This window comes from Gossypium hirsutum, chromosome D09 (genome assembly GCF_007990345.1).
Source record: "Gossypium hirsutum isolate 1008001.06 chromosome D09, Gossypium_hirsutum_v2.1, whole genome shotgun sequence".
In the NCBI taxonomy this organism is placed as follows: Eukaryota; Viridiplantae; Streptophyta; class Magnoliopsida; order Malvales; family Malvaceae; genus Gossypium; species Gossypium hirsutum.
In genome coordinates, this window is record NC_053445.1 from 40,120,970 (window position 1) to 40,243,468 (window position 122,499).

Below are 122,499 nucleotides of genomic sequence, written 5' to 3' on the forward strand. Positions count from 1 at the left end.
AGGTCGAGGAAGTATTCGTAATTGGACTCGATATGAGAGAGGCCCAAAACCCCTCATAAGCATGAAGGGGGCAAAAACCCTAGTAGGTGTGTCGTCCACCCTAGTCCTATTCTAAGTAAAATGTTGTTTTTCTATTTAAAATAAACCACTACAACTCAACCACGGTTCTACCTTCTTTTCCTATAAATAGATGACACTGGTAGAGCTATTAACATAACTTTGAGAGATTGTTATTCTGTCGAAAAATAGAAAGAATTTATTCTTAACTTATAAACATATTTTTCAGAATAACAATTTTAGCTGTTTCTATTATAGAAGAGAGAATTTTTGTTTTACCCCAAAATGAGAGAAAACTTTTTTCTAGTTGTATGTTTCAATCCAATTGGTTCGAGCACACACTCAAAGCAGTTCGTGGTATGAGAATGGAAAAAAAGATTGTTTGGTTGAAAGTCGGGAACAACAAACGTACGCTAAGTCAAAAACATAGGTATGAATTTGGTTAAGGTTTATTGCTATAAATATCACAAACCAGGTTGATTTTTAAAAGTTTAATTTTCCGCTACGCAAGAAAACCGCTTTCAAACCTAGATTTTTTCTAGCAATAAGGTCCCTAAAAATCACAACGAATTAATTCAAAATTTTCATTTGCTTTAGTGTCACTAGGAACAAAAACTTCTCTTGTTTGCTTAGCTCTCAAACAAATGTCACATGGTTTATTTTTCACCAAACTATTACTAAGTTTAATTTGAGAAAGAGATTCTACTAGTTTTGCAAATGGATGCTTCATCTTCCTATGCCATAATTCGAAGGAACCTACATAACTAGCCTTGCATGCTTGGACTGATATTGTCGACTTCAAATAATAAAGCCCATTGCATTGTTCACCCGCGCCAATCACTACCCTAAGGTACCATCCTGTATAACACAAATTTTATTAGTAAATTGGACATCACAATTAGAGCTATCAACTAACTGTGACACAAATATCAAATTACAATTCAAATTTGGAACATAAAGAACATTATCCAGTTTGATATGTTCTCCCAAACAAATTGATCCCTCCTTCAACCCCATTATCTCCTCACCATTAGGCAAACCTATTGGACATACCTCAATTTCTTTCAAATTTGTTAAATATTCTAAATTATCTATCATATGTTGAGAAGCACCTGAATCAATGATCCAACTCAGATTACTCTTACTGTTTAACTTTTCGCTAGTACCAAATTTGCACGTGTTCAACAAATTGAGAAAGAGTGTCCATTGTTCACCTGTCAGGGCCTCAGAAGTTGTACTTTCTCTTGTTCCTTCCATTGATGATGATGGTTGCCCAATTACATGAGTTGTATTCACCTTTGGAGTATCACTACGTCCTTGCATGTTCCCCTTGTCCACGTCCAGTCCCTTTGGATCGATTACCCCACCATTTCAGATATCTAATGAGCTAGAAACAAGTTTCAAAATCATGTCCCTTTCTTTTGCAATGTGAGCAAACAATTAATTTGTCTTTTATTTTTGTTTTATACTTTTGGCCTCCTGTCTTGGCCTGCACTGCAAAACTCACAACTTCTCCATTCCCTCATGAATTTTTTTAATGCGTTCTTCTTAGCACACTAACGAGTATGTGACCACCTCCAGACATATTAACATCCAGAGTGTGAATACTGCAGCAAAAGATATATAGAAGTGAGGCGATATCTGCAAGTATACAGGTCAGGTTGTAATATAGTTACAATAGAGTAGGTGAGTACTTCGAGGATCTTACCTAAATGAGGCTAGTACTAGATCAATTTCAACCTAAACACCAAAAGATCTAATTAGTACTTGAAGTAGGTTATATTACGAAGAAATAAATAATCAGAATTTTTAAGGTTTTTTATAATAATAGTAATAATAAACAAATAAATATCAAGAAATTAAAGAATGAAATTGATCAAATCTGGTTATGGGTGATAAGCTCGCTTCGTTAATCTTCATCAATTATCGCTTCGAGTTCCTCATCAATCAACTAGTCGTCAAGCCTATATATCCACTCGCTAATCCCCCACAGAGGGATTAGTTCCTCGGATAGGCTATACCAATTTTGGGTTAATTCTCACCTTGATAACTTCCTAGGGTCGTCAAGCCTAAGGTTTAGGTTCTTCCATTCCCAAACAGCTGATCTGTTGAGTAACCCTACAAGACAATTAATATATCATATATCCACTCGCTAATCCCCCACAGAGGGATTAGTTCCTCATGGTTTTCGTAAACAGTATAGAATTGATATAAAGCGTAAAAATAATAAATGAATCGAAAGTATATAGTTTAAGAAAAAGTCTGATTTGTATGATCAATGAAAGTGAATCTACAAGGTTTGATAACATCCACAAATCAACTATTCCAAAATAAAACAAAGAACAAATTGAAAAATAAATCTAAAACCTAAGGAAAGAAAAACTTAAACTAAAGTTAAAAGAGAAATTCTAGGCTAAGTAATTGGTGTCCATAACATGTGCCAAATAAGCCTATTTATAGATTTAAGGTGGTCGTCGTCCTTAACCCTAGGTCAGCTGACGTTCCCAAGCTTTAAGTTAGATTGTACGAACCAAAACGCCTCCTGACTTGTATTAATTCTCATCCAGAGTCGATGTCATGACACATTAGGACCTGTGTCGCGACATAGAAGTTAGTATACTTTTATTTGGGATGTCTTCACAGGTATGTCACGACATCTTTAGGCCGTGTCGCGACGTCGAAGGAAGTCTCAAAATCTCTTCATTCTGCTCCCTATGTTGCGACATCGAACCTTCCGTGTTGGAACATAGTAACTTACCAGTATCGATTAACACGTCTTCTAATGGTGTCCTGCACGCTTACAAAGTTCATTATCTCACCTTTAGACCTCATTTAGCCACTAAGGTCAATAAAAGACCCAATTTGCACATCTTATTGAATTTAATTAAACTTACTAAAATATAATTAAAACCTAATGATAATGCTTATTTTCAAGCTCCTAAAGTGTGAAAATTAGTTTAATCTGCTACACCAAATTACAACAGATCAATATGTATTGTTTAAGTTTGGGAACAGATCTGTGCTTAAAATATTAGACCAAACAGCTCTATATAACGCATTTTCCAACCCCATAAAAAACTTATGAAGCCTTTCTTCTAGTCGTTTCCTGTCAAGTTTAGCTATAATATTACAATTGCATTTTCCACAACGATAGATAGGAATTTGCTCATAATTCACGAGTTTTTCCCATAGTTGTTTCAATTTTGGAAAACCTCTTTGTTTGCAGTTGGCAAGTTTTTCCTTGATCTGTTGAACATGAGGTTCATTAGCAATAGAGAATCGTTCTTTGGTATCCTCCTATAAATCCTTTACAATCTCCATATAAGTTATAGTAGATCGTAGGGTTGGCTCGATTGTGTTGAGCATCCATGAAACCAACATAGAATTTATAGTTCACCAATCCTCCAATTCAGAGGAATCATCATCAGGCTGTTCAATTGTTCCATCAAGAAATCTAAATTTGTTCTTGGCCCTCAACGTAGTTCGCATCGCTCAAGCCCATTCATCATAATAGTCTCATTTCAATTACACATGAGTAATTATATTACTAGGATTATTGTTCGAAGTCAACACATAGGTGGAAACATGTTTCTTTCCCTTGCTATTCATGGTTATTTTGTTCTTCTCTAGCTTTTGATACCATGTAAAAACTTTTGAGAGGAATGACTTTCTTCTTCCATGTTAATAGACCAAAAAGAGCCATATATATACATGATGGGCATGGAAAGCAAGTCAACCAATAAATCTATGTAAATCCCTAACTTCTAGAAAAAAAATCTCTAACTTCTCTCTTAAATATATTAATTACATAACTAATAGTATCTGAATGAGAAAAATTAATTGTTAAGTGAAAATAGGACCAAAGCAATAGTTTATTGATCATTCTTGTACTTTACACAAAAAAAATAAATTTGAAAACTTTAGTAACTAAAATGTAACTTTTTAATTAAGTGATAGAAGGAAAATTTATCTATAATTTAGTATCTAATAGTATAGTTTACCCTAAATTTAAAGGAAATACGGCTAATTTACCAAAAAAAGCCAATTTTTTTATAAAATTACCGAAATGGGCCGATTTTTTAATTATTTACCGGAATGGGCCATTTTCCCCGAAATCGCGTCCACATCAGCGCGATGTCAGGGGACGTGAAAGGAGGTCGCGCTGACGTGGACGCGACCTCCTGTCACGTAGTGCGGTACGGGGGACGTGATTTTGACGCTGATTTTACGTTTACGTTTTATGGCTTTTAGGGTTTAGGGTGCAGGCTTTTTAGGAGTTAGGGGTCCTGGAAAATTTTTTTCGAGTTGACGTATCTGGTTAAATAGTGGGAAATCGCTTCTACCAGGATGCTATTTAAGAAGAAATTGTGAAATAGTGGCCTCGTGGACGCGATTTCGCTACAGTGGTCATGTAAGAAATAATTTTTTTGACGTTTTTTGAGCAAATAGTATAAAATCGCTGATACCAGAATGCTATATGAGAAGAAATTGTGAAATCGCGCCCTCGTGGACGCGATTTCGCTACAGTTGGTCATGTAGGAAATAATTTTTTTTGACGTTTCTGAGCAAATAGTGTTAAATCGCGCCCTCGTGGACGCGATTTTTCTACAGTAGCAAGTTTGGGCTGAGGCTATAAATTAGGCAGAAAATGTTCTTAGAATGCATAACTCACAGCAGAAACATTTTAGAGAGGCTAAGAAAGTTAGAGTTTTAAAATGAGTGAACGTATTAGTGCTGTTATTTACTACGATGGTGAGGTTTGCCACACCGAGAATGGTGTTGTTTTTTGTCGGAGAATACGGTGTGACTATCATTTAGCCAAAACATAGATTTGACAGAACTCCGTAAAAGAATTAGGCGTAAAATCTTCGGAACCACGCCAATGAAACTTCTGTCAATAACGTATCGATTTTGTTCTTCTGTTGATCCGGTGACATATGACTCGTTCGACATAAAAGGTGCTCGTAGCTTGGAGGCAATGGTGCAGACTCATCTTGCTAGCGGAGCAACTTATATTGAGTTATATGTACAATTTACGTCGCCAACTGATGTACTTCCGTCCGGTGTTCGAGATGTATACACGACCCCTGGCCGACACTCGATTAGCGTGTTACAAAATACGGAACAGCCCATGTTCAGTAGCGGTGTCGAATGCACATCCCTCCAAGACACTCTGTCGATGGATGGGACATGTACGTCGGTGGCTCGACGTTTGACGCTGGAAATACGAGCTGGGGAACTACATCAAGTTCTATTGGATGGCAATCTACATCCAATTGGGGACGTTATCAAATGCCCAGAAGAAGGGATGACGTACTACCTACGACATCAACCGGTGAGGGGACGTCGTACGCTGCAGATGATTTTGGGTTAGAAGGTGACTCCGATGTGGATCCACCTCGAGAGCCCGGACCAGATGGTGCAGAGGTGGGATTATTTTCTGAACCGGAGCCTATTCCAATATGATTTTAGCATTCTTTTATTCTTACAAAATCTACATAACAATTTCAAAATGTAATATAAAATTTACCTCGTTACGAGTGGGAATATATATGGGTGGTTCACTCGAGGACGTAGAAATGAAAAGCGAAACCGTGCCCATGATTACAGTAGTGACAGGCAACCTCCGATTTTTGCTCTCCTCGGTTTGGTTGCCCCGCACATCTCCCGATATAATGTTGCCAAGACGGCAGACCCCCAACTAAATTCACCAGCTGCTCTAAAATCAACGAGTTTTAGCAGCCACCTTAGATGTACACGGCTCCGTGATGTGTCGGCCATGAGATAGCCTCCAATTATTTGAAGAATGTATGATCGAGCATATCGGATTCTTTCAATCTCGGTTGAATTTTCATTCAGACCGGGGAAGGTGGCACGTAACCAGCCCATCTGCACTTTACCTCCATCCATTTTATCTGGAACGGCGCCCAAAAGCTCGTAGCACACCGCCTCCCAATTGCTAGATTGGGCAGACCCGGTCACTGGGTGCCCATCCACCGGCAATCCCAAATGCAGATGGACATCTTCTAGAGTGATAGTGCACTCTCCACATGGAAGATGAAATGTGTGCGTCTCAGGTCTCCACCTCTCGATCAACGCACTGATCAGTTTCGGCTCCAACTTGCATCCCCGGCCTACCGTCGCCACGTGCCAAAATCCCGCTTCCCGCAGGTAGTTCTCTACTAAAGGTGATGGAGGAGCATGCATATTCCGAATATTGCATTCCAATACCCGATCTTCAGCCTTTTATAACAAAAAAAATAAATTAATAAATATCTAAAAATACATAAATAAAAATATCTTAAATAAAATTTAAAATTTAAATTTAATACTTACCATGTTCATTTGCTCCACCGATATGTGATTCCTATCAAGACGAATCAATGATCCGGCCATTGTTGAAAATATTAAAAATTTTAAAATTATTTTAAAAAATAAAAAATTTTAAAATTTTCTTTAAAAAATGAAATTTAATGGAAAAAGAAATTTAATATGGATTTGGAGATTTTTTGAAGGAAATTGAGAGGATTTTGAAGGAATTTGAGAGTTTGAGAGAATTTTGGAAGGAAATTGAGAGAAATTTTGAAGGGAATTGAGAGAATTTTTGAAAGGAATTGAGAGAATTTTTGAAGGAAATTGTTTGTGAAAATAAAAGGGGTGGGGGGTTTATATAGTAAAAAAAATTTGACCGTTTGGGGGCAACGGTCAATTTTTTGACCGTTGGGCACTATTCACGCGCGCGTCCACGTCAACAGGTCGCGCTGACGTGGACGCGACCTCCTATCACGTCCCCTGAGATCGCGCTGACGTGGACGCTATTTCGGGAAAAATGGCCCATTCCGATAAATAATTAAAAAACCGGCTTATTTCGGTAATTTTATAAAAAATTGGCTTTTTTTGGTAAATTAGCTAGGAAATACCGCGTGCAAAAATAATAAGAAAAAAAAGAAAAAAGTAGGGAAGGGAAGGGAAGGGAAGGGAAAGAAATCAAAACAAAAACCCTAGGGTTCTAGCCATTTGCTTCTTCTTCTTTTTCACTGTAGGCTTTCTGTTCTAAATGCTATTGCTTTTATATCCAAAATTCAACCTTTCAAAAGTAGTAACTTAAAAGAAAACAAGATTTGGTAAAAGCTGTAAGTTTCACCCTTTTTTTTTTAATTGCATAGTTTGGTTAAAGTAGAAGGTCGAAACTGTTTGATGAAATGCATTAGTGAAAGCACCAATATCTCTGCGAAATTGTTTCAGAGAAACTGAAAGGCAATGGAGGGTAGATTGGCGAATTCTTGGCGATTGACAGTGAACGACAAGAATTTCATCAAAACTGCGTTGCTTTCTGAAATTCGAATCGATGGTCGAAAGCCCTTTGAATTCCGTAAGATTTCAATCAAGTTTGGCAGGCAAGTTCTAGCATCATTCATCAATGTATCCATTACAGAACCAACTTTTACGCATTTGTATATTTACAGTAACGAGTTTTCCTTCGTTTCAGCTTTATAATTACTCTGTTTCACGCTGTTGTCTTATAATTGCTTATCTTGAAACTTGGGTTCTTGGCAGTTGCAAGGATATATTTATCATGTACTATTTGTTATGCAATCAACATGTGGGCTAATATAAGATCACAACAAGCTCAAAACGTAATTAACATGGAATATTGCAACTTAACACTTCTCTCTTGTTTATGCTTAATTCAGAAACTGAGTAAACGAGCCTCTAATACCATGTTAAGCTAAACCGACTTGTAATAGGTGGAGCTGCTCAGCTTGAAGATAAGGCCATGACAACAAATTCTAAACTTAATTGATGTTGGTTAACTAACCTTAATTGCATGCAAGCATGCATGTAGGAAAAGTATGTTTATTGGAATCTTGGTTCGAGAAAATGTTTGTACATATATTGGTGATATTTTCTTATGTGATTTTTGTTTTAGTTATTGAAAGAATACTTCTTGATTGATGCTATTCTTCTAGTTGAAGCAATTAGATGCATACTTCTGTTTTGCATTATCGAGTGATATCATTTAGTGTGAGGATGTTTTTTGGTGGATCTTGTTGGTAAAATTCAGTGTTAATTATCATGGTGATTTACAGAGAGGATGGGTCATCAGAGGTGCAGCTAGGCCAGACTCGTGTTATGGGAATGGTTACTGCTCAATTGGTTCAGCCTTATAGAGACCGGCCTAAGGAAGGGATTCTTTCAATCTTCACAGAATTTTCTCCAATGGCTGATCCTTCATTCGAGCCAGGCCGTCCAGGAGAATTGGCTGTGGAGTTGGGACGTATTGTTGATCGTGGTCTAAGGTACTATTGTTATATTTTAAAAGATTTGATTGAAGCTTAACTTTTTCAGCTTTTTCTCCCAATCTACTCCTTTTCTTTGAATGTATTGGGCTTATATTGTGTGCTGATTCTTCACTAATATCTTCTTTCTATAGAATTAGATCTTACCTAACAAGCATGTTTTTTCTTTTATGAATGCTGTTTTGCGAATGAAGCAGTCTACTAAACTTTTTGGGAATATGGTGGAACTTAGTTTTAGGTTTGTCACTGTGTTGTTCTTATCGAAATAAAGGTAATTGAAGGTCTATAGTGATCTTACAGGGAAAGCAGGGCTGTGGATACTGAATCACTATGTATTCTAGCTGGCAAGTTTGTATGGGCTATTCGGATTGATCTCCACATTCTGGATAATGGAGGGTACTATTGCAATCTTTTATGGTTTTATTACCCTAAGGCCTAAACTTGGTATCATGTCATAATTTGTTTGTCTGCTAATATTAGATGTTCATATTCAGTTCCAATTAATATATTTTGTGGAAACAGAAACCTTGTTGATGCTGCTAATATTGCTGCTTTGGCTGCTCTACTGACATTCCGGAGGCCTGAGTGCTCATTAGGAGGAGAAGATGGTCAGGAAGTAATAGTACATCCACCTGAGGTTCAATTCTTAACCATTTCGACTTTTAATATTTGTGTTTTTGTTTTCATATAAATTCATTGTTTTTTAAAATAACATTACTGTGAAGATGAGAACTGGGAAGTATCTAGTGAGTTTTGAAACCTGTATTTGAATATGTTACTCTGACTCAACTGTGACTGTTGGATATGGGTATGTGTATGACATGGTATGTATTTGGAGGTTAATATCCCCATTCCATGTCTGGATATGGGTGCACTGCACTTTGACTGGTCTGAGAGAAAGTTAAAGTTTCTTTTGTTTAGTTTGTTAAATAATTAGAGGAACAGAAAGAAGAGAGATTGTCTTTTAACATTTTCCATCTAATTTGCTTTCACGTATCTTTAAAGTAAGGAGCTTTAAAAGGAAGTGCAATAGAGGGAAAGAGTATAACTAATGCAATACTCATCTTATTTTTTCCCATTAATCTTTCCTTTACAACTAGTAAGAACTAAGAACTTGAATGGCACTTTAATTGTTTCACTTCTATCTTATCATCTTCTTCCTCTTCTCTCACATTAAAAACTCATTTGACAGATAAGGGAGCCTCTTCCTTTGACGGTGCATCATCTTCCAATTGCAATATCCTTTGGATTTTTCAGTAATGAGAGCATCCTAGTGAGTAAATTTTCTTCGTCAGGATACTTCTAACATGTTCTATTAGCACTTCTGCTTCACAGCTAAAGTTGTGGTTTTCTTCAATGTGATGAAATTCAGGTAATAGATCCGACTCACAACGAGGAAGCTGTTATGGGTGGAAGAATGACTACAACAGTTAATGCAAATGGTGATATTTGTGCAATTCAAAAAAGCGGTGGAGAAGGTGTCCCTCGAAGAGTTATCATGCAATGCTTGCAACTTGCTACGTCAAAGGCTGCCAGTATAACAAAGCAAATAAAAGATGCAGTACGATTGTTTTCTTCAAAAATAGTTTTCTGAAACTTGCATGACTTCTTAGATACTACACTTTTTTTGTCTTGTCCTCTTATAAAGATTTCATACTAAAAGTGCTTGTAAAATCCGAAGGTATTGCATGAAAGTGCAAAACTTGAAGGGATTTAGTTAACATGTAGCAATGATCTATGAAATTAAACCACTTAAGATAACCACTGGAAGTAGAGAACTATGTACATGACTTATATGCTGCCTGTCTCGGACTACTAAACAGAAAAGTAAAAACCTGTTGTAACCTAATTAATTCAAAAGCTGGACAAGGCAGTCTCGTATCCTAAAACTTCTAGCGAAATTCAATCTAGAATGAGGCTCTTTCACTTCCCTAAAATTTAGCTGTTAACATGCAGCTATATGACATTTTATGGTATTGCTTAGGAACAACTTCAGAAACGGGGTATCACATATTATTACCATTTTTTATGTAAATTTCCAGGGTTCTGTATGCTGTCAAGTTGCTAGTTAGGCAAATAATACTATCCATTAAAGCTTCTATTGTTTATTGCATGCCTTGAGTTTCATTATGAATCAATGTAGGTTGAGGTCTTCAACACGGAAAGAGCATTACGAAAGATCAAGCGCCACCCTACATCTACTGGCGATGATGTTAGAGAGAAACAAAACTAGTAAGTTGGTCACCAGCTTAGTAAGTACTGTGGAGAATCAAGGGAAAGCATGTAGATGCAGTCATTGCAGATCCTACTTTTTTTTCTCGTGTAATTTCACTACTTGGATCTTCATAATTTTCTGTATTTTGTTGTTCAGTGCAGAATCTCAGTTTCTGCAAATTCTGCACCATAAGTTAATTATGTTTTTTTTTTCTTTTCCAAATTTAGTATTATTCTAGGAAATTAGGTTTTATCATTTTGGGTCCAAGTTGATTTGCTTATATGGACCCTGGTTATAGCTGGTTTAGAAGTTTTTAGCCATCTTTGTAATATTTATGTTATCTTTCATATTTAGAATGTTTTGTTCAATGAAATTTAAGAGTTTCCCCATAGGCCGTTGTGCTAGGTTTTAAATTTTATTTTAATTTTAAAAATATAATAATATAAACTATAATTTAATTGTAATATTTTTAATAATCTTTTAATTGTTGAAGGGCTAATCTAATGCCATAATACAAACCCTATATCTAATAATCTTTTTTTTTATTTTAAGAAAACTATATTTAATAATAATATAATAATCCTTAAATAAATGTACATTAACTGATTTTTGCAAGTGGTGGGTACGGGTGCGATTGAAGTGTTAAAGAATAAAATTATCTTTAAAAAGAAGTAACATAATTAAAATTAATAAATAAATGATATAACCATAAATTTTTCTTCAACATTTACATTTTATTAATTTAGCTTTTATTTATTTTTATTTAAATTTGATTTTTAATTTTTTTAAAAAGAGTTAAATTTGACTATTAATACTTTAAAAAGAGTCAAATTGTTATTTTTTTAATAAAAATACTGAGTAAAATATCAAATTTTTAAACATGACAATTAATATGACAATTCATATGTATTTTATGCTAATTTTTTATTTTTATTTTTTTGCATTTTTATGTTTTTGAATAATTTTTTTACAATTTTTAAATTATATATTAATATAACATATAAGACAAATAATGTTATATCAATATGAAATGTACATGATCTGTCACGAAAGTTGCCAGCCAGCATGGTTAAAAATTAACTTTTTAATTAAAATTTCATTAGAAAAAGCAATTTAATTCTTTCTTAAAATGTTAATAACTAAATTTAACTAAAAAATTATAGACTAAATTAATAAAAAGTATAAACAAAAACTAAATTTAACATTATACCTAAATCAACCCTATATTTGAAACAATTTGATTTAATAATAATTAGACGAATCTTTTATTAAGAGGGAAGGATTCAATTTGTTATTCCAAGTATAATGGCTACTGAAATAAAGGGTATATGTTAAAAAAGAAAAACAATGAGAAAGTAGGGTAAAATTGTACTTTGCCCCCTTCAAAATTATAAAAATTCGATTTAATCTTTTAAAAATTATAAAAATATAGACTATAAAAAATTAAAATTTCATTCGCCCCCAAATTGTTCTGCCTTCATCTTTGTTAGTTGGAACTATTGCTATTACAATAAAATAAAAAACATGAGCTTAAGCGCCTTAAGTGTATATTTTTCTTCTTCTTTTTTAAAAATTTGAGAGTTAGGGTTAGTATTTGCTACATTAATAATATATATTTTTGTATTCCTCAAGTAATTTTAAAAATTATTATGTGTCTTTTTTTAAATATTTTATTATACTCCGATAAAACATTTATCAAACTCCTATGCTTTAGCTTATGAAATTATGAAATTTCAAAACTTTTATGGAGAACTTCATCATGAAAAAGTAAAAGGAATCCTTTTTTTATAGAAAGTGAAATGGTTAGTCAATAGGTAATGCTAGAAAAAAAGATAGGTGCCCAAATAAATAATGTAGATACGATGCATCTAACGAGGCAGAGTCTATATCATGTTTCTCGTGGTGTTTGAATGTGTCCCTCCGACTACAGTAATTATTTAGAGAAATTGCTATAAAAAGAGATATTTTTGCCAATTCGATAAACTCGACTCCCAACATTTCCAAATTTTTCATTGAGTGAAAGGTATAGGGATTGTTCTCCAATGGCAACCCAAATTAACAACGAGGAAAGCTTCTCATATGCCCTCCAAATCGTCACCTCTTCAGTGCTGCCCATGTCAATGCATGCGGCGGTTCAGCTGGACATCTTCGGAATCATGGCGAAATGCGGGCCAGATGCTGAGCTCTCCGCCAAGGAGATCGCGGCACAGTTGGCTACCAACAACTCAGAGGCAGCCTCCATGCTGGACCGAATCCTCATAGTGTTAGCCAGCCATGGAATCGTGGGCTGCTCCATGGCGGATGAGGAAAAGGGTAATCCTCGTAGGCTGTACAGTTTGACGCCCGTCTCCAAATTCTTTGTGCGGAATGAAGATGGGGTTTCCTTAGGCCCTTTGATGGCATTGATTCAAGACAAGGTCTTCATTGATAGTTGGTGTGTTTCTTCTTCCCTCTCACTCTCTCTTTAGTTACTTATTTTTACTTCTTAGACTTGATTGTTCTTAACCCATCTTCACTTTTGATATATAAATTCTTAAAAGTTATAGTCCACAAATTTTAGATCTGTTTTAAAATGATTAACAGTTTTAAAATTTAATATTGCAATGCAAATTGAAATAAAGTTGAATGAAGTTGCCTAAACATTATTGGGGATAATTTTTCTTAGTAGTTTTAGCATTAACTAAAGTTACTACTTTATTATATATTTGGTTAGGAAAAGGGCCCACATTCCACCAAAATTTCAAACCTCTTTCCTCATTCTTTTGGTGGGTCGGCATCCATCCATTTAAAAGCATCTGAAAGAACGACAGTAGTTCCTATTTGGCCAAATTTTTTTCTCAGGTTACATAAGTTGCAGCCAAAAAAATTAAAGAGTCTAAGAAGGATAGAAATTGAATATGAGTGAATGTATTAGTGCTGTTATTTACTATGATGGTAAGGTTCGTCACATCGAGAACGGTGTTGTTTTTTTATCAGAGATTACAGTGCTACTGGTTTTTAAACAGAACATAGATTTGACAGAACTTCATAAAAGAATTAGGCGTAAAATATTCGGAACGACACCAATGAAAGTTTTGTCTATTAGATATCGATTTTGTGCTTCTGTTGATCCGGTGACATATGACTCGTTTGACATCTTTGTATTTATTTTACTCTGCTTTATAGTAGATCGGAAATATATTTGTGATTGTAATATGATTATATTCTATTTATACTTACAAACTTAAAAAAATATATACATATATGATGTTAGTTTTTTTTAATAAATAAGTTAATAATTTTACATGAGATATAAATTATAAAGTAATTCTATCCTCATATTATTATTCTTTATTCAAATTAAAAAATTTTAACAAAAATATCAATCCAACTTCTAGTACAAAGGTCTCAATGATACTTTTATCTTTGATTTTCTCATAATATATAATGCTGGTTTTTATGTCTTTTGGGATAAAAAATTAATTCCACCTTAGATATTACTTTCCACGTCATCGGTGAATTTTTAATAGAATGGCAAATTTGCACTTTTTTCTCTAACGTACAGGGATGAATGTATCCATTTTTTTGTGAAAAAAACAAAGTGTAATCTGACTCTTAATACACGGGCTTCCATTGTACTTTTACAGTCACTAATTCTATTTTTATTATAATAGACTAGTTCTATTTAATTAATCTCACTAATAAATAATCCATCTCTTCATTACATAACGAAAATTAAATAGAAAGACGTAGGGGATTCTATATGCTTATTTTCAAAACGAGGAATTGCCCACTTCGCCCAACTATTAACTCCGTTTCTATATCTTATTATCAACAATTTCCTGCATGATAGGTCGCAACTGAAGGATGCAATTATAGGAGGAGGAGTTCCGTTTGACAGGGTACATGGAACAAACGCATTTGAATATCCAGGCAAGGACCCAAGGTTCAATCAAATTTTCAATACTGCAATGATCAATCACACCGGTCTCGTTCTTAAGGAGATCCTCCACAGCTACAAGGGTTTCCAGCAGCTTAGCAGTTTGGTTGATGTTGGCGGTGGTCTTGGAATCACACTCAACCTTATCACTTCCAAATATCCCTCTATTAAAGGAATTAATTTTGACTTACCTCATGTTATAAAACATGCTCCTGCCTACCATGGTAACACTATCTTTTCTTTATATTACTTTGCCATAGGCAGTTTTACGATAGACAATGGCTGAAAGGGTTTTTGGAGTTCTTTGATTGCCAAATGGCATGTTTATGCCTGATTACATAACGATAATCAACAAATACTATGTAATGACAGGTGTCCAACATGTAGGGGGAGATATGTTTGAAAGTGTTCCTAAAGGAGATGCAATTTTTATGAAGGTAAGATAATATCATTTGCGTTCATTAGCTGCAGTTCTGAGTTACAATATTCAATCATCTCTCACCAGTAATAGTTAATTATTAGGCTCTCTTTAGTTATCGGATGTTTGACTTTTGTTATATTGTTTTTTTTTGTTGCTTTATCAAAAGTTGTTCTTAGGGATGATTACTGTAGAATTGATTTCATATAATCATAATTTAAGGATTGATTATTTTGAGAGAAGTTTTTAAAGTGTAATTTATTAAACAATCGGTTGAACACTCAACAATGATAAGGTATTGTCTTTGTGGTCGGGGTTTTGTCTCCCTCCTCCACCAAAAGTTGTGTACGATTTATAGAGGGAAAGTGCTTTGGTTGGTAAAGATATGATCTGCAAAACTCACTAAAGAGGTGTTAGTATAGTGTGTGATATAATTATGGAAGTCACCTGCACACTGGGGGATTCGAACCAACATTGTAACTCAAGTGGAACCATACTTGCAAATATGTGGCCTATATGACTTAGGTTGATGGTTCTAGTTTCTTTGCATGCAAGTGACTTTCATATTAATTATTGTTACATGCTATGCTGACATCTCTCCCCTAAACCTTACTGCTTGATGAATGGTACTTTAAAGATTTTTCTTAAAAGAATCAACCCCTCGACAATGAATAAATTTAGAGTTAAAACCTCAACATTTACAACATTTTCCTTTATTATCATATTTTATATTTAGGCCTCTTTTATGCAAAACAAATTAACTTGAAAAATAAATCATATAGTGGATTCTCCATGATTGGAGCGACGATCATTGCTTGAAGCTATTGAAGAATTGTTATAATGCCATTCCAAAAGACGGAAAAGTAATAGTGGTGGAGGCAGTGGTTCCGGTTGTACCGGAAGCTAATGCCTATTTGAGAAGCATCACACAGCTTGATGTGCTGATGATGGCGCAAAATCCTGGAGGAAAGGAACGAACCAAATGGGAATTTGAAGCGTTAGCTACTAAAGCCGGATTCAGTGGCATCAGATATGAGTGTTTTGCTTGTAACTACTGGATCATGGAGTTCTTCAAATAATTGGATTTCATATCATTGCTAAGCTACCAATGCAACCGAAAAGAATAAAAGTGGATGCTTGTATTTCCTTTACCTTGAATAATTATAATAAGATGTAATGACCATTCTAATAATTACATTTTCATCTAGTTATTCTATGCCGTAGAAATGCACCCTTAACATAAACTTTTACTTTGCTCATGATAAGGTCTGCCTCATTGATAGTGCAACCTCATGCCGATTGGATTGTCAAGTTGTAACTTGTTTATAGGGCGGATTAATTTCATGGCGAAACTTTCACGAGATAGCCGGCAAGAACTCCATAGTTTCAATACTCTACCTGCAGGGTGTGGTCTCGTGTGGAATGGATGCAGGATCTACTTGGCTTAAATAATGTTATTTAGCTTATTTTTCTGATTTTATTTATTTACCCAAAAAAAAAAAAGAGTAGCAATGGAAAGGTTAATATTGATAGGAAATAAATGGAAAACTGTAATAATCAATAACAACCATCATTTCATTCATTTATAGGATAGAAAAATAAAAAGAGAGTCGAAGGTTGCTTCATGCTGGTCTAATAGGTTGAGTTTTCACCAATGGTTTTTGAATTAAATCTGCAACATTAAACTTAAAAAAATTAATTTTGTTTATTTTTTATATATATAAATTACAAGATAAATATTACATTCAAGATAAAAAATAAAATTATGTAATAAATATAATTATAAAAATTGATATGAAAATTTGAAAAGGCAAATACACTCTCAAAATTCGATTATAGAACTGTGAGTTAAAAAAATTATATAATAAATATATTTATTAAATGTTTATATAAAAATCAAATGAATTTTTTTAAAATGTTTAAATTAAAGGTTTAAAATTTATTGTATCGCAGCTTTAAATCTCACTATAATTAAGTTTTTTTTATTGATTTTATGAAATATCCTTATAAGATTTATTTGACAGTCCAACTTTATAAAAAAAATTATTTTTGTTTTTCATTTAATTTTTCATCTTTTTTTTTAATTTTTAAACTTGTATTTTTTTGTCAAATCGCTTCAAAATAAATGAAAATTTAACTTTTTTTTAACTTTAATGATGTTGAATACATGTGGATTGTCACGTGAATAACAAGTCGGTATTTATTTTTTTAAATTTAAAAATTCAAAAATATATATATAAACTATTTTAAATTAAAAACCATTGAAATTATTAAAAATTTATAAAAAAATACTTTTTATATTTTAAATTTTAAAAAATTATTTAAATGTTGATATGTCATCTATGTGGCAATCTACGTGTATGCCACATTAAGGAAGCAAATAAATGTTAAACTTTTTCATCCATTTTAGGGTGATTTAACAAAAAATATAAGTTCAATGGTTAAAAGAGGCGAAAAATTAGATGGAAGACTAAAATAACTTTTTTTTATAAAGTTGGAGGGCCAAAAAAATCATTATGCCTTTTTTAATTTTTATATTCTATGAACTAAAAATATATAATGAATTGATTAATTTCTTGTTTGATATTACAATTTTTTTTTCATATTAATTATAATCCTTCTAATATAGAATTGAAAAAAAATGAGTTTTACAAAAATAAAAATAAATGAAATTTTTTTTGTAGTATCATCTTACAATTTAATTCAAGAATCATTTTATTAAAAATTTAATTTATTAAACTAACTTGAAACAATTTTAGAGTATTTTTATGTTTTATTCTATAAATTAAAAATATAAATTGATATAATTTTTTTTATTTCTTATCAATTTCAATCCTTCTATAATTGATATAAAATTGGAAAAATGAATAACCACTTTAATAAACAATTTAAAAAATAAAATGAAAAGAAAAAGATGTTGCATGAAGGGGCACTTAAATCCCAAGTTTAATAATATTTTATTAAAACATCAAAGGATAAAAACACAATCTTATTAATATTTGCTAATAAAAAGGAATTTTAATAATATTTTAATTGAGATAGTGCTTGCTGATCTAAATTATATTAATTTTTTAAGTTAGTATGTAAACTTTTTTTTCTATTATTTAAAGTGGTATCTAATTTTTTTTTCAAGTTAGTACCTACATTTTTTTTAGTCACAAGTGGTACTTAATCTATATTTAATACCTAAAGTGGTACTTAAACTATACTCTATTACTTAAAAAATTCTCTTAGCCAATCATTTTATAACACATGAAACTTTTAAATTAAAAGTATAATTAAATTTAATTAAATTAAAACTTTTCAATTTTTTTACACTCTCTCTTTCCCACAATTATTTTTTCTCTTTTAATGATTTTTTAATTGTTAGATAATTTTTCTTTGCAATCCTTTCACCATTTTTTTGTACTTGAATTTCACATTTTATTTGGATGTTTTTCATTATCGCGGGGGGGGGGGGGAGGGGGTTCACCCAACATTAGCTAAGCAAAGTTACAGAAAAGAACAAAGAAAATTATTTTTAAGAAAAATAATACATATGGTTTTGATCGGGTGAGATCAAAGGAATCAAAATAGAGGTTTAGACATGAAAAAGAAGCTTACCAAAATTTGGGCTTTATCGCCGAAAATTGAGTTTGGATGAGTTTTTCGAAGGGTTTTTGAATTTTTCACCACCAAAGTTCTTAGGTGAAGAACAAAAGAGATGAATATGTTTATCAATTTAAAAAAAAAACTTAAAAAGTAATATTTGACTTTTTTAGATTTTTTAAGTAAAAATTGTCACGTGCCACAAAATAATTGGCTAAGAGATTTTTTTTAACGATTGGAATAATTTGGGTAACAAAATATAGTTTAGATATTACTTGTGACCAAAAAAATACATTAAGTACCAATATTGTAACACCCCTCACCTGGTCCGATCGCCGGACCTGAGTTATGAGATGCTAGGAATAATTTCGGAACAATCACACACAATTTAAAACATTGAATGATCATGTTAATACACTACTTTATTCCATAATACTAATTCTGAACCACATTCATCGATTTGTTTTATTTTCATTTTGGTCCTTTGGGCTTGTATAACCAATTCTCAATATGTATATATATCATCCAATCATCATATCATCTCATTTCACAAATAGACATTTCATTTCACATTTTTTTCCATTTCTTATTCATTTGTCATCTCAATATCAAATACAACATCTCACATTCAATTTTCCAATTTCATGGATTTAAAATGCTTATTCATTATCATTATTTTTTATTATTATCTTTTATCTCCCTATTAACACAACTCGGATTTGGATGGATACACAAATCCAACCAACACACCAGTTTGGCACCCAATGCCTTATCAGATAAATTTGAAGCAAATAGTTGCGCCCAACGTTTATCAAATAGTTTGATACTTAGTGTCTCATCAGTATAATCGAAGCAATTTGGCACCCAGTGTCTCATCGACTCGTAGTCGAAGTAACCCTGAACTCTTTCTATCCTATAGCATGTCAACTATATTCGACTCTGTCTGAACAATTAAAAAGGTATTCATTACTCAAATTTATTATCGATCAATAGCTCAATTCACATATATTTTCATAATCATTCATCTGTACTCATGACAACATCAATCATATCTATATGCATTCAATTACACACACATATATAACACATGTTTCACATGTATTCCATTTGGTCCTTATCACTATCAATTTGTCTAAATTGAATCAATTTAGATCATTACATCAAATCATCACTTTATTATACAAAAAATCCTATTTCAGTCCAATTTAGGGTCAATTATTTAATTATTTCAATTTGTAATTCATCGTTTTTAATTTAATCCTCTATCCCACCTTTTTATACCGAATTGTAAACAATCAAAATTTCAATTAAACATAATTACAATTATAATTCAAAGTGCATAACAATTTAACTCAAACTTACCTGGTCAAGACCACAAACAAACAACTCTCTAAGGACTAATTCGTAATTTTTGCTATTTCTATGATTATCTTCAATTTGGTCCAATTTCTAATCTATTCAATAATTCAATGCAATTTATCAATTACAACCCTATTATTTCATCCAATTATAAACATGTATCAACTCAATATAATTATTTAGTTGCCCCTAAAATTTTATATTTTATTTAATTTAGTCCATAAAACCGAACTTGCTATATCTGTAACATCCTGATTTTGGGCCTAGTCGGAACAGTGGTTTCGGGACCACAAATTCGATGAGAAAAAAATTATTTTATTATATTTTTATGGTCTACGATTTCACAAAATGATTTTGTGAAAATTTCGTTCGAAAATTTCGACGTTTGGGCACTCAATTTAGTTAAAAGGACTAAATTGTAAAAAGTGAAAAAGTTGAGTTCTACATGTTAGAGGTGTCCAATTGTTATGAAATTTTAAATTGGAGGTCCTTATATTGTAATTAAATGATTGGTTAAGTTGGTAGACAAAAATGGACATGGTTAGGCATGTTTCCAAAGTTTTTCATTAAGGGCATTTTGGTCATTTAGTTATTAAAATGAATTAAAAACAAAATTAAAAGCCAATTTTTGTCCATCTTCAACCCCATGGCCGAATTTCACAAGGGGAAACCATGGATAGGGTTTTTCAAGCTTCCAAGCTCGATTGTAAGTCTATTCTAGCCCTGTTTTTAATGTTCTTTACGTTTTTGGATTCCTGGTAACTTGATTTAGCTTATTCTAGCAATAATTTAACCTAGGGTTTATATTTGGTAAAATACCCATCGGTGAAATGTGTTTATTTTGATGTTTTATGGTAGAATATGAAGCTTGAAATTATGTTAAACAACTTTTGCTAGTCGATTTTAAGTGAAAACGAGTAAATTGACATAATCGGTAAAAATACCTAATGTTCATAAGTAAGTGTTAGAGTGAGAATTTGATGTTTCCATAGAAGGGAAAAATGTTCAGAAAGTCATAAAACATAAGAATAAGGGATGAAGTTTAATTTCCGAGTTTTGGGACAAAAGTGTAAATATGCAAAAGTTTAGGGGCAAAAATATAATTTTGTCAAAGTTTGAGTTAAGGACTGTTTTGATGAATGTGAGTATTAAATAAGCTAAATTTTCTATTATAGATCAAGAAGAACAAAATCCAGAGTTAGACCGGGGAAAGAAAAAGGTTGAGGACTAAAGTGCTAGATTTGATCATATTTTGTACCGAGGTAAGTTTACGGTAAATAAATGCAATATTTCAATAATTATTATTAATGCTTCTATTTTCCAGAAATTATGTATTTATTTCATGAAGTTATTTAATATTGACTCAAGTATGAGATGACAAAGAATCAGTGCTAAAAAGTCTCGTTGAAACATTGAGAATGTATTGGATACAAATGTCATGACATTTGGGTAAAGAGATCTCATGTAAGACCATGTCTGGGACATGGCATTGGCATCATTGAGATTATGAGAGGTCCCATGTAAGACCATGTTTGGGACATGGCGTTGGCACCGAGATGAGAGGTCCCTTGTAAGACCATGTCTGGGACATGGCATGGGCACCTATATGAGAACTCCCATGTAAGACCATATCTGGGATATGGTATTGGCAGTACAAGATTATGTAAGACTATGTCTGGGACATAGCTTTGGCATGTTATATTCAGACAGGAGACCCGAGTATCCTTAGTATTCCAAGTGATTCAACGGGCTAGTAAATAGACGATGTTACATGAAAGTTCAGGTAAAAGCCTAATAGACAAGTTCAGGTGAGTTAATAAGATTAAGAGTATCTCAGTTATCAGTTGAGAAAAGAAATTTCAGCAACGAATGAGTAAGTTAAGCAAGCAAGTAAGTAAACGAGTAAGAGAGTAAGTAAAGAAGAAAGTAAAGATCTTAATGCTTAATGAAAATTTATGAATATAATTGTTTATGATAAATGTTGTTATTTATTTACTTGTAAACTTACTAAGCTTTATGCTTACTTCTTTTATTTCTTTTTCTTTCATATAGTATTATCAAGTATAGTCGGGATCTTGAAGACGTCGGAGAGCGTTCACACTATCAACCACCACAACTCGGTATTTTAAGACGATAAATGTTTTGAGCTATGGCATGTATAGGGACTTGGTCATTTCGATTGTATATTCTTAAGATATGACCAAAAGATGATATGTAAATATTTGATGATGAATAGTTATTAAAATATCTAAGTATGAAGGTGTTTATTGTTATAAATGTTTAGGTGATAAATTATGCATAGAAATCATGAAAAAGTAAAAAAATTGGTAGTGAATCAGTTTTGAGACAGCAGTAGTGATGTGATTTTGAAAAATCACCAAGGATAGTAGAAAATTAATTAGAGGGTGGATGAGATATAGAATTAAATCTTATTGAGTCTATTTTCATAGAAAAATAACGGTGTAGACAAAGGAGTCATGTATTCTGAGATATTTGCATTTTAGTTAGACAAGGTCAAAGTGGTTTTCAGAATCCCCTGTTCTGACTTTGGAAAATCATTAAAAATTTTTAAAAAATATTTATGAGTTTTAATTTATATATCTAGATTCCTTATTGAGCCTATTCTCTGTAGAAACAAGTGAGAACACCATATGAAGTCTGTACAATGAGATAATTGAATTTTAATGACGAGAGGTCAGGACAGTTGATCAGTGAAACAGGGGAGACTTTAACTAATAAACTGTATTAATTGGTTGAACCAAAAATTCTGAAAAATTTATGGTAAAAATATATATGAGTCTAGTTTCAGGGAAAATTTACGGATCTAAATTTCAAGTTTAGTAGGTCTAGTTATAATTGATTTAGTGACTGATGCGCAGGTGGACAGCCTTATTATGAACAGTGAAATAACTTTTAAAAGTAAATTTTTATCCCCCGAACTTTTAAGTTAAGTCAAGTAACGCCTCATGCTCGACTCCGGCAACGGTCTCGGGTAAGGGGTGTTACAATATCTTCCAAATTTGAACTCTAAATTTTAAACCCACTTCAATTATGTCCATATACAGCCTCTTATTATCACAATTCATATAAATTTCGCATCAATTTTTATACATTCACAATTTAGTCCTTAAGCTTAAAACTATACAAAATCACTATCCAAAACAATCTTATTTCAATATTAAGCTTCAAACTAAACCATTACCATTCAAAAACTTTAAATAATATCAATGGAATCTATTTAAACCTTTGACGGTTTTAAAAGTGGAGGTACGGGTTAGCTGAACCTAGATGCAACGATCTCAAAAAATAAATTTACGAAAATCGGATAGCTAGAAGCCTTGCATGCAATTGGAAGAAGTTGGCTGAAACTCCCTAGCTCTAAATATGGTGGTTTGGTTGGGGAAGAAGAAAAGAATGAAGATGATGATGGGTTTTAAATTATTTTTATGTTTAATTAACTTTTAACTTTAATTTAATATAATTTTATCATATAAATTTAAGTAAAATAAAACCTTAAGCATCCATACCAATCCATTATGGTCTACATGCCATATAAGTCCTCCCATTTTTACTAAATAAACTTTTTAATTAATAAAATTTAATAGTAATCAAGTTTTACGTCTTTTACGATTTAGTCTTTTTTCTTTAATTAATTATCCAAATCACTAAAATTTTGGACCAAACTTTAATTCACCTATATAACAACTTCGTAAATATTTAATAAAATATTCATGGGCTTGGTTTACGGAAACGAGGTCCCAATACCTTATTTTCTAAAATCACTTGATTTTCGATATGCACCACTTGTACCTTGACTAACTGACTAATTAATAAAATCTATTAAATCACGATTCACTATTACATTATATTTAACTCATAAATATTAATTAAATATATCTATAGACTCTCTCGTCAGAATTGTGATCCTGAAACCACTGTTTCTAACAGCACTGAAAAATAGGGTGTTACAAATATTTAATTACACCTCCCAAAAACCGTTAAACAAGAGAAAATACCCTAAAACAAGAGAAAGAGAAGAATTTAAATAAGTCAAATGCAAAGCTTAATACTTGGTGCATTTGTAAACCAACAACTTGAGTTCCTTTAATAAACTTGAAACCCCTTTACCCTTTGTTTCCTTAACAACGTGGAATTCCTTATATATAAGCTTGAACTCCTTTTCTTATTTTCTTGCTAATTAACCCATATTTTCAATCAACCTCAACAAATCTCCACTTTAATTGAAAATTTTGAACTTTCGTTGTGTTTATTGACAATCATAATTCTCAACTAAAAGAATTATTCTACTCCACCATAAAAGTACATTCACTAAACATTTATGGTGCAACTTCCATGTTGGGTTCTTGGAAGTTCTTTAACCATCAACTTAATTACACTACACACCTAAATGCCATCCAATGCCCATGTGCAACTTCAAATCTATTGACAACATTGAATCATTTTTCATGATAAAGCAAACATACCATGATAACATATTTCTTAATGTCATAAAAGATTATCATCATTCATGACAATAAAAACACGATTAGCTTTTGATTTGGAGTCTTTTGTTGAATTAGATCCATCTGAATAATTCTTCTTTACATGACTAATCACTCTACACCTCAATGCCCTTTTTTCCAGCAACTGAGGATAATCTTCAAGAAAGCACTTGAAATAACCCGATGCTAAAAAATAGATAAATAAACTTGGAATGAATAAAATAAATAAGCACACAATAATTTATATGGAAACTCCCCCTCCCCCTCCCCCTCCCCCCGCCAAATAGGAAAAAATTACTACACAATTAAGAGAAATCACTATGTGAAAATTGTTACAACATACAAACTATTCTTTCAACCCAAACGCTTAAATACATTAGTAGTTTCAAAATAAATATTTACTACTCCCTAACACTCTAAAACAAGATAAAATACCCTCAAGCAAAAAAAAAAGAAAAAGAAAAGAATTCGAATAAATCAAATAAAATGCTTAATACATGACCTGGTGCATTTGTAAACCAATTATTTGAGTTTTTTATATAGATTTGCAACCCTTTTACCCTTTGCTTCCCTTAATAATATGTGATTCATTACATATAAGCTTGAACTCCTTTCTTTATTTTCTAGAGTTCGAGTTGCATCGTTAAAATTTTTGTAATTGTTTTTAAAACAACCTTCATCCATGTGTTTCGTAGTTAAATGCAATTATGGGTAAATCAATGTCAAGAATGAGCCTATTGGTTTATTGGTTAAACATATGTTTGTATTCTATCTAGTCTTGAGTTCAAATCCCATTGTATGCGTTAGGAAATATTTTTTTTTGCAAATGCCGGAAGGAGATGGTTAACTTAAAATAGTCTGAAGAATTTCCATCGTACCTTCTTTTTTTGTTTTTTCTTTTCTTCTAAGTTTATTTTCTTTTCCAGTTCTCCTTCTTTTCTTTTCTTTTTCCTTTAATGGTATTCAATTCTGCGTTAATTGGGAGTTCTTCGTTGCCTGTAAAGTCGACTGTGCGATTATTGAGTAAGTTTTGTAGTTACTTCCTCTCGTTTTGCGAGTTTCGTTGAGTTAACGATATTTTGTCGAAACGGGATTTTGCTCAGATGTTTGAACATTTTGTTTAATCATTTGATTGATTACCTTTTTAGGTGAGGATATTGCAAGAGACGTTATTCCGTTGTGTTAGTCTAATTTCTCCTGTTTTGTGCGATGTGAGTATACGAATTGAGTTGGGATTGCGTCAAAACTTTCAACATGATCTAAGTGGTAGGTTGATTTTGCTAAAATATTGAAATTGATGGTGTAATTGATTATTGAATGATTAATTAGGTTTCGGGTAGTCTCCGTGTTGTTTCTTTGTCAAAGTGAAATCAAGTGTGTATCGAAAACCTTAATTTTGCAAGTTTTGGTCACCGAGAATGGTGGTTGTCGACGCCATACGGTCGAGCACATGGGCGTGTGTCCAGGCCGTGTGAGACACATGGCCTAGTGGCAGGCCGTGTGGGTGACCTTGTAACTTACTGTTCATTAACTTGGGGCCATACGGGCAAGGCACACAGGCGTGTGTCTAAGCCGTGTGTAGCCATATTGGTACAGGGTTCACACGAGCAAGGGACACGGGCGTGTGCCTAGGTCGTGTAACTCACTGATTGTGGTACAATACCACATGGCCAGGGATACGGGCGTGTGTCCAGGCCGTATAACTCACTGTTTATGCTTCAGAACCACACGAGCAAGGCACACGGGCTTGTGAGCTGGCCATGTGGTAGGTTATTGGGCTCGAAAGCTGATTTTGAGGCTGTAAATGTTACTTAACCTTGATATTGGCTTCCTTAATGTACGAATAATTGAATTTGATTGTATAGGAATTGTCTGATACTCTGAAACTGATATGTGAGCAACATAATTATATGTGCACTATAATATTTACTCTGATATTGAACTGTCTTGTTTAATTGTGTAATGAGTTAGAATGACTGAATACATGTTATGGGTATTTGTGTTCTGTATTGGCATGTGTTGGGATATTGTGAAGGGGGAAGAAGTCTGTTCTGAAATCGTGGCTAAGCCATAATAAGTATTATTCTGATTTTGGAGCTTGTCGCATGTTAATCTAGCAGCTAAGTGCGTCTCTGTGAAAGTGTCAATGAACACTCTAAAGGTGTGCAGGGTTGGTTGGGCATTGAATGTCTATAATGGTGTGTTGGGATGGCCAAAGACGGTGTGTAGGGGACGAAAATAGGAATGTTGCATCTGAATCTGATCTATACCATATATGAATTGAAATTGCATATATATATATGTAACTCGTCTGCTCTGAATCTGAACCGAAATTACTTCTATATCGAACCGAATCTCTGAATTTGGAATTATTTTATAAGCGAGTATTAATTGAATAAACTTTATTTTACGCACTAGAGTTCACAACTCATTTTGTTATTGATTGGATTTTCGGTGGTCCCCAGTCTTGATCGGGTCGGTGCCGCAGGAGCTTGGTCAAGCTTTTATTTTTCTTTTAAGCATTACTATTAGGGATTTCGGTATTCTATGATGTTATGGTATTTTTGAATATATGTGTTTAATTAATTGTTGTGAAGGATATTATGTGATGAATGGTTCATTTTGATTGCGTTATGATAGTAGAAATTTTAGTATTGGTGATGTAACTCTCCGAATTTGGTCTGGACATCTAAGCCGGGTTTAGAGTGTTACAAACCCATATACGCAATGAGAAAATAAAGGTAAAAGTAGAGAAGATTAAACACACAAATATTTACGTGGAAAATTTCTTTCAAAGAAGATAACAAAAAACCACGGGCAAATGAGACTTCACTAAATGGGCAAAAACCGAAAGAGTACAAGATAGAGATAATCTCAACAAACAACCCTAAATCTTGAAAGAATAAAGCACTCTGGCTAAAACCCAAGATTTCCAAAAACTCACAAAACTCTCTCAATCTCAAATATGATGAAAATGATTAATCTAGGTTACAACAACCCCTTTTATAGGCTAAATTTGTAGGTTAAACACGACTAAGACATCATTTTTCGTGTCGTCAGGACGTCGTTTTCTTCTCGTCGAGTGTCACGTCGTCAGGACATCACCTCTTCCTCGTGGCAACGATGATTCGTAAATACGAGGCACGCTCCACAGAACCTTCGAAAATTGTTTGAAACAAAATTGATCTTACTACATTGCAGTTAGTAACCAAATAAAAATAATTCTTGCTTCATATGAATTAGATATTAGAGCCTTAAAATTGTTAGAAAATATAAATAAAAAATTGAAAAAATAAGAAAAGAAAATTAATGTTAGTAAAATCCTCAACACTCAACACAAAAGAGAAAAAAGGACTAATAAAAAAAATTATATATAAGCATTCAATAACGTTTTACAAAATAAGATTGTATGATTTACAAAATAAGTTACATAAAATAACGTTTTTATAAAATAACTTTATGTACAAAGATTACATATTTATAACACAACTATTTGATAAATAATTATAATTTGGTAGACATTTGTAAATAATAAAATATTATTTATCTGACGAGGTATAAATAGTTATGATAAGTGTAATTGTATGATAAGGAGGAGGGATGGAGAGTGAAATGAATTTGGGCCCTCTGGGATGGTATATGACAATGTTTAGGACCTTTTATATGCTATATGCAGTATACAGCTTGGAAATTGGGGGGAAAATGGATAGAGAAAAAGAAAGACGTCCCTTTTCTTACAAACTTTAGCTAAGAAATAAATGTCTTCCAACGAATAAAAAACAGCTTAGGTTGTATGATTGATGAGTTGAAAATGAAATTTGGTATTAGTTGTCCCTCATAATTATTGCTTCATGTTACCAGTTTTTAAATTCCTCCCTAATCCTGAATGATATGTACTTTAAATCCTTAATTGTGAATTTACTTCTTATTTTTTATTAAGAAATACTATATACATACTTGTGGAGCGTGCCTCGTATTTTCGAATGAAATAGGATTTATGTCGCCATGAGAAAGAACCGACGTCTCAACGATGCGACATTCGACATTCTGGCGAGAAGAAACCGATGTACCGACAACACAACACGCAACGTCCAGATGAGTTGATAAACGACATCACGACATGGCGATGTGTTCCTCACTAAACCGGGTTTCTTCTCTTAGTAAAACTATGATTATTTCTCCCTGTCGAACTCTGATTACTCCATGATATTTTAGTATAATTAAACCTCTAATCTTAGCCTATTTAAAGGGGTCATTGTATCCCTATTTTGAGAGGTCAATTAAGAAGACAATTAAAGATGTAGTATCGTCATATTTTTCTTTTGGGGGTAACGAGATGTAGTCGCAGATGAGTTTTGGTAATAATTTTCGTGGTAACTATTGAGAGAATTTTGTATCCCTTTTGAGAGAACTCTATGAAAGTTAAGCTTTTGTTTTTGGGTTTACTCTATGAGAGTTAGGGCTTTGTATTCGGAGTTTTGGGTAATGTACATTTAGGTTTATTTTCTTCATATTGTATTCTTGTTTGTTTCCTCATTTAGTGAAAATTCAAAGCCTCCTTTAATTACCCGTGTTTTTTATCCACTTCGGAGGAATTTTTCACGTAAAATTTGTATTCAATCTTTCCTACATTTTCTATTTCGTTGTTTATACATGTTGATCTCCAACAACAATATTAGTAGTAATGTGATTTTATTTTTATTTTAATTTCAAATACTTCTATCACACATGGAATATCATCCAACACACTATCAACTTAGTGCTTCTGGACCTCTTTTCTTTATACACCCCCCCCCCCACATTTCTTTCATAAATGCCTCAAACTACATTGTCTGTACTCTTGGATCCTCATTATCCATCTTTCTTTCATAAATGCCTCGAACTACATTGTCTGTACTCTTGGATCCTCATTATCCATCTAAGTTGTGGTTAATTAATTGTATTAGGTTTTAATTAACTTTATTTATAAATATGAAAAAAAGTTTAGGTGTGTTTATTTATGACAGTAACTGTGTTTGAGACATCGGAAAACGTGAAAAAGGAATGGTCCTATTGCACAGATAAAGGAAGTGAAAGGGATTTAACGTAGTCTGCCTGTGATTAAAACAGATCTTTTGATCCCATTCATACAGTGTCCTGTTTTGCAACTAAGAATCCAAGCAGCAAATTTTGAAAAATCTCCTTATAATTTGTATCATAATACCATTTAAATAATTTGCACTTTTTTTTAACAATTTTTATTATATTTAACCTTTTGACACTATTTAAAATTACTGATAACCTCTCTTCAGCCCATAAATAGGAAGATAATGCGCTTTAACGCACTCAAAGCTATATCCTCTTGTATTGACCACAATGCTCATGTCAATCAATAGATAATTTATAAATAAGTTATAATATTTATAAGTAGTTTATAACTTTTAATGGGTATAATTGTAAGTACATCCATGCATACAAATAAGCAACGGTGGTGAGTGGCAGGTTTAGTTGGGAGGAGGATTTGCTAATTACTGAGTCATTTAATATTCCATTTATTTTTTTCACCTACACCACTGCATCCATCTTATAATATCACAAGATATATACACTCTACTTCAATAGCTGACGTGTGCCCTTTTATTATATTATTATCCAACTTCACTAAATTATTTTTATATTTACGTTTTTGTCATTTAATTTTAAAAAGTTACAAAATAATCATTAAAATATTCAAAAGTTTTAATTCAAGTCATTAGACTGTTAAAATTGTTACTATATAACCTTTGTTCGCACCGCATGCACCAATCGAAAGATTTTCTTCCCCTTTTCTTTTATAGTTCAGTTTTTTTATGAAACAGCTTTGAACTCATGAATCTACGGATCAAAATCCAAATAGCTTTCTTTGGTAATCTCTAACACTAACAGTCAGATTTATTTGGATCTAAAGTATGTTCTTCTATTTGTCGATAGGTATTGATCATTAAATCGTCACTTAGAGCCAGTGACTTAAATATTTTTTTTTTGAATAATTTAGTGACTTAAATCAAAACTTTTGAATACTTCGGTAACTATTTTATAATATGTTGAAGTTAAGTGACTAAAACTTAAACTTACTAATAGTTTAATGATATTAGGTGTAATTTACCCTTATTATATTATTTTCTTCCGTTGGGGTTCTGAGCAAACATTGAAGTAAAGAAAGGAAAATTGTCTGTTTTTTGTTTTAAATTTTTTTACCTGTGTTTAAATATTTCTAATTTATATGAATTTCTCATATATTAATAGGGTTAATATTTGGCATGTGAAACATTTTAATTTTATAAGCCATATTTAAATATTTTTTTTAAATTTTTAAATTTTTACTATATCTTAAATGGCATGTGTATTATTTTTCAAACCCTACTGGAGGAGTATAAGAATTACATTGATATTATACCAAACAATTTTTCATATTAAGAATTAAGTTTAGGATAATTATTTCGTTGTGAAAATTTTTAACTCTATAAGTGGGTTGAGATTTTACCACATGTGCTATTTATTTATTTTTATTTGTAAGTACTTAAGGGGTGTGTAGTTGAAAATTTCCAACACTAATATATTAAATATTTATCCATAATTTTATGTATATTTATTTATCAGTTCATATTTGGTATACACTTCGTTTTATTTGCAATATATCCAATATTTTTACTATATGCTACAATCACATGTCACACTCTTAATTCTACTTGTGGTGTTTTTAGACTCCACTAGCGGTGTACCAAATAACTTTCTTCATTTATGTTATTTTTGTAACGCTCGAGATTATTCTACGTCGAAGATTTTGATTTTTTGTCGAAATTGATAATTTGAGTTGTTTCGGGAAATTTAATAGAGAGGTTTCAAGAACAGGTATTAAGTTGACTGTATAGTTTTTTTTTTATCAAGGGTAATAATTAGCATTTGGTATTAATTTGACTTATTTAAGAAAAATAGAATTTGAGGTATCGACTATTTTATAAGAAAATAAAAAAATTTGGTTCTTTCATGAGTAGTTTCAAGGATCTCCCTTTCCTCATTAGTATGAAGAGCTTTATAATTGACATTTGCAAGTCATTCTTCATCAGTGGTCCAAGCCAATTTAGACTTAGCAGTTCTTCATACTTTTGTGTCAATCATAGATGGTTGCCATCTAGTAAGGATAGAGCGTCATGCTTTCTCATCAGTGGACTTGGTGAAAGCTTTCATCCTTACATTCCAATTAGTATAGTTGGAACCCTCCAATATAAGGGACGAGCAATTGAAGATTTTTCCATATCTAACAATTAAAACCACTAGGAAACACCATTAGCTATGTTAAGTGGGAGACTTTGATACCAAATGTAAAAACAGATAGTTGATAATTACCTAGAAAACATAATGTTGGAATGAAAGTGATGGCTATAGTGACCACTAAAGGTGGAATGAGACAAGAATAGAGAAAGCAAGAACACAACAAATTGTTTACGCGGCTCATTTTCCTTACACCTGCGAAGCTTGATTTAGCGAGAAAATTCATTATCTTCAATCTCAATACAGTAAGTGATTCAAGTTCTATCACACTCTAGTATAGCAAGGTCACTTGTGTGCCTAAAGATCTAGATCACTCACCTCTAAGTTCTTCCTATAATAACTTAAGTCGTAAAACCAGGAAACAAACTTGTTTTACTCTCTTTATGCACTCACAAGAATACGTTACTCAATGAATAAATAAGTGCACTCAATACTTAGTACAAAACCTATGCAAGTTTCTCAAATTTATGAGAGTTCTAAAACATGGTAATATACTAGATCAATTACAATCAATTCCACTATTAAACCATAGTTAAAATTGTAAGATACAATATAATAATAAAGACCAAAGTAAAGTGAACTGTTGGAGATATGTCTTCTCAGCTATCTCGATCCAATTTCCACAAACCAACAAAATTGCTTGTTTCGGTCTGATCTTTAAGATAAATTGCTTCAACTGAATTGATATTCATAGACAAACTTTCACACTTCCACAATATCAACATCATCCAAAGATTTTGTTTAAAAAATTATTAACTTTAAATATAACAAGTAATAGAGTCTGCCACACTGTTAGACATAATGACAACTACCGTTGGCATTTCAATAACTACTTCAAAACTTGTCTCAACAAAAATCTCGTTTGGTATCTATTTTCCTATAATTGAAACATAAATAATAAAATAAAATAATTCTTGTATTTATATGTGCTCGAATCAATGTGAGAGATTTGATATTTAAAATTTTTAAAAAAAATACTTTTTCATTAATTATATTTAAAGTTAAAATTTCCTTGTTTTCTTTTTTTTTCAACTTAAAAAGCATTATTTTGTGAAAACAATTAAAATATATATTTTTTAATATTACATATTTTTAGTTTTAATTTTTCAAAATTTATTTTTAAAATTTTCAACCAATCATATCTGCTTTAGCATTTTCTAGAAACCAAATAAAGCCTAAACTTTATAAATTGTTTAAGAGATCAGAGGATACAAATACAATCAAAATTACAATAGAAACCATGCATATGGATAACTACAACTATAATCAACATTACAAAGCACAACTATACCGATAATTGATATATATATAAATCTAGATTCGAATAAATTTGGATATAGCTCACACATAGTGAGACTGAAACCAAAATAAATATGAATTGTAAAGCCACAGACAATCTAAATAGGATGGGGCTCGAATTTAAAATTTTAAAATTTTTAAGATTTCAACATTGTCATTGAATCAAGGCCTCATTAATTATCTTTTTAAAATTTTGAAAGAAATCAACTTTTATAATTAATAACTTTAACAAATTGAGATTTTTATTTTTTTTATTTTTTTTACCATATGAATCTAGTCTTGTTTAGGTCAGGCGTGATATTCAAGTAAAATCTTTCCAACAATAACGACTCCAAAATTCGAAAAAAGAAAAATCAAACTTGTGTTTTCTCCGTGCAAATTCATTTTTCCCCTTTTTCTTATTTTTTGACTTCTTTTTAAAATTTCTTTGAGTCTAAAGATTTCCAAAACATTTAGAAGACTGGGTTCAACCAGTTTTTCCACTTATTTTGTGTTTGAAAATAAATAAATAATTTTATTTTTCTTAAATTCTAATATTAAGATAAAAAGAAAAGAAAAAAAAACAATTAAAATTTATAACAAAAACTGAAAATGATAGAATTGAAATAAAAGTAAAGTTTAATTTTAACTATAATGATAAATTCGGCCCAAAATAAAAATTGCAAATTAGACCCTAAAAGTCACAAGTCATTTCTCAATAATCATAAAGCAATATTCCATAGATAATGGCTACCTATATATAGTTTTAGGAAACAAAAATCACTTTTTGTTTAAATTTTCTTGAAAAATAAAAAATATATATTAAAAAATTGTTTGATTGATTTTCTTTTTGGAATCATGTTTAAAAATAGTTTTTTAGAATGGGTGAAAATTAAAAAACAATAAAAAAATATTTTCATTGTTTTTACTAAAATGCTTCGTAGAATTGAAAATATTGAAAACTTTAAATGAATTAGCATTCATTCAAACTCATATAAATATAAAAATATTTTTTCAATTATTTTTAAATGTAAAATCTCTTACACCAGTTGAAATTCATATAAATGTAAAAATTCTTTTAGGGTAAACTACATTGGTAGTCACCCAACTATTAACAAGTTTCTTTTTTAGTCATTGAACTGTGAAATGTTATAAAATGGTATTTTAACTATTCGATTTTTTCATCACTAATATTAAATCACTAATGGAAAGTTGGTGTGGTAGCTTTTAAGATTGACATAATAACAACTTTAACCCCCAATATTTATACATTACGCCAATTTAGTCTTGATTCAAAAAAAATTTAACTTTCAACATTTATACATTGTGAAATTTAATCCTTTTGCAGTTTTGTTTTTCTTTATGGCCCTTTCGTGTATTGTCCCTACATATGATTCAATGAAAAAGAAACAATACAACCAATTCAATTGCTAGAAAATGAAAAATAACCACTTTGTTAGTTCAATCCAGTTGTAAATCTATTAACTTAAAAAAAATTTGAGTTTTTACTTCATCAATGACGGTCAACTTAAGCTAACAAAAACTAAATTAACTATCATTGAGAGGTATCAAGCTCTTAGTCATTTGAAGGATAAGGAAAACAATGCATTTCATAATTATTTATTTTGGTAACAAATGGATTTGTTTTTTTAAAAATAGTTTTACTTTTATTTCTAATTTGCATATTGTGTATTAAATTATATTTCATATAAAAAAAAGGATAAAATTAAGTAATGTGTAAATATTAAAGGCTAAATTTTTAAAAATTAAGACCAAATTAACATAATGCATAAATATTAAAAGCTAAATTTATTGTTATATCAATTTTAAAAATTCGCCTCATTTTTGTGTTAATCATTTAACAATAAGTAATTAAAAAAGAAAAAGAAAAAGAAAATCAAATTAAATAAAAAGAATTTAAAGTTGAATAAATAGCAGTGTAGTTTACCTATTTTTTTATTTTATTTCTCATTTTTTTATTAAAAAAGTAAATATCTAACATAAAAAGTGATATTTAACTTCTTACTATTCAATTCACCAAGACATACATTGATGTTGTAATGAGTATTTAGCAGGCAAAGCGATGAGCATGTGTATGAAGAGCCAAGTAGTGAGTAACCAGTTATTCTCCGCAACCCTAAGAGGTTTGGTGACAAACCTACTTTTCCGAACTAACTTCCTCACAGTCGCAAGTGCCATGTAGCTGTTCCTTTCTGACACTTTCTTTCACTATATATAACTAAGCATACTGTCTACACAAAAGCAACACTTATTATTTGCTTTGTTTGCATTGCTTTGCTTTCATCTTATTTTTTGTTTCTGTTTGATTTGATGGGTGACGTGGAGATAGAGGAGGTGAACGGCGGTGTTAATGGAGGTGCAGAAGTGCAGCAGGGTGAGGAAGGGTTGGGGAGAGGGAGAGGGGAAGGAAATAGGATGTACTTGGTGTGGGAAGAACTGACGGTGGCGCTGCCCAACTTTGGGAATGGACCGACCAGGAGATTGCTGGATGGAGTAACAGGGTGCGCTCAACCTGGTAGAATCATGGCCATCATGGGTCCTTCTGGCTCTGGCAAATCCACTTTACTCGATGCCTTAGCAGGTTTGCCCCTCTATCCATCCCCCAACTTAACCACCACAATCCTCAATATTATGGCTGCATTTATGGTAACTTTTGCACATCTGTATATTGTTTTTGATCTTTTGGTTTCATCGCATGCATGTAACCCAACTCCATTCAACCTTTTGCAAGCAACTAATTAAACCAACAATCATCCTTTTTATGTCTTGATAAATCCATTTTGAGTGGTAAACATGATAATATCATATGAATATAGATAAAGAAGAGAATCTCAAATACATGATATTTTCTGTTGGATTATACTATATATTGTATAAAAACTCTTAAAAGGAAAAGAAAAGAAAAAGTACGGGCTTACAGATCTTAAGCCTTTCTTCTTCTTCCAGATTTATAAGCAGCATTTGGTGCTTTCATAAAATATTTATTTCATATCTTCTGTTTATACAATTTAGTCTAAAAAGAGGCTTACATCTCTTTTCAGAGTTGATGATTTTATCCAGTAAGATTTAGATGTTATTTAAAGATTCAACTCTAGATACAATGGGAGTCAAAAAATGATAGGAAGGTTAAAAAAGAGAGTTCTTTATGCCGAAGAATCCTTCTTAGAAAGTTAAACAGCGTATTTAATCTTTTTGTGCTTGAAAAGTTAAACCGCCATAATTGGCGGCGGTTGCCGTCTTCCGCCTCACATGTTAGCCGTGTCTTGACCAAATTGAAATATTATAGTATTCTGATATTTATGTCGTTACCGATGTACGTAGATGTTGTCCCATATACGTGGGAAGACATGAGGTATGTTAGGTGTCGATACCGTATTAATATAGGAGTATAATTAGCACAACCATCCATACCATAACAGATTAGATATTCATGTTAATGAGACCCACTCTTACACTACTGTTTTACCATTTATATCTTTCCACTTTTAGAAGAGATTAGGATGAATCTTTAAATTATGTTTTCATTATATTGTCAGACGTCTATCGAAATTAATTTTTTTTATTACTAAAATCATTAATTTAAGTAAGTCAAAATCTTATATGGTGAAGATTTTTGTTTTGATATTTTAATTACTATTATCAAAACTTCTTTATTTTTCATTTTAATTTGATTGATACAACTATAATGATCAGATTACAATTAAAATGAATATAATAAAATCCGACATAACCTAAATAGCTGGGGTGATATTTGACCAACTATTTTGATTTTGAGAGAATTAAATGGGTGGAAGTGTAAGTTAGAAGATGGAATTAAATTGTGGAAAGGGTCATAAATGGGCTGTCCAATCTACCCAATGGTAGAATACGGTCAATACTGCTATACCCCTTTAATTCCTGCTTTTATCTGCATCATTCAATGATGCCTTAGTTTACTCAACCCAAAAAAAAAAAAGTGGTTGCTTGCTGCAGGGCAGGCTACAATCTTTAAGTCTAAATGTCAGTAACAATACACCACCACATCAATTTACTCTGCTGGTATATGTCGTGCCTTGGGGAGAATAATTGATTTTCATGATTTAAAACTTGACTAATCAATTAATTCAACCAACTTAGCCCCACTCAATTTAATTGGTTTAACTTTATTTTTTTAATTTAAATTTTATTTATTGTATATACTTATTATAAATATATCTAAAGATAATATATATTAAAGTATGTTATATCATGTAATAGTAAAAATTGTATCATCCCATGACCATGCATGCGTGCGGTGCATTCATGTTCTCCGTCTCATCTCCAACTAATCATCATGCCCTGTTACTTCCTCCAATTTTGTTTATTTGTTTGATAATAATCTCCCATTCTTACATCATTATTATCTAATCAAAGTTCAACTTCTTAATTAGCATGCTAAATCATTCACCTGTAACAAACAATTGGTTCAGTAGTGCAGTAGGATTGAATAAGCTGAAAGACTGAGCATATATAATCCAGGTCTCCGGACACCGATGTACCAGACATGGGTGTTGAAGAAAAATGAAATGTCCGAGTTAACATAAAAGAAGAACGATGACAACACAATTGAAGCATAACTATTATTAACCTACATTTGCATGCATTCTATGAGTTCCCAGGCATTTGCAAGCTAATGTTGAACACCAACAAAAATCTTTGAAATTTATGCAGGTAGACTATCTGGAAACGTTGTCATGACTGGAAATGTTCTTCTTAATGGGAAGAAGAAGAGGCTAGACTACGGTAGTTTCGTAAGTACCATCAACATATTACTTTTAACTCAACATTAAAATCCTAATAGCAACTTTATATGTGACTAAGAAATTGAATTGGCCCCAGAAAATTTGGGATTCCAATTATGCATATGGCGTGGCTCTTCAATAAAGACTTATCTATTTTGAAATTTCAGGCTTATGTAACTCAAGAGGACATACTTTTGGGAACTCTAACTGTAAGAGAAACCATAACTTACTCAGCTCAATTGAGGCTCCCATCATCACTGACCAGACAAGATATTGACGGCATCGTGGAGGGAACAATCACAGAAATGGGTCTCCAGGAGTGTGCTGACCGGCTTATTGGAAACTGGCACCTACGGGGTATAAGTGGTGGGGAGAAGAAACGGCTAAGCATTGCACTTGAAATCCTCACAAGGCCCCATCTCTTGTTCCTTGATGAACCTACGAGTGGCCTAGACAGCGCCTCAGCATTTTTTGTGATACAAACTCTTAGGAATGTCGGCCGTGATGGCAGAACTATCATCTCTGCAATCCATCAGCCAAGTAGTGAAGTTTTCTCACTTTTTGATGACCTGTTTTTACTATCCGGTGGAGAACAGGTTTATTTTGGGGAGGCAAAAATGGCTGCAAAGGTTTATCTTGACAATCTCATCAAACTTGTTCATAGATAATAGTGTTTCATCACATTAAGCATATAAATTTGAAAATAAATTTGTTCATTTCTACTTACAAAATTTGATTTTTGCAGTTCTTTGCTGAAGTAGGATTTCCATGTCCAAGTCGAAGAAATCCATCAGACCACTTCCTTCGTTGCATAAATTCAGATTTTGACATTGTTGCAGAGGCTCTGAAGGGATCTAACAGAATAACTGTATGCATTTCAATTTTCACATTCCAAAGGAATAACAACATAGTAATTTTCCCATGTAGCAGTCACTTAGTTTCCTTGCATTTTTATGATTTTCCCTGGATTTTACATGCAAAAAATAAAATCTGAAGCAGGGTATCACGGTTTTCTGAAATAATTTCATATTCTAAACAAGGAACAGTGATGTTATAAATAACTGTCCGAGTCCATACAAAAACCCTGTATCATAATTAACTGTTATTATCTTAGAAACTTGATTTTTTTATTCCAATCAATGTTTTCATTATAAGCCAAATAGATTTTCAATATAAAACATGGTTCTAAATCTAATCATTTAAAACTGATTATGCAGCAAACTTAAATTAGTTTTATAAGTTTTCCATTTATGAACTGCAGGAACTTAAAAATACATTAGATCCTTTGGCACACCTACCAACAGCACAGATAAAAACATTGCTCGTTAAGAAATACAGAAGCTCAGATTATGCGGCAAAGGCAAGAGCAAGAATTCGAGAAATTTCAGGCATTGTAAGCATTTCAAACTTAGTCATGAAACATCATCTAACATGTACAAGTTTTTCCCATCTGCCCATCTACCTACATCCTTCGGATTTGTTAGCCAGCACGAGTTCTAACATTTAGTTTAATTAAAATGCAAGTCAATTTATCTCACTTTTTTTAATTGATTTACCTATGCCACTGATTTTAGTGAATTATTATTAGATATTATATTGGAAGGCACTGTTATACAAGATCTGACAGCCTCAGTTAAACAAACAGATGAACATGAGTTTCCTTCCTCAGAAAGCCTATGGTTTACAACTCTTCATTTTTCTTGAAATATCCGTGCCTAACACTTGTATCCAACATGCATTTGGACATGGGTTTGAGAGTACAATCCTTCAGATATTTTGAAAAACACAGAAAATTTTGAACATACCCATGTCTAATACATAACTAAATCCGACACCCTCATCTGAGTAACATAGGGCTTAAATATGTCAAGTAGCTCATACACCAAACATTTCCTTATCTTTTACTTATTTGCATTTCAGGAGGGACTCGTTATTGAGAAAAAACACAGTGGTGAAGCAAAATGGTTGACTCAACTATCAACTTTGACGAATAGGTCCTTTGTAAACATGTCAAGAGATTTGGGGTATTACTGGTTAAGGATAGCAATCTACGTGGCTTTATCTATTTGTGTTGGCTCTATTTTCTTCGATGTTGGAACAAACTACAATTCAATCTTAGCTCGTGGGGCCTGTGGCGGTTTCATATCAGGTTTCATGACATTCATGTCCATAGGAGGCTTCCCATCCTTCATTGAAGAACTCAAGGTAAGTAATCTCATCTCTGGTTAAGGGATGATGAACTTAACCAAATATTTTCTAGGCAAACTGAAACTAATGATGCTAGGCTTTCAATAACTATTTTTGTCTCTGCTTGGTGCTATAACATAGGTTTTTTATCGGGAAAGGCGCAATGGACATTATGGGGTTGCTGTTTATATACTATCAAATTTCCTCTCTTCATTTCCATTCTTGACTGTGATGTCCCTTTCTACAGCAGCAATTACCTATTACATGGTGAAATTTCATCCTGGAATTTCACATTTCATGTATGTCTCACTAGATCTTATTAGCTCCATTGCAACTGTAGAGAGCTGCATGATGATGATAGCATCACTAGTTCCCAACTTCATGATGGGAGTCATAATTGGAGCTGGTTATATAGTAAGAACTGTTACTTTGAGAAATTTTTAGTGCTCCTTCGTTAATGTCTTAAAAAGTATTTCATATTGTTTTCACTTCTCAGTAAAGTTTTTTCTTTTTGTACACAGGGTTTGCTAATGATGACAGCTGGGTATTTCAGATTGCTGCCAGATCTCCCTAAGATATTCTGGCGTTACCCTGTTTCATATATCAACTATGGTGCATGGGCATTGCAGGTAATTACTATTGGTGTCCCTTGCTTTGAATGTCTAAAAGACTAGATCTACGAAAACCTCAATACGTATTTAATTTAGTTTCAAACAAGAAAACAAGACTAAGGACAAAACAGATTCCCACATGGACAATGAACATTATTAACTTTTAGACCAATAAATGAATTTCACTGAGCAAAGATTAACTGACGACATGAAAACATGAGAAAAAGCCTGCTCAATAATAGCACAAGTCAAGACTATTCTACTATTAATCTTCAAAAGAAAATTTATGCTATTCGATGTTTCTTTTGATGTCTAGGGCATGAAACAAGTGGTAATTTGATACTTTTTGTTGACTCAAAAGGGAACCTAACTGGATTAGCTGCTGATTCAATACCTCAAATCCTGTTAAAATACATAACTTTTTTTTCTTGGAGCTTATTTTCACTACTTCAAAGGAGAAAACTTTCTAGAAAAGTAGTTGGATGTTGCAAGTAATTTTCCTCTTGAATCTCAAATTGAAGTCTTCTATGTTAAAAAAAAAAGCTTACCTTTGTAAGCCAATCTAACAGTGTACAAGAGTTAAAATTATGCATAGGAAATACAGCATAACACTTAGAGATCGAATGCAACAATGTCCCAACAAAACAATTTTGAATTGACTCTGTTAAATGGAGAATGCAGGGAGCATACAAGAATGATATGGTTGGGCTTGAGTTTGATGGCTTCATACCTGGTGGTCCAAAACTGAAAGGTGATGTCGTCCTCACATCCATGCTAGGCATCCATCTGGATCATTCAAAGTGGTGGGACTTAGCAGCTGTTATAATGATTTTGATAGCTTATAGATTACTTTTCTTCATCATTCTCAAGTTCAAGGAGAGAGTGTCACCATTGTTTCGAACTCTTTATACATGGCGAACATTGCAGCACATGAAAAAACGACCTTCTTTTAGGAAAACATCAGCCTTCCCATCCAAGAGGCACCAAGTTCTACATTCACTGTCTTCTCAAGAGGGTCTAAACTCTCCAATTCACTAGAAGCAACAAATCATGAGTACTATAGTAATGCTCTTACTGGAATTTGATTACAGAAACAAAGGGAAAGAGATTATAGTAGAATTACATATGGAATTACCTGTATCAGCTTTATTTTTCAAGTGCTTCTAATATCTGCGGACTGTTCTGGCATTAATGGCAAGAGAGTTTCCCATCACCCAAGAATGGTTTGTTTATGGTCCTCCCTAGCAATGGCGATGAAGAGCAGAAACCTGATTTCTGTTGTTGCAACCAGTGCTTTGAAGTAACCAGATATGATAAACAGGTACAGAAAATATCCCATTGTTCTTCGTAGATAATTTCATCTGCCAAATGTTTGTAGCTGATGCCTCCTACATTATACAATGTCATAACATCTAATGATACCATTATATTTGTACGTAATATTATATTGTAGTTCTTTCTTCTTTTCCAGCGCTAAAAAAATGTAGGTTTGAAATCCCCGAGATGGATTAAATCAGATTCTGTTACAGTTATACATCTCAGAATTCATATAAGTATTTTACAGGTGATAGAATATCTTACAGGCAACATCCATGATCCTTCTTCTGCACCACATTTGACAATTATAAAAAATTCTTCAAGTAATGCACTAAGTGCCACAAAACCTGAAGTTAAGACGAGCAATTACTTGGATTACATAGATTACACTTGAGCATGGTATCTGGATCCTAAGCTCAACTTGCAGCATTTTGGCAAACTCACCTCGTCAGTTTTTGATGCTAGAGAGCTTCCTCAATTTCAACCAATTTTCTTCACTTTGATTAATAGGCGAAAAACCAGAAGACATAAATCAAGAGAGATAATATGTTTATCCAAAATATCAAACACTCTACGTGTTTAGTATAATGATTTCTCAAACAATTAGAAAAGCATTAAAAAGAAACACCACCCTCAAACATTGCAAGATTGAGTGCAGGGATTTGAGTACCTTCAATAACGCAGTAATTGAGGAATTGCTTTGTTATTTTCTACATTATCACGTCTATATTTGTTCCAACAAGTCAACCAGCCCCTCAGAACACCATTTCCTGCCTAGAATCCTCAAAAACAACGATGGTTAAGGTCCTTTGAATGCAGTGAATGCTTTTCTATAACCGTCGAAATTTCATAAATGTGTAGTCATTAACATCACTCCAGCTCAACATGCCCTGTTCCTTTACCCAATTTAAAATACAGACATCTATACTGTTCAAATTTTCAATACCACTCCCATAGAGAGAAAAAGGAAATAGTGCACAAGCCTTACGACAATAAAAGAATCATCCAAGACTGACAAGATGGAATTAAGCATATATCTCGACTATTTCACTAAGTGAAACAAGATTTAAAACAAAAATCATCATGAAGCCTTTTTCAAGAAATAATGATTAAAATCATATGGTAACATAGGAAAAAAAATAATAAAAGATGATATTTTACATCACAAGCATTGAGGTTATATATAATATTGGAGTCATCTATTTTGTGCAATAATTTTTTAACTTGGAGACTATCCTATACCACTATCATGCATGGATGCCCAAACATTCCCCAAAATTTCAAAGGAGGCAGTACTTCTATATCCTCCTGTTCTGAAATCCAAAATCCTCGAAAGGTTAGAACTTGAAACTTTCAGCTTCAAGGTCTCAAGTTTGAGTTCTGGGAAGGAGCTTTTGAAAATTGAGGAAGCAGATTCTCAGCTCTTTTAATGGGAAAAATATTAAATTGAATCTGTTCGAGTATATATGTGTATATATAACACAAAGCAGAAAACAAGAGAAGACAACAAAGAAACTAGATATGTAACTTCAAGTTGAATATATTCAACAAATCAGAATACATGTGAATTGGGTACACAGCATGATAGCATTTGATCTCTTACTTTACCAGTTATATTTAATGACTAGCATCAAAATGAAAGGCAGAATTAGAAACAAATAGTCACTCAGATGGAAGATCATTTGGCTGATTCAAACAGAAAGTCCTTGAATTTCTTAATTCCACCCTTCTCAATTCATCCCACTTCCACATTTTTAAAAATAAGCAAATAGCTTCGCAGCCAAAACTGCTTCCTCTATATTTGGAAACAAAACAAAAAAAGCAAGCAACTTATTATAGAATTTCACCAAAAGTAATATGGCTAAACTCATCATTTCAAGAGTAGTTAAACCATCAAACCACTTCCTATTACCAATAGATTTGGAATTCAGAAAACAAGAGCAAGCAGCTTATTATAGAATTTCACTAAAGGCAATGTGGCCAACCTCATCAATTTTTTTAATGCCAGTGGAATTTATATCATTTTACTATTTAATTTGAAATCAGAATTTACCTGTCAGGTGACTGTTCCAATAATTGCAGTCACCAGGAATTCCTTCCATCCTCCTAGGAACTGCAAAAGGTTTGCAAGCAAAAGCCACAGATTAGATTTCAATGTCTTAGAAGGATGAACAGTCCGCCTCACAAGCTACATAGTTGCTACCATTTCATTTTGTTAAGATTTGTATAATTCCCTCCTGCTGCAAAAAATCTGCTTTACTCTCAGTTTACAGAAGAAAAACACAGAACTTCCATTCTACTAATAGAAAAGGGTCAAAATGATAAAATCAGGTCCAATTTAGAAACTCTAAATTAAAAGACTGCAAGCCAAAAGAAAATTTTCAGTGGCAGATACAAGTCATAATCTCTGATTTGCTGGGTCCTGTCTGAAAAAAGTACAAATTGCAAAATTAAGAATACCACAGTACATCCATGCAATTAGCATAAGGAACTAAATAAAATAATTTTTAAAAATTAAAAAAAAAAAGTATTCAGAATAACAAAAAGGCCATAAGCGTAGCAAACAAGAACTTTATTCAAGAATCATATCAAGATATACGAGCGAGACAAAAGTAAAATAAAATGACAACTAAGACTGTAAGACATGGATCAGCTTAGCAGGAAATCAATCTTTCTCTCATCTTTAAAGAAATGTCAAAGTCTACAGAAATAGTCAATCAACTTAGCAGTCCCTAATTTTCAAGAGTAAATAATTAAAATTACAATATAAAACAGTCCCTCAAATTAGCATAACGAACTAAATAAATAAATAAATAAGCATTCAAAATAGCAAAAAGGTCATAAGCATAGCAGACAAGAACTTTATTCAAGAATCATATCAAGATATGCGAGCGAGACAAAAGTAAAATAAAATGACAACTAAGACTGTAAGACATGGATCAGCTTAGCAGGAAATCAATCTTTCTCTCATCTTTAAAGAAATGTCAAAGTTTACAGAAGTAGTCAATCAACTTAGCAGACCTAATTTTCAAGAGTAAATAATTAAAATTACAATATAAAACAGTCCCTCAAATTAGCAGGGGTTTTATAATGATGTTAGTCTCTGCTTCAAGCTCGCTATTGTTTCTTCTCACTGGCTACACCATTTTCCACTTGGTTGTCAAACCCATGATAAGGAACTTCAACCATGGGCCTGGGAAGCGAACGTCCTCCTAATTCCTCCGGGAAGCATTCAAAGTCAGGGCCGAAATTGAACTTCACGACACAGTTTGGTTGATTTGGAAGGGTATACATTGAAGCAGCAGGATAGTAACGACCACCAAACAAATCCTTGAAAGCAACTCCTTGGCATACCCCATTTTTGAAAAATGAAATTTCACTTCCTGCAAGGAAGTCAACATTTATCAACCATAAATTATGAATATTCAAGCATAGCATATGAAAAGCAGCATTTCCTGCTAGTTGTAAATAATCTAAACAAGTCCACATCAAACACAGAATTAATTGTTGTTTCAGTAGCAAACTAGTTATATGCCTCAATTGCATTTCAACCATAAAAGTTAGGATTCACTGCTAGTTTAAAGAGTCTTTCCAATGGCCTGCCTAAACAGGTTATGTAAGTTAAAAACTGCACAATATAGTCACAACATGCCAGATTTCCACTAAGACCCCAAGTTTGAACTTAAAAAACCAATTTTTTATACAATGCTCTAAATATTACAGTGACAAGGTTTAACAGGCAAAAAATAGTACAACCACTATGACAGGTTCAGGTAGCTTCAGGTTAGACTTTCTAATTAATATTTCAAGTTTACCCATTATGGCCTACCTTACTGTAGAAAAGGGGCCAAAAGGAGAAAACCTACCACCCCATGCAATGACCATACAGAGAGTCAAAATATTTTAACCAAAATCATGCAACAGAGTTCATTGCATTCTGAAGAATTTCTTGTTCAAATCTTCCACATGATTTATGAAGGGTGGGATACTGAGAAGTCCAACTGAATCATATAAATACAAGCCAGAAAATTGCTGCCCAAAGCTTCCATACGTCACTACTCAGAAACCTGCTAAAAGGACATATCTTGCTATATCTTTTCAATATAGCAAAGGCCTAACTTACAGTTTGTTCAAATCTCAGGGTTCATTGTGATCTTAAAAGACATTTTGCTCAATTTTCCACATGATTTATTTCATGGTGGGATACTGCAAAATCCAACACAATCATCTAAATACAAGCCTTAAAATTGCATTGTACAAAGCTTCTATGTCACTTCTCACGGTACAGCTCAAAGGACTCATGTCTTGTTATATCTTTCATACCAAGCAAAGGCCTACAGTTTGTTCACTGGATGACTAATGAATATTGGTTAATGAGAACAGGATCAAAGCATGTTGTCAACAGCCGACTTTGAAACATTAAAGATCACGGAGAAAACAAGTGAAACACAGGAAATGACGGAAGAGTGGCTTAATTAGACAAATTTGAACATAACGTGTAAGGTTTAACCAAATTTTAACAACTCAAAGTAACTGATTTATTATCTAATCATTATCTCCTCCTTGCACCCTTTGAGAAATCAATGAAACCATAACCAAGAACTGCCATGTAGACTAAAAGAAACTCAGGAGAGTAAACCATCAATTTAATCACCATTACCAATAAAACCTTGAATAAGAAAAGGACTTTTATAACAGTCCTGTGCCACAAACATCTAATAACAATTGACAGTCCTTACACTAATTTCTACAATTGATTAGAAATGTATCTTGGGTCTTTAACATACTCAACATGTCATTGATCAGATCAATGTTACAGAAACTATCCACTTTAAGGCAACCAGAGTAGTGCCGATTAAAGCAAATTGTAAAGAAACCAAATTCAAAACCATGAGCACAATCAATCAAAAAGGACAAGGGGTAGAATCAATAATTAACAGACGCATGAAAGCATTTTTTTCCTGAATTCTTTAAAACGCCAAAAATTGAAAGTGCCGTCTTAGAAGATGTAGTGAGTTTGATTTATTTCTATTAAAGGCCACCGCTAAATTCAAAACATGCAAGTCACCACTTCTTTTCTGCAAGTACAATGGTGCTTTCTCTTCTAAGACATTATCAAACTAAAGCTTACATGGCAACAGTAAAAGGTATGGTAAAGAAATCACATAAAATCAGCATAAAAATCCATTCCAATCTATCCATGTTCAATGCACAAAGAACAAGCTTTAGTCAGAATTGCAGTAGAAACTTACCAGGCACCACTTTAGGTGGCTCCTCTTTTGCATCAGGGGCACGCACGTATCTCTGGCCTTTATACCAGACAAGATGAGGAGGCTTGGGAGCATATGATCCACCTTCTGGTAAATTTATATAAAACCCAATAACATCTCCTTCTTTATACCCTTCTTCCCCATACTTCTCTCTCAAAGCTTTGTGCACCTTACTCCCATCAATATCTCTATATCCAAAGCTATTACCATCATACCCTACAGGCGCTTGCAAGTCACCTTTATCAGTAGACCACCCGAGCCGTGTATGCCCCGTCTCCCCCAACTTCACCACCTTGATTTCAAAGTACCAAGCTCCCTCCACCACCCCTCTTGTGGCTCTAACCATTCTATAGCCCTTTGTGCTCCCTGCACTCATCCTATCCTCAGTTAATTCCACCTTTTCAGCTTTATAAACTTTGGAAAGACATATTTTCATATCAGGAGTATCGTCCCCTTTGTCTGGGAACCTCGGAACAGGGGTGATCAAAACTGTGTCTTCCCCATTCCCACCATTCTGATTATTCACTTTGCTCTTCTTTTTCCCTTTCCTTGACGTTTTCGACACCCAAACATTATTGTTCTTCTTCTTAGACTTCTTTGTTGTCTTCGCTTTGGTTGCAGGGGAAGGATTTGATGGGACATCGCCGTTATTGTTGTTGTTTTCGACGGCAGCGGCGGAGGGGTTATCATCGTTGATTGTGGAGACTGAATTAGGGCACTGGGGAGGAGTAGTTAAGGAGGAGAGCTGTTTTTGCTTTTTGGGTAGAGGTTCTTCGTCGTCCTCCTCGAATTCGTCGTAGTTTCGGGGAGCTTTAAGTGGGTTTTGGGTGTCATCGGAAGCCGTCGTGGTGGTGGTCGTGGGATCTTCTTCAGAGAGAGAATCCGAGGAAGCCGCGGGAAGCTGGGTGGTTTGGGGTTTGCCAGTGCTAATGCCGTTTGGGGTTTCGATGTCCTTAATGGGTACGGCGTCGTCGTGGAGCAGAGTATCATTTGGAGGTGGTGCGGCGGCGATGGTGGAAGGCGGTGGTTGGTCGTGGCATTCGTGTTTATAAGTGGGTTGGAGTGAGTCCATTGAATTGAAGTAGAGATTTCGTGGGGGAAACTTCGGTTTCTGATTTGGATTTGTTGTGGGAAATATGAAAAGCTTTGAAAGAAGGAAGACATGCAAAAAAATTGGCTGAGAAACTGGGCTTTTACTTTCGGCCTTTTGGGCAGTCAAGATCAGCACTCGAGCTTTTCTTCCACTTTCGCATGGATTTTGTGGGTTTGAACTTTTTTTTTTAGTCTAGATTGTTAGTGGAATTTTTCTAAATCAAGTTATAAATTTGTCTCATATTCTTAGTGATAAATGTGGTTTCTTTTTTTAAATTACTTAGAGAAATAAATTGTTTTTATTAATAAAAAATAAAATACGGACACACTTTTTAAAAAATAATTTATACCAAACGGAGTTTTTTTATATGTTACTTTTTTAATTAGATGGTTAAATGTTTTTTTTTGGTAATAGAATATAAATCAATTACAAAGATAAAGTAGTACTAAAAATTGGGTTCCCATCAAACCGAACTTGCTCAATGATTTATATTGGGATTTTCTTGAACCTGATAGAACCATACGGGATCTTTTGTATTGCACTAACCAATATGTGAGTTGTAGCGTTAGCTTCTCTTGGGATTTTCTGTAAAATCACCTAACACTTCCTGCCACAAAGTTCCTTTATTCTTATCACTAAATCCTTGTTCGATTTATCACGAGATTTGCTTGAGATTGCTGCAATGGCTTAGGCACAATTCATTTCAACAATAATATTATCTCATTTAGCATCTCAAGCCAACACAAGGGCATTATAAATTGTACAAAGTTCTGCTTGCTCGACACTACATCTTTTAATATTTTTGCCTACACCTCCAAGCCATTTGCCCATAACATCTCTCGCCATAACAACAGTTGGTGCAAATGCCAAACTTGAGGATCTCGCCCCATCTGTGTTTAATTTAACCAACCCTGATGGAGGCAATGTAACAGCCTGTTTTCAGTGGTGTTGGAAACAGTGGTTTCGGTACACAATTTTGACGAGTGAATTATTATTTTAGTATTTATTTAATGTCTACGGGATTATATTAAAGTCGTATTAAAATTTTGTTAATAAATTTTGACGTTTAAATGGTTAATTAGGTAAAAGGACTAAATCGTAAAAGGTGTAAAAATTGAATTATATTAGTTAAAGGGGTCCAATGGCTATAAAATCTTAAACTAAAGGACTTGAATGGTAAATATACCATTTAATGAGATAATGGATGTGCATGGATAAGGTTTATTTGAAATTATTGATTAATGATAAGGGTAAAATAGTAATTTAGTAATTAAAAAGAAAATTAAGTAAAGAAAAGATGAACAATGTTATCATCTTCCCTTTTTTCTTATTGTTTTCAGACCGTCATCAGATAAGGTTAACTGAGTATTCAATGCACGTAAAGCAAACAGAGATTTCCGACTTAAAGCATCAACAACCACATTGGCCTTTCCCGGATGGTAGTCAATCACTAGTTCGTAATCTTTTAACAATTCCAACCATCTCCGCTGTCGCAAATTCAAATCTTTCTGAGTCATTAAATATTTCAAACTCTTGTGATCTGAATAGATATGACATTTCTCACCGAATAGATAATGGCGACAAATCTTCAACGCGAACACAATAGCTGCTAATTCCAAATCGTGCGACGGGTAATTCTTTTCATGATATTTTAATTGTCTCGAGGCATAAGCTATGACTTTGCCTTCTTGCATCAAAACACAGCCCAAACCATTCAACGATGCATCACTATAAATTACGAATTCTTTACCCGATTCTGGCTGTACTAATACTGGAGCTTCAGTCAATAGAGCTTTCAGTTGATCAAAACTTTTCTGGCACTTGTCCGACCACTCAAACTTAACACTTTTCTGAAGTAGTCTTGTCAACGGAGTTACAATCATTGAAAAACCTTTTACGAATAATCTGTAATAACCGGCGAGTCCCAGAAAGCTTCGAACTTTGGATACATTTTTCGGAGGCTTCCAATCCAATATTGCCGAAATCTTACTCGAATTGACTTGAATACCCGATGCTGACACAATATGCCCCAGAAAACCAACTTCTCGTAACCAGAACTCACATTTACTGAACTTTGCAAATAGTTGTTTATCTCGTAAAGTCTGTAGCACTAATCTCGGATGTTCAGCATGCTTAGATTCATCACGAGAATATATCAAAATGTCATCTATAAACACAACAACAAATCTATCCAAATACGGTTTGAAGATCCGATTCATTAGGTCCATAAAAACAACAGGTGCATTCGTTATCCCAAAAGGCATAACTAGAAACTCATAATGCACGTACCTCGTTCGGAAAGCAGTTTTCGGCACATCAGAGTCTTTAACTCGCAGCTGATAAAAACCCGATCTCAAATCTATCTTAGAAAACACTGTAGCCCCTTTCAGCTGATCAAACAAGTCGTCTATTCGAGGCAGAGGATATTTATTCTTGGTGGTCATTTTATTGAGCTGTCTATAATCAATGCACATTCTCATAGCTCCGTCTTTCTTTTTCACAAGTAATACCGAAGCATCCTAGGGAGAGAAACTCAGTTATGCAAATCCCCTATCAGTCAACTCTTGCAACTAAGATTTCAACTCTTTTAATTCAGCCGGTGCCATTCTGTACGGAGCTATTGATATCGGAGTTGTTCCCAGCACTAACTCAATACTAAATTCAACTTCTCTGATCGGTGGCAAACTAGGTAACTCTTTAGGAAACACATTCAGGCATTCACACACAACTGGTACTGATTCAATCTTCGTTTCAGTCACTTTAGAGTCGAGTACATAGGCAAAGTAAGCTTCACAACCCTTTCTCACATATTTTTTTAGCTAACATCGAAAAAATTACTGCCGGTAAACCATTCAAATCATCTGATTCAATCTGGATAATCTCATTATTCTGACATTTCAAATCAATCGTCTTCTGTTTACAATTTACAATAGCATCATTGCAGTGTTAACCAATCTATACCCAGAATTATATTGAATTCGTCGAATGGCAACAACATCAGATCAGCCAGAAAACAGAAATCTTGAATCATCAACGGATAGTTCTTACATACTTTATCAACCAAAACACACCTACCTAAGGGGTTCGATACTCTACTAATAAATTTAGCAGACTCTACAGGCAAAGTCTTACTGGATACTAAAGTCTCACATACATAAGAATGAGTTGACCCTGGATCAATCAATGCAACAACACTAATATCATCGAGAGTGAAAGTACCGGCAATAACATCTGGAGACGAAGCTTCTTCACGATCGTGAATAGCATAAGCTCTGGCAGGTGCGCGGGCGTCAGATCTAACAGTAGTGTCTTTAGTTCCCATCTGGCTACCACTCACATACCCGTGTTTTTGGGTGGTCTACCTCTAGCTGCAGTGTTACTCGGACTCGTATTCTGCACTGTATCTTGCTCGGCCAACTCAAGACATTCATGGATAAAATGATCTAATGATCCACATTTGAAACAAGCCCGATTATTCAATCTACAGTTGTCAGGATGTCTTTTACCGTAATGTTTGCACTCAGGTTGATTTGGTCAGACATTTCCAACACTAGCTATTGAAGTAGCTTTCGAATTCACAGGTGGTCTATCTCAGTCTCTTCTAAATTAACCTACAGTATCCTTTGGACGGCTAAAATCATCTCGGAACTTCTTTGATGCTGACTGAAATGACTTACTCGATGATCTTTTTCGTAAATCTCTAGCTTCAAAGTCAGCTTTTCTTTTCTTTTTCCCAAGTTCTTCAGCTTTACATGCTAGCTCGACGAGTGCCACAAACTCTTTTATTTCCAGAATCTCGACTAACAGCTTAATGTTTTCATTCAAACGGTCTTCAAATCTTTTACACATTATAGCTTCTGTCGAAACACATTCCCGGGCATATATGCTGAGTCTCACAAATTCTCGCTCATATTCTGCCACTGTCATATGATCCTATTTTAACTTGAGGAATTCTTTGCGTTTTTTATCTATGAATCTCTGACTGATATATTTCTTCTGGAATTTAATCTGAAAAAACTCTCAGGCAACCTGTTATTTTAGAACCACTGATACTAGTGTATTCCACCAGTGATATACAGTGTCCCTTAACAAAGATACAACACATTTGATACATTCATTAGGAGTACAAGATAATTCATCGAACACCCGGATAGTATTATCAAGTCAGAATCCAGCTCTTTCAGCATCATCGTCGACAGTAGCTCTAAATTCCTCGGCCCCATATTTTCTGATTTTATCAACCGGAGGCTTATTCAATCGTATCAAATCAGTAACTTGAGGCATCACAGGTATTTGGGGAAAATTAGGCAGGGATGGAGGTTGTTGAGCAGCTGGATTTGTTTGGATATACTGTGTGAACTATTCTTTCATCATCTGGAAGAAGGCTTGTTTAGCCTCTCCCTCGTGGCTACTCATAATTGGCCTAGAATCAGCCGGCACTGCTCCTTGAGTGGGAGCGGGCGCATTACTTTCCACATCATTAGTTACAGCTCAATCGGGATCCATTTACTATACAAAAACACATTTTAATTATCAGGAATCATCACAGTATTGCAGTTTATATATATGGCATGTATAGCTAGACTCACGCGCGCTACATTAGTCCTAGAACTGACTAAATCGTAGCTCTGATACCAATCAAATGCAACACCTTAAACCCGTATCCGCCGTCAGATTAGGGTTACAAAGTATTACCGAACAAGACATAGTTTTTCACGATCATTTATTAAAAGTCATACACCAAATTATAATGACTTCTTTATGATAGTTATCAAATTCAAACATCAATTATTCACTCATTCATATATGTCAAATTCATATATATATATAAAGTACATAACCAATTAATTCAAACATGCCTTATTAATCATATCACAAATACGAACCATGCTTCAATTTCCATCAACTCAATATACTCCATTCAATCAAAATTTTCGAACCATATGAACATCACATTCTTGGTATTTGACTATCCAATTTAAACCAAACAAATTTTATTCCATATAACAATCACATATATCACATCATTCTTCAGTATACATCCATTTCAATGACTAATTATTATACGAACCATTTTATATACCTATGCATTTTCACATGACAAGCTAAAACTAATTATATTGTATCATTTATTAGTTAACCAAATATGATTCATTAGCAAACATTAACAAATGGTTAAATATAATCTTTATACATTACAAATTATCAAAATTTCATGCTTATCAAAATGAACCAAATACTATAGCCGAATAATTTATCTCACCTAATGATCAAAGAAAATTTTCATCATTTACAAAACAACTTACAAGGCAATTTACACATCAAAATATAAGTCATTAACAAACATTTACAGTAGGTAATCATAGGAAACATGTCCTGTTTTGAACAGCTTTGATTTGCAATGTTCATACATCATTAATTCACAAATATTTGGACAGTAGTAAAAACATTTGGACAGCATTGACTTGTACCAAAAATAGACAGCATTTAAGTACTAATTTGGACAACATTAATAACATTCGGACATCATAGATTTGTACAAAAAATGGACAGCATTGAAGTACCAATTTGGACAACATTAATATGCTAAAAAATGGACAGCATTTATACATGTAAAACAACCACATTTGGACAACATTATAACATGTAAAAAAAACAGCCACATTTGGATATCATTGTAATATGTAAAACAACCACACTTTAATACCTTTGAAAGACATTTATAGCACAATTGAGCAGCTCTATTCAGTCACCATTAAGACAATTATAAACAATTATTTGAACATGTTCAAGCATAACTTAATAACCATATCCGAACATTAAGAAGCAAAATCTGTAAACATATTTAGACATCCTTATTATCACACAACCCGAATTTCCACCATCCATCACACAAGATATACCATATAACATACTTCCAAAATGGGCTAATTACATGGCCTAATAAACACAAACATTAACATCATTATCAAACAATTTTTGCATGGCTACATATATACCAATCAAATGAACCATATTGAAACTAGCCTATACATGCCATAAGTCGAAAGTACAAACTTATAAGGTACCGAAATAGCGATCAATAGTGTGACGATGTTTCTGGACAATTCCCGAACTCGAACTAGCTTTCAAAATCTATATAACAATGAAAAGAAACACAAAGTAAGCTTTGAAAGCTTAGTAAGTCATAAGCAATTAATTCATCGCAAGAACATATATAATTCAATTCGAATAGGCCAAAATTTAGCTAATCTCATACACATATACAGTCATTCATCTCAAATAATCCAAATTACCATATTAAGTAACTTCACTTACCTTATTTTTCAATGAACATATAAACCTCGTACGTACCTAACTCATTTAGCTCAAATTCACATTCGGACTCGTATCGGCTTTGCCTGTTGAACCACTCGGAATCGTTAAGGATACTCAAAAACACATATATCACATTCAATGCCATATCCCAGATATTGTCTTACATGTTATCACATCTCGATGCCACTGTCCTAGACAGGGTCTTACACGTAATCTCATATTTATGCCAATGTCCCAGACATGGTCTTACACAAAATTATACCTCGGAAGTCCTAATGTCATGACATACATATCCTATACCATTCTTATGATTCGTACGGGGCTTTCGGGCATCGTAATTCAATCGATTCAAGCTCAAACAAATCATCCCATGCTCAGATTAATTCGACAATACACATATATATATCCATACATACAATTCAATTCGGGTACATATAATATATATACATACATTTAAATTTAAAAACATTAAATTACTTATGAACTTACCTCGTTCGAAAACGAACGGATTGGAACGACTATTCGACAACTTTCAACTTTCCCCGATCTAACTCTGGTTTCTTTCTTTCTTGATCTAAATAAATTCAAATTTAACTTATTTAAATACATATTCATTCAAATTCATTCAAAAACACATAAATGGACATTTTTCACTTTAGCCCCTAACATTTCACATTTTTACAATTTAGTCCCTATTTTAAAACAACACAAAATACACAAAATTTCAATAGAATCATGCTTGGCATATCTTCCCTATGTCCATAGCAGTCCATTAATTCTATTTATTTCATATTTTAATCCCCCAATTTACAAATTTCACAATTTAATCCTTAATAAGCATTTTTATCAAAAATCACTAAATAAAACATGATAATCTAACATCAAATATTTATTTTTCATCATCAAAAAACAAAAAGCTTGAATATTCATCAATGGAATTTCAAAAAATCATCATCAAATTCAAAAATTAAAGCTTAGGCTAGCTAGAATACAAAGCAACGATCTCAAAAATATAAAAATTATCAAAAATAGAACAAAAATCACATACCAATTGAAGCTCCAAGTGACAAAACCCTAAATAGCTATGGATGAACTCTTTCCTTCTGAATTTTCACAAAAACAAAGATGAACACCACTAATATTTTGTTTTGTTTTAATTTATTAACATTAATTCATAAATTAATATATTAACCTTTATTAATTCATTTAAAATCCACTAACATATGTCCATCCATGTCCATTTACTAAAATTATGGTCTAATTACATAATAAGGGCTTTACATTTAATTAATCATAGCAAATAAGCACTTAAACAATTAGTATGCCACTTTTGCATTTTACACGATTAGGTCCTTTTATCAAATTAAACACTCGATCGATAAAATTAAATCATGAAAATTTAATACCATTAAATTCACATGCTGTAAATGCCAAAAATAATTTTAAAATAATTTTACGACCTCAGTTTGTGATTTTGAAACCATCGTTCTGATTTAGCTAAAACCGAGCTGTTACAGAAGGTTTACTGTGTTGTTTCAATACAAACAAATTTGAATATAAATGTGTCAATGCTATGATGAATCGACAGATATCGAGTTCCGGTTGAACCTTAAGAATTTTTAGGATACAAATGACATGTCATTAGAGATTTCAAGTTTCGGGTACTGGTCTTGAATGTCTTACTGATGGCTGAGGTCTTGCATTTTTTACGAATTTTCCACAACTCTTGTGGGCAGCATCATGTAGCTTACATTCTGACCTACAACTCATGTAAGCAAGTCCATTTCAGAGCTCGTGTGAGCATTGATGAAAAGGAAATGTTATGGTTATATGTAAAGGCATACTATGTGTGAGCTTTCCCGAGTGTCCGATGTAATTTTAGATGGTTCAACGGGTAAGAAAAGGGAAATTAAATGGTAAGTATGCAAATGGAATGAATCATGATCTTATGGTATCATTGGTGAGTTAAATGTTATGTATATATATATGGTAAACTACATATCTAATAGTTGATTTCATATGTATCATGAACAAGTATACTAACTTGTGAACTTGATGATGTTGTATAGGCTTTTACTAAGCTTATGGAACTGGTAATGGTTTATACTTAATCTATGAATTGTATTATTGGAAGTGGTAAGTTATGTTTAAAGTTTATACGAGCTTACTAAGCACTCATTGCTTATGTAGTTATTTTCCTTTATTTTATAGATTATCGAAAGTTCGATCAGTTGGAAGCTCGTCGGAGACCTATTACACTATCCAACAATCATTTTGGTAGTTTTTGAGCATTTTGGCCAAGGTTATTAATGTCATGTATAGGATATTTATAATGCATGTTTTGGCATGTTTAAGCTATTGAAGTAGTGTTGGTTTGGTGCACTTTGATGCCTTACCAAAATTATGTTATTTTGGTCACTTTCAAATACTTGTAAATAAGGTTCTCTTGGCATGTTGATGATGGTTTGAAAATGGTTACTTGTGACATGTTTTAGTATATATTTGAATTAGGTTATTATGTTTGGAAAATGACAATATTGATATGTTTAGGTAAATGATGTTTGGATGCAATCATGGTGCCTTTTGAATGGCATATTGGTTAGGTGAATTAGGTTGTTTGAAATTACATGATTATGTGTATTTGAATAATGCTTAAGTCCCTTGAAAATGTGCACAAATGGGTTGGTTAGTTATGCATAATTTGGTTATGAAATAGCTTGATTTTAGGTAAATTTTGGGTTGTCACACGGTCGTGTGACACACATGGTCTGGCGACAGGTTCTTTTATCATTTGAGATTTCTTAGTGTTCCAAGTTAGTGAGTTACATGGCCTAGCACATAGCCTGGCGCACAGGCATGTATGGCAACTCAGAGAGTTACATGGCCTGACACACGGACGTGTAGGACAACTCAGTGAGTTACACGGGTGAGGACACGGGCTGGGCACAGCCATGTGACCCATGTTTTCCAATTTTTTCTTCTTTTTCTTAAAACTTCTATTTTGTTTCAAATTTGTCCCGAATGGCTTCAAAGCTATTTTTAGAGTCTCGAAGGCTCGATTTAGGGACAAAATGTATGTGATTGAATGAATTATAATATGTTTAGTTTATTTAAATGTTAAGGTGTTAAATGTTTTTTTTACTATTAGATAATGCTCTGTAACCCTAATTCGGCGACGAATACAGGTTAGTGGTGGTACAAGAGGATTCCAATGACTGCTAAATGTTGTTTTTCTTTTATTTGATATGTTACTTTTTTTAAGTAGATGATTAAATGTTGGTGCCTTTTATCCATATGGCCCAAGTTTGAATCTTGTGATGTGTTTATTTGATTTTTTAATGCATGGTGTTTCAAGCATTTTTTTAATTTTTAATCAATATTTTAATTAAACATGTTATTTTCTTATTCAAAACTAACAATTATGTTTATAAGTTTTTGTTTTATTTTTAATTAATAACTTTTTAATAAAATACTAGATAATTGCCATTAAAAAGGGAAGAGATAAGTAATGTGCATGAATGCCACATGTCCTAAACATCACTCATCACAAAGCGGTGAGTGGCCCTAATAAATGAAAAAAAGAAGACTATCTAAAGAACAACGATTGTCCAAGACTATCTAAAATCATTTCTATCTTTCCCCCGTATAATAAGCTTTATTTCTCTGGTACCATATTACCCATAGAGTTATTACAAGTCATGTGCATTGTTCTTCACTTATGCTAGTAAATAATTGTGCTAACCATATTTTCCATTGTTGATTGTGGGGCCTGATTGAGCCATCAATCCATATCTCATGTAGGGTGTTTTTGACTGTTGCACATTCCAAGAAGATGTGACTTCCTTATTAATATAGACAAAAAAAAAGAAAAAAAATATTTGATACACTGTGAGTGGAAAAGGCCAGGGGACAATTTTTTTAGACTACTTTTACTTGGGAAATAAAAAAAAGTTACATTGTCAATGTACCAAATACTAATCCATAAAAAATATGTAATTATATAATAAAATTATTATTTTTACTTGTGGGTAGGGGTGAGCTTTCGATTAAATCGAATCGAATGAAAAAATTTCGAGTTGATCGAGTTGACGAATTCTATTTTATCATCCTAACTCGATTTAAAATTTTCTCAAATCGAATCAAATGAGATAGAATTCGAATCGAATATATTTGTTGGATGATGATATTGATGGTTAATTTCAATAAAACATTCTAATTGGTCTTTATATTGAAAAAAGAAAAACAGACTATTAGTAGTGTGTTCCAATGTGCAAACACATTGCGAGCATGGACTCTGTTCCCACAACATTAAGTCACAATACTTATTCCAAATAAACATAATATGAAATTATTTAAAATAAAGATAAAAAAAAAGAGAAACATCATTTGCAGTCTTTACTTTTACAATCATTAAAAATAAACTTGATGTATGCTAATTGTTAAATTAAAAATATATGAAACATAACTAATTAAAAACATAATCGAAGTAGAATAAGTTGATAAAATTGATTCTATTTAAATTTATTTTAACTAAAATATTAAAAAAAACATAATTCATTCTTTGCTAATTGCAGTTAGTTGCACACCAGAAAGAGGGAGACACACAAATAAAAAGAAAGATGGTATCGTTTAAGCTCCAGAAACAGATCTTAGCAAACGTTTTAAAGTGCAAAAAATGAAAGGTTTAGCTCAATCCAAATGAAGTCAACTAGATTTTCATTGCGAACCCTCGCCAGAATATAAGAGAGTTCCCATGGAAAGCATCCGCAAATCTAATGCTGAGAAAGCTAGAGAGAATACGTTGGTTGACCAGTTTGAAGCTAAAAGGACTAAGAATGAGGCAAGCAGGGAAAGAAAATTTGCTAGGAGGGTAGAGCGTTTGGCCTAGGGACTTAGAGGTAAAATGCCAGTTGTAGCACCACTTGCGGCAGCTGCACAACTAGCCGTAGGTCTCAAGAAGTCAAAGAAGTAAGATTTCTTACTTAAGATTACTAATTGAACGTGACCTTCAAATATTTTGTAATGTCTAAGTAATTTTGTTGAGCCAATGTTATGGTTTTTGGTTGATATGAACTTTTATTCTTTTAGACGAATTAAGCTTGAATGGTTTTTGTTATAAAAAAATAATTGGGTTTTACACAAGGAAATGAACTTACCTGATGAAACAAGTACAACATGGATATAATGGGTAAGAAACAACCCACAAGAAAATGAATAAACTTAGAGATTGATGCAGAACAGAAGAAGACTAAAGAAGGAAGAAGGGTTTGATACTTTGATTTAGTGATTTTGATTTGGGAATGGGGTCAGGGGTTTGATTTTGGGAGAGGAAATGAAATGGGATTTGATTTGGGGAAATGGTAGGGGTAGATGAGGGAAAGTAAAAGCTAAACGTGTTTTTGGGGCGAAATAAAAAATAATAATATAACTTTAAAATTTATATTATTAAAATAATATATTCGATTTATTCAAATTATTCGAGTTATTCAAATTCGAAAATTTAACTCGATTGAACAACTCGAAATTCAAACTTTTTTTCAATTTTTTCTAATTGAATCTAATTTTGTTCACCCCGCATGTGAGTTATTATTTTAAGCCAAAAGGTTATCTGGATAATTGTTGAATAAAATCATTAACTAGATAAGTCTCCGTAAATATAGGATCGTTGTGTCTGAACTGCATTAACAAAAATAAGTTGTATCGATTATTTTCTACTCTTATTTTTGTGTTGCTTATTTTCATTCTAATTGTTGTTGTAACAAACATTAAGCAAAGTTGATTTATCATATCAATAGACTAATTATTTTTCAATTGGTATCAGAGCGCACTTTAAAAAATATTTGAAGGTGATTATTTGTTCAGCTTACGATCATAGAATTCATGAAGGAAAAAAGTTCAATTAGTCAACCTTCATTGCTACTTGATTCAACAAACTATGTTTATTGAAAGGCTCATATGAGGGTTTTCATTATGCCTGTCAATGAAGCAGCTTGGGAAGTTGTTGAAGATGGATGGACTCAACTCACTTTAATGGTTGATGATGACACCATACACCCTAAAGAAAAAAAAACAAATACATTGATGCAAAAAGAAGGGCTTATCATGGACATTCACAAGCCCTAAATGTCATCTTCAGTGGAATTGACTTGGACCAACTTAAAGTCATTTTTGTATGTGAATCTGCTAGGGAGACATGGACAATCTGGAAAAGCCCACAAAGAAAATGATTTCGTACACATGTCAAAACTTCAGATTTTAACAACTAGGTTCGAAATTTTGAAAATGTTTGAAAATGAAACTATCTCTGAGTTTTATCCAAGATTGTGCAAGATTTCTAATAAGGCTTTTTATCTTGGTAAGCTTTTTCTGATAATAATTTGGTATGCAAATATTGAGGTCTTTACCAGAACATTTCGTCATTAAAGTCACAACAATAAATGAGGTCAAAGATATTATGGCTCTCGAGCTAGACGAGTTAGTAGGCTCACTTCAAACCTTTAAGTTGAACATAGGGGAAGAAAAACGTGACAAAATGGGTTTGTCGAAGAACGAAATGTTCAATGCTAAAAAAGCTACCCCAAAAACGAAATAAACAGTGGAGGATATTGATGAAATAAAAAAGCAATTAGCCTTGCTCACCAAAGGCATAAAGAGGTTCGTTAAGAAGGGAACTAAAGTAGATAGCAACTAGGTTCGAAATTTTGAAAATGTTTGAAAATGAAACTATCTCTAAGTTTTATCCAAGATTGTGCAAGATTTCTAATAAGGCTTTTTATCTTAGTAAGCTTTTTCTGATAATAAATTGGTATGAAAATGTTGAGGTCTTTACCAGAACATTTCGTCATTAAAGTCACAACAATAAATGAGGTTAAAGATATTATCGCTCTCGAGCTAGACGAGTTAGTAGGCTCACTTCAAACCTTTAAGTTGAACATAGAGGAAGAAAAATGTGACAAAATGGGTTTGTCGAAGAACGAAATGTTCAATGCTAAAAAAGCTACCCCAACAACGAAATAAACAGTGGAGGATATTGATGAAATAAAAAAGCAATTAGCCTTGCTCACTAAAAGCATGAAGAGGTTCGTTAAGAAGGGAACTAAAGTAGATAGTGGTAATACAAGGAATAAGGATGCTGAATATTATGAATGCAAGAGATTTGGTCACTTAGAATCAAAATGTGCTAATACTAAGAAGAAAGAAAAGTCACTCACAATCACTTGGAATGATAAAAAAAGTTCTAATGTAGATGAAGATGTGAACAACTATGTTGCTTTTACTGCTACTGTTTCAAACCATGTTCCAACAAATTCTAAAGAAGATTAACATAATGATGATGTTCCTTTTAAATATTTAGAGGATGCTTATAGCCATATGTTAAAGAAAATGGAGATAATGTGTCAATTGAATGATTCCTGATGGGAATAAATTATTTTTCTTAACAGAGAGAAAGAAAAGCTTAAAATTGTGGTCTAAGAAAAAAATTAATGCTTTGGAAGCAAACAAAAGTGAGCTAAATGATACAAATGTTGTCTTGAAGAAGTTTTGAGGCAAAATTAAGAAACTTGATGAAATTTTGGCTTCAAAAGAATTGAATTAGGGCATAGAGGACTCGGTTACATCAATAAAGGTAGGGAAACTATCGCTTTTCCAATTTTTGTTAAAGTTAAATATATGAGTTTTTTTCATCATGAGGCAGGGAATAAAAACTTGAGGCAGGGAATAAAAATTTTAAAAAGATAGAGACATAAATGTGATTGACTGGACTGACAGTACATCGAACAAGACCCAAGTAGAATAAATCCTAAATCCGTTTATGGATTTATTCACTTGTGACATTCATAGCATGACATACATAAATCTTGAGTGGATGTCAGCCTATGTATACGTGACTCATGCTTTTTGATTAAGTAAAAGCCTAAGTTCAAATAGATAAGGAACTGAAAGCTGGTGCGTTGGGTGTACGACTTCTGTAGTATTTAGCATCGTTCACAATAATAGAATTCATAGCCCAAGACATGGGTAATTGATATCCTCTCATTGGCATTACATGGTTGATAAAAAGTAAACGTGGCCACGTGTTGTCTGTCTTTGTAATAGATGGCTTGATCGCTATTTGATAGTGATTGACTTTTCATGAAAAAATATGTAATGGTTATCATAAGACAAAATAGGATCATATTGAGAGAACGAATATTATCCCAAAGAGATCAAGGATATCCTATAAGGGTAATACACTTATGATAAGGTCATTGGATGAGCACTAAGTAGTTGCTTTCGTAATGGTATATCGTTGGGTGAAGCTCAGTCATGATACTATAGTGGAATGACTTCGTGACTAAATGAATTTATAATTAATAGGCGAAAAGTCAAAACTTAATTATAAATCATTTGAGCCTCAACTACATATGTCCAATCAGTCCCTTCGCTAGCTCGTTGAAACAATAAATGAATTGTGTGTTTGAATAGAAATGGACAAAATGAATAGCAAATGAGAAATGTGAAACATTTAGTAATGATTATGGTTTTATCTGAAATGAAGAAATGGAATAATTTGGAAATGATGTAAGTTTTCAAAAATGAAAGTGGAAATGATTCATTTGAAGTCCTATAAATTACTTAAAAAATGATCATAAAAATGAGTTCATGTTTTTTTTATTGTTTTGAAGTCCGAAAATGAAAATAACTCATTCGGTCATGTGTATGCTACCCTCATATGATATCTTTCATTCCTTTGAGTTAAATCCATTCTCAATACAATCATATTTTATCTCATTGTCACCATCGTGTCTTCTTAATGATTAATATGATCACTGTTAACAAATGACTATGATTAATTGCTTGTTTGAGAACAAGCAACCTGTGACCACATTTCATATTTATCAAATCCACACAATGTCAATGAAATGATATCATTAGCTCTTTAATCGAGCTACGAATTTCATTGTTACTAGTAAAGTCATGTCATACACAATTTATGTACCTAACATATCGGCTATGGGCTCGATCATCTTTAGAGTATATGCCTTTACTTAAATCAAACACATGAGTTACATACGCATGGTCACTGACTGACTTAGGATTTAGGTAAATTACACTATGAACGTCACAAGTGAATTAATTCAAAAACGGGTTTAGAATTAATTCAACTTGCACCCAATCCAATGTATCATTCTTCCAATGAGTACATCTATGTCTCTACTTGTAGAGTGAACTACTCCGATAACCAAGACAAGTCATCTCCCCAATTAGAATTGTAGATGATATAATAATCTTCCTGAGTATTTGAATCAAATGCTCACTTTGATTCTTTTACGGGATTACGGACTCGTTTAGATTATCTACTGATGAAAGTTATCTTTCTCGTAATGTGAATGTTCTTATAGTGTCACTTATCATCGATTTGAACTTAAACAATCAATGAGCTAATATTTGTTTGTCATAATTTTACTATGTATGCAAAACATGAAAGACAATTTAACACAAAAGATATAATTGTGAATTGTGAAATTAACTTTATTTATTTATTTATCGTTCAAATACATAGAAAATAGTTATATGTTTACTACAATATTGGCACATTTTCCAACAAATCGATTTTGTGGTGAACAAGCATATTGATAAATAATAAAAAAAGTATATGAATCAATTTAACAAAAAATAATTATTAAAAATAATAATCCTATGAGAAAATTAATTATAATCATATCCTCAAAATTTATGGTTAAACTTTAATATCGTGTTGTGGAAAAAAATAAATAAAATTGTTAGGAAATATTGAGTTTGTCTTTGCAATTTTTTATTATTATAATCATAAGTGTATTGTTAGGAAATTATTGGAATGTGTTGGTGCCCAAAGTAAACGAAAGAAAGTAAAAAGGTAATAACGACAGTCAATGATTTAAGCGGAGACTTGACCATTTCTCTTGTGATTATTAATTAATAGCTGTTGTCACCATTTTGCATTTTTCAAACAAAATAATTAAACACCACTAATGTGTTTTTGACTTCGCATTGTGACAACTGTTTAGTTAATCTTTAAAACGACATAGTTCCATAGTACAATTCTTGTTTTTATTATAATAATTTAAAGAATATAAGTTTGAATGTATATTCCAAAATGACATTACAAAGAGAGAAATTTATTTGTAAAATAGAAAAATATTTATTCCTTATGAAAAGGTTTACACCCAGTATTTTGGATAGAAATAATTTTGAAAAAAAAAGAAATTCCCTTTATCATTATGGTAGATCAATCATTAATTAATTTTTGACTTTTTCAAATATCATTCCGAAAAAAAAATCATGTCATTCAGTGAAAATAATCTTATTATTTAGATTGAAAATTACTAATTTAATTATCAAAGGCAAGCCTTTATGTTTCTTTTAGGACCATAACATTTTACCAATTGTTACACTACTTTAATTCACATCTCAATTCGGTTAGAGAAATGACAACAATATTTTTTCGTATTTAAAATAAAATTTGAGAGTATTTTAATTTTTTTTTATTTTTAAAAAATATAATAAAAATGTATATTGTGAGATTTAAACTCAAGCTAATTGCATAGTTAGAATCTTAATTATAATATTTTCATAGACCAAAATATAAGTTTATTACATAGTAATTTATAATTCCTTTATTTTTGAAGGGATTAAACATAATTTTTTCATTTTTAGGGGATAAAGTACAATATTACTATATATTAATTTATAATTTCTTTATTTATAAGAGGTTTGAATTGAAATTTTTTTATTTTAGGAGACTAAAGTGCAATTTCACTATTTATAACAATTTATAGTTTCCCTATTTATATAAGAGGACTAAATTAAAATTTTTCTTTTTAGGGAGACTAAGGCTTCTGCCTGTCCCTTTTAAAGTTTCCTTTTTGATATTAATTTTTAAATGATTTTATTTATTTAGTCAATTTCATTAAATATATTAAAAATAATTTAGAATGCATTTTAACTTCATAAGAAAAAGTAGTAAAGAGGCATGAAGCACGCCATCGAACTAGACCAGCATATTTAATATTTGAAAATCTGTTGAAAAAAAAAACTTTTGTGCGCTCATCATTTTTAAAAATAAAAACCGTTAAAAAAACATGTTTAATATTTGTTTTTATTATTTTTATTTTTGCAAAACATTTTTAATGAAAATAATAAAAATAAATTTTTATTAATTTTAATTTTAATTTTCTATAAATCATTTTCGAAAATTTCAATCCAACATTTATTTAAATGTCTTCAATTTTCAAGAAAATAAAAAGAAAATGACATGTATTTCTTGGAAGCTAAAGTTTATAGATAAGAATAATAAAAATAATATACATTTTATTTCTATTAAAATGAAATCAGTATATGACATGGATATTGAAAGGCATATATTTGACCATGAGTAGCAGTAGGGGTGTGCAAAATTCGGGTAAAACCAAAAAAATTCGGTTAACTGATCGAATTCGGTTAATCGGTCAGTTAACCGAATTTTTTCGATCGGAAGTCGGTTAATTATTTTTTAATTTTTTTGTTAACGGTTAATTCGGTTCGAAACTGGTCGGTTAACCGAATTTTTTCAGTTTAACCGAAAAATTAATAAATAAAATTATAATATATAAATAGGCCCACTATTCACCTAAACCCAATCCAAACCCAAGTATTCAACCCAACCCAATTACCCAACCAACCCAATCATAAAAATTACAAATAATTTAATAAATAAAAATAAAATTCTAAAACTAAAACAAAAGTCTAAAAGTCTAAAAATAATTTAATTATGTAGTGATTCAATTCGGCTAATTCGGCTAATTCGAGTAATCCGGTTAATTCGGGTAATTCGGTTAATTTTTAACCAAAAATAAAAAATATATAATTTTCGGTTAATTCGGTTAACCGACTGAATTAACCGAAAAAATTTCGGTTCGGTTAATTTTTTTTGAAAAAAGTTCGGTTCGGTTAATGGTTAAAAATTTTGAAAGGTCGGTTAATTCGGTTAATGTTATTTCGGGTTAATTAACCGATCGATTAACCAAATGAACACCCTTAAGCAGCATAATTGGACTTCCAATACTTCTAGAAATAAATGAAATAAATAATTTACTCCCCTTTAAATCAAAATGAATGAAAGAATAAATTAAGTTCACATCTAACGTAAAAGTCAGCAGTCTACCAGATGCAACCATATTAAATTTTGTGACACTTTATGTGGATTATTAAAATGTAAAACTAGATTCATAAAGTGGTGAGATATTTATATATAAACCTTAATTATTTAGTTTTTAATTAAACGTTTCATTTAAAACTAATATTTGTAATTCTATTTTATAACCTAATTTATGATTCTAACTTAATTAACTATATTTTATGTAGTAAAGATGATAAAAAAATATAATTTTAATATAAATATAGTGGCAAAGTCAAAGGTTAACAACGGCTTGGTTCTCTTAACTCCCTTTATAATTTCTAAAATTTTAAATTAGTGTACTTTGACCCTCAAAATAAAAATAAAAATAATAAATATATAAACTATTAAAATAATAAAATTATATTTTACCATCATAAAAATATATAGCTTATTTGGTAAAATTACAATAAATGTTTTTATATTATGAGTTTCATTGCATTTTACATCAAAGAGCAAACAATCATTTATGTTAAAAATTCCATCCATTTATTTTGTTAAAAACTGATATAATTAATAAAATAATCGGATAGTTCATGTTGACGTACAAAGACTAATTTTTAATAGTATAAATTGATAAAAATTTTAACAGAAAAATTAATTTTACCTTTGATTTAACATAAGAGACTATTTTGCGTAAAAAAGGCTGAACTCTATGCAGGGCGAAGCCAGAACAATGTTTTAGGGGAAGCCGAATGAAAATTTAATTTTTTATAATTTATATATTTATAATTTAAAAAAAATTAAGTTGAATTTTTATAATTTTAGGGGACTAAAATATAATTTTTTATTAATTTAAATTTTAAAATATTTTAAAAGGCCTCACTAATAATTTTTGATTTTAGAGAAGATTGGCCCTACCAGCCCCTAGGTTCTCTCTGCGTACTTTTACCTCTCCTATTTATATTGGTATTATTTTACACAAATTTTTTTATATAATATTGTATATGATTCTAGATAAGAAAAAAGAAGAAGGAAGAACAGCTGTTGTTGAATGTGAGACGCTGATTTTATCATCATTATAATAATCAAGATCGTGGATTTTGACTTAGAATGAACGTATGGTCCCACTGCCACGTGGATTGAAGCAGGGAGAGCAGCGTATGGCAGCAGGTAGGAGATTGATCTCATTTTGTGTGAGTACCTAACAATTTTATGAGGGAAATGGAAGATGGAAGATGGAAAATGGGAAGGGAAAGGGGAAGGAAAGGAGAGGATTGGAAAGGAAAAGGAGTAATTATTATTTTAATTAATTACACCATTTTTACAGAATTCACCGAATCAAATCAGGTCTGCAACTACAATATTAATTTGCCACATGTTGTTGATGTGATGACAATAGCTGCAGTTCTTACAGCTCTATAAAAATCATCCCTTTTTCTTCTTTTTTGTTCTTCCTTCTCTCCCTTCCATCCACCCACGGCCATGTCTCCCAGCAAGCTTGATTCAACTGTAATCATTTTTCCTCTTCCTCTTATTTTCTTTAATAATGTACAGATCTTACTTGCTTCTTTTCTTTTTCTTGGCATATCTTTGGTGCTTAATCCTGCAATTTTTGCTACCTGGATTGTTTGTTGGGTTATTCGTTTCTTGTTGTTAGGGTTTGCTTTTCAGTACTGACTTATGTATTTTTAAAAAAATTATTTTGTATTTTTTTTATGGTAGAGCTAATTTTGGGACGTAGTTATGAAAGTGACACAAAACAGGAATTTTTGGAAACTTGAATCGATCAAAATTGGATACTTGGGTGAAATTTTTGTGTTGGATATGTAAAGCAGATAGCATACGACTTCTAGAAGATCTGAACTTCTAATATTTTTGTGGAATTTCATATTGGATTCTTAAACAATGAAATTCAATTATCTTGTTGGAAATTTTAGTTTTTGGAGATGAACTTGTTGTTTGTTCATGCACTTGTGCAGCATTGTACGATTTCTGCTATGACATTTGCCTTTTAACTGTTTTTTCAAAACATTTTGGCTTTGGTTGACCTGAACTATCTTTGGGCGTACATAAACAGGCAATGGAGATGTTTAGTTCTCTCTCCCGTTCTCTTTTGTCGGATTTTAGTCTCTTTTGTCGGGTTCATTAACTTTTCTCATTGGTGATGTTTCTGCACATTGACAAGTCTACTTTTAGAAATTTCTAGCATCCTATTGGCGATCTCCTTATTTATGGAAGAATCGGCCAAAGTTTACTCTGGAGCTATTCTAATTTTCATATAAGAAGGCACGTGGAAGAATTACTGATGATCATTGTGCGTTGTTTTGTTAAATTTGTTAATGGTGGTATTTTTTTTTCTTTAAAAAATATTTTTGGGCAGTCTGTAACTGCAAAATTTATGATGTGTTGAAAGGGGAAGGATTACGCAAAAAAGTGAAAGATGAGATCGGATGAAACAACTAATGATTTTCAACCTTTAAAATGCATTAGTTAATCTAGGTTCCAAATGCTTTTTTGATCAAGTGACAAAAGTAATAATCAACCATGGCTTTATCGAATTTGGTGCAATTAAGTCATTTATGAATGTTCTGTGTGTGTGTTAACATGTGTAGTCAATAGGTTCTTTGTGTTAGTTAACATGGTTTAGCCTATGCTACCATCACCATGAGGTACAGTCTCGATAATCGTCATCAATTACACGGATCAATGGTTTATATAAATTAGAAAGGCTTATATTGTTATCTGGTTGGAATTGATGTCATGTATATCAAATTTGAACAGGATTCCTTTGGACATGAGGAGGCAAGTGTTTCGTGCTCAAAGCCAGAGAATGGTTGTGTTGATTCACTTTCTATTTTCCATTCCGAGAAGGCAGTGGAAGAACTTCTTCAACAAACTCCTGTTGCAGGAATGGATGAACATCTTATAGAGTTCTCAGAAGCTTTGAGAAGTTTGTTTCTTCCATTCTTAACAGCATTTATGTCTTCTAATTGAAGTATATATTGATTACTCCTCCTTGATTCTTATTATTTTGGAACACATTACTAGCTGTTGCGAAGGCATTAAGACGAGCTGCTGAAGGAAAGGCTTCTGCACAAGCTGAGGCTGCTGAATGGAAATGGAGATATGAGCTGGAGAGAACCAGGAATATTCAGATGGAGCAAAAAGGTTATTAAGATTACACTACATGGCTGTTCTGTCATTTGCGTTTCTGTCCTTTTGGACACATAATATTTGTTTCATAGCTAGGTATTCATAGATGATTTTTTTGGTGATGCGAATTACTGTACAATAAGGAAAACAAAGGCTTGGACTTGACTTGACAAAAGCTGCATATTAGGATTCTTTTGCTCGCTATTTGATTTAATCCTATAACCTAATCTAGCCTGGTCAAAAGATATTGCTGATCTAGGTATTCATAGATGATTTTTTTGGTGATGCGAATTACTCTACAATAAGGAAAACAAAGGCTTGGACTTGACTTGACAAAAGCTACATGTTAGGATTCTTTTGCTCGCTATTTGCTTTAATCCTATAACCTAATCTAGCCTGGTCAAAAGATATTGCTGATCTTGTCAATGGCTTACCTGAATGGTGCATATCCAATTTCACATGCCCGTTTTGAATCTTTACATTTCATTGGTCTTCCTCCTAATAGACAATTTGTTTTTATCTAGTCATACGTATTTACTCATAGCAGAACATTTCGCCAGCTGTTATGCATCTCACTTTATTTCTTCTTAAAAGTTTCCCTGCACAGTATAGGTAAAAGAATCACATTTGGAATGCTATATCTATTCTTTATGATTTTTATGCTGTAAACTATATGAATATATTCTTAGTATTTTAATGTTGAATGTTTTAAATGTAAAGCATCTTTCAAGTTAGCTCGAGATATAGTTATGTAAATTCAAGTCTAAGAACTAAAAACATGTGATGTACTTAAGTATTGAGCATATATTTCATAACCATTTTAGTACTATCTCCTGGCATAATTTGATGGTTGTTCACTTTGGTGGCAGAAGTCTTGTTACTTAATTGAAACTGATATTTTAGGATTTTTTTGCGGCAGAATTCTCTCCACTTTTATTTCAAATGCTTTATTTATTTTTTCCTAAATCAAACTAACTAAGTGATATTCATGTTAGAGTTTCTCAACTCTCATAGCTTTGGGTTATATAAGCTACAAATCCAATTAATACTCCTTACTATTTAGTATCTTGAGGGTTATGCTATGATGCTAGATGATTTATACGGTTTAGTAGGTGTTCTGCAATTTAGATTCTATGCCATGAGATGTTACTGGTCATTTAGCTATGGCAAGCAAGTTGATATTACCATTAACTTGTTTGTTGCTCCATGGAAATCCTTTGACATTGTTTCAGGAGGAGGCTTCCTTGTACTAAAATTCCAAGGATTAACCTACTGAACATCTTTTAAGATGGTCTCTAATTTATATTACATTGGAATTAAAGTTTTTTAGTTGCAGAATGCCTTACTCCATTTAGACCATGTAATTTAAAGAACTTCTCAAAGGTTCCAAGCAAAGCATGTTAGGCCTTGTCTTCTTTTGCAAAAGCGTGATCTTTTTTCTATCTTTAATTCTTCAGGGATAAGTTGCATGTTAGCCCTTCGGAGGCGGAAAAAATTGTAACAGTAGTCTTAGAGAACCATATAATTACAAACTAACTTTCTGGAAACTGAAATTCTGAAATTATGGTCAGCAATAGAGGAGGTCTGCTGGCTTGTTTTCTTATATGTGGTCTCACTGAGGTTGATATGTTTTTCATAATGGTTCGAAGGGCTTTTTTAATAGCATTATTATATTTGGTATTCTAGTACCATTATCACCCATTCGTTTGAAGCACTGGCAAGAAATATCATGTGTTGAAAGGCTGTTTACTTTAGATAGATTAGATACTCCACCATCTACACTGGTTATACCTGAGTCATTCTGGGTATTTTCTGAACATTATGCCACTTCCTCTCTCTTAACCTTTCCTCACATCATCCCTTTTTTTTGGATGGATCTTTGTTTGACATTTAATTTGGACTGCCAGTTTGGTCCAACTTCTTGAGCAACATTTCCAGTCCATGATGTTTAGCTAGGCAAAACAAGGGTTTGAAAAACAACTTTTAGGTATTTTAAATGTTTAGAATGCGTTTATGGAGACTAAAAGCTGAAGCTTCAGCTTTAGAATTCTAAAAGAGTTACTCTGTGAAGCTGGTAGAGAAATTTAATACAAAGTTCTTATAGACAAATTATGTTTTATGTTATTAGTTATTTTAAATGATTTTAGTACAACAGAAATTCTCCAATAGCTCTAATTTGACAGTAATTTTTGCTGCCACTCCAGCCAAGGAGATCCTTATTCTATCAAATATTTTGCTAATCTCGGCTTTCATCCTTCACACCTAAATGATGATACTGATACTGGTTAGAACATGCTTAGGCAGCCCCATTGATTTCTCAACCGTTGTCTCTCAAGTTTCCTAGTTCAATTTAGTGGAGCATGAGGTCCTAGAGATATTCTGGATTGACGTGAATATATTTCAGAACTTCATTTGGGTTTCTTATTGAGTTTACTAAATAAAATGGAGAGATTTTGTATAGCCTTAATTTTGAAAAATATTGTAATTAATATTTTCATCACTCTGAATATTTAGACCTTCGTTTTCCTTTCTTTTTGTTTTTCTTTTGATTCTGGCTATTCCAGTATCAGGCAACAATAACTGTGAAATGCTACGACATTGGTGGATTCGATCTTCTCTAGATAATGCAATGGACATGTTAAGAATTATGCTTCCATGTCTTTTCTTCTGGGAGGTTGGGAAAGAACAAAATAAGAGAATAGCAGAAGGTACTTGCTTAACTTTCTAAGTACTATCAGTCACATTTTACTTCCATTAAAGAATCTTCGCAGCCTATCTAAAAGAATTTAATGTATTTCATTGGTTGGAATTAGTTATCATAAAAACTTGACAACATCCTGAAAAAAGCTGTCAAAGCAACAAACCTTGTTAAAGTTAATTCAGCTGCAAGGGTTGTGGTATTGTAAGGGTAAAGGTTTTGTTTGATGCGTATGCAAGCTTGTTGGTACAATTAGCTTCATTTGAGGTGCATAAGTGGTTATAAGGAAAGAAGATGTTTTGGGTTTTAAGAAATGTTTCCTTTGAAACGGAAGCCAAGTAAAAGGATGGTTTTTGTACCTTTTATCTCTTTGCAATGGGTGAGGTGTTCTGGATATACTCGTCAAATGAAGCAAATAGGTGTAAACTATGCACTTACACTTGCCTGCAATAATTCTTAAATTAGGTTGGTAATACCTCCATGGAGTTTCACTTCTATATTAGCTTTATAGGATGCCTTAGCATATGTATAAGCATTTAAGTTGTATACTTTAAGTGGTCTCATTCACTTGCATAGAAACTGTCATCAACCATTTTTTATATTCTCAAATTGGTCTGTTAGGGGGTTCATTGAAAATAATCGATGTGTTTGTATGAATTGGATGTTCTAGTTACTTTAACACACTTGGTTGGGTTTGAGAGCTACAGAAGGTTTCCCATTCATCAGAACAGATTTTTCTGTTTCTTATGTCTTATGAGTTGCATTATTTATCCACACAAATTCATGTTTAATCTTAAAAATACAAGAGATTAGTAAGTTGCTTTTTTCTGAGTAATTTTGTTTCAAGGATTGTATCTTCTAGTTTCTTTGTTTGATGCATCCAGCATTCAAAATGCTTGAGTGCCACCTTTGCAACTATTTTCATCGTTTGCCCATGTAATAATTGTTCAAGTACTTGTAACAATATTCTTCTGTGGCAACATTCAAGAAAAGAAGGGTGAGATTTAGGTTTGCATTCTGTATTACTGATTGCTTTATAGCTGTACTTATGAGTTTTCAACGTATGGCTATAGAAGTCCTGACTTAAACCAGGGAAGTTCTTAAAATTGTAGGAAGCCTATTTGTTTGGAGTTGAGATTGATCTCCTTATGCCTTAGGCAAATGTGAAAGCTTATCTGAGAAAAATTTAGTTAACAACTTAGCAGACCTTAGATGTTGTCCTCATCACAGTACTCTTCTCTTTCAACATTCAGGAAAAGGGGGGCTGGAGATTTAGGTTTCCACTCTTGATTATTGCTTGCTTTATAGCCATAATTAGAGTTGTAGGAGTATGGTTTTAGAAGCCCTGACTTAATCCTGAGAAGTTCGTAAATTTATGGAAAGCAGATTCGTTTAGGCTCCTGTATCTCTATGAATCACTAACATCATCCTCATTTTATGCTCTTGAATTAATTGCATTCTTCGTATTTCTCTAATTTTCTATGTTATTACTTTTTCTGAAGAGCTCTAAATTTTAAGTTAGTGTACTTCATAGCTATGATTATGGTTCTGTCTTATACTAGTGCTCTTGTATTGTATTTACCTCTCTATTTGCTTTGAAGTCTCACATAAATGCTTTTCCTTCTTTAAAATTTACTAGCTCGCATGGCAGAGCAGTTCTCTGCAGAGAAAAATGGTGATCTTGATTGCGAGAGGGTAAAAAACTCCGACAACCAATCAATGCTGCAGAATGAATCAAATGAGCATTCTGAGACAGGCTGCATGAAGCATGGGATTTGGTCGCATGAGGTTCTTCGTGACAGAGAATCAGATTCAAATTCCAATGCAGATCGTAATAAGATTATGAGAAAGGTACTGGTTTCTTGTTAACCTTCTACTTTGAATGAGTACCTTCTCGCTTATTATATAATTCATTCCCTTGTTCACTTAGCATCTGTGTGTTTTGACTTTTTGCTTAAAACTGTACAGTTTATTGGTGATTGTTTTGTTATTTGTTTGGTTTGCACAAAATTTTGGAAAGCTTTTCTTTCATGCTTTTTAATAGTTTTAGGAGTCAGCTTTTATATATTTCTTCCCATGACAAATATGCATTTTCTTAAAACTAATTTGAGGCACCTATAGCTATTGCCCATGGGTAAAGAAATACATAATACTGAATCTAACAAGGAAACAAGACATCATCTCTTTTGAAACATTATTCAGTTCACTGATTGTGAAACTCTTACTAATAAATGCTCAGACCACAATTGAAAACTATGCTTTGTACAACAGGCATCTTTTAAACTTTCATGGTGGTGCAATGGTGAGAATGGTGATCAGCACAAACATGACATTGTCTCTTTTGAAAGAGGGAATATTACAACGGCAGAACGCAGTAGTAAACAGGTATTGCTTCCTCTATCCTGTTAGGAAGCTTTTGTTTGCTGCGAGTTTGTAGGTAATTTAATTTCTATCTTGCACTGAAATAAGCTTTTCTCCCATTATATTTTCTATTTTAATAATATGATTTAGATAATGTTCATTATTGTGCCTTCTATCTGTCATGTAGTAAATCCTTGTTTCTTTCCAGATTTCTCTGAAGTGGGAATCTGACCCGCAGACTGTGCTTATTTTGACAAAACCAAATTCGGTTTCTGTTCGGATTCTTTGTGTACAAATGGTCAGGTGCGGATGTTGAAATTCTCAATGCAAGCTTTCATGAAACGTGCTTTTTTAGTCTTTTACCTTAACCAAATTTGGCAAAAATTTTCAACACATTCAAAACAATGCATGTTCTTCTCTTGCTTTACCATTAAGTATCCAAAAAAATTTGACATCCTTTTTGGTTGTGGTAAAAGTAGCTTCTAAAGCACCATGTCATCCCACTTCTCTGTGCCTTTCCTGGAGAGACTCATCCATGTCCTCTGGTTTATTGTTAGTATTTCTTAAATAATGTTATCCTTGCCTGAAAGGTTTTGAGGTGCTTTTTTAATCTGCATAGGTGTGCCTAGGCTACTCCATTGCAACATTGGTCATATGTTTATGTGCTCTTAGCACATGCGTTGCAACATTGGTTATATGTTTATGTGCTCATAAATCAAATCTATTTAAAATCCTTCAAAGCTTAAAAAGCTTTAGTTTCTTGAAAAGTTTGTTTCAGGTTACATTATGCTTGCTGAAACTGCTTTCAACTCTATTCAAGAAATCTATTTGTTCAAACTCTAGGTTCCATATCCAACAAAGAAATTGTTTATAAAGAATATCATCTATTCTTGTTATTGAAAATGACACATTGTCCTCCTTTTTCAGTTAAAAATTCAACCAATAGAGTAGAAATGGAGAAAACAAAGGGGCCTTGACTTGGTGTGCCTTTTTTGTGAATCCTTTTTCCTTTAAGGATGCATGCCTCAGTCAATGCACATGGTCTCTAGGTTGCATGGCAATTTTGCTAGATTGCACAGTCCCTTGACCACCTTGGTTGAACAAATGTTTTTTATGAAGAAATTTTTGCTTATAATTTTCATATTAAAGGTGCTAAGTATTTTTCTCAATGCACTTAAGGATTTCCTAGTTCTGGACAGAAGATGGTCTACGGTCTGGTTGAGGTTGAGGTTGAGGTTGAGGTTGAGGTGAATGTGATATGAATTGCTTTAGGATAAAGTTTCGGATAACTGAGTATTGAACTTATTATTTCTTAGGATGGATAACTGGGTATTGTCCTTAGTATATTCTTAGGAGGGCCTGTCGACTTTGCTTTAATCGTTTGTAATTTTCTTTTTTTCTTTTGGATAAGAAACTGTTGTTTATTTTTAGTTCTGTGGGTTTGCATTAACTTCTTTGACGTGTACTAGCTGGCTATTATATCTATGCTTGGCATGTCAGCATGACTTAAAGCAGCCATTACATTCTGTTCTATTGCATATTCTTTTTTGTCCATCTCATTCTTCATCCTTATTCCAGATGGTTGAGAGAGAGGAAAAAGTTAAATGTTTATGTTGAACCACGTGTGAAGGTTGAACTTCTAGCAGAGTCATCCAACTTCAGCTATGTACAAACATGGAAAGATGGTGAGAAGAAAAAGTTAAATTTTGTTTTGCCTCTTGTGTTGTCTCCGCAATATAATTATGTTTTTTTATTTCTCTATGATGCTTTGAATGCTTGCTATTCTCATTTTCTATTTTTGCCCTATTGCTTTAGTTATGCAGTCTGTAACCTAATTTATTAACTAATATAGTTTTCCCCATTGAAGTTAATAAACCGAATTAATCAAAATTATTTGGCTGTGTAAGGGTTTTTACTTTTTACATTGATTCTTCGAAAAAAAGAAAGAGTTTTTGTGTTATATTTGTGTATACGGTTTCCACTACTAATGATTTATGGGTCATATTAACATAAGATCGAAGATAAATGATCAAGACCATTCTACGAGGAACATGCACTTTAGTGAGTACCCTTTAAAGTATTATTGAGAATTGAAGTCCATACCTTAAAAAGAATAAGAAAAAAAGAATTAAGTTAAAAATTTTCTATGTGAAATGTTGAAGCTGGAAAGAGGACTTATTGCAGTATTTAGGTCATATTTTATTAGAACTTACAATTATGCTTAAAGCTTTTAGACATGGACCATATTTCCTTTTATGGTTATAATTTCCTTTCCTCATGGTCTGTCACTTTCATTTATGTAACTTGTAACATTAGTTGGGTAAAGTTTGTAAGAACTGAATTTGATTTCAGCTCCTCTAGTTCCCAAGTAATTAAATTAGATTGGTTAATAATAATAATAATAATAATAATAATTCAGTTCATATTTCCAACCTATGGTTCAGTTAATTAAATTAGGTTGATTTATATTGCCATGTAGTTATTATTCCTTCTGGATATTATTCTGATTTCTTGTTTAAAAGTTTAATACTTTGCTCTTTAGACAGTGAAATTTCACACCTACACATGAAAGTTGATCTGGTGATAACTCTTGGTGGCGATGGAACCGTTCTATGGGTATGTACTTTCAGTTTGATTTAGCCCATGTTTTTTAAACAAAATGAAAACCTTCGAGAATATGAAATTCTCACTTTGGTCCATGCAGTGCACAATTTGTGTTAGAACAAATGACTTTTACATTTAGTTTTTTTTTTCTACTATATTCTACAGAGGGTTATAAAGTTCGTAAAAAATGTGTGTTACCATCCTAATGGGCAATGTCCTTGGAGCCTAATGAAAGAATGGGAAGAGATGGTTTTGAGAAGCATATGCATTCGTGCTATTGAAAGTAAACTTTTAAGAATTTTTTACAATTTTTTTATGAAGTTATAACTAGTTACTTGTTTAGTTTAGTTTTGGATGCTTTTATGAAATTCAAAACTTATCAAATGCTACTAGACGTTTTGCCATCTAATTTTCTTCTGAGCCAGCATGTCTGTTGTTTTATATTTTATTTTGGATTTCTTGTAATTTCATGCTTAGCATCATTAATCATCTAATTGTTATTTGCAGGCAGCATCAATGTTCAAGGGACCTGTTCCTCCAATTGTTCCATTTTCATTAGGTTCTTTGGGCTTTATGACTCCTTTTCGTATCCTTAAATCTTTTTGAAGTATTTCTTTAAGATGAATGAGTTGATGATGTACCATGGTCATTCAAACATTGTTCTTTGATTTTAATTAAGAGTGCTTGTTAACTCATGTATTGGAACTAAAAAGAAAATTCTTTGACTTGCTCTAGATAGTGAACATTTCAAAGATTGCCTTGATTCGGTCTTGAGGGGACCCATCAGTATAACGTTACGGCACCGCTTGCTATGCCGTGTTGTTAGAGATGCTGCTAAAAATGAGTACGAAACAGAAGAACCTTTTCTTGTTCTAAATGAGGTTACAATTGACCGTGGAATATCATCATACCTCACGAACCTGGAATGCTATTGCGACAATTCCTTTGTTACATGTGTGCAAGGGGATGGTTTAATTTTATCAACTACATCTGGTAGCACTGCATATTCATTGGCAGCTGGAGGATCAATGGTCCACCCACAGGTACATTCTGATATCATCATAGCTGCCATTAAATTTGAAAATATCATGCTTTAAAGTATGTATTATGTCAGAAATTTGATAAAAGGCTAATTATATTCAAACAAAAGAGGAGATTTATGGTAGTAATATTTTTCCAAGTAGTCAACGCTGCTCGTTTTTGAAACAATGTCTCAGGTGAACAGTTATTGTAAACTTTAGTTTAAGCTCTAATGAGCTAATAATATACAATGAAAGCATTAGGCTAAACAAATCAGTTGAAGGAAATATTTATATGGGTATATTCTCTCTAGGCCTTATGGCTAGGGTATTTATTTCATACTGAAACAAACAACTATTAGGTCCTCTATTCCATAAATCGGGTCGGCCCTTACTTGTTTCATAAACTCTCTCCTCCTCCCTCTGGTTTGCTCCGACCATTCTGAACATCTGATGTTCAAGTCTCAAGATTGAACCTTTGGGGTAGAGATGAAATTCAACTTTAAATAAGGTCCGCCCACAAGAACAGTGTCAAAGTATTCTTTAAAGGTAGTATAGTAAGAAAATGTTAACATCAGCGATAAAAAAATATTTATCATGTTCTCAAAACTATAATGTTTGTTTATGTTGTGGAACTCATAATCTTGATCTCGCTGGTAATTTATTTGTACATGCCCAATAGCACATTGGGAGGGGAAGCATCCTCATGAACTTCTCTTATGACAAATAGGATTGTATAATGGAGTCAATTTTGTATTATGCAATGATGCATGTCAAGTATAAGATTAAGGTGCAAATGTGCTTTAAATCTGGTTATGCATCATGGTATAATTATCATTTCAAGATTTCCAGATGTTCCACCGCATAGAAGTTTTTCTTTTTGGTACATTTACAATTGAGTCACACACCCTTGGCAGGAGTAAATCACTACCAGCTCACACACTACCAACAGGGCTGCCCCTGTGATTTGAACCCACGAAGTGGGTTTTGGGGTGAGCACCCAGTTGCCCTTAGGCCAAGAGCTGGGGTACATAAAATTGCCTAGTTAAGGACCCATTTTAACTGCAAGATTAACAAATTAAAGAAGCATTTTTGAGTCTTAATTGGCAAGTTTTGTCCTTCATCAATAATTGATGATGCAGATTATCGGTATTCAACCAAGTTAGATGCCCAGGAAATGAAACATATGGTATGATTTTCTATTGAATGCCTGGAAATACTAAGAAGTTTGGAACTTCGACAGTTTTTGGAAGATATAGAAGCAGGAAGCAAAATAGAAAAGATGTTTGAGATGGAGATGACAAGGAAAATTCCATATGCTGTACTCAATTCTGGTTCTACTTGGCTAAGCCATAAAGTATGATCTCATGCTGTGCATCTATGGATAAAATTAGCACTAGGCTGGGATTTTGTGGAATCTATCTTTTGAGATGGTAGTATCATTGCGAGGATGAAAGAAATCAATCGGTTTATTATTTATTATAATAACTATTTTTTTACTTGTTTTGATTTTCTTGGTGACATACGACATGGGATTTTGTTGTGGGTCATAATTGTTTTGATGCCATTTGTTTCTCTGTTTAGTTTCATGTGCTCATATAACTGAAAAATCTATTGCTGGTGTATGTTCTTATAATTGCAGGTCCCTGGTATCTTGTTCACACCAATCTGTCCTCATTCATTATCCTTTCGACCCCTGATATTGCCTGAGCATGTAACAGTCCGGATTATGGTGCCGTTCAATAGCAGAAGTCCGGCTTGGGCATCATTCGATGGAAAGGACAGGAAACTGTTGGCTGCTGGGGATGCTCTTCTGTGCAGCATGGCACCTTGGCCTGTGCCTACAGCTTGTCAAGTTGATTCTACTAATGACTTTTTACGCAGTATCCATGACGGCCTCCATTGGAATCTGAGAAAGACGCAGTCATTTGATGGCCCTCGGGATCGGGATCTATAAGGTCATTTTCCGAACTTATATCTAGCTGGAATCTAACTTATACATTCCATATGTTTCAGTCATTGTAGGAAGGGGAAATCAAATTCACAAAAACTGAAATAGCTGCAAGTTCTTGTTATATCACAGTATTATGGTTTACCCTTAAAAATGTTTTCCCCTAAGGTTGTAGGAAAGAGCACTATATTTGCCCTTCTGCTGCTGCAGATATAACCAAAGTTGTAGTCAACACTAGAGTATATTTGTATCTTTTTTATGAGATCAAAAGAGGATACATCACAATGTGTCAAATTTAGTTTCCAAATTTTAGGTTGGGAGCTTTAAGAAATATTCTTTTTTCTTTCCCCAATTACGTTAGAAAAATGTTTTCCTTTCCATTGACTCATTTACGTATGGTAGCTACGCAATTTTATTAAATCATTAGTTCCCTTACGTGTTTTTTTTTTAAAAAAAGTCATTAAATAATATTTTATAATTTTTAAAAATATTTATTTGTTAATTAAATGAGGATTAGTCTAATTTATAATAGAAGTATTAATTATAAAAATAATTTAGAGAAAAGTATAAAAAAATGCGCAACAATTTGTTAAATGTTAAAAGTAAATAGATAAAATTTGTCATTTGAATATGAGTTAAAATTTTACCTACAAATAATCATTATTGCAATATTAAATTTTGACATAATATTTTACAAAAAATTAAATAATAGTAAAACTATCGGATATCAATAATAATAATTAAACATCTCAAATAGTAATAAAAATAATTCTTATTTTGGTGATAGAAACAACCTATCAAGTAATGCTAAAATATGATTTTTCGTCTTGTTAATGCATATATTAGTTTTCATTGGTATCTAATTGTGACACTAATTTAGTAATAATTAATCTAAAATGATAAGTGCAGTTTAATATGGACCCAAAGTTTAATTAAGTGATAATAACTATTATATTGATTATGAAAACATTGTTAATAAAATATTGGGTAAACTATCCTGCCACTCTAAAATAATTTCATTTCTATTTGTCCCTTAATTTTTTTTTTTGCTAAATTAATCACTTCCATTAAAGAAATTGTTGACTGGACCTGCCACCTTAACATTTTTTCCGCTTAAAATTTTAAATAAAATTAAAACAATGTAAAAGGCAATGAGCAATCAAAATCCTCGTTTTACCAATCAAAACTTTTTTGTTTTTCTTTCCTTTCATCACAGTTTCCATCAACATCCCCGCTTGAATTTTAGTTTCTTGAAATAATTTAAATAAAAATAATAAAAAAATTAACATAAAGAATAAGCTCATCATTCCCAAATATGATTTGATAATTGGATACCTAACTATTTGATATTATTTATAAAACTAAATTTAAATTGATATATAATTCTAATATTTTTTTATATTATGCTTAGAATTTTATTCAAATTAAAACTTAAATAAGTTAACATTAACATAATTATCTATAATACAAAATTATGATGCCAAGTTTTGTTTGATATAAAAAACATATTATATTTATTTCTCCTTTTATCAAGAACTCCATATCTTGTAAATATATTATATTATTAATAGAAATTATGAATCACGTCAAAGCGAGAATATTTAAATCATAATTAATTATATTATATTATATTATATTATATTTAGATTTAGATGTCAATTTAGTAGTATGATAAAAAAAATTGGTTTTCTCTTTTTTGAATTTATGTTTTTGTATATTTTAGATTATAATCAATACAAAAACTAAATAAAAATTTAAAATATAAAAATATAAAAAAATATGTGATATTTCTCTATTTAATTTTTTTATGTATTCATACACGAATTATTTAGAATATGAATATTATAATATTTTAAAATAAAATTTTATAAATTAATTAGGTGTAATATTTTTAAAAATATATAATTGTTAACTAAGTTAATTTTTAATATAAATATATATTTCTAATCAGTAATTACAAAGCTTATGATATTCATATAAATATATAACATTTTACTTAATAAGTTTGATAGTGTTGAATCATCAAAAATAATATTCCTATGCCTAAATAGTAAATAAATAAATATAGGGAGTAAGGTCGATCCCTCAGAGATTGAAATATTTAAAATTAGCGTTTAGAGTCAACTACATGTGACAACCTGTGCAAAAAAAAAAAGGGATTTAAATTTGATAAAAGTTAAAATGGTAAAAATAATTGAAATAAAAATAACAATGAAAAAAGACAGAAATTAAATTAAATTAAATTAAATAAACCAATATGAAGAAATTCTAGCTTCGAGCTCGAATATTCGAACCGATCCTTGATAATAAGTCTTCTCCTTTAATTGACAAGTCAATTATAGTGATTGAGGACGCCTCAAATCACCAAACGTTTTGTGTGTAAATTAATTGCGTGAATGTCCAACAACTATCCTTACCGAACGAACAACCACGAAACACGCATCCACGATTTAGCTCTCTGGTAGCCTTGTGAACTAGAAGGGTCCAACTCGAACCAACGATCTCAACCGAATAGGTTGTTTAGATTGATTGCTATTTCCCTTGATGGATTCAACCAACTACTTAATTGGACACGCCAATGTGTTCTTCAGTAAATTGAATACGACAAACGATCGATTCGGTACTTCCAACTGCACGAATATCAACACCGAATCAACAAGGTCTTTTTGACTTGATGTCAATACAACAATATGAAATGAAAGTGTCTATCTCCTAAACCGAATAAACAACAAATACCAAATGAAAGTTTTTAAGTACGATTTTGAATCACATAGCTCTCTCCCAAATTGCGGATCCACCAAAATTTAGCTACTCAAGAAAATAAACGCATTCAAATGAGGGTATTATAAAATAATTAAAAATAAAAGAAAGAAAAGATTAAAAGGGAAGGCTTAATATTGCGCGAGCAAAAGAAAGAGAAGAGAATTGAAATCTAAATTCTAAGTACAGGACGCCTCTCCCGCATGCGCATATTAAAAAATATATAAAACCCAAATTCTTCTTCAACTCTTTAATCTAATCTCAATTTATTTAGTCTTTCATTACCAACTAATTTCCTTTTGCTTGTGCAAATAATGAGAAATTTGCTTGATATTATCGAACAGGGGTATATATACCTCAATTTTCCATAACGTTTTAAGGATATTCTTCCTTCTTTTTTATCTTTTGCCAATCTTCCAGGAAAAGGATATGGTATTGTAGCCATTTTCTGGGCTCCCGATTCTGTCTCGACTGTTGCTTCATTTTTCTTCTTTTCTCATCCAGCGTTGTGCCCATGACTCGTGCTTGGAAGGGGTTCCAAGACTGTTCCGCTTCGTAGAGTCATTGCGCTCACATTTTGTCTAGGGTTTGGTTCTGTTTAGGACGACAATTTCCCTTGGACTCCAACCTACCGACCTATATGAAAAGTTTGCTTATTTGGCTTTCTAGGTTTTGAATTGTCGCTTTCTTTTCTTGTCCTGCTGAAATTTAAGAGAACCAGCTACAAGTTTATTCACAATGTCTTCTAGAGACAGACCTGAAGCTTGAGCCTATCGAGGAGGAGATCTCGGTTGGTACGATTGTTTGTACGAGAGTTTCGCTCCATAATTGAGATTAGGGTGGTCTCTCCATCTTGTTAGATCCGGTGCCCTAAGGTAGTATGTTCATTTTGCATACTTGTATTTTTTCAAACAAATTGGTTTAATAAAATTATCCGTAAATCACATTCCTTTTTATATTGTCCTCAATGATTTTTGCACGCAAAGCAAAATGGAAAAAAATATTGGTTCACTGGTTATCTAATGTTTAACTAATACTAAGCGGCATTACGTGGTCAAGCCGTAATATAGAAAGATATCTTATATTAGTAGATGAACCTAAACATATCCTTAGTCTAATCGAAAATGAGCAAACCAATTTAAAAATTGATATGTCGTCTTTCAAGTCCAATTGGTGAGATACTTATCTTGAGCATCGGAACGGATGACTACCAAAAGATAAAGATATAGATGTAACTGACTGGTCTGACAATACATCGGATAAGACCAAAATAGAATATATCCTGAATTTGTTTATGAATTTATTCAATTGTGACGTTCATAGTGTAGCATACCTTAATATTGAGTGCTTCATGGACTACATATGTGTGACTCATACACTTTGATGTAAATAAAAGCTTGAATTCAAATAAATAAGGAATCGAAAGCTGGTGCATTAAGTATATGACTTTTGCAGTATATAGCATCATTCACAATAGTTAACTCATAGCCCAAGATATGAGTAAATAATATCTTCTCATTGACATTACATGATAGATGAAAAATAAACTTGACCACCGATCATTTGTCTTTGAAATAAATGACTTAATTACTACTTGATAGTAATTGACTTTTCATGAAGGGAGATGTAATGGTTACCACGAGATAAAATATGATCACATTGGGAGAACAAATTTATCTCAAATAGATTAAAGATATCCTATGAGGGTAACACACTTATGGCAAGGTCATTGGATGAACACTGACTGAATAGCTTTCGTAATAATATATAATTAGTGAGAGCTCGGTCATGATACTATAGTAGAATGATTTCGTGGCTAAATGTGTTTATAATTAATAGGCGAAAAACTGAAACTTAATTATAAATTATTTGAGCTCTAATTATATATGTCCAATCTATCCCTCTGCTAGCTTGTAATGGGAACAAAAAATGAATTGTATATAGAATCAAATAATGAACAAGAATGAATGGAAATAATAAAGTTCGTGAAATGAATCACATTTGGAAATAAATGTGATTTCTCACTAAGTATGGAAATAACCTGAAAATTAATTTAAGTTTTTTGAATTATTATTTAATCAAATAATTAAAGCTCGAAAATAAAATAAAATTAATTGGTCATCATGAATCCATTGAACATGAAAATTAAATATATTTTCTCATAGATTTTTTTACGGTAAAGTTGATATGATTTTAATAGAATTAGAATTGGGTTGAGAAAATTATTTAATTTATCTAATTAAATTAAATTAATAAATAATATTTATTTTGGGAAATAGAAAAAACATGTATTGAGTTTGATTAAATTATAAAGTGTTGAGTTAAAAGTCTAGGAAACACATATAATCGGACCTAATGCAGGAGAGACTAAAAAACCCTTCATAATACACATGAGAGGCAACAACACTAGTATATTTAACTAGAGTGTGCCGCCCCCTTCTCCTAGTTAAATTAAAAGACTAGTTTTTCTATCAAATAAATATTATTTGTATTCTACTAATTCAACCATGATTCTTATATCTCTTCTTATAAATAGATGACACTGGTAAAGCTAAAAATACACAATTTTGAGATATTGTTATTCTGCCCGAAAATAGTGAGAATTTATCAATAACAATTCTATTGATTTCTATTGAGAGAAAATTGCTTTCTTACTAAAAGTAATATATCATTTTTGGTTCTGTGTTTGATTCATAATTGTTCGAGCCGACACTCGAAGTAATTCGTGATACAAAAATAGTGGAGAAGGATGTTTGGTTAAGCCAGAAATGCCTGGATCTGTCTCGTACAAAGTACAAGTACTTTTCGGGAAAAGTTTGTTGTTATAAATATCACAAATTGACTTGATTTTTAAAATTTTAATTTTCTATTGTGACATAAACTCGTTTTTAAACTAGATTTTAATTTGATTTTATGGTTATCAAAGATTATTTTATTAATTTTATTTTCATTTTCATTATTAATGGTTCATTTTCGACATACTTTTATATCAAATTGAATCCACAATTTTGTATTCGTTATAAAAATTTGTTTTGTTACTCTTTTATTATTTTATTAATAAATTACATAATTAATCCTTTTACTACTCCAAAGATCTAAAATTAATCACTCAACTATTAAAATTATCAATATAAACACTCGAAAAATTTGGTCAGGTAATTGTCAGGGAGCAACAATTGAATAATATGATATTGGCATGACGCAATTAATATGGCTTTCATATCAATCTAATATGTTGAGATAATATTTAAATAAATATTAAAATTTTATGAAATTAAGAAACAAACTTTACATTATTTTATATTAAAATTAAAAAGATAATTTGGATTCTAGTTTAGTTATACCTTTTAAATTTAAATTTTTGATGAATAAATTAAATTATATAATCATACCGAATTATGAAAATTTTGTAATATCAAAATAAAATATTAACCATCTTACATATGTTAGTCATCAATAAGTTCTCAAACTTTTTCTAAGAAATCAATTATGTACTCAATTGAATCTTTAAACTCATAATTTTGACTAATGTTGTCATTAAAAAACTAACTGCAAAGTTGATGTGGTTATTAATAGACACCACGACAACCAACAAATGCTGACATGGCAATTTATGTTAGCGATGGCTAACGTAATAGTGCCATGTCACCAAAAAAATCAAAAAAAAATTAAGTACACAATGAATTTGGCAAATGATTGTCTAGATTTATTTGAATTTAAACACCCATTCGTCGAATTATATATAAACATTTAACTAAAAATGGAAAAGAATATAATTATATACATAAACATTTTGATAAGCATCACTTCGTAGATAAATAAAATGTAACCATATTTTAACGTTTAAATGTTTCAAACTTTTTGATTCAGTCTTAGTTCGATTGGTGTAGACATTGTTGTCAATATAGAAAGGCGTGGGTTCTTGTGTCACGGACTTAGAGTTTTCCCACACGATCCGTGCGGCCTTAGGCAGTTTCTCTGCTTAAAACGCCTAAGTCAGCCTAACTTGTAACAAAAAAAAAGATTCAGCAGCAAAAACGCCCAAGTCAACTTCACTCGCAACAATAAAGGATTTAATAGAATTCCCTTAAGATTTTCACGAAGAACAGCAGAAGAACGAAGTAAGAACGAGCCTTGAAAGATGAACAAAAGCAAGAACACTTGAGAGAAAAGTTTGAGTGAATACTCTCAAAATTCTTATTAATAACTCAATGAATATACAATAAGCAAAGAGGTCTCTATTTATAGTTGAGCCTCACAGTATATCAATAGCTATAATTAAAAGCTGAATACAATTAGAACTCTAAGCTTACATAACCAGCTATATACAAATAGAACTCTAAGATTCCATAATTATATCTTCTAGAACACTTCCCATTTCTATCAGGCTCTTGAGATGGGCTTTTAATCTCTCCAATCACCGGGCCAGTTTGGTTGGGCTAAATGACCTCCCTCGAACACGATGGATCGCACCAGTTTGTCATGGTTGCGAGCACCGACGCGCAACCGATGACATTCTCCCCCACTTGTTCTAGCGACGCCCTCGTCGCATCCTCCTTATGGAACTGGTCAATCTTCCCTTGGAACTGCCACAATGCCTCAGCAGGTTCCCAACTTGCTTCGCTATCAGGAAGTCCCTTCCATCGAACTAAGTACTCATGCTGTGGTCGGTGGTACTTTCGTCTAATTACCCGATCTGCCTCAATGTTTTCTACTTCACGATCATACGAGACTTTTACCCCCATCGGTGCTCGTTCGGACTTGCCTCGATTCGGATCTTCTTGATCCTCATGAAACGGCTTAAGCATGCTTACATGGAAGACTGGGTGTACTTTAAGTTTTGGTGGCAACTCTAGCTTGTAGGCCACCTTGCCCACTCTCTTCACAACTTTAAACGGCCCTTCATACCTTCGCACAAGACCCTTGTGCAAACCAGTATATCGTAAAATCAAGTGTAGTTTAGCAAGGACTGAGTCACCCACTTGAAATTGTACATCCCTTCGGTTCTGATCGGCCCACTTCTTGCTACGCTTACTTGCCTTGTGTAAACAAGCTCTAGCCAAGTCATTCTTCTCTTGCCAATCTTTTGCGAATCTATAGGCTGCCGGATTTGGTTCTGTGTAATGGGTCACAACAGCGTTGGGTGTGAGTGGCTGTTGACCCGTCACTATTTCAAATGGACTTTGATTCGTGGCCCCACTTCGCTGCAAGTTATATGAAAATTGGGCCACATCCAGCAACTTTGGCCAATCCCTTTGTGTGGCACTCACATAGTGCCGAAGATACGTCTCCAACAGTGCATTTACTCGTTCAGTTTGCCCATCGGTTTGTGGATGCATGCTTGTGGAGAAGTTCAAATCTGAGCCCATTGACTTGAACAACTCCGTCCAGAACCGACCAGTAAATCGACCATCTCGATCGCTGATAATAGATAGTGGCACTCCCCAATATTTCACCACGTGTCTAAGGAATAACCGAGCTGCTTCCTCAGCAGGGCACTCTTTGGTCGCCGGAATAAAAGTCGCATACTTTGAAAACCTGTCCACCACAACAAGAATACTAGCAAACCCGTCAAACTTTGGCAAACCAATAATAAAATCCATGGATAAACTCTCCCATGGCCTTTCTGGGATTGGCAGGGGTTGAAGCAAGCCGGCTGGAGTCTTTAACTCAACCTTGTTTTGTTGGCACACTAGACAAGTTTTCACATAGGTTTCCACATCAGCACCCATGTGAGGCCAATAATAGCGATCCTCCAAAAGGGCCAAAGTGCGATGCATCCCTGGATGGCCTGCCCATTTCGAGTCATGACATTCCTTCATGATTTCCTTACGGAGTTTCCCCTAATGGGGCACATAGAGGCGGTGTCCATGAGTGTATACTAGCTCCCCATCAAGCCAACATCTTCTTATTTTTCCCTCCTTGGCAAGCTCAATCAAATTTTTGGCCGTAGGATCATGGGACAATCCCTCTCGAATGCGTTCCAACAAAGAGCCATCAGGTTGACTGATTGCTGCGAATTCCATCTTTCGACTAAGTGCATCAGCAACATTGTTGGCACTTCCTGGTTTATATTCCATTGTGAAATCAAACTCTGCTAGTAAAACCTGCCAACGAGCCTGCTTGGGAGACAACTTTTTCTGGGTTAGAAAGTAACTATTGGCAACATTGTCGGTAAGGACCACGAACCTGGAACCCAATAAATAATGTCTCCATGTGCGCAAGCAGTGTACTATCGCAGTCATCTCTTTCTCTTGGACCGTATATCTACGTTCCGTCTCGTTAAGCTTTCGACTCTCGAAAGCAATTGGGTGTCCATCTTGCATCAGTACTCCCCCAATAGCATAATCTGATGCATCTATACGTACCTCGTAAGGCTTCGTAAAATCCGGCAAGACAAGTACGGGCTCTCTCATCATTTCTTGCTTCAATTGGTTGAAGGCCTTCTCACATTCTGGATTCCAATCCCATACCTTCCCCTTCTTCAACATGTCCATCAAGGGAGTGGTAATTTTGGAGTAGCCTTCGACAAAGCGGCGATAGTAATTTGCCAATCCAAGGAAAGATCTCAACTCTGTTACCTTGGTTGGAGGCTCCCACTCTGAAATGGCTCGAATCTTATTTTTATCCATTCGGATCTTACCGCCTCCCACAATGTGGCCTAAGAATGACACCTCTTGTTGGGCAAATGAGCATTTCTCCTCATTGACGAACAGCTCATTTTCCCTTAAAGTTTGGAACACCTCCCTCAAGTGTCTTACGTGCTCTTCAAGCGACTTGCTATAGACCACAATATCGTCAAGGTAAACAACCACAAAACGATCAAGAAAGGGTTGAAGTACCTTATTCATTAGGGTGCAGAATGTAGCTGGAGCATTCGTGAGTCCGAAAGGCATCACAAGGAACTCATACGAACCGTACCGTGTCACACAAGCTGTCTTTGGTTCGTCCCCCTCGACTATCCAAACTTGATGATACCCCGATCTCAAATCTAACTTGGTAAACCATCTTGCACTACCAAGCTGATCGAACAAATCTGCGATAAGAGGAATAGGATACCTATTCTTCACGGTGATCTTGTTTAGAGCTCGATAATCGATGCACATTCTTAAGGTCCCATCGTGTTTTTTTTGGAACAACACTGGCGCACCATATGGGGATTTAGATGGTCTAATGAATCCTGCATCCAAAAGTTCCTTCAATTGTTTCCGCAACTCTTCTAATTCTGGCGGAGACATACGATAGGGGGCCTTTGCTGGCGGCACCATATTGGATACTAACTCGATTTTGTGGTCCACCTCCCTCTTGGGTGGCAAACTTTTTGGCAACTGAGCATGCATTACATCTCGAAATGATTGTAGCAATTGTCCCACTTCTTTCGGGGTCTCACTAACAGACTCAACGGTCTCTTCGATCTTCAAGGTGGCTAAATATGAGACTTCATTTCTCCGTACACCTTTAGCAAACTGAATTGCTGATAGTGTTTTTCCCTCAAAGCTTCTCTTCCTTGTCACTTTCACCATGCATTGATGTTTCGCATCTGAAATCACCATGTAATTGCTCGAAGGGGCAATAAGAGCTTTAACCTGATCAATGAAGCTTAGTCCCACCACAAAATCATAGTCATCAAGTGGTATTACCTTAATGGATACCTTCCCTGACCAATTGCCGAGTTGAAGATCCACTCCCTTTGCAACCCCCTTTATTGGAATACTTTCCGAGTTCACTGTTTTGATCTGACCCCATTCATTATCTATCTTGAGGCCCAGTTTACAAGCAGCCTCCTCAGACATGAATAAATCAGAAGCGCTTGTGTCAACTAGCGCATTCAATTTTCTGCCGGCCACAATGATATCTACAAACATCAAACCATGGCTCATTCTATCTTCGACACCCCCTAGTATCGATCCAAGGTTGTTATCCTCCACATCGGACTCCCCCTTTGCTTCCATAGCCTTGAGAGCGGCCTTCTTTGGACAGTCCTTGATCATATGTGGACCCTCACAGTGGAAGCACCTTATAGGCCCACTCTTTCTCTTGTCCCAAGGTTTCTTACCATTGCCGTTCCTAGTGGGCATTTCTTTATCTCCCCCACTATTACCCTTTAATCTGGGTTTAGAAGAATTGGAATTGTCTTTCCTCCCACCAAATTCAGCAAGTGATTCTGCTACTAACATAGCCTTGGTGAGTTCTTGAACTCATCGGCGCTGCAACTCTTGCTTCGCCCACGGTTTTAATCCGTCCATAAAGGAAAAGAATGCCTCTTTCTCCCCCATATCTGAGATTTGGAGCATAAGCTCGCTAAACTCCTGTACATACTCCCTCACAGTGCCTTGTTGCGCAAGCCGACGCAACCTTGCCCGAGCCTCATCCTCGGCATACTCTGGGTAAAACTGTGCTTTGAACTCATATCGAAACTCCTCCCATGTTTCGATTTCAGACCCACCACGTCTCACATCAGTGGACCTACGACGCCACCACAACAAAGCAACGTCAGATAAGTACATCGCAGTAGTAGTTACCTTAGTGACATCCTCCGTGATGCCTTTGGCACAGAAGTATTGCTCGATTCCCCACAAAAAGTTGTCCACATCTCTTGCGGACCTTGTTCCCTTAAACTCTTTGGGCTTGGGAACATCAATATTGGGCTTGGGTGCGGCAGCCGCTAACCCACCATTGCCCAAGGCAACCTTGTAGATTGTGAGTTCACCCTTGAGCTCCGCAATCTCTCCCTTCAAGGCCACCACCATAGCCTCAATGGCATCATCTCTACCAGTCAACTGTTTCATATTATCCGTCACATACTCTTTAAGCTGCTCCTGCATGGACTGCAGTCCATCATGGAGCCTATCATCAACATCTTCAACCTTCTCCTTGATATCCCTCATTGAACTCTCGAGAGTGACGACGCGATCCTCTAAAGCTGACAATATGTCCCTTGAACGACTGGCTTTCCTAGCCCTCCCACGGGTCTCCATTCCCTCAACTTCTTTTGACATCTTTCAACGGTGGCTTCGAACCTTAGCTCGGATACCAACTGTCACGGACTTAGAGTTTTCCCACGCGATCCGTGCGGCCTTAGGCAGTTTCTCTGCTTAAAACGCCTAAGTCAGCCTAACTTGTAACAAAAAAAAAAGATTCAGCAGCAAAAACGCCCAAGTCAACTTCACTCGCAACAATAAAGGATTTAATAGAATTCCCTTAAGATTTTCACGAAGAACAGCAGAAGAACGAAGTAAGAACGAGCCTTGAAAGATGAACAAAAGCAAGAACACTTGAGAGAAAAGTTTGAGTGAATACTCTCAAAATTCTTATTAATAACTCAATGAATATACAATGAGCAAAGAGGTCTCTATTTATAGTTGAGTCTCACAGTATATCAATAGCTATAATTAAAAGCTGAATACAATTAGAACTCTAAGCTTACATAACCAGCTATATACAAATAGAACTCTAAGATTCCATAATTATATCTTCTAGAACACTTCCCATTTCTATCAGGCTCTTGAGATGGGCTTTTAATCTCTCCAATCACCGGGCCAGTTTGGTTGGGCCAGTTTGGTTGGGCTAAATGACCTCCCTCGAACACGATGGATCGCACCAGTTTGTCATGGTTGCGAGCACCGACGCGCAACCCATGACACTTGCGCGCTGAAGCACATTATCTTCTTATCTAAGGGTTGGGGAGGGGTTATGGATAATTCTAGTTATTATATACAATTAAAAAGGTTTCGAACTTTTCAATATTACAAAAAAAAGAGATCATATTTCAATCTCGTATATGACCGATCAAATTTTTTTATAAAAATTTATGGTTTTAATTAATTTTTAATATTTTTTTGTAAATGTTAAATTTTTTATGTTCTTTTATAATTGTGTACTTATTTCTAAAATAATTAAAAAAATATTTTTATTTTTTTGAAATTTTATTTTTGCTAACGTGACGCTATCACGTCAACCATCGACGCTGATGTGGATTGCCATGTCAGCTTTTGTTGGTTGACACAGATTGTCACATCAGCATTTGTTGGCTGAAATTGTGTCTATTAATAGCCACGTCAATGTTGCCGTTAGTTTCTAATGGTCAATGTTAGTCAAAAAATTTCATTGGTCAAAATTGTCAATTCAAAAGTTAAATCTGGTGCAAAAGATCTAGAAAGGTTTAATTAATATTTTTTAAAAGAAGTTGAATGACTTATTGTACCAGTAAGTCAACATCTTATAGATGCTATATTGTCAATGAGGGATCAAAATTTCTAATGTCCTCAATTTTAGAGTTTTAAATGATGATTATCATAGTTGGATGACTCAATCAAATCTGACAAATAGTTTGGTAGTCATATGTATAATTTACCTTGTTGTTACAGATTATATACTATTAATTAATCAAAGGTTTACTAATTGAATTAAGAATTTTATTTTAAAAGAGATAAAATCTTAATTTGCAGTAGCTTAAAATAATTTTATTTTATCTCATAATAGAATAGAAGTTCGGAATTTACATAAGTGAGTTGAAAAAAAAGATGAATCAAATGTTGTTTAAAGGTGTTCAGCTTGCATCATATTTGGTTGAATAAAATAGCCACCCAATTATAGATAGTGATTTGTTGCTACTAAGAATCTAGGGAGGGAAAGGGCATTTGGAGAGTAGACACGGATGAACAACATATCAACAAGCTAAAGGATTTAGGCGGCAAATTCCGACCAAAAAGGGTGAAAAGTCACGTTTGTTTGTTTGTTCTATCAATCGATACTTATTGGGAGGAACAAGGGTTAGAATCGGGGAATGAGGATGGTTTTGGGTTTTGAGCAGTGTATTCTGCATTGCGATGAAAAGCATTTTTAGCTTAAAAATGTTTTTTTTATTGTACAAGTAATGAACAACATTTGATTTTTGTAGTAAAAAATATGGTGGAAAAATGTCTTTCCACTTTGAATGCATCAATTGGGATTTAGGTATTTTTTACTTTGTGGAAATTATCAAAATATTTTTATTTATATTAATTATTTAAAATATATATGCAAAATTAGATTAATTTATATTTCATATATCATTATATTAAATTATTTAAATATTATATAACTTAACTAATTTTTTACTATCTACAATTTTTGGTAGTAATGAAGAATACTAAGGGCTAGTTTACCATTAAGGCTGAAAACTGTTTTTAGAATACGCCGTGAAAAAGTACTTTTGAAAGGTTTGGTAGTGTTTACCATTACCGTCAAAAAGTGTTTTTCAAAAGATTAAATGTCTATTTTAGACATGATATTGTAAAGTAGAAAATATATATTTAAATTTATTAATATTATGATTTAGGTAATAAATGAAATATATAAACTTAAATTTATTAATATTATGATATATGAAATATATAAACTTAAGGTATAATTAATTGCAATAAAAATTATAATTGAATCAAATGCAAAGTATCGTCATTTTCACGTGTTATTATTAGCACGATGCAAAGTTATTATTATTTTGGTATTAACAAATATTCAATTTAAATTATAGTACAAATATAATAAAATAATTTTTGATAACTGATTGTTTTTTTTGAAACGTAATTTCATTAATTCATTCAATGAATGGAACCATACAATTCAAAGAAAAAATAGCAAATGTTCGTCGTAGATGGTGAAAGACAAGCTCTATCAACACAACAAAAGCTTTAGCCTTAGCATCAATAGAACATTATGACATGTTGACAATTGACTTTGTCACAACTCAAGCACGACATATCTGGAGTGATTGCAAGCACTTAATACGATAAAGAATCAGTCTCGGATGGTCCAAAGCGGCGAGCAAAAATCGACAAAAGAATTGAGCATTCACCAAACTAGAGAGAACGACAACAAAATCATCTCTAAAATCACTTGTAAAATTAAGATTACATGCATAAGCAAAACTAAAAAATGCGCTACAAGAGCAGACAAAAACTTCTAAAACTGAAGACTTATTAAACAATTGAGAAACAAACAGAAAAACATATAAAACTTAAGACAACACGAGTTCAAATCGACACATGAATTCATTTATTATTCTAAAATACTTTCAAAATGGAAACAAATTAAAAAGTTGACGAAGAGCCACCTACTTTCCAAGAAAAATTATTGGTGGCCGGTGAAGTTTTAGCGAATGACATGCACCATCATCAGTCCATCACAACTTGTGAAGATAACAAAGATACCCACAAAATAGATTTGCAAACTGAAAAGAGAGAAAACATGTGTAGTGAATAGGAAGAAAAAAGAAAGAAATGTTTGCTGGGAGAAGAAAAAAGGCGGGCGATAGCTAACCCGGAGACTGGCACCACTGCTGAGCAAAACATAAAATAAAAAAGCAAACAGCTTCCACTGTGTAATTATAATTTTTAATATGAAACAAATATTGATAACTGGTTGTTAATATCATGGTATATAAAATATAAATTTTAAATAATTTTTAAAATTTAAATAGATTATTTTTAAATTTTAATTAATAAATATCATATTTATCTTTTATAATTAATATAAATGAAAGACAAATTTATAATTTACCACTAAAATGGACTTTTGAAAACCTAAAAGCTAGAAGTTGGCTTAAAAAGCAAATTTGAAAAGTTAGTTTGGCCTGTTTACTAATGTTTTTAGCTTAAAATGTTGGTTTTGCTTGAAAAGTATTTTTTTTTGTGAAAAAGCAACTAAACTAAATCCTTCATGGAAGATCGTCAAACAGTCTTAAGCCTAGTTTCTTATTATAAACTGTCTTGATAAAATTATCAACAATTAAATTTTTTTCTCGGGAAATATATTGAATCTATCACTGTTTAACCATTTCCATGATATGCCAAATTCTTCTCATAATTAGAGTTTTCTGTAGGACCTTTACTGATAATGTTGACAGTTTCAATATTATCCGTTTGAATCAAGACCCTTTTAAAGTGTCTATTTAAGATAAGATTTAACCCCTTTAAGATTTCTTAAAGCTCAGCCTCCATCACTGTACAAGTACTTAAATATCTGGAAAGCCAATGATCCACCTCCCATCATAGTTCCATACAAAACTTTCGACTGCTGCAAAACTCTCATCAATCGTGACTGAACCATCAATTATCAAACACAATCTATAGACAAATTATGGGGAAAACTCTGTGGAAAACATTTTCAAAACTCAATAATAAACAAAATTTAAAAACTAACAAATACATTTTTACAGTATTTTTTTTTTACTAAAAACAATTTTAAAAAGCTCTGTTCAACATAACAATATTGAAAAACTAGTCCTAAATAAAGAGTGTAACTAAGGAATTGCTTGCCCCCGCTTAACCTTTCTAAAGACATGACTACCCGCTTGCTTCTGCAGTCCAGTATTTTAACATAGAAATTTTGTATTTATTTAAATTAATATAAAAAATGTAAATATTAGAACAAAATATTTTTGCATTAAAATGAATACTGATTTGGCTCTTATAAGAAACGCAGAAAGTCCCTTGGTAACTGTTTGCATGAAAATGTGAGTCCCTAGGCTAGGCCATTGTGGTTGGTCCCTACTCCCCATATATTCTTGGGCAGCGTCATACCAACTCTCTCTCTTTCACCACTTTTTTTTTATTTGAAACCCAACAATTGGGGAAATTCTAGGGGAACCTCACTAACCTTCTTTGTAATTGCAAATAGGTTACTTGATAAACAGTTCAAAATTTTGAAAATTATATTCTTTCATATTTTTTTTTTGTTCTTCTCTCGTGATTTTGAATGCCTTCATAATCCCTCATAATTCTTGGTGTTTTTTTTTTATAATTTTTAGTATGCCATCAAAATTTTTAATATTTTTAACTGGAGAAATTAATTTTTGATATAAAAAAAATATTTTTGCATACTAATAAAATCTAAAAATAAACAAATAAAAAAAATTATAAGACGCAACCAATAATTTTGGGTGTCTTATAATTTTTTATATTCTCCCGTACTTTTTTGGTACCCAACTTATATTAGGTTGGTATTCCCTAATACTTCAAAAATTTTGGAAGGGATACAAAAAAAAAAAGGAAATATAAAAAAAATTAAAAAGTACCAAACATGAGGGAATAAAAAATTACGAGGAAGTAAAAAAAAAAAAGAGAATATAAAAAAATATGAAGATATACTAAATTTGTTTCATTTATTTTATTTTTCATATATATTTTAAAAATTATCAATGAAGTATAATTTTTTTTTTACAAAATTTAACATGAAAAATAATAATTTAAAAGTTACCAAATTTGTTCCTTACATAATGTTATTGGAATTTCTTAATATTTAAAAATAACATTTTTTACTTTAAAATTATATTTCGTACTAAATCATTATTTTGAAACCATACCAAAAATTACAAGGAACCACCAAAAAACATTGAGGGAGGAAGTACTAACAATTATGAGAGAATATAAGGAAGTATCAAAAAATTATAAGAAAATACTAAAAAATCTAAAGAAGTACCAAAAAATATGAGGAAGTATAAAAAATTATGAGGAAACACAAAAAAAACACGAGAAATTACAAAAAAAGTTATAAGAGAATACCGAATAATATGAGAGGATACCAAAAATTGTGAGGGATACCAATTTTTGGTTTGTCTCACCTGACCTAATTGCCAGGAAGAATTTGTTCTTTTGTACAAACTTGATGTTGATAAATTCACTCTAGAAATTCATTTTGGACACTTAAACCTTCTCAAATTATTTCTTTTTAAGAACCAAAAAGATTTGTGCAAAAACAATAGAGGCCAATAAAAACAAAAGACCTTGGTTGGATAGTGGATATGAAGTACTATTTCTGCATCCCCTGACCAAATCCACCCGCATTAGGATTAATTTTTAACGGTTGATCGAGTTTGATAAATTCACCCTCTGAAACAAGAAGTTTTGGTCTTGGGGATAATATCAACCACTTGATGCCCATCCAAGACATCCGTTATGGTTATTTCCTATCTCATTTTTCTTTTCGTATAATTTTTTTTCCTTTATTTAAATTTTCACATTCTTTTAAAATTATCATGAAATACAATTTTTTAGTACCAAATTTTAGCATTAAAAAATTATAATTTAATGGTTACAAATTTTTTCAGTTACAAAATCTCATTGAAATTTCTTAATATTTAAAAATAATATTTTATTTATTCCAAAATTATATCTTGTACAAAACATTCCAATACTAAAAATTATGATAGAATACCAAGAATTAAGAGAAAGTACTAAAAATACGAGGAAGTACCAAAACTTATATGTATAGAAAATTATTAAGGAATACACAAAAAATAACAAAAATTATGAGCGAATACCAAAAATTACGAGAGATACCAAAAGAAATGAGGAATTAGCAAAAAAAAAAAAAAGAGAGGATGTACCAAAAATTATGAAGATGTATAAAAAAGTTACGAGGGAATACCAAAAATATGAAGGATACCAAAAATACATGGATGCATGAAAAAATACGAGGATGCACCAAAAATTATAAAGATGTACAAAAAATTATGAGAGAATATATTAAAAAATATGAGGAAGTATAAAAAAAATGAGGATGTACCAAAAATTATAAGGATGTATAAATACCAAAAAATTTGAGAAAGTATCAAAAAAATATGATGATATACTAAAAAATTTGAAGTATAAAAAATTATTAAGGAAAAGTAATATATATATACGATATAATACGAAAAAATATAAGGAAGTATAAAAAAATTATGAGGATGTACCAAAAATTATAATGGAATACCAAAAAAAAAAAAGAGAAAGTACCAAAAATTATTAAAAAAAATATCAAATAACATGAGAGAATACCAAAAATTGTGTCTCAATAATTTATTTCATTTATTTAATTTTTCGTATTTTTTAAATTGTCATGAAATGTAATTTTTTCTATATCAATTTTTAGTATTAAAAATTATAATTTAACATTTACAATTTTTTTTTTACTTATGAAATCTCATTGAAATTTTTTAAGATTTAAAAATAATATTTTTATTTACTTCAAATTTCAAAATTATATTTCGTACCAAACTTTCTTTTGAAAATAATAAAAAAATGATGAATAAATATAAAAAAATCTAAAAAAATACAAAAAATTATAAGCATATAGCAATTATTATAAGAAAATATGAAAAAATTATGAAAATATACCAATTATTAACTTGTAAGCTGTTAAATAGGTAAAAGCTTAGTATAAACTTTTTTAAAGAAGCTCGCAGAGGAGAACCTCTCCAACATTTGCACTCCATGTTTTTATAATAATCAAAAGATAAAGAAATACCAATAGTTATGTGGTTGAAAAAACAATATAATTATTTTAATTATTGTGATTATACATATACTAATTTTTTAAGCCATGTGTTAGTGTATTTTATAGAAATGTTATTATTTAAATAAAAAATATTTAATAGTGTCGTAAAAAATTGCTTTAAAATTATGTAATTTATTCAAATTTTGATATTTTTTAAAACCTTTTATTAGGAAAAATTATAAACAATATATTAAACATTAAAAACTTGTAGAATTATTTTTTAAATATTATTTCAAATTTCTAAAATTTTTAAAAGTTTTGATAAATTTTTTATATTGTACTTAAAATAAATATAAAATAAATTTAAAAAAATTATACAAAAAAACAATTTAATTTTTTATTTTTTAATATATTTTAGTACGAACACAGTAATATGGTTAATAACATTTTTGTTGCAATGGTTAGTAATGTTAAATTTTTTTATGTCTTTCTATCAAATACTAAATATATGATTGGCTACATCAGATGCTTGAAATTTGATTCAAATGTAAATTAAATTATAATATAATTAAAAAGTTAAAAAATGCATATTTATTTAAACAAATGATTGTTTATAAAATCAAAATTCTATAAATTTCTAATTTCGTTTACATCAGGTGCAATAAAAATATTACTTAGTGGTGTCTCATAACATCTTTTTGGTTATGGAAATGAAAATATAGTAGCTAGTGGAGTTGTCAAATTAGCTTTATGATATTAAAAAAAGTTGACTAGCAGCCTATGAGATAAATATTTTTTAATGTAAACATATCCCTACTATATTTATACATATACCATTTAAGATCAAGACAACCGACGATGATCCAACTATGCAATGACTTCACCCTTCCTACAATTCCTTAACTTGATGTTCATGACATTCATGCCAGCCATATGCAGCACATTGCAGCAATCAATTTTCCCAGCCTGAAGAACAACAACAATAATAAATCAGAATGAAATGTAAACCTAATTTATGTTACTCGGATGGTAAGACCAATACCTCCTTCCGCACTGTTGCATTCGAGAAAACTCGAACTCTGAGGATATTATCCGCCGAATAATTTCCGGGGACGAAACAAGGTTGTTGCCGACGCGGAGCTTTTCGTCTATAGGTTGTAAGAACTACGGAATTTCCTTGCAATTTCCTAATGTGTTCCATGAAGAATACATGGGGCGTATGACATGGATCGTTGGTAAGCAACCTGGTATTGAACATGTACAATGGAGGCGGACCATTCTTCCAGGGTTTAAATGTCTCAAGGGGTTTCTTTAGGATACTCCGAGGAATAATACTTTCATATATATGAACTGAGTAACCCCATGAGACTGACACAGACCAATTCATTGGCTTCTCGTAGCATATCGTTTGCTGTGCCAGCCGTGATTGGTCGATTTCGGCGGCTTTCATCAGATGCTTTACTGCTTCGGTTCGGTTCCTGTTAGGGAAGATTGGGTCTATATTGTCGAAATGGTGAAGTGTAACAATCGGTACCTGTGGATGAGCTGATATCATGCCTGATATATCTCCAAGAAGATCAATCTGCAGTTTAATGTCACAGTTGAAGATCAATCTGTACTTATGAATAATAATCATTTAATTAACAAATTTTCCAATCTTAGATCACCCAGATCCCAGTCCCAAGTTGATACAAAGGAAATATTATTATAGGAAAAATGAAAGGGATTGTAGATTTACTGCGGCACCTCACACAACCAAATTGATAATCGAAGGGAGTAGTGTGTAAAAGTGGGATTACCTGATGAATACCCCTTTCAAGGGTTAGAGCAACCCCCAAATCAAATAAACAAGAGGATGTTAAATGGTCACTGGTATGCATGAATGGGTATCTTTCAAGGCAATCATTCATCAATGGCGCCAGTTGTTCCACTAGTGAATAGCTCAAAGCATATCCGGCACCACCGTACGCCATATCAAAGGCGAATAGGAAGTTGGAAATCACTGACTCCGAATGCATGCCAACATAATATTGCTTTGTGTGGTCATACTTGGCCAACACTTGTACCAAATTGTCGATGAAAAACACCGTGTCATCATCCGCCATTACGAACCATCTCACACCTTGGTTATCCCCTAGACTAAATGAGTCCAATACGGATCGGAAAATCCGAGCCTCGATCGGGTTGGCCAGCTTCGGGTATACCGGTAACTTAGTGGCATCTGTATTCAGCTGAAAGGGTGGAGAAGTTTTAGGCCAAGGGAGGAATTCTTTAGGGGGAGGTGAGTCCATGAAGATGTTTCCCCTGGTTTGGTTTGGTCTCCACCAGGCTTCAGTGTAGGGTCTTCTGGTCAGCCATGTTTTAGTGCAGCCGACCAAAACGAACTTAATGTGGCTAATGTTTGTGGGGTAATTCACAGTTTCAGTTGAGTTGGAGAGTTTCACCACTATTGGTGACAACATATCTGAAGAAGGCTCATTACAGGGAGGGTTATACAAGAATGTGTAGAAAATCAAAAGAAGTGGACCTAAAATAGCTAGCAATTTGCCTAAAGCAAAGAAAGAACGGCTCCTAAACCTGTGTTTCATTTGCAGAATCAAAGGAAATGAATGAACTCAACAGAAATCGGAAATTTCTGCTGCATGCAAGTGCAAATCTATGAAATGTGGGTTTCAGGGGGTTGGTTTATAATCAGGATTTACCGTAACTGCAATGAATGAAAATGTTGACTTCGTTTAGATTAAAATTGAGTAAGAAAGAGCCAAAATGAACCGAATGGAAAAGAGAAAGTGCAAAAGGAAAAAGAAAAGAAAAAGGAAGGAAGGTGTTTCACTGTTTTCGATACAAAAAAAAGATTAGTTCATTAGTTTTGTCTATTTGTGGAATGGTAATAAAAACAAGGGAAACTGGTGTATTTTGTGTTGGTCGGTTGCATGTTGAGGGGAGGATGGGTGGCAGTAGATATGGTCCAAAATGAGGGAGAGATTGGTGATGGAACCCATCATCTCTCATATGCTTTCATCTCAATGAAGAGCGTTTCAAAAGGAGAACTTACTCCCTTCCTTTACGTTTTGCCCCTAAATTCAGGATCGAAGCAGAAAGGAGCAATGGTTTCAAACATCAGTTGCATCGGTTCAGGTTTTAATTGGTCTAAAATCTCACTCTCTTCCACTCATTTTCGAATGCTTTATCATCCCACCAATTCCATCTCTTCGACCATCAATCATATGTCTCAATTGCTGACATATAAACCGAAATGATGGGTCCTCCTCAAATTAAAATTTTAAAAATATGTATATAATTTTTTTGAATTTTTAAATTATATATTTTAAAAAATTTTAGGTACTGTCAGAATCCAAATTTAAGGATTAAGTTCAAAAAGATTGTCAATTTTAAGGGTAAAACATTGCTTTATCCCAAATGAAAATAATTAGAATTGTTTAGAAATAAAAACAAAAAACAGAAATCAAATTATTATTATTATTGGAATTTTCATTATTTTTTAAAAGTGGTTTAACAGAAATTCGAAGTCTAATCCGTTCCACCTCCGGTTGGTTTTTAGTTTCTACAAAATTGGGTGGCACCCGAGTTGTCTGAATTTGAATTATATGATTTTAGAATAATATATTAAGGAAAGAAATGTTGAAAAAGAGATTCTTTTGAGGATATGGGAATAACCATATTGTTAAATCTCCAAAATTCTACTTCTCCCTCGCCCTTCTTTTTGGACGGCAGGCGCCAGCCATCGGAGAAGCCCTTAATGTGAGTCGCCTGCCATTTCTTTCTCTTATATGATTTACCATATTAGATCTGCGATTTAATTGAATGCTTGCTAAGATCAACATTCTGCCCTTTGTTTTCTTTCGCAAACCTCTGTATCCGCATTTTCTTCTTCATTCAGCTTAACTTTTATATATTGATATCAATATTTTATGAATTATAACTTAAAAATTTCAGGTCTAGCTGACGAACTCAATATTTTATGCATGAAACAATTGATCATTGTGATAATTTTCGATATATTTATGTAACAATTGAAAATTTAAAAATTATAATCACTTGTATTCAAATCATTTAATTTTTTAGATTTTAATGTAAAAGAAGAAGAAGATAAAAATACACTCAAATAGTATTTATCATTTGTAGAAGAAAAAAAAGGATAGTTATTCTATTAGCTTGGAGAGTTGCAGAAAGTCTTTGTACTAGACATGAATACAATACAAGGAAAAAAAAAACTTGAAATCGCAATATGAAATACAAATACAAACACTGCTCAACTACAAAAATATGCCAAATCTATATAAACATAAATTATTAAAATGCCAAAAGTTATATAATCATAAAATAACTTGACATGAGAAACTACACAAACATGATACCAACCCAACAATTGTCAGGTTTGAAAGGTAATGAAACTTGAAAATGGGTGTTTCTCTTTTCTAAACCTTAAAACTTATATTCTGTAATTGGGATGAGAAGCAAAAGGAAAATTCAAACTATTGAAATGTCAGCTTATCCATGAAACTTGTATTCAATGAAAACCTACGGTCTACAACTAAGGTTTCCCATCCCTCAACTATGAGACCAGCGAAGCTGCTTTCATGGTGAGTTTAACCCACATTAGTCACTCCAATGCGGTGTTTTCTTCTTCATGAGCCTTTTGAATGCCGACCAAACGAGCGTAATCTACCCACCTATGAAAGTGAAATCGTGAAAATTGAGAAGCTGTAAGCAGCAAATTGACTATCCTAGTAGAAGATTGATGTTGAAACTTACAATAGGGAACCCAAGAATGTGTTGCCTGTTCGAACGGCAAAGCATATTGCACTCAACATGAGCTTGTGCTGGTGTAGCAAAGGCTCCAAAATACGCTGTTCAATTACACTGGCCAGCACTTGGTACCTATTGGAACAAAACACAATCAGTTCCCAGCATTTATGCATCATGGAATAGGTATGTCAAGACATGCTTGTTTCATGGGTACACATCTGGAATTAAACAGAACTTCAAACAACAAAACTTCTCATCTAATACCTAAATTCTATGTTACTTTGACTTGACTGTGAGTGTTAGATATCTCATACATGAATATCTCATACCTATGCCTGAAAATGTGTGGACATGCATGTCAAACATATGAACTCTTCAAGAAAAATGAAAATTTAGAGCATCATAAGCTAAATTTTTTGTCAATATAGTAGCCAGATATTTAGCTAGACAAATACTCTAAAGGTAACTAACAGAAGAGCAGGTTTTCCTTCCTCCTACCTACAATACAAATAGCTACATTATCGTAATGTTTACCAACACCAAAACAAGCAATGAACGCATCCCATTTTGAGCTACCTGTCAGCAATAGCTAATGCTCCAACAAAACCTTAGACTTAAATATTACACTTTACATTTCAATGGTTTTTATGAAATAAATCAGACGTTCACCATTTGCTACCAAAAATGACACCCTAGTTCATTGGGAGTTGAGACCAAGACAGCACAGGACTAATGAACATACTGTTTCTCCACTGGCATTGGTACGTATTGATATCAGTCTATTTTGAGGTACCGTTTCAGACACATTACTATTTAAAAAAAATCTGATATGTATATAAAAAGTATTTACAAATATCAAATAATTAGATTAAATAAATCATTAATTTATATAAAATATTCTTCAATAAATTTCACAAAAACAATCTATCATTAAATGAATCTAAAATAAACAAGCAAAAAAGAGATTATTCCATATATTAAACAAAAGAAAAATCATCCAATACTAAGAATATAACAATTCATTATTCAATAAATCCAACGTAAATATAAAAAAGATAGTACCGATTGATACACTGTACTCCAACAGGCACGGGCGAAATCAACCAGTATGCACAAATATAGTTGTTACCAACACAATAGCAAAACTTAAAGTTATTGCTCCGGTTCACTACTGGAATGGAGTGATTTGGCCGATACAACCGGTAACCTTGGTTGAGATTCCAACTTAGAGATCTACAATATTGAATCTTAGGATGGGAGAATTTGGCATTAGGGGATGAGAGAGCAACCTTCCCGTTTGTATAGCTCAGTATTATGTCACATTATCAGAATGTATCGTTGCTAATTGTAATGGTAAAACTGTAAAGCATTTCTGTGAACAATGTAACTTTTGAAGTCTTAACATCTAATTTATAATATATATATAAACATGAATTTGGAAAAACTTTTAAATAGGTCCTTTGTTATTCATTATATTGCTTATTTTTGTCAATTTAATTTTTTATTATTTATAAAATTTATCACACTTAAATATTAGAATTCTAATTATATTAAAAAGATTTTTGTTGAATGAATTTATATAATAATAAATGAAAAGATTAAAATTTATATTGAATTACTTAATCATTAAATTATTATTTTTCATTGACCCAAAAACAAAAAATATATATATTACTTTCATTTTGAATATAAAATATTAATTATTTATTTAATAGATAACTTTATAAATTTTATAAACAATAAATTTATAAATCCAACATAATATATTATATATTAATTTATATATCATTAACGAACTATTATGATTGATTTATTAATTATATTATTAATAAAAGAAGAAAAAATAAAAAATTGAACAGAGTAGAATATCGATTTACAATATATTAGTTATGCTAGAATTGTAAAAATTATCAAACTAATTGATATATTTGAATCATGCTTGAGTTATTATTATCTTGAATAATTTTTACATAAATTACATGAAGAACAATTATATATATTTTATATGCAATGCCTACTTCTACCTATAACTTCTGACTTTTAAATTGAAGGGAAAATCCCATTAAGCACATTTGAACCCACTTTCTCTTGGTTGTTGCAATATCAACAGGGCCAACAGAACTAAGGCTTAATTGGAAAGATTATATAATTTAATAAATTACAGAACTTAATGCCTAAATTTTACACACCTGAGGTTGCTAGAAACTGCCATGTATACACCGTAGGCAACACTGGTGGATAGTATGGGAACATTTTCAACTTCTGCTCCGGAAGACTTATCAACAGCCTTTCTTGCATTAATCAAAACATTTGTGACCGCTGTCCCAACCTACAACAAAATGAAATTCCATTAAGTGCCACCCAAATCTGGTTTCATAATTCAATTTCCAAAAAAGCAATGATATTCTTTCTAGAAACAGAAAAGATAATAAGATTGGACAAATACCGAAAACTAAAAACAAGCATTATAACTGTAAAAATTAGATTGCAAACAATTTCCGACCAAACACTTACCAGTGAAGAAGTTGTGCCTACTGCAAAAAGCTTGGCCCCGTTGCGCTGCAAAGCACATAAACATGAAATGGTGGTTTGTCATTCATAGCTCAGATATTCAGAAATCTTATTCTTTAAAGTTTACAAGATACAAAAGATCTTACCATTACGGCACCTAATCTTTGCAAAAGTGAATATGAGGTCCCCGGGAGAGCAACCTGCAGACAGAATTTCATTACTATAAAACAACAAAATATCCATAAAAAAAAACAATAACAACAACAACAACAACAAAAAACCTGAAAAGCATTATCAGGGCAGCTATAGAAGAACTTGGAAATGGCTCCAGCATTGACAGCAAGAGGAGGCCGGAGAGAGACAGTTGGAGCAGGAAGATAAACAAGCATGAAATCTGCAATTATGGCCATTACCTAGAAAAACGAATAGGAGTTTCAAGTGATTGAAATAACAGGGTTGGATATTTATTTCATAACAATCCATGCATTATGTGCTAATGTAACTCTCAGGATCAAGGAAAAAATACATTATAGAGGCAAAATATATAAAGTTAAAAATAAATACAAATTTTGCAAAGGAAAGTCTCACTGCTTCCTCATAATACAAATTCAGCCATGAAATCAATCAATATCCTCAAATACATAGTTTGAAATTAGAAAACAAGTCATCCCTGCTATTCAGAGCAAAAGAGGGGTGAAAAGGTAAGTGTTTAAAAGAAATGGTTTATGAGGCAATAACAGGCATACCACATCTGCAAAAACTATTTCCAGCTCCTTGAAAAAGTTTTCTCTGCGACGTTCATATTCTGCAGCAGTCTACAAAACAGGCCATGAACATAGGCACAGCTACTGACAGTTAAAGAGTGAAAAAAAATAGAATTATGTATAACTAGGATGACAAGAAGTGGATCTTTTGAATTCAGATAAGGGAGTTTAGGTATCCAATATTCTGATTTACTAAAATGAAATTATATCTTACAACTTGTCTTTTAAAAGTTAAAGCATCATCAAATGTAATGGAAGTTGAGGGTGAAGGAACAAACCTTGGTGAAGACCCCAACACCACATTCCATGGCGACTTTAGCTAAGAAAAGATCATCAGCCAAAAGCCTCTCTTTAAACCCACCAAACTGCATCAACCACCGCATGAACCCCGACTTTTCAAGCCCCAAGAACCTCTCTATAACAGACCAGGAATCCTCCCAGATTGAATCGCCGCCGCCAAGTCCTTGGGTAAACTCTCCATTGATCTACCTGCTTCCGCCAGCACAACCATAGCTTCTTTCCTGTTCTTATCACCCGCATCCTCACCACCACTACCACCACCACCACCACCATTGCCTTTTCCATTGTCATCGTTTCCACCGCCACCATCTGAGTTGTTGATATCTCCACCATTGCCACCGGGAAGGGCGGAGAAGGTTAAAAACGGAGAAGGTTGGCGGTAGCGGAGAGTGGTGGTGGTGTTGGTGGTGGAGAAGGAGGAAATGCGGAGGTGGAGAGGGAAAGTGGTGGAAATTTTGGGGATGGAGATAGGCTTATGGAGAGGAGAGAAGGAAGGGGAGGAAAAGCAGGTGGCGATGGACATTGCTGCGATGGGGGGGGTGATCCCCTGGGTTTTGCTTGTGAAAAAACTCCAAACGCCGGCAAATAGCCTGTGTGTCTCAAGGGTTTTTGTCTGAAGGAAGACTTGTTACGATTTATTTTATTACAAAATTTGGTTAACATATTTTGGGAGATATGGTAAGTTTATAACTTTTTTGTTGTTCCAAAGTACCTTTCGTTGAAATGGTAAGGTAACAAATTAGATGATGTTGATTTCAAATGGTAACTTTTTGTTATTTTATTTCCCTCATTTACCACTATGAAGGTTGTATATTTCGTCTCATATTCCCTTTTTCCACATATAGTATCTCAAAAGCATTTTAAATATTATGAATAGCCTAAGTTAAACCATTCTTGATTCAATTAAAATTGATAATTTCTCTTTTCTTTTAAAAGGAAAAATTTAAAGTAAAACAGAAATTTGTTTATCTTATTCTCATTAGATTAGGAGTCTTAACCACCACAATGTTATGCATCGCCTAGCAAGATTCATCAAAGGCTTTTCATTCCACATTCATTCTCATGGCAAGTTTGGTCATACCATCCACTACTATGTTCTTCTGTCTTGATACATGTATGATGCGAAACTCTTCTATCCGCTCCAATAAATTCCTCACTTTTTCCCTTAATAAGTTTTAATCTCGAGTCTGACCACTCAACAGGTTAATTGCCTCTATAAAATCCATCTCTAAGGCAATCTTCTTAACTCCCTTCTTCCATACTAGTTTAACTCCCTCAAAGCCGCCCCCCCCCCACCCCCATAACTCAACTTTAGCACCGGGCAAATCTCTAACTTACACAAGAACTCCCAAAGTCAATATCCCCTATTGTCCTCGCCACTCCCCCACTGCAACAACAAACGAACCAACTCCCACAACTGCATCAGTATTCACCTTTATCCATTCCCTGCCCTGTGCTGCTTAAAATTTGTAGATATAATTATTTTGAAATTTGGTTAAAAGCATTACTTTACGCCTTTCTTAGGAAGCGTAATGGTTTGGTTTAACTTTATAATTGATCAGATAATTTATTTGTAATAAATTTATATTTGTCATATTCGAGCATGTATTTGTATTTTTATACATTAATTGTACACTTCAAAAATATACTTTTACAATATAAATTATGTTTTAAATATTTTTTTATCATTACCATTAAAAAATTGTCAATATAAGTATCTATATATCTTAAATTATACACAAAGTTCCTTTATAGATACTGTGTATTGCGATATAACTTTTATTTTGAAACGTACGCATTTTTTTTAGTAAGAGAAAACTGTATTTTTTATTTTTTATTTTTATTACAAAGTGCCTTGATAGTCATTGCTACACTGCCACCATCACCGCTAGGTTTAGGAGCTACAACAACAACTTTTAGATTGGACTTATATCCTCACGAGACTCTTTTTAAATGTCACAAATTAAGCAAACAATATATGACGTTGTAGATCATATTTTTTGTGTCGTTTTTAACCGTCACAAATGAGGCAATCATTTCGTGACGCTTTAAAGTAATGGAATTAAGGGCACGTTTGGTTCACTGTAATGGAATAGAGGCGTAATGGAATAGAGACGTAATGGAATAGAGGCGTAATAGCATTCAATTGTTTAGTTGAATGTAATGGAATAGAGGCGTAATAGTATTCTTGTGTTTGGTTGAATGGAATAGAGGCGTAATAGCAGAAGGAAAAACTAAAATGACTAGAATACCTTAGTAGAATTTTTTAGGTAGATGATTTATTGTTATTGTTATTAAATTTAATAAGATTATTAATATAATATAAATAATTTAATAATAATTTAAAATAATTATTATTAAATATAATTTAATAAAAATATATAATTTAATAAAATTCTTAATATAATTATTCTTATATTAATTTACTAAATCATAATATATATAATATAAAAAATATTTAATCTCATTTATTATTTTTAAACCGCAATACAATGTGCTAAAACATCATTAGTGAATCAAATAATTTAATTATTCTAAAAAAATAGAAGTAATAAATAACTTAAAATTATATTTTGCATAAATATAATATTCAAATATTAACAAACATAAAATTAAATTTCAGGAATAATTTTAAAATTTACCCCAAAGATTTAGTGTACTTCTTGACCTGAACTTGACAATTAAGTTTATTTTAGTACTTGTATATTTTTGTCCACTTTAATAATTGAACTTGACAATTAGATATATTTTAATCTTTGAACTTGAAATATATAAATTTTATTGACATAACTCTTTAATAATTGAACTTGACAATTAGATATATTTTAATCTTTGAACTTGAAATGTATAAAATTTTATTGACATAAACTTTAAGATTGTCTCACATCATTAAATTTGGACGGAATATAAATTCATAGTCAAAATAGACCTACTTGTAAAGTTAGATGCTAAAGTAGACCCAACAACATATAAGTATCAAATGAAACTAGCTCACAAAGCGAAACTTCTTATGAAAGATGATAAACAAATTGTGCTACTTGAAGGGAACAACACTTGGCACTGGAAAAACATTCCGTGGTTGAGGACATAAAACCTCTTAAGCACTGCGTCCAGGTTATGAGCTACTCACAGCAACACAGATCGCTGGGAAATAGTGTGCCAAATTACTTTTGTATCTCTTCTTGGAACCACATGGACAGGGAGCATTACGGCTCATTTCTCCACTCTGTACCATATTAAACTTGGCAAGATCCAATGGTGTTGAACCATTAGCTTTGCACTGCAAAGATAAAAAAATAAACGAATGACATTTCCAATGGAGAAAGAGAGAGATGCATAAACTAATACTTGTCATTGATATTTTAAACTGTGGGAGGGGCATATCCATGCAATCCACCATTACAAACAAAATTTCTTGATATTTATATGATTTAATTGTTCATCACTCATCCTCCTTCATTGGGTGACTAGCAAACAAAATCTTGCAAATCTGAAACGATCCAAGCAAGAAAAAATAGCAAACCTTCAACAGGATCAAAACCAGGAGGCAGATTTCCACTTGGGATTGGCTCTATCTGCAGAATAGAAAAGAGGAAGATGATGTAATATTGAAAAGAAATTTCAACTGCATTTAAAAAAGAGGAGACATCGAAGGAGATCTAAACAGGTTTTATGGTCAATTACATTTTGTTTTTCTTCTTTTTCTGCCCTAGATTAGTTCATGTGTCTATATGGGGACACCTTGTCATTGACTTAAGTAACAAAACTCTCATGCGCTAAGGCTGAAGATTGATGAAATTTAAGATCCTTTGATATAGTATTTAATTAGTTTAATAGTAAATGAAATAGACTTGATAGAATAACAATTTCATCACTAGCACGTCCAATCCTTTCCTATTCAGGGATAAAGAAGAGAGAGCAATGGCAATAATAAGACTTGCTATTCGGAAATCACATCAATAAAAACTATATTTTCTTCATTTTTTTAAGAATTATGTTCATCATTGTTGAAACTTAATATAATGGTTGGACCATTTCCTATATGCTTAAGCTTTTAGGACTATCATCACTTATTTAACATGGTATTAGACCCAATACGTGATCTATTCTTCCTGCCTAACCCTATGTGGGGTCAACCACCCTTGTGAGGTTGTCCGTGTATAGGCCTTGTTGAGAACACATAAAGGGGAGTGTTATTTGGTATTATATCACATCTAATAAATCTCATGTTTCTTGTGACCTTATATCCAAGTTGAGCCCCTCACCTATTGGCAATTGGTTTTAGGTTGGATGCTTAACAATCATACAAGAAACTTTCCTTTTTCTTTATTTCTTCAATTCAAGAGCAGGAGAGGACCATGGTCATATTAATACTTGCCTTTGGAAATCATATTTTAAATGACAACAGAAGCAGCAACAAAACTACTCAAATAATAGGGAACTTTACCTTACGTTAAGGCCTAGATTAAATTATACTTAAAAGATAAAAGATATTAGCATAAACATGCACATCGTGACAATGGAAATAATTAGCATAAAAGAAGAAAGCTTCTTTGCATATTCATCTATGCTAGTTGATCAAATAGAAATAATTTAGCATGTCAGAGGACTAATTCTTTAGGGCCTAAGATGAAACTTAAATGATATATGATTATGCATGCCAGGACTTTTAACGTTCTTTCTCCTTTTATGTTACTAAACTTGTCCTCAGAGAATTTTGCTCTTTTGATCAGGTGACAGAAAGCAATTAGATCAGTCCTAGCTTTAGAAGACAATTTAACTATTTCAAACAATGGAATGCACTAATTTCTCGTCCCGCTGTTGTTTTCCTCTTTCTTATTATTTAACTAATGAAAACAACAAGCAATAGAGTTTTATTCAGGCAAAAAATTCTTGTCTTCAACTGAAATTATATATTCAATTTTCAAAGAATCCAAAGTAGGGTCTGATTTTTTCTGGTAGAAATTATGTCTATGCAAGCAAATATTTTTATGACCAAAACATTAAAACCATCAGATACTCTGTGTTAAACAAGCAATTCTTTTGTGTTTGCAGTGTTATTTACAATACAAACTATGTACATGCTTATCTTGAATGATAAGGCAAACCCAGTTCAGTCTATCACAAATCAAACACTAAAAACCAACCAAAATAAGAAATTCACAACAGTATCATATTGTACAAAATCAGCAGCAGCACAATGAAAGCAGCACAATCCAAGGCAAAGACAGACAAGAATGAAAAGTTCAAGATTCATACCTCAAAATCAGTCTCTATGAAGCAGTGAATTTCAAAAACAACAACAAATGACAGGGAAAAATGAAAAAAGAGACCGAGAGAGATCAAAAACACAACAAATGACAGGGAAAAAATGAAAAAGAGACGAGAGAGAGAATAGGTAAAGAATGGGAGGAGAAATCAACGAGGAAGAAAAGGAGAGGGTGGAGGTCGATTTGGGAGGGAGGGTAAACAGAGACTGATTTGGGAAGACGGACGTAATAGGGCTAATCGGCGATTTGGGAAGGGAATAAAAAGCAGAGATTTAGGGAATAGGCCGGTAATGTAATAGGCGCGTAATACCGATTACACGAACCAAACACAGAATAGGTCGGTAATGTAATATGCGCGTAATCGGGGTGTAATGGAATAATATTTTTGTGACGTTTTGAAAGTGTCACCGAAAAGATACCTTACCTTTACTTTTTTAAGGGTCATGATTTTTAGTTACACTCAATGTCACAATGTCAAAACAACTTTTTGTGACGTTTTTCTCTTGTTTTTTGTAACGTTTTTAATTGTCACAAAAAGTCGTTCTTGGTGTAGTGAACAACATTGCGTTTGAAGGAATTGAGCCAACTTCTTCTATCCAGATGTATTATCTTGACGGCATATTTGCCTTTGACTTGGAAGAATAGCAACTCTAACTTATCATCATCAACCTCAACTATAATAGATCCAAGAATATCCTTCAAATCATTCGCGGAAGGGGAAAGTTCCCTCCAAGACGACAAGAAAATAAGTACGATCACCTTCACTCTTTTACTCAGACCCTAAAAATGAAAGGGAAATGAGCCATGGAGGAGAACCGATGCATGCAAATTTGATTTGGGAAGAAAGATACTTTTGATTGAAAAAGGAAAAAGCTATTCTCAGCTACTTTGAATTGTGCATTCAGTGGAAAGGCTAATGAATAGCTTTCAACGAATAATATCATAATCTGTGAATATTTTGAACCAAGCAAAGGAGTTAGTGGATTCCACTAAATCGATGATTTAACGCAAGTTATTACCCTAAACCAACACGCTATTAAGGTTTTACTAACCCAACTGGTATGGGTTCAAATCCCATCATATGCATGTTTTTTTAATTATTTAAATAAAAAAGGTAAATTATTCTTAATAAATAATTTATTTTAAATATGAAAGGACTTTTAGTAATTTTCGTAATCGAGTTAGTGCCCAATTGACTCATAACATCAACTCAATTAGGGGCTTAAGTAATAGTATAGATATATATAATTGATGGAAGTAGTAAACTGTGCCTAATAAATTGAAATGTAAAAAAATATAAAAACAAAATTTTAGTTGAATATAAATTTAAAGTTTTACTATGCAACTGGCATGGATTCAATTGCCATCACCCTCGAATAATATAACTTCTTTTAAATACGAAATGACATTAAGTAATTTTTCTAATCGAGTTGGTGTTTGGTCAAGTTATGACACCAATTCAATTAGAGATTTAAATAATAATATAGATATTTTTATATAAATATTTTATATTTTAATAGAAAACTTGTATTCCATTTTCTGAAAATAGTTTTATTTATATATTTATTTATTCAAATATTTTAATTAAATTAAAATATATTCTAAGTAATTCTTAAACATTGTTACCAAATTAATTGTTAAAATGATTTAATACAAAATAATGTTTGATATTTTTTAATGCAGGGATGAAGATTTATTGAAGTGGTTAAAGATTCAACGGAAATTTTATTTTACAAAATTACAAAATTTAAGTAATTATAATATTTTGTATGTTGTATAATTATTATATGGATGATTATTGAATAAAGTAGTTTTTCAAATATTTTTATATTATAAATTATTATTTTTGGAGAATGTGAACACCGACCAATAAATCACAACTTGAGTTCAATTGACGTAATAATTAAATCTATCTTCATTAATAAACACAATTAACCCAATTAATAGAAAGAACTAAGAGGAAGATTTTCTTTGCTTAAGAATAAGAATGTTGCTTTTCTTAATCGATAATGAAAAGTTGCTTATAATTTGCAGAGTAGCAAGCAATTAAAATGAGAAGTAATGGTATAAAATGTGATTCCACATTATCTTTATTATTTTTAAATAAGATAATAACAATCAGATTTTTTCTCATAATTTTCAGCTCTTTCCTCTTAACAAATTTAAATCTAACTAAAATGCTAAAATCAGGAGTAAAAATTTAACTTGTCATTCTATTATTGAAAGAGATAAAATGACGTGAATCATAGTTTTTACCATCATTTCTCTTAAAAAAATTGATTGTAAAGTCACAAGATGCACTGCAAAAAGAGAAAGAGAAGATTTAAGACATCATGGTACACTAGTTTAGTTACAGTTTCGGGTATTTTAGCGTATGAAACTCTGCTGCTTCACAGATAAAAATGAAAAATGGATGAATGTTGCTTTGTTTTTCTTTATAGTTTGATGAACGGGGGGGGGGGGGGGGGGGATGGGGGGGGGGGGGGATGTTAGGGGAGCAGGGGGGGTTGCTGTTCTGAGGGATCCTGAATAGTTGTCTTCCTCGTTTATAGATAGTGAATAAGAAGGATGATAAATGAATTTGAAACTTTTTTTGGCCCATTTGTATGCACTTTGCTATTACTCGTCTTAGAGTTGTTTGTTGTTTGTTTTGTAGGTGCGCGGAGTGAGTTGCCAAGTCGGAAACTCCTACGAAAACCCTAAACAATTAGATCTGAACGAACAGATTAAAGATTAGATTTTGATTTCAGATCTAAATAAAATCCCCAAATCAGCAAAGAATCAAATTGAGAATAGAATAAGTGTTAGGTTTGAACCTCAAGGAATGTGATTCTGCCCAATTAACACAAGATAGTTTTCCAATTTCGACATCTAATTCACCAAAAGAGATGGAAAACCAAAATGGGATTTGGCTGATCCTAAGATAGAAAAAGTGAAAAAATAAGAAAGAAATAGATAATAAGATAGCAATAGAAAAAAAAAATTGACAGTAAGAAATTAAAGATAGTAAGACTAAATCGAAGATTCACATCCTTCAACGTCATCTCCTCCAAAGAATATCAATGGCAGAAGGTTGAAGATGGCTCCCACAATCAAAAGATTGTTAAACAACTTCTAAGAAAACTCAGAGAAATCCTTGAAGAATCAAGAGAATTTTCACTCAAATCAAATCTGAAATTTCAATGTAATTGTAATGTAATGTAGGGTGGCTGGCCAAGCCATATAAATAGGCCTTTCAAATTTTTCCTAATTTAATTAGAACACTAAACTAAAACTAAAAAAAAAACTCCTAATTATTTAATATGGAAATTCGGCCAAGGTCTTTTATTTGGGACTCTTGGACTGAATATAAAAATTAAACTAATAAATAAATAAATAATAATAAAAATAAAACTTACAACTTGGCCACTTTGAAATTGGCCTGATTTCAACTAAGTATGGTGGATTTCTTGATTGGGCTGGGAATTTCTTATTGGGCTCGCCTTCAAGAATTTGGGCTTTTGTGACTCGTATCATTCCCCCTTCCTCAAAAAGATTCGTCCTCGAATCTGAAAAATCAAATGAACTCGACTTTCCTCTATCGAACGGGAGTAATGGCAATTGAGTCCACTGAAAAGAATAGCCATGAATAGTAAATAGCAACACAAACAAGCTTGTAGTCCAATTATAAGCATAATAGAACAGGTATAACGCATGTGAATGGACAGATTCAGATTACCATGCAAACAATCTAATTTACTCACCACTGCCTCGTCAAATATTTGAAACAAAGATGGACATGTTTAAGGCATTCAGTCGTCTCACATTGTTCCCACAAACCATGAATAAATTGCGAGTAATAAATCAAATGGTAAACATAATCGTCACAAGTAGGTATTTGAAAAGATTCACATGGTTCACAGAGTTGCATAATCATACCATGCATTAATCGACGGTCTATAGATTCACTCACACATGCATTATCAAAACAAGAATCTTTTTATCAACCATCAAAACAGATAGATCATCAATAAATAAAATAGGACAGTCAAGCACGTTTCGATCTAAGTGTTCATCAACACGATCTTTATCACTATCCGAGGAGTACAAAAGTGTTTCAAAGGTTTCAAGCATCTACCTCGATAAGCAGAAGAATAAGGGTCGATTTTACCTTTTTCATTTAAAACAAACCTTCGCTCATCGGGGCATAGTGTAGTCGAATCTCCGTTGTTGAGTTAACCTTTGTCAAATGGAACTCAAACTTCATGTACAACCACATAAATGTTTAAGGCACGATATAAATTGAAAACAAATTTGGAAATTTCGTTACCTTATTCTCCAAAACAGATTTGGAAAATTGAGGATTTTACACAAGTAAATCAAGAGAATAACAAATCACGCTTCTTTTGTAATGACTTTATCAACCACAATCGAAGAGTAACAATTAATCGGATCAAAATGAGGGGATCTTTTAAGAACTAAGTCACCAAAAGTTTTATTAATAATTTTCAAATCTGCACTGGACTCGGTTTTAAATTTCCTTACTCGCTTACCTTCGGGATCATGTAGTGTGATTCATCTTTGCTAAGTTGATCGTATGAAGCGTTTCATTTGAGAGGTATTGAGTTGAAAGTTATCTTTCGATCTTTCGGAACCTGAAAAGTAGCACACAGAAAATTCATATTTGGTTAGTGGAACATTCCTCACTAGCCTTTCCTCGTCTTTTCTTTGTTTCTTTTTCTAACTCATTTCTCTTCTTTCTTCAACTTCTTTTTCAATTTTCTTTTCTGTTTCACATTCCTTTTCACTCTCAATCTCTTTTTGCTCTTTTCATTCTCTTTTTCTTTTTTCTCACTTGTTTAACAGAATTTTTCAGTTGATTTGGTCCTCATGGACTTGTTCCAGAGTGAGCGGCACTAAGGTGAGTTTTTCCTTGATGCTTGAACCTATTGGTACGACCATCGTGAGTGACTTTTCGATCCAGTTGCCACGGTTCTCCTAGCAACAAATGGCAGGCTTGAATAGGCATTACGTCGCACACAACTTCGTCTTGATACTTACCGATAGAAAGGCGATGCGCACTTGTTGAGTGACCCTAAATTGGCCTTCGTTGCTAAGCCTTGTAGTTGATAAGGTTGTGGATGCTGGTAGTGGTTAAGCAAAGCTTTTCCACATCGTCGTGCTGGCTATGTTCGAGCAACTTTCACCATCAATAATAACTCTACAAAGCTTACCTGTACGTGGCAGCGAGTATGAAAGGATGTTCTCGTTGCTGCTCGCTCTTGGTTTTGCCAAAGATGGTTGTCCATGATCATGACAATCATCATCCATTCTAGGGACACGTTGAGGGTTGCACCTATGGGGCTGGTTATCCCTATCTTTCTTAATTGGATCTCGATATTGATGTTTTTGATTCACTCGTACTCATTCAAAGTAGTATTCAATGCTTGAAGTGTAGCATTTATTGTGTGATTGCAGCAGTATGTCTGTCAACTGTTGTTGGACTTTCATAAGTGCATCATTATTATCACCTTTAGACATCTTCAAACCTGTAAAAAATAAACACTCAACACTCAAAAATAAAGTTAGCAAACCTCACCATTAATCACTCAAAAGAAAAATCAAATTCTCAATGAGGTCGAATTCAATCTTGTGAGTTCTTTATCAGAGTTTATATCAACCAATTAGAGAGTGTGAACCAACTACCAAAGAACCTAATTTGCACTAGGATGCCAAAAACTGACGAGACACCAAGTGATTCGTGTTGCACCGAGGAAGGATTGTGCACACGTTTAAATCCTACTAACACAAAAACAAGAAGGTGTTAGATATTTTAAAAGGATAATAAAAAGCAAACAAATGAAAACCTATAGCTAAGAATCAATAAAAATTGCTGAAAACAGAAAACCCGAAAAACTGTGGATAACTTGACAACTTCGTTCGAGGTGTTCCTGAACTCAAAAAATCACAAAATTAAATCTCGAATGTCCTTAAATATTAATTTTGATCTGGAAAGTTTGGGCACCAAACTCAACCCGCTGAATTTTTTTAAATTTTTATTAGATTTTGTATTTTTCGATTTTTTGACTTTTTGACTGATTTTTTTGCGGGAATAATTTTTTATATTCAATCACAGTGCCAAACACATGTATGTAAAATTTCAGATCAATCGGACAACGTTTACCCACTCAAATGAATTTTTTTGAACAATTTTTCTGGGTAAAACTGCCGTTTATGCTTTAAAAAATAGAGATCAGTTTAGAAATCAACCAAGAACACCCAAAACGCCCAAAATCTGATACCAAATGATACGGGGTTGCGCGCGGACCAAGATCGAGTTGCCAAGTCACGAGAAACTCCTACGAAAACCCTAAACAATTAGATCTGAAACGAAACAGAAAATTAAAAGATTAGATTTTTGAATTTTCAGATCTGAAATAAAATCCCCAAATCAGCAAAGAATCAAATGAGAATAGAAATAAGTGTTAGGGTTCTTGAAACCCTCAAGGAGATTGTGATTCTGCCCAATTGAACACCAAGATAGTTTTCCCCAAATTTTGACAATCTAATTTCACCCAAAAGAGTATGGAAAAACCCTAGAAATTGGGGATTTTTGGGCTGATTCCTTAAGATAGAAAAAGGCTGAAAACACAATAAGAACAGAAAATAGATTAGATAATGATTCAGCACAAGTAGAAATAAAGAAAGAATTGACAGTAAGAAATTAAAAGATAAGTCCTAAGAAGCCTTGAAATCTCGAAAGATCTCACAACTCCCTTCAAACGGCTCTAATCTCCCTCCAAAGAATATCAATGGCAAGAAGAAGGTTGAAGATGGCTCCCACAATCAAAAAGATTGTTAAAACAACTCTAAAGAAAACTCAAGAGAAAATCCTTGAAGAACTCAAAGAGAATTTTCACTCAAATCAAATCTGAAATTTTCAATGTAATTGTAATGTAATGTAAGGTGGCTGGCCAAGCCATATAAATAGGCCTTTCAAATATTTTCCTAATTTAATTAGAACACTAAAACTAAAACTAAAAAAAAACTCCTAATTATTTTAATATGGAAATTCGGCCAAGGGTCTTTTATTTGGGACTCTTGGACTGAATATAAAAATTTAAACTAAATAAAATAAATAAATAAATAAATAAAAATAAAACTTTACAACTTGGGCCACTTTGATAATTTGGCCTGATTTTCAACTAAGTATGGGTGGATTTCTTGATTGGGCTTGGAATCTTCTTATTGGGCATCGCCTTCAAGAATTTGGGCTTTTGTGACTCGTATCATTCCCCCTTCCTCAAAAAGATTCGTCCTCAAATCTGAAAAATCAAATGAACTCGACTTTCCTCTATCGAACGGGAGTAATGGCAATTGAGTCCACTGAAAAGAATAGCCATGAAATAGTAAATAGCAACACAAACAAGCTTGTAGTCCAATTATAAGCATAATAGAACAGGTATAACGTAAGTGAATGGACAGATTCAGATTACCATGCAAACAATCTAATTTACTCACCACTGCCTCGTCAATATTGAAACAAAGATGGACATGTTTTAAGGCATTCAGTCGTCTCACATTGTTCCCACAAACCATGAATAAATTGCGAGTAATAAATCAAATGGTAAACATAATCGTCACAATAGGTATTTGAAAAGATTCACATGGTTCACAGAGTTGCATAATCATACCATGCATTAATCGACGGTCTATAGATTCACTCACACATGCATTATCAAAAACAAGAATCTTTTATCAACCATAAAACAGATAGATATCAATAAATAAAATAGGACAGTCAAGCACGTTTCGATCTAAGTGTTCATCAACACGATCTTATCACTATCGAGGAGTACAAAAGTGTTTCAAAGGTTCAAGCATCTTACCTCGATAAGCAGAAGAATAAGGGTCGATTTTCCTTTTTCATTTAAAAAACCTTCGTCATCGGGGCATAGTGTAGTCGAATCTCCGTTGTTAGTTAACCTTGTCAATGGAACTCAAACTCATGTACAACCACATAAACTGTTTAAGGCACGATATAATTGAAACAATTGGAAATTTCGTTACCTATTCTCCAAAACAGATTGGATAAATTCGAGGATTTTACACAAGGTAAATCAAGAGAATAACAAATCACGCTTCTTTTTGTAATGACTTTATCAACCACAATCGAAGAGTAACAATTAATCGGATCAAAATGAGGGGATCTTTTAAGAACTAAGTCACCAAAGTTTATTAATAATTTTCAAATCTGCACTGGACTCGGTTTCTAAAATTTCCTTACCTCGCTTACCTTCGGATCATGTAGTGTGATTTCATCTTTGCCTAAGTTGATCGTATGAAAGCGTCTTTCATTGAGAGGTATTGAAGTTGAAAGTTATCTTTCGATCTTTCGGGAACCTGAAAGTAGCAACACAAGAAAATTCATATCTTGGTTAGTGGAAACATTCCTCACTAGCCTTTCCTCGTCTTTTCTTTTGTTTCTTTTTCTAACTCATTTTCCTTCTTCTTCTTCAACTTCTTTTTCAATTTTCTTTTCTGTTTCACATTCCTTTTCACTCTCAATCTCTTTTTGCTCTTTTCATTCTTTTTTTTCTCACTTGTTTTAACAGAATTTTTCAGTTTGATTGGTCCTCATGGACTTGTTCCAGAGTGAGCGGCACTAAGGTGAGTTTCTTTCCTTGATGCTTGAAAGAATACTATTGGTACGACCATCGTGAGTGACTTTTCGATCAGTTGCCACGATTCTCCTAGCAACAAATGGCAGGCTTGAATAGGCATTACGTCGCACACAACTTCGTCTTGATACTTACCGATAGAAAGGCGATGCGCACTTGTTGAGTGACCCTAAATTGGCCTTCGTTGCTAAGCCCTTGTAGTTGATAAGGTTGTGGATGCTTGGTAGTGGTTAAGCAAAGCTTTTCCACCATCGTCGTGCTGGCTATGTTCGAGCAACTTTCACCATCAATAATAACTCTACAAGCTTACCTTGTACGTGGCAGCGAGTATGAAAGAGATGTTCTCGTTGCTGCTCGCTCTTGGTTTGCAAAGATGGTTGTCCATGATCATGGACAATCACATCCATTCTAGGGACACGTTGAGGGTTGCACCTATGGGGCTGGTTATCCCTATCTTTCTTAATTGGATCTCGATATTGATGTTTTTGATCACTCGTACTCATTCAAAGTAGTATTCAATGCTTGAAGTGTAGCATTTATTTGTGTGATTGCAGCAGTATGTCTGTCTAACTGTTGTTGGACTTTCATAAGTGCATCATTATTATCACCTTGACATCTTCAAAACCTGTAAAAATAAACTCACACTCAAAATAAAGTTGCAAACTCACCATTAATCACTCAAAAAAAATCAATTTCAATGAGGTCGAATTAATCTTGTGAGTTCTTTATCAGTTTATATCAAAATAGGAGTGTGAACCAAACTACCAAAGATCCATTTGCACTAGGTGCCAAAACTGACGAGACACAAGTGATTCGTG

The 122,499-nt window shown here is 32.7% G+C and overlaps 6 protein-coding genes, 1 long non-coding RNA gene and 1 pseudogene across 15 annotated transcripts; 4 read left to right on the plus strand and 4 right to left on the minus strand.

Moving 5' to 3' along the window:
* The first annotated feature begins 6,985 nt into the window (after positions 1-6,985).
* Positions 6,986-10,961, plus strand: LOC107891422 (exosome complex component RRP45B). Its single transcript, XM_016816227.2, has 8 exons — positions 6,986-7,190; positions 7,303-7,454; positions 8,148-8,357; positions 8,658-8,753; positions 8,880-8,994; positions 9,550-9,630; positions 9,730-9,918; positions 10,501-10,961. Exons 2-8 carry the CDS (start codon positions 7,318-7,320, stop codon positions 10,588-10,590), a joined length of 918 nt encoding a protein of 305 aa, XP_016671716.1. The 5' UTR covers positions 6,986-7,190; positions 7,303-7,317; the 3' UTR covers positions 10,591-10,961.
* Positions 10,962-12,384: 1,423 nt separating this feature from the next.
* Positions 12,385-16,125, plus strand: LOC107891421 (caffeic acid 3-O-methyltransferase 1). The gene is made up of 4 exons (XM_016816226.2): positions 12,385-13,006; positions 14,405-14,715; positions 14,864-14,928; positions 15,692-16,125. Exons 1-4 carry the CDS (start codon positions 12,615-12,617, stop codon positions 15,986-15,988), a joined length of 1,065 nt encoding a protein of 354 aa, XP_016671715.2. The 5' UTR covers positions 12,385-12,614; the 3' UTR covers positions 15,989-16,125.
* Positions 16,126-34,975: 18,850 nt separating this feature from the next.
* Positions 34,976-42,021, plus strand: LOC107891418 (ABC transporter G family member 13). Of its 3 annotated transcripts, none has more exons than XM_016816224.2 (10): positions 34,976-35,125; positions 35,273-35,528; positions 37,637-37,716; positions 37,875-38,336; positions 38,453-38,575; positions 38,969-39,100; positions 39,628-39,912; positions 40,036-40,308; positions 40,416-40,523; positions 41,187-42,021. In XM_016816224.2, exons 2-10 carry the CDS (start codon positions 35,363-35,365, stop codon positions 41,541-41,543), a joined length of 1,986 nt encoding a protein of 661 aa, XP_016671713.2. In that variant the 5' UTR covers positions 34,976-35,125; positions 35,273-35,362; the 3' UTR covers positions 41,544-42,021. The 3 variants fall into 3 exon arrangements, with proteins under 3 accessions (XP_016671713.2, XP_040956573.1, XP_016671711.1); XM_041100639.1 differs by having other exon boundaries at positions 35,277-35,528; XM_016816222.2 differs by having other exon boundaries at positions 34,982-35,070; positions 35,277-35,528.
* Positions 42,022-44,766: 2,745 nt separating this feature from the next.
* On the minus strand, positions 44,767-48,307 carry LOC107891419 (protein TRAUCO). Its single transcript, XM_016816225.2, has 2 exons — positions 47,075-48,307; positions 44,767-45,205 (listed from the first exon to the last, which is right to left on the minus strand). Exons 1-2 carry the CDS (start codon positions 48,162-48,164, stop codon positions 44,940-44,942), a joined length of 1,356 nt encoding a protein of 451 aa, XP_016671714.1. The 5' UTR covers positions 48,165-48,307; the 3' UTR covers positions 44,767-44,939.
* Positions 48,308-67,660: 19,353 nt separating this feature from the next.
* Positions 67,661-80,714, plus strand: LOC107891417 (NAD(H) kinase 1). Of its 7 annotated transcripts, none has more exons than XM_041100645.1 (12): positions 67,661-67,791; positions 69,403-69,571; positions 69,670-69,789; positions 72,339-72,482; positions 74,112-74,323; positions 74,744-74,857; positions 75,042-75,136; positions 76,412-76,518; positions 77,376-77,449; positions 77,945-78,023; positions 78,173-78,480; positions 80,099-80,714. In XM_041100645.1, the coding sequence occupies exons 2-12, from the start codon at positions 69,532-69,534 to the stop codon at positions 80,411-80,413; spliced, it is 1,608 nt and encodes a 535-aa protein (XP_040956579.1). In that variant the 5' UTR covers positions 67,661-67,791; positions 69,403-69,531; the 3' UTR covers positions 80,414-80,714. The 7 variants fall into 7 exon arrangements, with proteins under 7 accessions (XP_040956579.1, XP_040956578.1, XP_040956574.1 ...); XM_041100640.1 differs by lacking the exon at positions 67,661-67,791 and adding an exon at positions 67,820-68,130; XM_041100642.1 differs by lacking the exon at positions 67,661-67,791 and adding an exon at positions 67,820-68,130 and having other exon boundaries at positions 77,945-77,996.
* Positions 80,715-82,479: 1,765 nt separating this feature from the next.
* On the minus strand, positions 82,480-84,047 carry LOC121220885 (uncharacterized). Its single transcript, XR_005918107.1, has 2 exons — positions 83,524-84,047; positions 82,480-83,037 (listed from the first exon to the last, which is right to left on the minus strand). It is a non-coding gene; the product is annotated as an uncharacterized lncRNA (long non-coding RNA).
* Positions 84,048-100,063: 16,016 nt separating this feature from the next.
* On the minus strand, positions 100,064-102,260 carry LOC107891416 (uncharacterized). The gene is made up of 3 exons (XM_016816221.2): positions 101,206-102,260; positions 100,449-100,988; positions 100,064-100,372 (listed from the first exon to the last, which is right to left on the minus strand). Exons 1-3 carry the CDS (start codon positions 101,992-101,994, stop codon positions 100,274-100,276), a joined length of 1,428 nt encoding a protein of 475 aa, XP_016671710.2. The 5' UTR covers positions 101,995-102,260; the 3' UTR covers positions 100,064-100,273.
* Positions 102,261-103,684: 1,424 nt separating this feature from the next.
* Positions 103,685-108,307, minus strand: LOC121203145 (protein RETICULATA-RELATED 4, chloroplastic-like; annotated as a pseudogene).
* Between the last annotated feature and the right edge of the window lie 14,192 nt (positions 108,308-122,499).

Excerpts from the sequence above, each read along its gene's own strand:
- LOC107891422 (XM_016816227.2), top strand. The coding sequence starts at position 7,318 with ATGGAGGGTAGATTGGCGAATTCTTGGCGATTGACAGTGAACGACAAG. Across the intron at positions 7,455-8,147 it reads ATTTCAATCAAGTTTGGCAG|AGAGGATGGGTCATCAGAGG; the intron begins GCAAGTTCTAGC and ends GGTGATTTACAG. Across the intron at positions 9,631-9,729 it reads TCAGTAATGAGAGCATCCTA|GTAATAGATCCGACTCACAA; the intron begins GTGAGTAAATTT and ends GATGAAATTCAG.
- LOC107891421 (XM_016816226.2), top strand. The coding sequence starts at position 12,615 with ATGGCAACCCAAATTAACAACGAGGAAAGCTTCTCATATGCCCTCCAA. Across the intron at positions 14,716-14,863 it reads ACATGCTCCTGCCTACCATG|GTGTCCAACATGTAGGGGGA; the intron begins GTAACACTATCT and ends ATGTAATGACAG. Across the intron at positions 14,929-15,691 it reads GAGATGCAATTTTTATGAAG|TGGATTCTCCATGATTGGAG; the intron begins GTAAGATAATAT and ends TAAATCATATAG.
- LOC107891418 (XM_016816222.2), top strand. The coding sequence starts at position 35,010 with ATGAGCATGTGTATGAAGAGCCAAGTAGTGAGTAACCAGTTATTCTCC. Across the intron at positions 35,071-35,276 it reads ATTCTCCGCAACCCTAAGAG|AGGAGGTGAACGGCGGTGTT; the intron begins GTTTGGTGACAA and ends ACGTGGAGATAG. Across the intron at positions 37,717-37,874 it reads GGCTAGACTACGGTAGTTTC|GCTTATGTAACTCAAGAGGA; the intron begins GTAAGTACCATC and ends TTGAAATTTCAG.
- LOC107891419 (XM_016816225.2), bottom strand. The coding sequence starts at position 48,164 with ATGGACTCACTCCAACCCACTTATAAACACGAATGCCACGACCAACCA. Across the intron at positions 45,206-47,074 it reads GCCACCTAAAGTGGTGCCTG|GAAGTGAAATTTCATTTTTC; the intron begins GTAAGTTTCTAC and ends ACTTCCTTGCAG.
- LOC107891417 (XM_041100640.1), top strand. The coding sequence starts at position 68,104 with ATGTCTCCCAGCAAGCTTGATTCAACT. Across the intron at positions 74,324-74,743 it reads GTAATAAGATTATGAGAAAG|GCATCTTTTAAACTTTCATG; the intron begins GTACTGGTTTCT and ends TTTGTACAACAG. Across the intron at positions 78,024-78,172 it reads GGGCTTTATGACTCCTTTTC|ATAGTGAACATTTCAAAGAT; the intron begins GTATCCTTAAAT and ends GACTTGCTCTAG.
- LOC107891416 (XM_016816221.2), bottom strand. The coding sequence starts at position 101,994 with ATGAAACACAGGTTTAGGAGCCGTTCTTTCTTTGCTTTAGGCAAATTG. Across the intron at positions 100,989-101,205 it reads TTGAAAGGGGTATTCATCAG|ATTGATCTTCTTGGAGATAT; the intron begins GTAATCCCACTT and ends ATTAAACTGCAG. Across the intron at positions 100,373-100,448 it reads ATGCAACAGTGCGGAAGGAG|GCTGGGAAAATTGATTGCTG; the intron begins GTATTGGTCTTA and ends GTTGTTCTTCAG.